Raw genomic sequence first — 144,179 nt, forward strand, 5'->3', positions numbered from 1 at the left:
TCTACGGCGGCTTTTCGTTTTTGAGCTTTTAAGAGCTGGTAATCACATTTCCATGTATTTGACACCTACAACACAACAGAGTAAGACATGGTGAATCTTTTGATACCAAATAACTAATGTGAATTTTATTGCAAGTCAACCTTTAAGGTTTTTGCACCATTCTTAGCTTGACACGTTCTTGTAGGCGTATCATTCGCACACATAATCCATCTACATATCGTGAACTAGCTCTGGGACAAGACTTTTAAAATGGTGACCATAAACTTTGTAGGTCGATAATAATGCTCGCAGTGTGTTTCGAATGCAGCTCTACATGTCAGACTCCAGATGCTTCATGATAACATTAGCAACCTATAGCCATTACGTACTATCAATTAGACGCATGTATCTGTATAAAATTGTATTTCATCACCAAAATATTTGGAACAATAAATCATTATTTAAGTATAATGAATTAATTCTTAATGTAAAACTGTACATAAAATAAATACTCTAATTCTCCTATACATAAGTACATGCTGATTAAGTCATTCGATATGTAATATGTACACAATTACTTACATGAGCGCTCTGATTTGGATTAAATCTAAAACTAAACGCTGCTGTCTAATCCAATACAAATAAGCTTGATGCCGCTATAAAAGATTGAAATAAAATTTTCCACGTATAAATAATGCAAATCGTAAAAAATATTAGGCTATGCATAGCAGCAAAACATTTCAACTATTCAGCTTGTTTTGAAATAGAAAACATACAAACATACACTTTAGTACAAATGTTAATATACCTACAATAATACATATAAAATGATAGATACAATAATAGAAAATGTCTCAAGTAATAAATGTTTTTAAGTATTATTCCATATGATGGACTGTGTAGGCAAAAATCTTGATTGTGATAGAACAGGTTTGCGTAAGAGAATTGTTACTATGTAACATCAAAACAGTTCCCAACATTGAGCAGACAACTTTGAGTAGACTTTTATAAATTTATAATAATTTTGGCAACCATTTTGGCTTAGGTAATCTATAGAAGGGGTCTAAAGCCCCTTGAAGTTACCCCTTGAGTCATGGCGCTTCAAATCCTCATCACTGTCAGCCATTCAGATGAGCTGACTCAGTCACTGTCAGCCAATCAGATGAACTGACTCAGTCAATTTCGCTGTTACTTTCTTCAAGCACGGAATCCTAAAATGAAACGAAAATATGTGACACTGAGCTAAGCTTGCTGACGATGGAGACATTAAAAGCCACGTATCATACAAGCCCAACAGACGGGATAGTTCTAAAGAGTTGGCCTAGCAGACAAACCAGGTCAGTAACCGCTGTATTTTAGAGATATTTTATGAAACTGAAATCTATATTAATGTCACGAAACGTTTCATCGAACCAAACAACAACTATTAGTTATTCTTGCTGTCAGCGAATACTGCACACTGATAACTTAAGTTTTGTTTTTTAAACTGCCAGAGATTGGCCAATACTTTGATAAACATGTGTGTGCACCAGATGAACTTGACAGCACTTGAAAGATCTGAAAATGACCTATAAGAGGTTTACACATAGTCGGAATATTCGGTTAGCTCATCAACTGAATTGTCGACATCTAATTGTCGAAAATAGGTTTGTCAAGAAATGGTGGGTTTGCTTTGTCAAGACACGGTGGGTTTGCTTTGTCGCGATAGTGTCTTGGTAAGCCCTTGACAATCAGAAATGCAAACATGAAGCTCCATGGGCATTTAAAACAATTTATGTCAAAATATTAATCAGTCAGTTGCTCAGAAATAGTTTAAACCCAGAATGTGTCCTTGACACTAAACTTGCTAAGACAACAATCTACAGCTATGCTTTGACTGTGTATCAGATTTGTGTTTGAGCGTAAAATTTCTCCTACCGTGAAAGGAATGTTTTTTCGAAGCACCAGAATCTCCGTTCACCAATTTTTGTATGTTAATGGATAATTTGTAACACACATAAATTTTGTAATTGCTCTGATTATCAAATGTTTTGTCATATCCAAAAAATATTGGTTTGTTACGCTGATAACTAAGTTATGTACAGAAATATATAATAAATACTTTTGTACATGACTGAGTTATCAGCGTAATAAGCGTAAATTTTTCTGATATGACAAAGCATTTGATTATAAGAGCAATTACTAGATTAATGTGTTTTACGAATTATCCATTAACATACAAAAAAGCGATTTTTTAACATCAACAAAAATTTGGAACTCGGACACCTCAAGATAGTTCAACGAAAGTCAGTGAATTGTCTTGATTGCAGATTGACGCGCTCTCTCACTCCTTATTTCCTTCTCTCTCCTTAACATCCGCACTCGACTTTTGTATGCCAACGGTTATATGATGGTTTACCGAATATGAATAACTTTTATTAGGATAAAACACACACTATTTCTACAATTTTCTTTTTACACATGTCTGAGGTGAGGGTACTGGCTGTTACAGATGCGTCAACGTCATTCTGAGCCTCATCTTTTCTGTAACTGGGGTATTTATGATAAATTCAGTGTATTTTAAAACTATCAGTTCTTTTAATACATGATTTATAGTTTAAAATTTATGTAAAGAAACTTGAAGAAGTTGTAATTAGTATTGGAAGAGATTAAAATTGTTTGTGCATTATACAATAGGAAAACTCCTGTGAGAGTTCAAACAATCCGCTTTCTATACATTCCCTAAAACGAATCACGACTGGAAACTGAAGCCGGGCAGCATTTGAACATCCCTCTACTATGCGTTTACAGTATTGATATTCTGGAAGTAGGAGTACCTGAATTTCTCCATCCCCCTAAATGATATGAAATGTTTACTTTGTAGGAATATGACCTAAGAGCTGCGCGGATCAAAACGTACATGATTTGGGTTCTGATGCTTTGAAGAAACAGCTGTCCTTTGACGGTAATGTATACACCTGTGTATACATTACCGTCAAAGGAAAACATATATGTGTATACCCACATATGTGTATAAACATATATATTTATACACGTACACATATATATATAATTAATATTTTTTCAGATTAGAACAGTGTAAAAGCCCCGAGTACCTAGTCAATCTATATATGATGTATTTATACATCTACAGTAAACATGAAGTAAACATTTACAGCAAAATAATAGGAAACAGAACCTAATCGATAAAACACTGAGATACTAAACATAAATATGAATTTAACTAAGGCTGCGAAGTGACTGGAGTGGGAATGCCAACCAAACTTCTACTCAAAAGAAAAGATAAACGTAATTAGCCACATTATCGACTCACAAACCCTCCCTCCCTTTTAGGACATCACAATGAATATTAGTAACACTGACAGACAATCGAGCAGAATCACAATGGTATAGATGCATGCCCTTCAGATCAGCATATAAACGCAATACTCTTCGCTAGAGCAGACAACTCCATATTCAAAGTGGTTTGATAATGAAGTTTTAAGAAAGGCGCTATCACGTATGATAAATGAAGCAATGTTTGCTATGTGATAGCTGTAGTTCTTGGAAATCAATGATATAAAACACGACTGTAGTTATAACTACCGTACTTTTCGGACTATTAGCCGCTACTTTTTTCTGATAATTTGAGCCATGCGGCTTATATAAGGGTGCGGCTATTCTGTGGCTTTTTCTTTTACCGCTAGGGCGCATTAACCAGAATCTACGGTTAGTGCACCTCAAGCGGTGGAAGAAAATACGAAACAATGTCTAACAGTACTGTTCCGTTAGACACTAGGTTAAAAAGCGTCGGTTAATACGAAACAGTGCCATTAGGCACTGTTCCGTTTTAAACAGCAAAGTTGCTGCCGCGTTAAAAAGCACTGTCCTGAGTCCTGCGGCCTATACAAAGGTGCGGCCTATGTATTGTTTCATCATCGTGTTATTATTATTATTATTTATTTTTGGAAAATAAAGCAGATGCGGCTTATATAGGGGTGCGATTTATAGTCCGAAAAGTACGCTACGCTCTAAAGGCACTCAACACCTTTCCTAACACCTCAGGTGACGTTTGTACTGACACCTTAGTACTTGTACTGACACCTTAGTACTTGTACTGACACCTTAGTTAGTATTTGTACTGACACCTTAGTACTTGTACTGACACCTTAGTAATTGTACTGACACCTTAGTATTTGTACTGACACCTTAGTACTTTTACCGACACCTTAGTTAGTATTCGTACTGACACCTTAGTAATTATTACTGACACCTTAGTTACTATTTGCACTGACACTGCAGTCGAAAAGTGTAATTGATTAATGACTTCATAAGCCAGTTTGCAGTTGAACTATAAACATACTTCTGAAACTGACGTGCCCTCTGATAGATCAATATGACCTTGGCCATCCTGACCTCAACTGTTAGATACGATAAGTCAAAATCAATACTTACCCAGCCACCATTTCTCAGTATGTAATTGGCTAAATTGTCTTCAATGTACCTCAGGGCATTCTCTTTCACTTGACTAGCATATTTTGTGGTCTTTCCGACAACTTTAACAACATTCAGTGTGACACTATAAAGAGCGATTAGACAAATTAATACCATAAACAATACGTATACAATTATGAACATATGAAAAAGGCTTTGTGTCAATGTCTGATGTCTATGTCTGATGCATGCCTTAGTCTTTCCATATATATTATTTACAACGAAATAATCTGCATAAAGAATAAACAAGTTGGAAGGGTGGGAGAAGGGTGGGGAAAAGACAAAGGCACTTTTACTCTCTGTATGGAAAGGTAAAAAATTTGAATTTCTACCGTCACCTATATTATATTTGTTACCATGTTCTACCTTTGTGTCAGTCAAGGACCAAGAGTTGATTTGATTGTAAAAAGCCCTTGAAACATCTTCATTTTCTTCCTCCAACTTGAATAAACTAGTTAAAAATGATAATACGTACCCAAAAACTCCAGCGATCTGTCCCCAAAAAGAGGCTTGCTGCTCTCTCATCACACCATCAGCCAGCTCAGCAAACACCTCATAATTGCTCAAGTTCGACTGCAATACATGACCATTAGCTGACATCCAACAAAACTGCTAGAATATCTTGAGGAAAATCATGAAAATCTCACACACCTAACAAAAATATTTCTATAAAACTTATGCAATATGATACACTGCCTGGAATGAGACAGGTGAAAATACGGCTGGATTAATCCCATACATGCTGAGGGGTCTTACAATTTCAGACTAACCAAATACAAATAATATCAATATTCATATCCTTGACTAACCAGGGTAGGGTTGCTTTCATACACGTCATCCCCTTTGTCCCGGAAGTAAGCACCAAGAGCCGCAATGTTTGTTTTTGTATGTGACGTTTCGCTTAACGAAGTATTTGGTGGTAAAGGCTCCGCCCCTTCGGATAATCGATCCATAGCTAAAATAATTATAAAATTTAGCCAGTAAAAACAGTTTGTGATGCATCTATGGAAGAGGCTGCATTTGATACATCTATGGAAGAGACTGCATGTGATACATCTATGAAAACCACCCATAGAGCAAATATAAGCAATGCAATACAGATCTATGGATAAGATATAGATGTAGCTAAAACCTATAATAGAAATGAATATTGAATAGGAACATGGTGCTCTAATATGAATGAGAGGAGCTCTGTATTGATAGAGGTTGGACATTCAGTGAATAACATTACACACTCAGTACAATTATAAGGACAGATATAACAAGCTCTTTTAGCCAAATGAACACTATAAATACATTAACTCATTATGTACCATGAACCATGTAGTGGCAAAGCGTTTGCATATGGCCAAAAACAGTGTGAAGCGACTTTTGCAGGCTTTTAATTAGCCTGTCATGACTGCACTTAAATGAAAGTAAACAATCATCTGTCTGCCTTGAGCCAATGGAAACCATCTTTACAGCCCATCATGAGCCTAGTTTCGCTTTGCAAAAACTTAATTTTTCACCGTGATTTCTCTTTCACGGTGATCAGCCATGTCAGACGAACTACTGCTATCGAGGCATCACAAACTGAAGATCAATGGACTTCTGATGATTATTTATCGAGCAACAGTACTCGTGGCAATGAGTATTTTGTTTTAGCAGTAATAATATTGCCTTGAGCTATAGTAATAGTAGTAACTCTCTGACTCAGATTCATCTCTCCGACTTGCCTGACTCAGAACACACTCAACTTGCTACCCACCCTAGTAGCGATCAGGCCAAAAAAGTGTCCAGGTTCATTCTACAACACATTTGTGGCCTTCGTGTGGCATCGGCTTGTGTGGCAAAATTTTACGCTGATTACCGTAAAGCCTCTAGCTGAACGCCACCTCTATTTAAATGCCACCTCTATTTGACTGCCACTTTGACAATCTTTGATCTTTATGAACCCATAATATCAAGTGATCAGTAGAAATGGGTCCACAAATTGTATTAACAATGAATTGTTTACATTAACGACAATCAATCCTTTTGTTGTACAACTCCAAAGCTTTCCGCTTTTTTGTTGTAAAAACTTTGAAAGCAACACCATAGAAATAATCAATAGCATTCTCAGGCTAATAGCAGTTCCTTGTTTAACACGTTCTTGATACCTCGAAGTATGTGTATATAAAAAACAGTTTAAATTTATGATGTTAGATGAACGACCAGTTTTGGGCCAAAGGTTACGTGTAGCGAGCAAAACTTACGTCTTGCATTTGTACTAAATACAAAGCGTAAAACTTTTGCTCTGCTGAAAAATTGTTTGGACGCTAATACCGACTAGTTCAGCAGTGTAGAAGAAGAGTGGAGGTCAGGAGACATTGTGGAAGGTATTGGACAACTAGAAGATGTTCGTTCCATCGAAAGCAACAACCAGAAAGCAGCTATTCGAGCAAATGATGCAAATATTTTTGTTTTAAAAACATTCATTTTGGTTTCTGCGTGTAATATAAGCATGGTTCGTTTATGTCACTTGTTTATGAATATATATATTTGTAGCATTTGATTAATTATTATTATAACTTGATTTATAGTATACTATTTGATAGCATCATTGCGGTAATCTGATCTTACAATTGATCTATAGTAGCTCCTCTTCTATTGCACATAAAAAGCTAATTTTGGCTGTAAATTGTAGCAAGGAGAACAATGAGCTTTTATGAACGTTGGTAAATATGAATATTAAATAAAAATATGTCTTGAAATTTAGAACGAAATGAAAATTGAAAGTTTTAACAAATTAAAAAGGACACAGGCTATAATATCATCACAGGTTAATTGCACGCAATAGATATCAACAGGTAGAGATATTTCTCGGCCTCCCAAAGCATATTTATTAAGAGATATTTGACAATTTGGGGGTAAGTTAGCAGATTTATTGCATCCAAAAGGGTCAATGTCACTCTACCCATAGCAGAGGGCAAAACGTGAGCGACATTCGCTTCACCTGTAAAAGGGATAAATTTATCTTTCGAAAATTCTGATGAGCCATTTGAAAAATATAGCGCCAGCCTGGAGTTGACCGCCACCTCCAGTTGACCGCCACTATAAAGAAGGGAAGACAAATAGAACACCATGGCGTTCAATTAGAGGTTTTACAGCAATTTGGTATAAAAATGTATTTCATAAACCGTGCGAGTCAAATGCTATGACGACTTATATGCATCAAATATTTCATGTCACCGGATATTTAATTATCTTATTCTTATTATATTATTCTTATTTTATTCAATTCAACTATCCGGCAAAAATTTATTTGGTAGCAAGAGTTGAAAATGAGTGTACATTTTGAAAATTCTGTCAAAGAACAAAATTTCCCACAATCTTAATGACTATAGCGCTTAAAGGCACTCAGGAGGTTAAACAAAACATGAGTGTACATTTTGTAATTATCTACTCGTGTTATATCGATACTCTCTTCTATGCAATCCATTTCTCCCTAGTTCTCTACTAGCTCTCCCAAGTAATAAGACACGAGCAATAATTCGAAGGCTGCAGCATTCTACAACTGAAGGACGTATACTTAAACAGACTTACCAAAGGTGCCTGTGACATGCCCATTCCTGATAGTGTGAAGCTCTAAAGATTGGTGGAAAGTAGGGGACGTCGACTCGGATCTAGCGGTGACAAAAGTAGAACTTTGGTCTGAACTGTCAGCATTGGAGGCAGAAGGAATATCGCCATGGCTCTCCATAGGTGTTTCAGAAGCACTAGCGGGGCCAGTGTCCAGCTCCAAAAGAGGAACCATCATTGAGATCTTCCCTGCAATCTACAAGCGACAACAGGAATATAAGTAAAGACAACACAATATTATACTATAAGTAGACACAACACAATATTATACTATATGTAGACACAACACAATATTATACTATAAGTAGACACAACACAATATTATACTATAAGTAGACACAACACAATATTATACTATAAGTAGACACAACACAATATTATACTATAAGTAGACACAACACAATATTATACTATAAGTAGACACAACACAATATTATACTATAAGTAGACACAACACAATATTATACTATAAGTAGACACAACACAATATTATACTATAAGTAGACACAACACAATATTATACTATAAGTAGACACAACACAATATTATACTATAAGTAGACACAACACAATATTATACTATAAGTAGACACAACACAATATTATACTATAAGTAGACACAACACAATATTATACTATAAGTAGACACAACACAATATTATACTATAAGTAGACACAACACAATATTATACTATAAGTAGACACAACACAATATTATACTATAAGTAGACACAACACAATATTATACTATAAGTAGACACAACACAATATTATACTATATGTAGACACAACACAATATTATACTATAAGTAGACACAACACAATATTATACTATAAGTAGACACAACACAATATTATACTATAAGTAGACACAACACAATATTATACTATAAGTAGACACAACACAATATTATACTATAAGTAGACACAACACAATATTATACTATAAGTAGACACAACACAATATTATACTACAAGTAGACACAACACAATATTATACTATAAGTAGACACAACACAATATTATACTATAAGTAGACACAACACAATATTATACTATAAGTAGACACAACACAATATTATACTATAAGTAGACACAACACAATATTATACTATAAGTAGACACAACACAATATTATACTATATGTAGACACAACACAATATTATACTATAAGTAGACACAACACAATATTATACTATAAGTAGACACAACACAATATTATACTACAAGTAGACACAACACAATATTATACTATAAGTAGACACAACACAATATTATACTATAAGTAGACACAACACAATATTATACTATAAGTAGACACAACACAATATTATACTATAAGTAGACACAACACAATATTATACTATAAGTAGACACAACACAATATTATACTACAAGTAGACACAACACAATATTATACTATAAGTAGACACAACACAATATTATACTATAAGTAGACACAACACAATATTATACTATAAGTAGACACAACACAATATTATACTATAAGTAGACACAACACAATATTATACTATAAGTAGACACAACACAATATTATACTATATGTAGACACAACACAATATTATACTATAAGTAGACACAACACAATATTATACTATAAGTAGACACAACACAATATTATACTATAAGTAGACACAACACAATATTATACTATAAGTAGACACAACACAATATTATACTATAAGTAGACACAACACAATATTATACTATAAGTAGACACAACACAATATTATACTATATGTAGACACAACACAATATTATACTATATGTAGACACAACACAATATTATACTATAAGTAGACACAACACAATATTATACTATAAGTAGACACAACACAATATTATACTATAAGTAGACACAACACAATATTATACTACAAGTAGACACAACACAATATTATACTATATGTAGACACAACACAATATTATACTATAAGTAGACACAACACAATATTATACTATAAGTAGACACAACACAATATTATACTATATGTAGACACAACACAATATTATACTATAAGTAGACACAACACAATATTATACTATAAGTAGACACAACACAATATTATACTATAAGTAGACACAACACAATATTATACTATATGTAGACACAACACAATATTATACTATAAGTAGACACAACACAATATTATACTATAAGTAGACACAACACAATATTATACTATAAGTAGACACAACACAATATTATACTATAAGTAGACACAACACAATATTATACTATATGTAGACACAACACAATATTATACTATAAGTAGACACAACACAATATTATACTATAAGTAGACACAACACAATATTATACTATAAGTAGACACAACACAATATTATACTATATGTAGACACAACACAATATTATACTATAAGTAGACACAACACAATATTATACTACAAGTAGACACAACACAATATTATACTATATGTAGACACAACACAATATTATACTATATGTAGACACAACACAATATTATACTATAAGTAGACACAACACAATATTATACTATAAGTAGACACAACACAATATTATACTATAAGTAGACACAACACAATATTATACTATAAGTAGACACAACACAATATTATACTATAAGTAGACACAACACAATATTATACTATAAGTAGACACAACACAATATTATACTATAAGTAGACACAACACAATATTATACTATAAGTAGACACAACACAATATTATACTATATGTAGACACAACACAATATTATACTATAAGTAGACACAACACAATATTATACTATATGTAGACACAACACAATATTATACTATAAGTAGACACAACACAATATTATACTATAAGTAGACACAACACAATATTATACTATAAGTAGACACAACACAATATTATACTATAAGTAGACACAACACAATATACTATGTTGTTGTTGGCAACTCTTCAAAGAGTGAGTATAATAGAGGTGTATGGGTGAGAGCATTGCATAAACAATGGCTCTGCCCTCATGGGTAGACAGACATAGCTGAGACACCTTGACTATTGTAAACATCTGCAATTGCAGACACCACAGAAAGTTGCATGCACTATTTATTTCCACTAGTGATCTTTTTGGTAATTGAAAGACAATCTGTTGTTTACAGGTCAAGTGCTCTACACTAATGGCCAGCGTAGGGTGAATGTTAGACAGCATAAGGTAAATGTTGGACAGCATGATGTGAATATTAGACAGCATGAGGTGAATATTGGACAGCATAAGGTGAATATTAGACAGCATAATGTGAATATTAGATAGCATAAGGTGAATATTAGACACCATGAGGTGAATATTAGACAGCATAAAGTGAATATTAGACAACATAAAGTGAATATTAGACAGCATAAGGTGAATATTAGACAGCATAAGGTGAATATTAGACAGCATAATGTGAATATTGGACAGCATGAGGTGAATATTGGACACTATGAGGTGAATATTAGACAGCATGAGGTGAATATTGGACAGCATGAGGTGAATATTGGACAGCATAAGGTGAATATTGGACAGCATGAGGTGAATATTGGACAGCATGAGGTGAATATTAGACAGCATAATGTGAATATTGGACAGCATGAGGTGAATATTGGACACTATGAGGTGAATATTAGACAGCATGAGGTGAATATTGGACAGCATGAGGTGAATATGAGACAGCATGAGGTGAATATTAGACAGCATGAGGTGAATATTGGACAGAATGAGGTGAATATTAGACAGCATAAGGTGAATATCGGACAGCATAAGGTGAATATTAGACAGCATAAGGTGAATATTAGACAGAATGATGTGAATATTAGACAGCATAAGGTGAATATGAGACAGTATAAGGTGAATATTAGACAGCATAAGGTGAATATTGGACAGCATAAGGTGAATATTAGACAGCATAAGGTGAATATTAGACAGCATAAGGTCAATCAAGCAAAGAATGCAGACTGCAGAACAGAATAAAACTTACGTGTCTGTAGAGATTGTCCTGCTCTTCTTTTGTTCTCTTTTTAAAAGGAATACGTTGTATCCTTTCTATTTCTGAACAAAACATTGACACATTGTATTCATTTGTTAAACAATTTCGACTTAAGCAAGGGAATGCAATGTCACCAATATCATTTTCAATGGTCAAATCTTCGTACCTGAGTCTGTGTCCACATCTACAGAAGCCTCTTTACGCTTTGATCGACCCAAAGAGACAACCTCTTCTACACTAACAACTGTTTTCAACGTCTTCTTGCCGTCCTTCCTAATGTTTAATGACTGCGTGCGACTAATACTGGCATCAACTTCCATGGGAATTTCTACGCTGTTCGATGGAGCTCCGGAGAGAGACAGCTTGGAGCTTACACCTGTTATCAAAGGAAGAATCATATCAATTAAAAGACACAGCAAAACATTCACAAACAGAACTTAATCGATAAAAACTTGCGATGTCACACATTAATACGAGTTTGACTAACGCTGACAAGTGACAGTAGCATGAATTCAAACCAAGCTTCTTCTCAAAAGAAAAGATAAAAGTACCGTAAAACCTCTATTTGAACGCCATGTTGCTCTATTTTTCAACCCTTCCCTATAGTGGCGTTTAATTAGAAATAGCATTCAAATAAAGGATGGCGCTTTATTTTTTGACTAACTTGTCAGATTTTTGGGAAAATAAATTTAACCTTTATACGGGCAAAGCAATGTTAATGTCACCTATATTTTACACTGTCCTTCGGGCGAAACAATGTTAATGTCACCTATATTTTACACTGTCCTTCGGGCAAATTGACATTAATGAGTGACATTAATGTCGCCGGCCTCAGCATTGTTTTTAAACCGTTTTTCATATACATCAAAGATTCTCACAGTTCTGATCGATCTTCTTAGGTACACAGTAACTAAAACCATGACAACCAGTACAGCAACAACAAAAGACTTAATCCATTGTTTTTTTTGACGTCATCAAGTCGTTTGCGCATGCGTTCGTTCACGAAAAAGCCGCCATTTTTGTAGAAAGCGATCGTTTTTCTTATTTATTAGTACTTTTAAGTGTTGTTTTGATACTATAATAAAAAAATTGCAAACAAAAACATCGTTTTCAAATTATCATTGCAAAAGCTTCGTGTTTTCAACGAAAAAATTGTCTATAAGGATGGCCGACAACGATAAAATGACGTCACGAAAAAACTAAGGATTGTTATTGATGTAACAGAGTCATGATTGACACGATTCTGTGAACACTTTTCTACTGTTCTCTTTCCATTATGGGCTCAAAAAAATCAAAAATGTCAAAGTAGCTTGCAAATAGAGGTGGTGTTCGATTAAAAACAATGCTGTATTTCTCAATCCTTCTTCTAGTGGCGTTCTTTTAGAAATGGTGCTTTATATGAGGTGGCGTTTAAATAAAGGTGGAATTCAAATAGAGGTTTTACGGTAACTAGCCACATTATCGACTCACAGACCCTCCTTCCCTTTAAGAACATCACAATGAATATTAGTAACATTGACAGATCATTTAGTAGAATTGCAATGCTATAGCCGCATACCCTTCAGATCAGGCATATAAACACAATACTCTTCGCTAGAGCAGACAACTCCGCATTCAAGAGTGGTTTGATAATGAAGTTTTAAGAAATGTGCTATCACGCATGATAAATAAAGCAATGTTTGATATGTGATAGATGGAGTTCTTGGAAATCAACGATATAGAACACGACTGTCTATAGCTATAAGACAGTTATATAAGTAACAATGCGTAACAAATAACTTGAGTAACAATTCGACTGAGAGTAAAGGCACTATATCGCCATATGTCGGTGTTAATCACATAATACTTTGGTGATCGGCTGTAATAACAATGTGCACACCATCGCAAATCTATCTGCATTTACATCAGCAAATAGTCCGTAGTATTATATGCCTTCTCATTACACAATGCAGTCATGGAAATGATGACATACTAGTTTAGCGGCAAACGGCATGAAAGAAAATATAGATCAAGCAATCCATGACGACCAATCATTATCGCCGAAGCAATGCACATTGCATAGGCTGCCATCAATACACAGCGAACTATCGGGAAGGTTTGATAGCTGCATACTCTTCCGAAATATCCGCGTTGCCTTGACGATGCCAGGTTACGGTGCACAAATGATATACAGCCCCCCAAGGATAGCCGACGGCTATCATATGGGCGGGGTTTAATGATGGAGCTTTGTTAGGATTGTGCTAGCCTGGGATTCGGAGCAAACACAACTCTCGCGGGGCGGTCGCGTTGCTTTGTTAGGTTTTGGAGAACACGACTCGCTGTTATCGTTTCATCAGCTCATTCAGTCAGTAGGCCCCCGCGGTTCACTATAGCAAACCTTGCATTTATACAATGTAGGGGTGATACCTAACCAAACAAATGAATCCATGCAAAATAAAACATTTCAAATTACCTACTTTTAGTAAATTTTAAAATTGGTCAAGGTCGTAGTATATGCCTAAAGTTGAATATAATTACCCGAACAACGGCATTTTTTTCTAGTTTTTGATTAATATTTTACCACCCCTAATATAAAATGACAAAGTCTTTCGTGGTTATCACATTGTTTTACCTGGCCAATAAGATGGGACAGCAGGCAAAGCTGTGCGGTGTAGTTTTCGTACTAAAAATCTAAATGCAAAACCGAATGTGAGCTATTTTACGATTGTGACTATTAATATCACGAATGCTTGCGAATGGCAACTGACTGATCATAACGGTGACAATATTGGGATACTATATTTATTTGACAACAAAATGAATTCAACAGATAAGTAAAATAACCACTATAGTTCATAACATTTGTAAATTTACAAGGTGCTTTATTCAGCATATTTGTTTGTTCGGGTGCCGTGTTCGGGTTAATCCCAACAGAGCTCCATCATTAAACCCCGCCCATATGAGAGCCGTCGGCTATCCGTGGGGGGCTGTATATCATTGGGTGCACGTGGTCGATGAATAATGGGCGAGAGAACAACACCGACAGATGGCGGATGGTGAACCAACCTTTAGTTATGCCAAGTTGAACGATTAATACAATCAGATTATATAACCAGATTAATATCACCTACTTGAAGCAATGATAGAAATTGGCCACATATTAACCATTTCGCGGGTGAATTTTCAGGACTATATCAGACCCCCTGGGCGAACTAATTTTCTGGAACATCAATTTCTTTTAAAAGTATTATACACTCTTTTGTATGTTATTGTGTGCATATATCCATGTATAAACATGCATATGTATACATGTATATGTCCAGATGTATATATATATATATCTATATATTATAAATGAATAAAAATGCATAACATAAAAATATTTATATATGTAGATATACCAAGATAATTATATATATTGTATATCTTTTTATGATACAAGTGTACACTTTAATAAGCACAATTTCTGTACAATATATCCAGAAGCATTCTCCTTTACAAAGGCCTACATCACAGTCTTTGCACCATGTGCTTATTCTTGTCTTTTTGTACCAATCACACAGCATCTACTGGAGTAAATACTGAACCTGTCACTATTACAAACTGATGAATGGTAGGAGATTTATCTCTTTTCATATTGGTAATATTCTTCCAGGCACTGGCATCACCCAACCCACATCATCATCATTACTGCTACCAGTTTCTTCATCAATATCACTTCCAGATGTAAAATAATTACAATCACAATTTGAACCTGATTCATTGTCATCTCTGGCTACTAAATCTAAAAAGTCAGTCAGCTGTGATTCTCTTAGTAACTCCGGTACTAGTACTTGCTGTATTAGAATAATCACGGAGAGTTTTCTTAGAGGTCGTCATGACGATAAACTAAATTAAAACTATCGAAGCTTTCAGTAAATAACGGCTAAAACAGAGCCAAAAAGAAATAAGAAATAAATAATTAAAAATTATTTAGAGCGATTTTCTAATTTTTTTCGCAATTTTTATTCATTTTTTACTGCTAAAAACGATCGTTTTGTGCAAATAGAAAATTATTTTTAGAGGCTAATCGAAGCCAATATATCGTAGCTCGCTATCGATAAAAAAGTAAACAAAAAACGGCATTTAGCTAACCAAAAGCCGCAATAAAAGAAATATGTTTCTACGGCAACAAAAATGTCGCTCTGCCCATTTGAAGGAGTATCGCAAAGCAGCAAAAACGTCGCTCTGCCCGCGAAAGGGTTAACAAAAATTCTTTACAGCTTCAACAGCATGAAAGAGTAAGTAACTCCAAAAAAACTAAGTTTAACCTATTTCGTTGTGTGATCAAACGGAGACTGACAAATGTCACAGGTATCAACAAAGTGTCAATCAAAAAGGTTATGACACTCAAAACAAGATGAATTACAGAATATACCTTGAAAAGTCTATTCTAATACCTACCTGCAGAGGCAATGGTTGGAAGGTCATCCAAACCCATTTGCGCTGTGTGACGTCGGTGGCGATGTGGGAGGGCTGGAGAAGAAATTTGTTGACTTCTTGGCACATAATGCTAAGCAAAAGAAAAAACATGCAATAAATTACATTGAAAAGTATGCAACTAAAAAACAATACAACCAATAGACAAAATTCATTTACCAAATCACGGTTACCACAGGCTATCTGCATTCATCTATAAATTATTATACGACAATTATATATATCATATACATAATTTACACTAATATAAAATATGTGAACAGCTATAATGAAAACTTTGAATGCAAACAGGATTATATTTCGCAATCATTCGTTAGCGTAAGAGATTATTTTCGCAGAGGAGGAAAACGGTTACATTAGTGATGGCAAAGAAAATTAACTAAATTTATACAATATATATATACTTTTTCATATGCTAATTAGCGCCAAAATAGAATTTGCCTCCTTTGGTCTACCCTTCACACCGGTGTATAATATGCTGTCATCTACACATTTACTGCCGCCGATGCAGTACTTCATATATTTTAGTAGAGCTTGAGATTACAACTATATCATCTACTGCGTGTGTCACGTTAAAATGAAAATTCAACTTGTATTACAGTTTGCTGTTTTTCAAACCAATGCAACAGTGATCCAATGTTAACCACAATAGCAGTCAGAGGTATGTTATAGCTTCAAATCCCTTAGCGATGCGTACTTGGCTCAGATGTTAGGCTCAATAACAACTTGTCAATATCTAAACTGGTAGTACGATTTATTTATGAGACATTATTATTATTATCATGTCAAATATGTTAAAAGGTTGACAGATAAAAACAAAGGGGTAACACTGCATTTGTCCATACCACAGTGTTTAGTTAGCAAAGAAGGTAGCCAGCTACATAATACCAACAACACTTTGCAGTTGTGATTTACCTGCACTAATGTTTGTGCCACAAACTTATACAAAAAATTTCAACTTAATAAAATAGAATTATTTGTTCTATAGCCACTTTGATGAAATGTATGGTCATTGCCATTGTTGCACCTCCATGAAGCCCTTGTTTCTTTACATAGTATGATTATCACTCAGTCTATTTAGATGAGTGTTCCTAGTAATGATACTAGTGATGCTTTCATAAAGACAATAGCCATGAATTGAAAATTTGTATCACTCTGTCTACTTATGCCCAAACACCTGCTATCGCATGTCTAACGGACTTACAACTAGTTTTTGAGAAATGTTGATGAGCTGGTTGGTATCGCAGCCAGTTAGTAGAATTCCTTTGATTACTGATACACAGTTTTTGTATTATTTTCCTTCAGTGCCAATTCATTAAACCGACTTACTGTTTACAAACCGGTTTCTTCTCGCAGTATTATTTATGTTAATACCAGTGATGTGCTGATTAAGAAATATTAGAGTTAATGCGAGCATCAGTGAAACTAGAAGTATACATGCATGTAATGCCTCACAAATACCTCTGTTACATGCACGTAATGCCTCACAAATACCTCTGTTACATGCATGTAATGCCTCACAAATACCTCCGTTACATGCACGTAATGCCTCACAAATACCTCTGTTACATGCACGTAATGCCTCACAAATACCTCTGTTACATGCACGTAATGCCTCACAAATACCTCCGTTACATGCACGTAATGCCTCACAAATACCTCCGTTACATGCACGTAATGCCTCACAAATACCTCCGTTACATGCACGTAATGCCTCACAAATACCTCCGTTACATGCACGTAATGCCTCACAAATACCTCCGTTACATGCACGTAATGCCTCACAAATACCTCCGTTACATGCACGTAATGCCTCACAAATACCTCTGTTACATGCATGTAATGCCTCACAAATACCTCTGTTACATGCACGTAATGCCTCACAAATACCTCTGTTACATGCATGTAATGCCTCACAAATACCTCTGTTACATGCATGTAATGCCTCACAAATACCTCTGTTACATGCACGTAATGCCTCACAAATACCTCTGTTACATGCATGTAATGCCTCACAAATACCTCTGTTACATGCATGTAATGCCTCACAAATACCTCTGTTACATGCATGTAATGCCTCACAAATACCTCTGTTACATGCATGTAATGCCTCACAAATACCTCTGTTACATGCACGTAATGCCTCACAAATACCTCTGTTACATGCATGTAATGCCTCACAAATACCTCTGTTACATGCACGTAATGCCTCACAAATACCTCCGTTACATGCACGTAATGCCTCACAAATACCTCCGTTACATGCACGTAATGCCTCACAAATACCTCTGTTACATGCACGTAATGCCTCACAAATACCTCTGTTACATGCATGTAATGCCTCACAAATACCTCTGTTACATGCACGTAATGCCTCACAAATACCTCCGTTACATGCATGTAATGCCTCACAAATACCTCCGTTACATGCACGTAATGCCTCACAAATACCTCCGTTACATGCACGTAATGCCTCACAAATACCTCTGTTACATGCACGTAATGCCTCACAAATACCTCTGTTACATGCATGTAATGCCTCACAAATACCTCCGTTACATGCACGTAATGCCTCACAAATACCTCTGTTACATGCACGTAATGCCTCACAAATACCTCTGTTACATGCACGTAATGCCTCACAAATACCTCCGTTACATGCACGTAATGCCTCACAAATACCTCTGTTACATGCACGTAATGCCTCACAAATACCTCTGTTACATGCATGTAATGCCTCACAAATACCTCCGTTACATGCACGTAATGCCTCACAAATACCTCTGTTACATGCATGTAATGCCTCACAAATACCTCCGTTACATGCACGTAATGCCTCACAAATACCTCCGTTACATGCACGTAATGCCTCACAAATACCTCTGTTACATGCACGTAATGCCTCACAAATACCTCCGTTACATGCACGTAATGCCTCACAAATACCTCCGTTACATGCACGTAATGCCTCACAAATACCTCTGTTACATGCACGTAATGCCTCACAAATACCTCCGTTACATGCACGTAATGCCTCACAAATACCTCCGTTACATGCACGTAATGCCTCACAAATACCTCCGTTACATGCACGTAATGCCTCACAAATACCTCTGTTACATGCACGTAATGCCTCACAAATACCTCTGTTACATGCACGTAATGCCTCACAAATACCTCTGTTACATGCACGTAATGCCTCACAAATACCTCTGTTACATGCACGTAATGCCTCACAAATACCTCCGTTACATGCACGTAATGCCTCACAAATACCTCCGTTACATGCACGTAATGCCTCACAAATACCTCCGTTACATGCACGTAATGCCTCACAAATACCTCTGTTACATGCATGTAATGCCTCACAAATACCTCTGTTACATGCACGTAATGCCTCACAAATACCTCCGTTACATGCATGTAATGCCTCACAAATACCTCTGTTACATGCATGTAATGCCTCACAAATACCTCTGTTACATGCACGTAATGCCTCACAAATACCTCCGTTACATGCACGTAATGCCTCACAAATACCTCTGTTACATGCACGTAATGCCTCACAAATACCTCTGTTACATGCACGTAATGCCTCACAAATACCTCCGTTACATGCACGTAATGCCTCACAAATACCTCTGTTACATGCACGTAATGCCTCACAAATACCTCTGTTACATGCACGTAATGCCTCACAAATACCTCTGTTACATGCACGTAATGCCTCACAAATACCTCCGTTACATGCACGTAATGCCTCACAAATACCTCCGTTACATGCACGTAATGCCTCACAAATACCTCCGTTACATGCATGTAATGCCTCACAAATACCTCTGTTACATGCATGTAATGCCTCACAAATACCTCTGTTACATGCACGTAATGCCTCACAAATACCTCCGTTACATGCATGTAATGCCTCACAAATACCTCTGTTACATGCATGTAATGCCTCACAAATACCTCTGTTACATGCACGTAATGCCTCACAAATACCTCCGTTACATGCATGTAATGCCTCACAAATACCTCTGTTACATGCACGTAATGCCTCACAAATACCTCTGTTACATGCACGTAATGCCTCACAAATACCTCCGTTACATGCACGTAATGCCTCACAAATACCTCTGTTACATGCACGTAATGCCTCACAAATACCTCCGTTACATGCACGTAATGCCTCACAAATACCTCCGTTACATGCATGTAATGCCTCACAAATACCTCTGTTACATGCATGTAATGCCTCACAAATACCTCTGTTACATGCACGTAATGCCTCACAAATACCTCCGTTACATGCACGTAATGCCTCACAAATACCTCTGTTACATGCATGTAATGCCTCACAAATACCTCTGTTACATGCACGTAATGCCTCACAAATACCTCTGTTACATGCATGTAATGCCTCACAAATACCTCTGTTACATGCACGTAATGCCTCACAAATACCTCCGTTACATGCATGTAATGCCTCACAAATACCTCCGTTACATGCACGTAATGCCTCACAAATACCTCTGTTACATGCACGTAATGCCTCACAAATACCTCCGTTACATGCATGTAATGCCTCACAAATACCTCCTCCGTTACATGCATGTAATGCCTCACAAATACCTCCGTTACATGCACGTAATGCCTCACAAATACCTCTGTTACATGCACGTAATGCCTCACAAATACCTCTGTTACATGCACGTAATGCCTCACAAATACCTCCGTTACATGCACGTAATGCCTCACAAATACCTCTGTTACATGCACGTAATGCCTCACAAATACCTCTGTTACATGCACGTAATGCCTTACAAATACCTCCGTTACATGCACGTAATGCCTCACAAATACCTCCGTTACATGCATGTAATGCCTCACAAACACCTCTGTTACATGCACGTAATGCCTCACAAATACCTCCGTTACATGCACGTAATGCCTCACAAATACCTCCGTTACATGCACGTAATGCCTCACAAATACCTCCGTTACATGCACGTAATGCCTCACAAATACCTCCGTTACATGCACGTAATGCCTCACAAATACCTCCGTTACATGCATGTAATGCCTCACAAATACCTCTGTTACATGCACGTAATGCCTCACAAATACCTCTGTTACATGCACGTAATGCCTCACAAATACCTCCGTTACATGCACGTAATGCCTCACAAATACCTCCGTTACATACACGTAATGCCTCACAAATACCTCTGTTACATGCACGTAATGCCTCACAAATACCTCTGTTACATGCACGTAATGCCTCACAAATACCTCCGTTACATGCACGTAATGCCTCACAAATACCTCCGTTACATGCATGTAATGCCTCACAAATACCTCTGTTACATGCACGTAATGCCTCACAAATACCTCTGTTACATGCACGTAATGCCTCACAAATACATCCGTTACATGCACGTAATGCCTCACAAATACCTCTGTTACATGCACGTAATGCCTCACAAATACCTCTGTTACATGCACGTAATGCCTCACAAATACCTCCGTTACATGCACGTAATGCCTCACAAATACCTCCGTTACATGCACGTAATGCCTCACAAATACCTCTGTTACATGCACGTAATGCCTCACAAATACCTCCGTTACATGCACGTAATGCCTCACAAATACCTACGTTACATGCACGTAATGCCTCACAAATACCTCCGTTACATGCACGTAATGCCTCACAAATACCTCCGTTACATGCACGTAATGCCTCACAAATACCTCCGTTTTGAACTTGCTCAATCCAAAATATTAACTTCTTCGACTATTTATTAACTGCTTATATACGCAGCAAAAACAACATCTTGCTAGATTTGGCTGTGAATGAAGCAAAGGATAAAATTCGGAGAAGTTCCAAACTCACCACAGTTTAGGATAGCTAACCATGTCATAAAATAACAAAATTTTACAATGCAGCAGCTTTAAACCAACCCACCCTCTTGTTCTCCTTGGAAATGGAGCTACTGGAACCAACCAAGTTAGCCTGTTGTCCTGGGGGTTTAGTTGGGGAGGAGGACGGCCGACTAGGCTCCGATGAATCTGTAACAAGTTTAAAACAAAATCAAGTACACTTCTCCAGAAACTACTTAAAACAACGCAACTGCTCACCAAAACAGATATTGACTGACAATATGTGATTGCACATCTTACCTTCTTTAGAAGTAATAAACGAACCAAACTATACAGCAATCTACAGATGAGCAGTTGTTACCCGTTCTCAACAAGAACCTGCACCTGCTGTTTTACGTAAACAACTCGCCTCGATACATTATTACAAATTCGATTGGTATTTAGTATGATGGGAGAAGCCGTGACTACATGAGAAAAAAAAATAGAGGCAATCCGTACATCTTGGGAAGCGATTTTTCAAGCTAGTGAGATCACTTCCTCAATTTCAGTAGCCATATAATAGTAGAGCAACAATCCTTTTAAATCATGCAATGCTAGACTATTGGAAAACTATAAAAACACTGAAAAGAGAAAATATCAGCAAAAAGAAACTGAGAAAAGGAAACTATAGACATGCAGGCATTTGCTAAAAAGCCAAGAGAAGATGAGCCCAAAAATATTAGTTAGAGCATGGAGAAAAGAAAACTACAGAGACATATGTTATGACAGAAAAAGGCAAGTCCAGATCCATTAGCATGGGTACAGAGGCATTAGTAAGAGGAAGTGACTCCCCATTGCTAAGAGGCATTAGTACGAGGAAGTAACTCCCCATTGCTGAAAGAAGCATTAGTAAGAGGAAGTGACTCCCTATTGCTAAAAGAGGCATTAGTAAGAGGAAGTGACTCACCATTGCTAAAAGAGTAAAAGATATCACTAGTGTCTTGAGCAGATCTTGACCTGAGGTGCTGAGGGGTAAGTCGGAGAGATGTGCCTGCTTTGTCATTTTGAGCATCTCTAGAAACAGCGACAGCGATCTCTCCAGCTGAGAGGGATCGTTGTTGAGCCGAGTCTAGCGGGATATGAAGGAGGTTGTCCTTAGAGGCAGGGGGCTGAGTTTCAGGCTTCACAGGCCTGTAGGAACTAATACAAACATAGAGAGTGGTGGATGCTTGCGGGTGAGCTTATATAGCAAACTCTACACTAATTAGCTCAGGCCCATGCAGCATTGATAGGGTACAATTAGCAAACGTCACACACAATCAATGACAACCTTCCTATAGCTTTAGTCTAGCTATATTAATAGAGCCACAAACTAGCTCACTACAGAAAGGGTCAAGCCACATCTGTCATGGAATAAATTCACTGAAATCTTTGGATCGAATGATGAAAAAAGTATGAGCCAAATCATCCAAGAGCTTCATGCATCGGGTAAGCATGTTTGCCGACTTCAATTCAATGATATCTCATCAAGTTGTGCTTCAAATATTCAATAACTACATGTTTTTTACAGATTAAGTGCTTTAGGTTTGACATTATATCCATATAGCAGTCCATAAAACAATTTATTACATAAGTATAATATAGTAAGGAATGTAAGTGGAGTAAAACTAAACAAAAACGGTGGAGTGACTGTAAAATTTGCATAGAGCTGAAGGTTAACATCGTTGGTTCGAGAACACAAAGAAAATAGGTGTTGAGACTAGGAGTAAAAGAAGAGAAGGTGTTGAGACTAGGAGTAAAAGGAGAGAAGGTGTTGAGACTAGGAGTAAAAGGAGAGAAGGTGTTGAGACTAGGAGTAAAAGGAGAGAAGGTATTGAGACTAGGAGTAAAAGGAGAGAAGGTATTGAGAATAGGAGTAAAAGGAGAGAAGGTATTGAGATTAGGAGTAAAAGGAGAGAAGGTATTGAGACTAGGAGTAAAAAGAGAGAAGGTGTTGAGACTAGGAGTAAAAGGAGAGAAGGTGTTGAGACTAGGAGTAAAAGGAGAAAAGGTGTTGAGACTAGGAGTAAAAAGAGAGAAGGTATTGAGACTAGGAGTAAAAAGAGAGAAGGTGTTGAGACTAGGAGTAAAAGAAGAGAAGGTGTTGAGACTAGGAGTAAAAGGAGAGAAGGTGTTGAGACTAGGAGTAAAAGGAGAGAAGGTATTGAGACTAGGAGTAAAAGAGAGAAGGTATTGAGACTAGGAGTAAAAAGAGAGAAGGTGTTGAGACTAGGAGTAAAAGGAGAGAAGGTGTTGAGACTAGAGTAAAAAGAGAGAAGGTATTGAGACTAGAGTAAAAAGAGAGAAGGTATTGAGACTAGGAGTAAAAAGAGAGAAGGTATTGAGACTAGGAGTAAAAAGAGAGAAGGTATTGAGACTAGGAGTAAAAAGAGAGAAGGTATTGAGACTAGGAGTAAAAAGAGAGAAGGTATTGAGACTAGGAGTAAAAGGAGAGAAGGTATTGAGACTAGGAGTAAAAGGAGAGAAGGTATTGAGACTAGGAGTAAAAGGAGAGAAGGTATTGAGACTAGGAGTAAAAGGAGAGAAGGTATTGAGACTAGGAGTAAAAGGAGAGAAGGTATTGAGACTAGGAGTAAAAGGAGAGAAGGTGTTGAGGCTAGGAGTAAAAGGAGAGAAGGTGTTGAGACTAGGAGTAAAAGGAGAGAAGGTATTGAGACTAGGAGTAAAAGGAGAGAAGGTGTTGAGACTAGGAGTAAAAGGAGAGAAGGTGTTGAGACTAGGAGTAAAAGGAGAGAAGGTATTGAGACTAGGAGTAAAAGGAGAGAAGGTATTGAGACTAGGAGTAAAAGGAGAGAAGGTATTGAGACTAGGAGTAAAAAGAGAGAAGGTATTGAGACTAGGAGTAAAAGGAGAGAAGGTGTTGAGACTAGGAGTAAAAGGAGGGAAGGTGTTGAGACTAGGAGTAAAAGAAGAGAAGGTGTTGAGACTAGGAGTAAAAGGAGAGAAGGTGTTGAGACTAGGAGTAAAAGGAGAGAAGGTATTGAGACTAGGAGTAAAAAGAGAAAAGGTGTTGAGACTAGGAGTAAAAGGAGAGAAGGTGTTGAGACTAGGAGTAAAAGGAGAGGAGGTGTTGAGACTAGGAGTAAAAGGAGAAAAGGTGTTGAGACTAGGAGTAAAAGGAGAGAAGGTGTTGAGACTAGGAGTAAAAGGAGAGAAGGTATTGAGACTAGGAGTAAAAAGAGAGAAGGTATTGAGACTAGGAGTAAAAGGAGAAAAGGTGTTGAGACTAGGAGTAAAAGGAGAGAAGGTATTGAGACTAGGAGTAAAAGGAGAGAAGGTATTAAGACTAGGAGTAAAAAGAGAGAAGGTATTGAGACTAGGAGTAAAAAGAGAGGTATTGAGACTAGGAGTAAAAAGAGAGAAGGTATTGAGACTAGGAGTAAAAGGAGAGAAGGTGTTGAGACTAGGAGTAAAAGGAGAGAAGGTGTTGAGACTAGGAGTAAAAGGAGAGAAGGTGTTGAGACTAGGAGTAAAAGGAAAGAAGGTATTGAGACTAGGAGTAAAAGGAGAGAAGGTATTGAGACTAGGAGTAAAAGGAGAGAAGGTGTTGAGACTAGGAGTAAAAGGAGAGAAGGTGTTGAGACTAGGAGTAAAAGGAGAGAAGGTATTGAGACTAGGAGTAAAAGGAGAGAAGGTATTGAGACTAGGAGTAAAAGGAGAGAAGGTATTGAGACTAGGAGTAAAAGGAGAGAAGGTGTTGAGACTAGGAGTAAAAGGAGAGAAGGTATTGAGACTAGGAGTCAAAGGAGAGAAGGTGTTGAGACTAGGAGTAAAAGGAGAGAAGGTGTTGAGACTAGGAGTAAAAGGAGAGAAGGTATTGAGACTAGGAGTCAAAGGAGAGAAGGTGTTGAGACTAGGAGTAAAAAGAGAGAAGGTGTTGAGACTAGGAGTAAAAGGAGAGAAGGTATTGAGACTAGGAGTAAAAGGAGAGAAGGTATTGAGACTAGGAGTAAAAGGAGAGAAGTAGGATGAGGTGAGTGTTGAGGAAGGGTGAGTATGAACAGTAGCGAGTTGAGGCATATACAAATGAGCATTCGGAACAAATGAGATAAAATAACACATGAGTATTCATGGGCACCGTTGCGAAGCAAACACTGAAACAAAAAAGTGAAGCCCTTACATAATCTTGCCTGATGAGACATGAAAGCTCAAACAGCCATTCCCATTTCACGTGAACGCATGAACTGAGACAAACTAACAGCTTGTAACACCGAATCTACCAGATGCAAATATGCCGCCTACTTGTTAGACATACCTGACTACTTCACGGACATCAGGAGGCATCGGAGGCCTGCCCTCGGATTCTCCCTTCTTCTTCCATTTTTTTAAACTAAATGATGACTTTTCCCTATAAAGCAAAAATCAGGAAAAATAAACCACATACTCTCACAGGTACTGCATAAACATAACATAGACATCCTTTAAAAGACCACAGACTATGTTCACAAAGTGAATCAACTCTACAGCCTATAGGAACTTACCCGAGACATATAGCACAAACGTTCAAGGTCATGTAAGACTATGGAACAATACAATGAAAGGCAGTGTTTTTCTCTGCTTGAACAGAGAAATCGGAATGGTACTTGGAAATAACAGCTAATATGGCTGGTTCCTCAGCTTCATCCTATTGTTCAACAATGTTCATCTATATACATGCAGCGCTCGTAATGCCATAACGGCAGACTCAACAACGTCTAAGTATACAGTAATATTTAAAAAGGTTAGAATTGAATATTAAATATTTCAAGGAGCTGAAAGGATGGCATAAGTTTTTTGGATTACAGTTGAATTCGTTCAACAAATAATATGATCACCTCAGCATACGAAATAGTCCAACATCTACTTATGATAACCTCAGCATACGAAATAGTCCAACATCTACTTATGATCACCTCAGCATAGAATATAGTCCAACATCTACTTATGATCACCTCAGCATAGAATATAGTCCAACATCTACTTATGATCACCTCAGCATATGAATATAGTTCAACATCTACTTATGATCACCTCAGCATATGAATATAGTCCAACATCTACTTATGATCACCTCAGCATATGAATATAGTCCAACCTCTACTTATGATCACCTCAGGATACGAATATAGTCCAACATCTACTTATGATCACCTCAGCATACGAATATAGTCTAACCTCTACTTATGATCACCTCAGCATATGAATATAGTCCAACATCTACTTATGATCACCTCAGCATATGAATATAGTCCAACATCTACTAATGATCACCTCAGCATATGAATATAGTCAAACATTTACTTATGATCACCTCAGCATATGAATATAGTCCAACATCTACTTATGATCACCTCAGCATATGAATATAGTCCAACATCTACTTATGATCACCTCAGCATATGAATATAGTCCAACATCTACTAATGATCACCTCAGCATATGAATATAGTCAAACATTTACTTATGATCACCTCAGCATATGAATATAGTCCAACATCTACTTATGATCACCTCAGCATATGAATATAGTCCAACATCTACTTATGATCACCTCAACATATGAATATAGTCCAACCTCTACTTATGATCACCTCAGCATATGAATATAGTCCAACATCTACTTATGATCACCTCAGCATATGAATATAGTCCAACATCTACTTATGATCACCTCAGCATAGAATATAGTCCAACATCTACTTATGATCACCTTAGCATACGAATACAATCAAAGATTTACTTATGATCACCTCAGCATATGAACATAGTCCAACATCTACTAATGATCACCTCAGCATATGAATATAGTCCAACATCGACTTATGATCACCTCAGCATATGAATATAGTCCAACATCTACTTATGATCACCTCAGCATATGAATATAGTCCAACCTCTACTAATGATCACCTCAGCATATGAATATAGTCCAACATCTACTTATGATCACCTCAGTATATGAATATAGTCTAACCTCTACTTATGATCACCTCAGCATATGAATATAGTCCAACATCTACTTATGATCACCTCAGCATATGAATATAGTCCAACATCTACTTATGATCACCTCAGCATATGAATATAGTCCAACCTCTACTTATGATCACCTCAGCATACGAATATAGTCCAAAATTTACTTATGATCACCTCAGCATATGAATATAGTCCAACATTTGAGGTGAAACTTGAGCAAATATTCACAATTATACGGACAAAAATTTGCAACATAATTTAAATTTTTTTCAAACAATTGTGGTTTTGTAACTAGGTGAAAAGCTAGTGAAAAATCAAACGTAGAAAAAATTAAAAACAATGATTTAGGTTAAGGTGATTTAGACTTCATAAGTTGGAGAGTTATGCTGTGTATACCCAGACCTACGCTTGAAATTTTTTTCAGTGAAATAATGATTAAAACTTTCTTCTACTGATCGTTAGTACTGTATTAATTTAGTTTACTACATATAATCTATTCTATAATATATTCTATAATATATTCTATAACTTATTCTATAATCATTTCTATAATATATTCTATAATCTATTCTATAATTTATTCTATTATATATTCTATAATATATTCTATAATCTATTCTATAATATATTCTATAATCTATTCTATAATATATTCTATAATCTATTCTGTAATATATTCTATAATGCATTCTATAATATATTTTATAATCTATTCTATAATCTGTTCTATAATCTACTTTAGAGTCTATTCTATAATCTATTCTATAACATATTCTATAATCTATTCTGTAATATATTCTATAATGCATTCTATAATATATTTTATAATCTATTCTATAATCTGTTCTATAATCTACTCTATAATCTATTCTATGATCTATTCTATAATCTATTCTATAACACATTCTATAATCTATTCTATATAATAATTCTATAATCTATTCTACAATCTGTTCTATAATTTATTATATGATCTATTCTATAATTTATTCTATAATCTATGCTATTCAGTTTTGAAAGTTTCATAATGGATGCTTCTAGCTCTAGACATACTCACCTGAAGCATTTGTAGTTGGTTTCACATGCAGTGGCATGAATATAACAAAATAAAGCAAATTCTTAGAATAATAATATTTGCTCCAACAGATAATAGGTTGACTTACAAACTATTATTACGCATGTATAGGTTTGGCCGTAAATTTGTTTTTTCCACAAAATGTACAGACGTGTGGAGGATATGGCAAACTGGGGTAAGTGGTTACCTTCGGTCAACCTTGGGACTTTCCGACTTATTGCTTTTTCTCACGCTCAGAAATCTCAATATAGAGTCATTGGAACGTGTCGACTCGGATCTGTTCGGCTTTTTCGCACTTTTTGCCTCCTTCATGAGTTCCTATAGAAAACATAGACTATAACTTTGATCAGTATAACTGGCAACATGATGCTCTAGGTCTTGCAATACTTGTAAAGCACTTAGTCTTTCACATTTCTGAAGCACACTGCAACATCAGTTTTTGAACATCTCAGATCTCAAACAAATTAGAGTTTGAATGAAAACTCAAAAGATTTTGTTTCAAATGTAAATTTTGTTACTCAAACAGACCCAAGTTACGGAAACCATGCGACATGACATGGTGACTGAGACTCTCTCATGATAGCTTTGGTATTTCACCATTGTACGGAAATGAGTTGGTTCTAGTTTATTCATAATCTTATTTATTACCCGATATTTCCACCATATTTTTGTTTCACACATAAATCTGAGAAGCTGAGGCTATGCTGCTAGCTGCTTTAAATACGATGATAAATTCTCATGCGTCATTTATGATAAAAATGAGTCATTTCATTGTTTTGAATGAATGAAAATCACATACATCTGTAATGAAAAAAAATTAGAATTTGAATGATTCATTTTTGCAACCAGCCTTGAGGCATGAATTGAGGTCAAAAACTACGGCAGAAATGTATTCAAGGACACCATGAACTATGATGGAGATCTAGGATAAATAGTAAGGAATACGCATACGCTGAACTAATATCTGCTTGACTAATATCTGCAATAAGTTGCTTGACAATATGTAGGACACACCACAGCTAAATTAATGCTATAGACCTGCTGACTTAACTGCAAACACAAAATGCTACGCAATAATTGACAACCAAAAACATTTAATAGAAAAAACACTATGCTTAGTCAACAACAGATTGACTAGCAAGTGATGATGATGATATCTGCTAAAAGAAAATATATCGATAGAGGAGGTTGACACAAGGAAAAGGCAGCAGCGGAGACCGAGTTTTAAATAAGATGCCAATATTGACTAGTGGTAAATCAGCTGCCGTTATGGCAACTGCACAAAGTTCAAATTTTTGCTGCTGCTATAGATATTTCATGGCTTAGATATGGTTGGGCTCCTGTGTGAGTGAATTATGACTGCAGGCACGTGATATAGACAAATTCATATGTATGCAAAATAGATGACATATGAAAGATAGCTCCGCTAAGAAGCGAGTAAATGCTAAGGAAAGTCTTTGACAACCAACTGGTGTAAAAGACAACAGACGAGCTGGTGGTCTTATGACAATGGCAGACAGGTGAAAGACAGACTGAACATTGCATTCTGATCTCCGACAGTTTAAGGTCTACTACCATGGTAATAATAATGGAATACTTTACAAAGCACTGCCTCTAGGCATCTGTCAGAGTATGTCAGAGTATCCTTGGCAATACACTGTCTCTAAGCATCTGTCAGAGTCTGTCAGAGTATCCTTGGCAAAACACTGTCTCTAGGCATCTGTCAGAGTCTGTCAGAGTATCCTTGGCAATACACTGTCTCTAAGCATCTGTCAGAGTCTGTCAGAGTATCCTTGGCAATACACTGTCTCGAAGCATCTGTCAGAGTCTGTCAGAGTATCCTTGGCAATAAACTGTCTCTAGGCACCTGTCAGAGTATCCTTGGCATACCTTCATGCTTTTATCCCATCTCTCCTTCGCTTTCTCTTTATCCTTCTCTGCTTTTTTGGTTGCCTTTGCATTTGCGTCCCAAGATGGTAAAGTCGACGCTTTTCCTTTACCCACAATGCCCTGTGGTGACCCATTATCCCTGTAAACCCAAAAAATCTAGATTATTTATAAAAATAGGTTTTCTCCTTGCGTTCATGCAATCACCTCTTGCCTGCATTGATATATCAAACACTGATGGCTGACAGCGTATCAACAGTTAGCGAGAGTTATTCTCTTGTACTATTACAGAGAAGAGAAAACTCCAACAATAAAACCTTCGCACAATCCATTTATTGCCTGTGCTACGAGGGACTAATAAAATGCCTGTAAGGACTAATTATAGTTTTAGCTTTCTCTCCTCACAAATCCTCTTCACACATCGTGAAGTCATTGAGTTTTTATATAAGAAAACAAATTTTATGAAACTATATTTACATCATTAATGCAACCCAAACCCTGACAACTAAATTTTATGTAAGACTTGATTTGAGTGACTTCATGTGACACCAAGTGGCCCTTTGACCACATGAGTATGCCAAAAACTTCAAGGAAAGCTTTAAATTTGTTTTGACAAATACAGTGCACCCTCGAGATACGATTACCCTGATATACGATTTTTTCACCTTACGAAGTCAAACATTGTGATATTTTCACCTCGCTATACGAATTTTATTTCACCATACGAATTTGAGAAAAGTTTCGCCCGAGCTAAAATTTGGCCGTCGGTGTGCTCATAACACACGTCGAAATAAAAAAGACACTGAAATATAGTTTGCCGAAAACATTCTTAGAACGTTTAGAAGAGACACGATGATCGACTTCTCTCATGTCCGCGTGGAAAATTTGGTGTAAAATACACAGGCGAGAGCAAATATTCATTTGTAGCGTTATTATACCTTTTACTATAAACTTTTAAGTCAGCATACGTATATAACTACAAATATCTAGTGTACATTTAATTCGTTATCTATGGAATCTGAGACCGATACAAACGTTACAAAACGAAGGAAAAATGATTTCTATGTCAACAATGTTGGATGTCGTAAATAAGAAAAAGGGGCCCGTATTATTAACATGGTCAAGGAATATGATTGCAACCAATCAGCATTTGCAATTATTATTAAAACAAGAACTCCATTAAAGCAAGCACAAGAAAGAGCTTCCGACTGAAGATTTGAATGAGCTAGGTCATGCACGCGATCAGCATTCAAAAGGAGCAACCATTTAGTAAAGGCGAGAATGTAGAAGATACAGAAAACCCCACATTCACAGAAATATTTCAAGTGTTTAATTTACTGATGTGGACTGGTACATTAAAACAATGCATGTATAATATATATTATTTATCTCTTGTGTGGCATGTTTTTCATATTTTATTCATTTTATTTGTTTCCTTTTGATTTTATGTTTTATTTTCTTGTTTAACCATGTCTTTGCAGATGGGCTTGTTATCTCCTACGTGAATACAATTCATCGTATGTATGTATGTAACTCATATAACTAGCTACTCAAGATAGTTGACGCATTCACATTACTTTCTGAAACTTGCTAAAGCCCTGTCCCCCCTAGGGTATAAATACGTACAAACTTTGTATGTATGGTTACATTGATTTTTGTGCACATTTCATACAAGACAAACTACTGTACCACATTCTCTGGATCCTTTTACAAGCGCTAGCTAGCAATTTTCTGCATTACACCATCAATTTTTTCTTTTAAACCAGTAGAAAAATTGGGCAGGTATGGACAACTTCTTTTAGCCTGCTAAAAAATTCCAATTCATTACGTTTTAAATTTATTTTCAAGTGTACAACACCATAATTAGCATTGATACGTTTTTGCCTCCTCTCTGCTTTACTCGCTACATGTACCAGCTAAAGCCACGTTACTCCAAAGGTATGTACGTCCTGTATAGAAAATAAAATTTTATTTTTCTTTTCGGTAGCCATTAAATGGTCAAGTGTGCGAGAGGCCGCTTTCTATAACTGCATCGCTCGGCCTTATTGATTTAGGTTGTAAAAGGTTTCAACCAGATAGGCTAAAGTTTATAGTGAAAGTGAAGATAGGAACTGCTGAAGGATAAAATTTCGTGATAAAAAGTTGAAATTCAGTAAAATAGTTCAAAATACATAATAAAACTTACCCTAGTTTTCAGTGTAGGTTTAGCAAGCTAAACTTACTTGAAGTGAATTCAAAGTTTATGTTATGCGTACCTTTTGAAGGCAAGAACTCCTTACCGTACGTACTGCATTTGGTACACACATTATAATTTTGCGTTTTATTGCAGATCATAACCATTAAAATACACTAAATACAATACAGTTACTGTAGGTAACTATACTTACTAAAGTTAACATACTATTTTGTTGCTAATTGTCAATATGTACACATTTTTATAAAAAAAAAATTGACAATTTTTACCAGGGGTGTTTGCATTGTATAATTACAATGGTCTCTATACCCCTACATACGATTTTTTCACCAAACGATGCCAACTCTGGAACGAATTAACATCGTATCTCGAGGGTGCACTGTACTCAAAACGAAAACTTTTTTCTTCTAAATAAATCCCTTATCTTTGCTAATCACAGGAGAGTTTTAATTCAGCCATCATTAGGAAGACTGCAGCCTAATGTTCTAACTAGTGTACACATACATATCTCAATCACTATTAATATTTATACACATCCTGTTTAAGATTTAATGAACAGCGTTCAATCACCAACTAGCATTTTAGCTACTCCAACAAAACCATTTTTATTAGTGATTGGTAATAGATTTCAAGTACTGCATACTTAATAAGAGTTAAAATGAACATGTTTGACATTCATACTCCCAGCCACCACAATAGGCCCTTCGCACGCATATCATAGACCTAAGCAATGACTTTTATATGTTTTTTATATTATTATACGTAGTATTTATATAAATGAAAGAAATCATATATCTACTTCAAACAGGTACAAAATGAAAATATTCATCCAAGTTCACACAGTAAAAATTAGGACAGTGAAAAAGCAAAACTTTACGATTACAATTAAATAACGCTCCAATCTAAGTTTACAATCCTGACAACAATGGGAGCTATGCTCTTGACATTTTTAAGGCAAGGGGCAGACAATCCCATGTTCACTCACAAACTTATGTTGTCTAAAGGCAAGTGTGAAAATTATTGAAAGGTTGAGAAAGGGAGAGAGTAGGTAAGTCTGGTGGTAGACGTCACCATAACAAAACAATTGTGATATTAGCATATATACACATGTACAACTTGAGTGATCAAATATGTTAGCCTACACTTATCTTAAGTTGTTATTATTGTAACTGATGTGACACCAGGAGGGGAAACAACAACTCAAATAAGTAATATCAATGCTGTGTATTTTTTAATGCGTAAAGTGTTCTGTACTGTAGGCCTGACTATTTGTCCATTACATATACACATCTAGACATATAAGACTATATGGATTAGAGGAGGAGAAAGAAATGAGACGGAGCATGCTCTAAAAACAGCAATATTGTTACCTCCCTGATTATTACCTAAAAACTGAGGAGAGCAAAGATGCATAATGGTGTAGAACAGAGCGTGGTAAATAGGTCAACCAGTATATCTACACACTAGTGAGTTTCAACAGCGAATCATGAATAAGTTGCTCAGTAAACATGCATCAATTAACTGAATGAGTTTCAACTGGTACAACTTGCCAACCAGTATGTATATACAGTTTTATTTACCAAGTTTCAACAGCACTCGATAAATAGGTCACACAGTGCTCGCACTCACCGCCAAATTTCTTCATTAAATCCAGTTCCTGAGGGAGTGATGTGAGCGGTAGTTTTCAGCCTGTTAATGATATATTTAACATAAAGGCTATAATATAATTTTAGTAATGGTGAGAGGGTACACGCAATGATTTTCACACCATGGATACATGACAGAAGCTGAAAGTAGGTCAGAGTATGTAAATGTAAAAGAAGCCTCGAGAAAATGATCCTTGCTGGTGAAAGGCTAGAAGAAACCATAGCTACTGAGGCGACATGCTGAGGCACTGGTGTTCAGCTTCACTGTTTATACGGATGATCACAAATGTTGATACATATTCCATAACGTTTATATGTACCCGATATTTTTAAAAACGTCCATATATGCTGCCTATTGTCCAATAAGTTACTCAGATAAACTATTCTACACAACTGTTTTCAATTTTTAGTTATGAACAATTATAATGGTAGACTTATTATTTTGAGTAAATAATTAAAAGAAAGAAATTACCCTCAGTTACAAAATAATTAACCAATCAGATGCCAGCAGTGAAATCTGCTCAAAACACACAGCCAAGCATCAGCTTTAGTGCCAGCGCCATTGGTAGGTTGCACTAAAAGGATTGGTACCCGCACCGTTTCTTAGCCTTAGGATATATATGGATACCAAAGCTTAAACTGAACTACCAATTAAAAATAAATAGTGTGTATAAGGTAAGCCAAATCAGCAGTTTTGCGCAGCACTTTCTTGCCAAATGCTTTTGTCACAAGCAATTATCCACAATACAGTAATACCACCCCATAACAAGAGAGCGGACAACTTCCCATACTTCATACGATGCTGATGAGACTGGAGAAGTTTTGTCTCTACAACTTCTGAGCTGTTCTTCTTTTTACTAAAGTTGAGCTTCCGTTTCTTCTTGCGGTTGGGGGGCTTGACCAAGTGCCTGTCAGCCTCACTCTCACTTCTGCTCTCCGCTCGCTCAACAGACCTAGCAGTTCGGTGGAACATGTGCTGCAGCCGTTCCGACGCCCTCTGTGTCAAACAAAGAAATAAAAATTCTAATGACCTGAAACTAAACTATACATGTATTTATATAAAATAGGAATTTTGTTACAAAAAGACCTGTGAGTAAGATAATGCGTACTGTGAAAAAACTCTTTTTCTTCCTGTTGCGGAGATGAAGGTCAGTCAAGCCTCCATCATCGAGAATGGAGGAGAGAGAAGTGTTAGAGGAAACAACCCGCTCGCGTTCTGAATGCTTGTGAATGAGAAGGCCATCCTCGGTACTCTCTATCGCTGTCTCCACCTGCAGAATCATAAGAGTATTTGCAGCATAGGCTAAAGTGAAAGTCATTTTCTATTGGCTCCCCACTCCAGCGGGGCACCGATAATAACATACTTAGGTTATACAATACTACAGATGAAATCGTTAATGATGGAGTCCCCATGGAATAAATGAAAACGACTTGTGTAGCATTTGTGTCTTATATCTAACTTTGTTCCCCATACCGTAACAAAATTTGCATGCATATGGAAAGGTTTCTCTGAACGCATCAAAACTTGGATAAAAAATAATTTTACTAGGAACAGACACTGAACTATAAATTATTGTTAGGAAGATCTACTAGAAAGATAACTCAATGGCTAATAAATGTAATTAATCAGGTTAAAATCTATGATTAGTCACGTACAGATAAATCACCAGCCCCATTATTCCATGTAAAACCGAACTAAACCAGCAAATGTTAGTCTACATTGATTCAAACAGAAACTACATCTGTGTCAAACAGAAACTACATCTGTGTCAAACAGAAACTACATCTGTATTAAACAGAAACTACATTTACGCAAAAAGTTGATAGTGCACCGAGTCTCTATAGCCAAATATGCTTTTGAATAACCAAGTGTAATAGTAAACATCCTTACCACTGCACCAGATTCTGTAACTTCCATTATGTTCTCTATAGGTATAGGGGGAATGTGAGCAAACCCATCAGATTCTACTGAGGCCAGTCTAACGTGTTGCAAAGCATCCTTCAACTATATTCCAATAAAATAAGAATCAGCGATGAAATATGGATACGAATCAGCTGGCTATATGGAAACCAGTAATACTCTTCATGTGATGAGAAAAGGGGAACTGTCTCACCAGCCGCCACCCTAATTACGATTGAGCTCATGACAGCAATGCAAGTGACTGACCTTGACATATATGATAACTATAGTGCATTTACAGAAGAGTCCCCAGAAGAGTTTGATTGACTATGATTAGGCCACACACATATGTTAATCGACAAGGATTTACCAATAAATATGTTTGGAAAAGACAACCTCAGGGTGTTTCACAGCTCTGCAGATTGTATGTGAACATATTTCATGGCTAGCGGCAGTTCATCCTTGTATAGCATAAACAATTCCTGTCGTACGACAAGAAACCATCTGCCTACCTCACTTATACAATCATTATCCGAGTCATTCACAGCAAAATAGTAACTGTCTCTCTGATGGGACACCGCAGATAGATCACTTCCTCTTTCAGCTGCTGATTCCACCTGATTTATAGTGGAAAGGGGACGGCGCTCAATGACTGGAGAGACCACCCGCAATGTGATAGGAAGAGGGACCGTGGGAGATGACTCCTCAGCAGACGTTACATCACGTTTCGTCGAACTTCTGCCCTCACTTTGAAACTAAATGCATAATAAATAGATTGACGATGATAGAATAGAACTAGGTTGATCTATAACAATAGAGTCTAATAATAACTAGATCTATAACAATAGAGTCTAATAATAACTAGATCTATAACAATAGAGTCTGATAATAACTAGATCTATAATAATAGAGTCTGATAATAACTAGATCTATAACAATAGAGTCTGATAATAACTAGATCTATAACAATAGAGTCTGATAATAACTAGATCTATAACAATAGAGTCTGATAATAACTAGATCTATAACAATAGAGTCTGATAATAACTAGATCTATAATAATAGAGTCTGATAATAACTAGATCTATAACAATAGAGTCTGATAATAACTAGATCTATAACAATAGAGTCTGATAATAACTAGATCTAAAACAATAGAGTCTGATAATAACTAGATCTATAATAATAGTCTGATAATAACTAGATCTATAACAATAGAGTCTAATAATAACTAGATCTATAACAATAGTGTCTGATAATAACTAGATCTATAACAATAGAGTCTGATAATAACTAGATCTATAATAATAGTCTGATAATAACTAGATCTATAACAATAGAGTCTAATAATAAATAGATCTATAATAATAGAGTCTGATAATAACTAGGTCTATAAAAATAGAGTTTGATAATAACTAGATCTATAATAATAGAGTCTGATAATAACTAGATCTATAACAATAGAGTCTGATAATAACTAGATCTATAATAATAGTCTGATAATAACTAGATCTATAACAATAGAGTCTAATAATAAATAGATCTATAATAATAGTCTGATAATAACTAGATCTATAACAATAGAGTCTAATAATAAATAGATCTATAATAATAGTCTGATAATAACTAGATCTATAACAATAGAGTCTAATAATAAATAGATCTATAACAATAGTGTCTGATAATAACTAGATCTATAATAATAGAGTCTGATAATAACTAGATCTATAACAATAGAGTCTGATAATAACTAGATCTATAATAATAGTCTGATAATAACTAGATCTATAACAATAGAGTCTAATAATAAATAGATCTATAATAATAGAGTCTGATAATAACTAGATCTATAATAATAGAGTCTGATAATAACTAGGTCTATAAAAATAGAGTTTGATAATAACTAGATCTATAATAATAGAGTCTGATAATAACTAGATCTATAACAATAGAGTCTGATAATAACTAGATCTATAATAATAGTCTGATAATAACTAGATCTATAACAATAGAGTCTAATAATAAATAGATCTATAATAATAGAGTCTGATAATAACTAGATCTATAATAATAGAGTCTGATAATAACTAGGTCTATAAAAATAGAGTTTGATAATAACTAGATCTATAACAATAGAGTTTGATAATAACTAGATCTATAACAATAGAGTTTGATAATAACTAGATTTATAACAAGATAATACAATAATACATAAAATGCATGCAAGTCCTACCTTTTTAGCAGACTTAATCAATTACAATGGTTTCTTCAAACATTTTATGCAACTTAAAATCACCTTTTTAGATGCTCTCTGAGAACAATAGCGGCCAGATGGTCGGAAGTCTGGGTCACCACTTAAACTCTTTTCTAAAAACATCTCCAGAACCTTCCGTGCATCTTCTCTGGCTTTCTTTTTTCTTGATAGTTGATTGCTAATACCCTCCTCCAACTGTGAATACAAAATGGCTAAACTACAATTTGGTTATTCTTTGCTGCCACATTCACTGTGATGTAGCGGCAGCAATACTGTAGTGCCCCAGATCAGCCCAACTGTAGTAACCCAAAACAGCACTACTGTAGTGCTCCAGAACAGCCCCCTGTAGTGCCCCAGAACAGCACTACTGTAGTACCTCTAAACAGCACTACTGTAGTACCCCAAAACAGCACTACTGCAAATAGTCCAATAAATGAACAGTAGACGCTCCAATAACGTATACCTCCTATAACGTAAATTCCAGATAACGTAAAGAATTCATGTGAAGTTTTTGCTTGCCACTACGTAAAAACAGAGAACACGTAGCTGGGCAGTTGTTCATATATACTTGAAGGCAATCAATGCAGGTGCTACAACATCGGTCCACCAATTTGAGTGTCACAAGTTGGAGTATCGTCGAAAGTTATCTTTTATCCTAACCTTGACCCCTGGGTACAAATAACAACAAACTGGTAGTACCATTTTTATAGTAAAAATATTTTGTTTTGCTTTATTGTAGACATATAAAATATTGGTTATTAGTTTTGCTTTGCAAAATAGACATTGCTGTTTAGAAAAAATGAGCAGATATTTATAAATGAACGCCGAAGATGTGTGCTTTCCATCAATTTATTGTAAAATTACCGCAATCAAGGTCTCTAAAATCAGTAAAATTGATCAACAAAAAAGGAGAAAAGTGTACGATGCAAACTGATGATACTGCAGTTACGGTATAGCTTACAAATTAAAAAATATAAGTCAAGTTTTTCCTTTTTGTATGGTCAAAGAGAAGAGTTTGAAAAGATCTTGGAACGTATTATGACAATTGACATGTATTTTACTGTTCTTACAACATAAAATCCCTATAACGTAAACATTCCTGGAACGGATCATGTACTTTGTAGGAGCGCCGACTGTACAGCTTTAATGTACTATCCCGAGACAGCCCTACTGTAGTACCCATAAAACAGCACTACTGTAAAACCCCAAAACAGCACTACTACCATGTTAAAAAGACAGTTTGACAAGATGCGGTTGGTTAACAAAAATGATACAAGATGGAATTATTAACAATATTTTAAGTTAGACCTATATAATGCTAAGAGCTATAATTGTTATTTACACATGCTTATCCATGATTTATAATCTATGATTTGGAATAAATGGAGCTTTAGATACCCAGCTGCGTTTAATGTTAGGAAAAACTGTAAAAATTTACAGAAATGTAATTAAAAATCACAATTTTCACAACAAAACAGTAATCGACTGTATTACATCAATCAAAACAGTAATAAACTGCATGACATCAATCAAAAATATGGTAGCCAAGAGGCAATTGCAAATCACAAACACTCTGATACACTGTGTAGTTACATCGGAAAGGATAGAGTTGTCAAGTTTCTTGTCCATAACAATACAAAATGAGTGATACTGAGTGATCCACAAAACTGTTTAACATTTTCCATTCTAATTTAAAGACAAGGCATAGTCGAACGATAGTCTAGATAAAAAGTAGAACAATGCTGCTCAAAGTTTTCAACTTCTGTTATTCATTCTAAATGTTAAATTCTGACATAGAACCTTACACTATACATTTCACATAAACAATGCTGCCCCATCCCTTTTTTCACATGCTAGGACAATCTTGACATTTATGTATAAAAGTTCAATAGTTTAACATTGAATCAACATAAGACAGCACGGCAGAACACATCACCACAACCAAATCACAGGGGTCATCTCCTCCTACTTACAAGTACAAACAGAGGAAAGGCTGGAAGAGGTGTTGACAGCAGAGATCTGGCCTTTGACAGAGAACTAATAATAAGCTAAGCATGAACAAGGTCTCTCACCCTTCACCTAGGATGCTGTGCTAGACTACATGCAGGGGAGGGGGCCTAACTTTACTACAACATATGAAGTTGTTTACCTCTGACTAACTACTGAGCAGACAACTTCAAAAAAGAACAATTAATCTATGTATACCCTAACTGCATATACAAAACGATGACACACAGCAATATCAGCAATAAATCTAGTGAAAACTGATCGAACAAAAACTCTACCAAAATTAGATTGTAAAATCTTTTATATAACACACTGTTAGTCACTTATTCTAAAAATCATGCCTGGTAGCATATTTTTGAATAAACTATTAAGTGGAATCTCTCTTATAAAACTGATAGTGACATTGCACTTGTAACAAATTACGTTTTTTTGTTGGTTAGCGAACGTACAGCTCTATTTTTTTTAAATATAACATAAAGCTATTACGCAATTAAGGTTTTCCATAAAAATGCATTATGTTTTTTAATTTTCACAAACTGTGCTGGTTTAATATTTAAAACTTCGCCAAACTACGGCAGATGACAAATAATAATAATAAATAGAAATTCAGCTATGTTTCCACCGCTGTCAGTATGTTTCCACCGCTGTCAGTTATGTTTCCACCGCTGTCAGTACGTTTCCACCGCTGTCAGTATGTTTCCACCGCTGTCAGTATGTTTCCACCGCTGTCAGTATGTTTCCACCGCTGTCAGTATGTTTCCACCGCTGTCAGTTATGTTTCCACCGCTGTCAGCTATGTTTCCACCGCTGTCAGAATGTTTCCACCGCTGTCAGTATGTTTCTACCGCTGTCAGTATGTTTCCACCGCTGTCAGTATGTTTCCACCGCTGTCAGTATGTTTCCACCGCTGTCAGTATGTTTCCACCGCTGTCAGTATGTTTCCATGAATCACATCATGCAGGTTTAGAGCTGTGCGGAAGTTGCATTACCGTGTGAATTAAGTGTATCTATGGACATTCGCATGATGCGAATTGACTCCGGCGCCTTGTTGAAAAAAGGTAAGGAATTGTACGCTATAGGTCAATAAATAACGCCGGAATTAGCAGCGTACATGTTAGCAACGCAAACACATGAAACTCGATTGAGAAAAGATGAACGGAAGTATTGAAATTGCTTAAAATTGAATAGTTGGCGCATTATTTTAATGCGCATCATTCGTGAGTGCTGTTTCCATCGTTTGCAAGCGTGATGAACTCAATAAAGTTTTGCGAATTGTAAAACTCTCTTAGCTTGCGGATTTATGCCGTTTCCATGTTGCGAATAACTAGCGAATTGGCTCAAATCTGCACATCATGCGTGTCATGGAAACACAGTGTATATAACTTTCATAAATTAACTGAACTTAGCTATGACTCCTAAACACATTCTATTCAAATTATCACAATTTATACAAAAATTGAAAACCCATAATGAATAATAAAAAACAAGCCACGCCGTCATTCAATTGGGATCCACTGATATTTGATAAAACTAGCATCTATTCCCATATAGAAACTACATTGTTGTGGGTGTACTAAGCTTTCTGCCTTATAGCATATCACAACAAGGCAGCAGTTATTGTTGATTATTTATCATACTTCATAAGCGCATTAGTGGTTTAAATTTAGCGACCTCCAGATATATTCGTTGCTAGGTTCATGTGCATTTAGTGCAAATGACTGCGAGTTTTTGTCGACTTAATAAAATCCTAAAGAAAACGACTTCATGGTAAGTTTTCTATTCGAGATTAAACTTGTTTGGCAGTCCAGTCTGTTGATGTCGTTGCTGTCCGGTGCTGTTGATGTCGTTGCTAATATTGATAGAACTAAAAATTGGCAGACTATCTATATGATCTCGACTGTTGTTTTAGCTTTTAAGCAAGTTTCAGTATTTGTCCACTATTTGATGAGAATATATCAAAACGGATATTATAAGATTGAGACAGAACGCAGTATTCATCTGAGACACAATCTCTCCATGAATATCCGTGTTAAACAAGCTGCTGTTAAAACAGCGGCTTTCTAACATCATAAAGTAGGGTTTAGTAACTGTAGTTTACGGAACTTAAAAAACTAACTTCTACTTTTAGAAGATACAACAGTGTCTAAAGATGTTACTAACTAAACCTGAATGACTCAAATAGATAGAACTTCATTTAGACTAATCTCCAATAAAAGCTGACATAGTTTAATCAATCAGGATAGAAAGCAGAGATTTTTTACCAATCACAGCGAAGTGAAACTGCAATGGCAGTCAGATGAGCACATTAACACGCCGATTACCTGGTGGAGATTTCTAAAGCCCTGTAAGGAGGAAACAAAGGCTATAGAGTCGAAGAATGACTCAGTGACACGAGAACATGAGTCATACATAGAATATAAAATAATAAAAATCCATAACTAGCGGGTCAATCAGTATACTTACATCAATAATTAATTGTTTGATTGAATAGACTCAATAGATTTAAAAATAGGAAACTCTGCTGAGCAGAGCTTATTATTGCTAAACATTGATTGGGTTGACAAGGAAGTACAAGGACTAGATTATTGAACATTCAACTCCGTAATTAAAGCGAAGAATCAATTTTCCTCACAACTTACACCTTTATCATCATGAATGTAATTTTTAACAATGCTTGTATCGCATGCATATTGTTTGAAAGAGTCCTGCAGCTGTAGTTTAGCAACAGACAGGCGTCCTTATGAAGTCAAATCAGTTTCATATGATCTCTAACACTTGAACGCAATGACAACTCTAAATACTGACAGTGATGTGCCGAGACAATGGAGTCTTTATCAACTACTCGCTATTGACATAGAATGATGACACAACTCCGAGCATTTCCCTGCTATACACAGCTCTTAGGACAAGTACAACATAAAATTATAAAAATATTAATAATATCACTAATATTATGAGCATGCCAACTGAGACTCCAACCAATGAGTGTACCAGAGCAGCCAATCTAGAATATATGTCAATAGATTCACGATGAAAAATCTCTCATGTACAACGCTATTTAAAACCCTTCAGATAAATAATTATTAGTTTTGTTACGAGTGCTATACACGGTGCTTATAACAACAGCCTGTAATACTTTGAGCCAACGACAAAACTTACGCCAAGATTTACAAGCAGTCTATCTGCTCCAACTAGGTTGTCCAAGAATAAGAAGCGATCCATACAGATGCAAATAGAGAGTACTGAGTAAGTGTGTAAGTGTGTAACACATACATGTAATTGAACGAGTGTAAGTAATTAGACCAATTTGGCGGATGAGTGAAATACTGAGCGTGTGATGCTGGTGCAATGCTGAGGCAAGAGTCTAGGTTCATATATACTAAAATTGAAAAACTGCAGTGCTAAAAGGAACAGTTTGCATGTGTTTAATATGAAATTATGAACATTTACATCTGATAAAAAGAAAAACTTTCTATATCCGCTGCATCTCAGTTGTTTTGACAAGAGCCTTAGTAAGAGTTGTTATTCCTTTGAATAGGCAAGTTTCCATAGAGTTTCCATAGAGTAATAGTACACCATAAAAATTTGATTCATTGAATTCTAATTGGTTGTCTGTAAGAACTAGAGAAGGTTCAACTAGGAAACAGCGTACTATATTCTCCGTGGTTGTTTAACTATTACAGTTGTCTGTCTGTCTGTCCTATAGATACAAAAGCTTAATTAATTTTGAGATTTGAATTTAAAATCAATGAAACGATGAATTTTTGGTTTTTAAATTTGTATTAAAACGTTAAAATTACCTTTCAAGTTAATAATCTTATACTAAACTGTTAAGAACTGGATATCGCTTTCAGCAGTAGATATTTTCAAATATTAACATTTCTGTTCATCTCAGGGTTGTTTATAGACCCATTCTTTAGGAAAGCATCCTTCACAGGGTCACTTTTCGACTTACAAATTTTCTACTTTTATCACCAAGATAAAGCTTTGAAAACATTGATAGACATGTCATATATAAGACAGACATGTCATATATAAGACAGACGTGTCATATATAATACAGACATGTCATATATAAGACAGATATATATGAAGCATATATGTCTGTGAGTGAAGCGTATAGTAATAATCCAGCTAATGGAGAACAATAAATGAATGTAAAAAGGTAAAGTTGTTATCGAGTCTGTTTACCAACTATTGCAAGAGAAGATTCATGAAAAATGATACCCAATCTGTCATAAGTGTAAACTTATTCGCCGAGAGGCAGTCTTTAAGGTCTCTTTGTTTGCTTGAAAATTATGACAAAATAAAAAGGTACGTTAAGACGTATTACTCACATTTGCAAGGTTGGCGTGGTACCTTCCAGAAGGTTCCCATTGACGATCCTTCTTCTTGTGTCCTTCGATAAGACCTGCAAGAATGCGGCCTTTCTCAGCTGTACCAGCTGATACATTTGAGTCACTGCGCTCGACATTGGAAACACCAGAGGCTGGTGATAAATCTTCTCTGTGCAGTTCTACAAAGCAATGACTCTCTGAAAAAGTGACAGCAACTCCTATCGCTAAGAAGGACTGGGTGATTCATCTTACGAAAACACTTCATGGGTGAACCGAATCGCAGCCCTTTTCAATTGTGTCCAGATCGTTCCAATCCAACTTTCTAGTTATGAAACATGTCAGTATTATTTCTTAAGCACTTGTAGCCCGAGTTGTAGCCCGAGTTGGAGCCCGAGTTGTAGCCCGATTTGGAGCCTGAGTTGAGCCCGAGTTACAGCCCAAGTTGTAGCCCGAGTTGTAGCCTGAGTTGTAGCCCGAGTTGTAGCCCGAGTTGTAGCCCGAGTTATAGCCCGAGTTATAGATCGAGTTGTAGCCGAGTTGTAGCCCGAGTTGTAGCCCGATTTGGAGCCCGAGTTGGAGCCCGAGTTGTAGCTAATCACTTCAAATATCTGTCATGTATTTGTATCTTTTACTATTTTAAACACTCTGGGTAAAGACTGCTGCTGTGGCTATAAAACACACAGATTGAGACAAGATATAACAGAAAAATGTTAGACTGTGGACCTTTAAATCTTCACACATTCGAGCGTCGATTATCACCAATGTTATTTGGCCAACCCTGCACTATATGAAAATAGATGTGGCGCGTTTATGCTCCAGTAACTGTATATCTCCCTGATATACGATGTATGATTATGCAAGGTAAACGCAAGGGCAGTAACATTACACGGTACAATAAGACACAGGAAGAACTGACAGCGAGCTATTCAACATAATCATAGGTGATGTGAGTCACTCTTAGATTTTAAGAGAGCAAAGTGAATGACATAGATATATTCATACCATTAGTGTTGACAGGGTGAGTTAATATCCCCATTTCAGTAAGCGACTATTCTCTATAAGGCTGAAAAGACAAGCTTTCAATCATGATTGTGCATATAAATTAACATGGAAGCGTCGACAAAATTGCCTTATGACCAGAGGTGCACATAACTTCCGACATAGAGAAAACTAACCACGGTATATCTACTCGGGAACAAACTAGATACTCGGCAAGCATGAAAAGAAAGGTAGAAATGTCTTTTCCCTTATTACCTAATCGCCTTGCCTCTTTTTTAACTATGTTCAAAAAATGTTTCGATTATATGAAGGAGTTTAGGTCCCAAACGAATTATTCCCAGAGTCATCAAAGTGTGACCATAGTGAGCACTTGTGCACGCTCTACACTCAATGGGACAAGCCTTCCTTCGTCAGTCCGATATTACCGACTACTAACCCTGTGAATAACAGGCCTATCTTACCATTAAAGAGCACACCGGTGGCGCTGCTGTTATTTGGAACCAAAAGCAGTGGAGATTCAATGCTGGGCTGAGATATACGTTTCAGAGGTATAGTCGAGGGTCTGACTGCTGTCTTGGCCTCCGCATCCGCCACTTCTTCCTCCTCTGTTCAAGTGAGAGTAAGCATGAAGAGGTCAATTAGTGCTCAAATTAAATGCCTAGCATTAGCATTAGTGATGAAATCGCCGGTGTCAGTATCATGCATGGCAACATGGGGCAAGTGGCTTTTTAGAAACTTGACACCTTCGATGGGAGGCTGAGCATATCAAATGAAAGCGGGACGTTGTAATAGATTTACGCTAATGGTATCTTTCTTACAAATGGGAGCAAAACAGGAGCTGAAATGCTTGAACAAATTACAAAAATGATTGTAATCTTTTATTGCACTAAAACAAATTACTAAACTTGAGTCATAATCTAGTGATACTTGAATCAACAACAAAGCTTGCATGTAATCATCCAATCGAGACTCGAACCGCTGAACAAAAATATTGAACACAGCTTGATGCAAAAATTTTGTATTTTATTGGAGTTTTTCTTTGTACTTTGTCGTGTTAATATTTTGTGTTCTAGAGACTTGAAATATGAAAGAGAAGGCATAAAAGGCATGCTGACCTGAAGAAGGAAACAAACACTATGTGACAATTCCTAAAAGCATTCTTCTAACTCCTAGTTCCTATGCCAGCTTCTAAATCGTCTGCCAAAATTCAGACAGGTTCATCTGTTTTCAGTAATTTATTGTTACAATGCCTCTGTTATTTTTTGTCTAATGAAAAATCTCTCCCAAATGGAAAAAAGAAAATTTGTTACAATACTGCACACAGGCCTATTTTACAGCGTGTTAACAGCGCTGACCCATGAGAAACTAGATTACACACCATGTGATACCTCACCTTTGCTCTGTGAAGTCGGCAGCACCGTGGGTTCAATACTGTGCTCAGATATCAAATCTAATTTTAGAGGCATAGTAGAGGGTCTGACTGCTGGCTCTACCACATTGGTTATATTATCAGCCTCCACATCGTCGACTTCTTCTCCAGCTGCCAATAGAGAGCGCGCTTAGAGAATTCTACTAGTGACAAGATATAAAGACTAGCTAACAGCCCACCGATGATGAATTGGTATAACACTCGGTGATAATCCAGCAGAAGTTCAGGGAGTTAATCTGCTTGACTTTAGTATGTGGATATAGATAAAACTCGTGACTTGGAACCTGGCAAACGCTACTTCTGGCAGTTGGTTAACTATACTTGGGTCACAATGAAAATATATTATTACCGGTTATAACATTGCTTAAAAGAGAATTTTATTAATCGTGTTTCATGGCTTTCTGCTACAATTATGCTAATATCTAAAAGCGTAATCGGTCTGAGTGTGTACCTTCACTGCTCATACTAGGCCACTAGGGGATAACTCCTGCTGCAAGCTATAATTAAACGGTCTTCCAGTGTACTGAAGTATGACTCCATCCAGAACATGGTACCTACAGCTCACCAGTCACTTTCTTGACTAATGTAACATCTCATGGTTACTGCTGGTGATATCTTATATACAGCTGCTACAGACCACATAGAAGGAATGGGCTGTCAGCGCAACCAGCGGATCTCTGAGCGTAACCAGCGGATCTCTAACACGATGAGATTCAATCTCGAATTGTATAGGAACCGCTTGAAAGGCATAGAGCTAGTCTTATCACAAGGTCTAGGTCAACTTGAGGTCAATGAAATCTACTTGCTTTGGTTTCAAATAACCAGCACCATAGTTTTTACTCTTTATTTTAGGAATAAAAAATTAACCTTTAGTCGGATTAAATAGAAAAACTGTCTTAAAATCTAAAGAGCCATGGCAAGTACCACCCTTGTTTCCCTCACGGGATGAGTCATGCGCAGCTCATCCTTGTCGGCGCATCACACAACCGTTCCAGAAAACCTCTCTTCCAACCATACTCAGTCTTCAGGCTAAGCTGACGCTGTCCATACAACAGTGGTAGTAGTTGACCAGATGCAGCCTAGTGCATACCAGGGTCAACTACGAGTGGAATACAGGACAGGAGATTTAAAGCACGAATTAGTTTCAACTCCAACAAAACATGATGACCCGTTATCATGGTAGGCTGAAGTCCTTCGTATACATGTATCACAAGCTAACTCAGAGAATCTGTTACTAGAACAGAAGGCTATAAATAATACTGGCTTGTATAAGGCTATTTATCAGATGGACTTTCGACTGAGCTCTCCCAGGTAAGGCTCACAGCATAGTAGCGCACAACCTTTGTTTTAATTGAGCTTGGCAAAATGCTAGCAGCTTCTCCAAGTTCATAGGTGATACATGTAACCTTAGCCGCTGTATCCTCAACTACTTATGGTCTAAATAAACGGGTATTGAAACATTTCATACCAGTTTCCATAGTCTGTTTACGAATATACCAACACCTGTTTATAGTCGATCATAAGATTGTACGACTAGCCTGAAAATGCAATTAATTCGGTATCAACCTCTGCAATCAAATATCCCTACCAGCTAATAAGCAGCATCGACTACCTGTACATAAACCAACCAATGGCTATACACTAAGAGAGCTCTACCAGGCAGCCAAAGGTCTCACCTATCAGAATCTGAGATGGCGACTGTCTAATAGGGACTTTGGGAAAATCCCAAGCTAACTTTTGCTATTCCAAATTCTGCGATAAGAAAACTGCAATGATTGATTCATTGCTTCCTCAGAAAGAACTTATTGTTATTCATAACGCAAGTTTCAAAGTCATATAAGGGGGGCTAAGGTAGGAAGGGCTAAGGTCGGAAGAGGAAAAGTTGATGACTAGACGCAATAATTTCCCCATCACTTCCAAAGCTCACATCCAATGCGTCATGTAACCCTTAACACGAGAGCATGAGCTGTGATTGATAAGATAACCAGCGCTTATCCATGGGCTGCAAGGTTTCAAGATAACATGAGCAACCAGTGAAAATCTTTTTAAGCCAATAGCAAAAACATTCAACATACATGCATGCTCTTGTAATAATAGCTGTTACTGAAACAGGAAAAGAGAAAAGGGTTTTTATAACTAATATCTTATCATCCTTAGCAGCCAGTGTCTTTCCTAAATGCATTAATTAGCAGATATCTTTCCTACTCTGGGCGCTAAACGCTCTGTGGCCACAACGGAGTCGACTAAATTAGCAAAAACAACTACAGGACCAAAAAACGTTATCTTAGAGTAATTTCCTTGTGGATGAAGTTTTAAATTATCTAATTCTGTAGAGGATAACTAAAATCACAATCAATAAATGAATGTATACAGTTAATTCATCTGTTAAACTCACCTAACTCAGCGCTGATGCCGCTGTCAGACATTATAGAGACTGCGATGGGAGCCTGCAACTTGCTGCTGATCAACGTGGTCCTGTCAGAGCTGACCATCTGCTTCCCTTCTCCTTTTGTACCATTCAGTACCTGGAAGCGGAATGAAAGGTACCTGATAACAATGAATGCCATATAATGATTTCTCTGAAACAGTTTGAATGATTTTGTTGAAACAAAGTTAAAATCAAGCCCGATATTAAATTTAAACAAAAGTCACCCTCGGATCACACATGCCTAAAAGATCATTCGAGTAAATATTTGTTATCGCTGACAGCGGTCATCGAGATGTTATCTAGGTCACATACGTGACCAACAAGAGTATAACATACTAGAGGTTGGGTGAACATACAGCCACAGATTGACATCATACCGGCTAAGGTCAAGGAAACTGGGTCGCTGCAACTGACGCAATGTAGTTTTAAAGATCGGTCCCGTCAACAAAGTATTGTCATGATTAAAGTCAGTGCAGTACCAGACCAAAACATTGCCAAGCGTAACAGCGAACTGATAAAGAGGACTATTAGAAATTTTATACCAGACCCTTTTCGTATCGCAAAACTAAAAAAGGGCAAATAAAAATTTTAATGTTTTAAAATTCCGCAATTCAAGCTCCCGACCTAAGTATGCCAAAGTTAGTACATCAGCCTTTTTCAACACTTAAAATGAAACATCAGGAAGTTGATTGCAAAGCACCATGAATGAGTTAATAATTAACGCAACTTAACAATTTAACATGATCACCTAAAAACCATGAAAGGTCAGCATAGACAGCAGCTAATTCAGAAAGATGTATATTAGATACAGTTGGCATACTCAATAAATAAAGTATATTAGTGGACTCACTCCGGAGATCATAATAGCCTTCTTACTACCAGACTGCGGGCCACTACAGGTACGCTTGGTAGTTACAGTTATATTGTTCCTAGCATATAACTTATAAACAGGAAGGTCTAATCTACCAACTTGAAAGTCAAACGTTACAGCAAAGCAAGATTGAAAAAAAAAACATTATAGGCTACCACTGTTTATCAAAACAATTTTAACGTAAAAATGTTTTTCACTTTTAATAGCCACCCGAAGAGTGCTAAAGATTATTGTTAACATCTGAAAATGGACTAACCACAGCTGCAGTGTTATTATAAATACTACGACAAAGTATGAGGTACAGAAAAACAAGAAATTTCAAATGACTTCAATGTATTCGTGAACAAAGCTGATCCAAGTCAAATTCATAGCAAAAGATGGCAAATCTTTCATGGATCAAATGGTTATCATGAATATGAACCCAAATTAAACTTTCATCCGTGCTTTCTCTCAGCCATTTCTATTTTACAATATAGCCATTGTATACAATACAGCCATTATATACAATACGGCCCCTATATACAACTAGCTTGCACAATTCTTCCCACTGACCCGTTACCCGAGGTCAGCTTATGTCAGACTTAAGTTTACACGCAAGTTCGTATGACATCATCAAGTGTGGTCCTGACAAATTAACTTCACAGCCGTGCACTGATTTACAGCCATTGGTACAGGGCTACTTCAAATCTCATCACTCTATGTATAATAAGTATTGTGATCTTACTCACTGCTAAAAAACTCTGGAAAAAGGGGTTTTATTGAGAAAAGAGAATTCAAATATAGTCTTTAGCCGAACAGGTGGACCCGCAGTGAACTGTGTTACCCTTTTGGGAGTTCATAAGTGAAATATGTGAAAACAATAGAAAGCCAATGAAGTGTATTACCGCTGATAGTACCCTCCCGATAGATGAAGTAAGTACCATATCAGAGCGACAATGGCACAGCTAGCAGGTGACAGGTCAAGTGCAGACATGACTGACATTAAGAATGGCAACTGTGAAGAGGTAGTAGTAGTAAATGACACATAGAACAAGTACCATGAATCAGAGCAAATGACACAAGTAGCAAGTGACACAAGTAGCCAGTGACAATAGGAACAGGTGATATATAAAGAGTATTGGTACAAACAACCATTTGTTTTGCCATACCAAGCGACACGAGTAGCAAGTGACACTTGTCAGGTGGTGGCAGTGACAGGAGTAGAGCAATAAGGGCAGCTACATAAGAACTAGAGAGATGATAGAATACTGTAAATAGCATTGATGAAAGTCAAATCACGTACTAGCAGGTTCTGCTATAGAAATTACTTGCTAGCTCATCAGCATATCTGATGATCAAGTTGTTAGCAGCCACATATCACTGCTATTTGGTATCAGCAATGAAATGTAGGGTAATATCCCATTGGTGGCTGAGAAGATGATTACAAAGTGATGCATAGATAAAAGCGGAAGAAATGTCAATAACTGGTCCATCCGAAAGGCTAAATAAACTCTATGAATAAATCCCACGTTGTCATTGTGTCTGTCTGTTAGTCTGCTTAAACGCTAAGCATTTCCGCATTTTCTGCCCGGTTTAGTGCAAACTTCGAACGCGCTGCTCAAAAGATGTACCAAATACATTCGGTTGAAAACTACATCTCGGTCCTAAGAACCAGCCTCTTAAAAACCATGTGATGAGAAACTAGATGTGAGTTCGCATGCATTCAGCACAACTGCCCTCAAAGAACCAGTTCAGGGATTGTTGTCATAAAAACAGTATAGCAATTTGTACTGACAATTGACAGCTTGAAAATTGAAGAAACCCCTCGCCTTAGCGTAATGCTAGTATTATACCACTTAACTGGCAGAAACTGGGGAGAGCTATTAAGATTTTAGATAATGTACGTGCTACTCATCTTGTATGATGCTCGGCACGTAAAAATCGAACTTCTTAGTTTGCCCTGTGACCTTTGGCCCTTATCAATACGCTACACGCTAGATGTGTGTGCTTGTGTAATACAACAGATGACAGAAAGCTAACTGAACCCCTTTGTTTAGGTGGTTTCTATGAAGGACTAAGCCAACTTTTGTTACTATTCCAAATCAGTACAGGCTTTGTGATAGAAACTTGCAACTGATAAGTAAACATTCCTAACCAGATGTCAGATCCCATTTCTATTCTCAGTCACCAAATTAAAAATATAGACTTGATCGGTTTGATATGTGTGAATATGGATAGCAATAATAACAAAACAGTCACAGCTCGACATACAAGGTTAATGCATTATGGGAATGAGGTCGTATGTCAATTTACTTGCATCTCAAGATAGTTCCTATATAAAATATCTAAGTACATATCAATCCGTTAGCATACTAGGAAAAACCGCCTAAACAGGACATCTGTATTACGGTGGAAAAACGTGTTTTTAATTGTTGTCATTCAATACTGGCACTAAAGAAGTAATTAATATCTATTGGGTTGTTATGATCTGCAATAAAATGCAACATCACTATGTACCCTACTTTATGGAGTTTTTACTTTCGAGTGTTGATAATATCCGTCTGGAAGAGACTTGAGAGCAACGTATTCGGTACGCTAAAATTTTGTGACTCTGCGTAATAGAAACTTTGAATTTAAGTTGAATGAATTTAACCTACTAAACAGACGCTTGAAGCTAAGTTTTAATCTTTCACTAAACTTACTTTAATTTTGTCGTCTTATTTGTTAGTATCTGTTTCTGGTTAGCCACTTTTTGTCTCGCGCTCACTATAACTTTTAGCCAACCTCTTTTCAAACTGATTCGAGAAGAATGACCGAGCGATGCTGTTCTCAAAAACCATCGGCCATAACGGCCGTCGACAGCCAACTCGTATCCCAAGAAAGAAACTTACTCACAAGACAGCTGTCATCTCGAGTGTCTCACGTGTTGGGCACTTGTAAGTAGAGGTATGACTGTACCAAAAATACCAACAATGATGATACACAGAGTTACGCGCCACTATATCAAACACGTTTGTTAAACATGTCTTTTACCAAAAATATGCTTACGTTTTGAAAAAGGCTATATCAACAACTAAATATTATTTCAGTTAAAACAGAGCATAGCATCGAATAGAAAGCTTACCATTGCTTGCTAAGTATATCAAAAGTCGAGCTCAAATAATGATTGGTATGCGAATTCACTGTTAGTTACAATTCAAATGAACGTCTGTCTCGTACAATAATTACTTTCCAACTAACTGTTATTCAGCTCACGGCTGCTTTAGTAACGCCAACTACACGACTATGAGATGACGCAACACGCAAGCCTATCTGTACAATTACGTATCAGGTTTTCCGTGCGTGCGTGTCACACCTAAGCCATAGAAAGCCATCCACACGTACTGTTGCGGCAAATCAATTTGTTAAACCCCTTACATATCTTTATAGCAAGAGTTTCACTCCTTGTATCAATAAGGTCTAGGCATTGGTTGCATGAGGCGAATTGGTAAGGACATCATGGAGGCTAGCAAGGGATTAACTAGGTTTTACTGATTTTGCCAACTTATAACTTGAGGGATGAAGTCTAGCAACCAACAGAGAGATTGACTGACTACTTGATAATTGTTAGTAGAGGTGAATTAAAAGCGAATATAGGCCTAGAGAATTTTCTACCACAGTGCATCCTTAATATATTTTTATCGCTATAATCGCATTAGTTTCGTGTTTATTCTAGTAGTTTTAATATCTATAAATAGTATCCCATCACTAAAATATTGTCGAATATTCGTTTAATAAAATAAAATCGTGTTGCATTTGCTGAGCGACATCGAACCCTCTTGCTGCCAGAAACCACATTGACTTTCTAACTCATAATGTTGTTCATGCACATTCTGCGCACATTCAGTACAAACCTGTTATAAATGTGCATAATTGTGTATAAATTGTGCATAATATGTTGTTGAAAGAATTTTTTTACAAAAGCCTAAGGCAATTTTTCATAAAAACTTTATTTTATGAAGTTGCCATTGAATTTATAAACCTGGAGCTTCTGAAAACCTGATTGCATAACAGAGCAAGTTTCGTACAGTAGGAGACAAGTTTCATACAGTAGGAGATGTATGTTTCATACAGTAGGAGATGTATGTTTCATACAGTAGGAGACGTATGTTTTCATTCGCTGAAAATTCTCCAAATCAGAAAATCTTGTTTCATTCCGAAAGCTGATAATTCAGTTTTGGCTAAAGCGTATTTCAGATGCAAAATACAGTTGTACAAATGTTGTATTTTTGTAGAGATTAAATGTCTTGAACTTTCATCAAATCAACTTTTAAAATTTTTATAACCAAATATTATTATTATTATTATTATTGTGACAGGAGAAAATTGTCTTTTATAAAAACCTATTTTAATATTCTTGTAATGTTTTTCATGTTTGACTATTTTCCAAATGAGTTACAAGGAATTTTAACCACAATCTGGAATTGTTATTAAAAGTACGAAACACTTTCAAGTCAAAACTGACCTTAAAATTCACTTGCGATATTAAAATGAGTTTAACCCCCCCAGGAATTAGTTCAAAGCCTTATTTACCACCTGACTTGGCAAATCGAATAGCGTATGACTAAAGCTGTCTATATTTGAACATAAACAATTGTCGAAAATAAATCTATGGACATACAATCAGTAGAGAAGTTTGGTTGACTACGTCTGTACTGACCTACAAGTTGCTAAGGGTGAGTAAATGGTACCTTGCCAATGACCTCATCAGTCATGTTTGTATTTCGAAAGGAACTCATTTATATTTCCTCGTGACATCAGACCTAGAACGGACTTGGGCTTTCGCATCTGAAATAGTCAACACCATACTTTACACATGCAAAATTAATTCACATTTCCAGACAAAATGATAAAAATGTACCGAGACAAGCTTGCATTAGACAATGCTATGTTGATGGTACAGCTATGTAATGATGTATCAACTGATACAACGATTGTTGATCAGAATATGACCGAAATACCAACAACTGAGAATGTCATAATAGTTTGTATGTCACTAAGTCATGTTAATCCCTTGGATTGATGAGAGTTTGTCCAGGATCTGAACTGATGTGATTCTGTACAAATGTTGACATTCCTTGACATCCACGCTAAGAGAAATGACATATTGGCCCACGCACTCATTTCTGTATACCAGCTAGTTTCTATAGGCCATCTATAATCAATGTGCTATGACCCCTTGGAACTACAGGCTATGTTATCTGCTATGCCAAAACAGGAATGCTGATAATTGTTAGAGAACTGTAACGGATACTACACAACTAGTTCAAAGAGGCTACCTTTGGAATAACAGCAATTGTAGGCGCTGGCTTGACTAGTTTGGCATGAAATCTTTAGTGTATGGCTAATGGAGGTGCAATTAATTTCTATAGTTAACCTAAAGCCAATGTGTCAATAAACACTGACATATATGACAGCATCTATTGACTCATACTAGCATTGAGAATAAATGTTGCTTGCCAACTAACACTCAGTGTGTTCCATAAACAGTAATTACATCACATAATTCAGTTTTTTTACATTTTTTATATATAATGCAGTTTTTTAAATTTTTCATATATGCAAGATAAATAGGTAAATTTTATATTAACTTTATTATGACAGGTCAATGTCTTGAAGTGACTTGAGATTCTTTTTAAACAGTAAAGAAATTTTGCATTAACAATTTTCTTTTCTAAGATCTTACCAAGCACATATTCTTATTATCCCTGAACGAATGGACAAACATGGTTAAAATGAAATGCAAGTTCGGTTGAACCCACTTGAGTTATCATGTTTGCCACACTAATAGCATATTTAGTGAAAGCGAACTTTTCAGTGATGAAAGACAGGGATAGAACGGTAGATACCCCGGCAGTTGGCCTAACTAGAAGATCAATACAGAAGCGTGGCTAGAATGTGTTCGGCCCATAGACTTTTGATAGCATTGCTACTAGGTCAAGGATGGTGTCTGTTTGGACCAACACTTTTACCGTCATTTGCGTGTTATTGGCTAATTATGGTAGCGCTGAGCACACTTTTCCTTTTTGCAGAAATTATTGAACCAGGGCAGCAAAAGGGATTTTTTCTATTATTAAAAATAAAAAACTATTTTTAATAATAAAATATCAATATAGCATAGTAATAATTGAAATGTGATATTTATAAATAGCATCGAAAGCATACCTTCCTAGTTTACTATAAAACTATCGCCGGTATGATTAAACGAACTTGAGTAGGGCCTAGGCACAGAAAACTTTGAAGGAAAAATTGGCCAGCAATATCAACTGGTGTAGCCATGAAAGCCTTGGCATAGTGGCTCTTGCCAAATATCAGCAGCCTCCACCTCTACAGTCAGACAGTTGTGAAAACAAAAAATTGCCCCAATCTTTTGTAACATGATAGCTAAGGAGCTGCTGGAATTTAGATGCAACATCACAAAATGACATTTCCTGATAAGAGCCACAGAATCAATTGAGTCATATCCAAGATACTTGTAATCTATGTTTAGCTTAACGTCTGCAATAACCTTACACATCTAGTGTAATCTAATTTGAAACCACCTTTGAACAGAATGTAATCTAGCCTTCAATGTATCAGGTAGAGATAAACTACTTGGCGTTTACTGTTTACTGGCCGGAGAGACCATAGAGATATGTGGTCAACAGTGCGTGCATATCTTATTCCTACGGCACTCAAGAGTACGCGCAACTGAAAACACTCTGGTATTTTGACACATCGAGTTCATCTTAGCTCAGGTCAGCGCATAAGGCACGAGTAGTGAGTCAGAGAAACTGAAGGCAAAAGCACTTGCTTATTGTTCTCAATAACAGCTTTTAAGTAAGAGGCTTATTTGTACAGTTATTGATTAGTATTGTGTTTTCCTTGTATATTGCCGCTTAGTCAGCAACTGCGTGTTGACTTGTGCAGCGCAGCATCCCTTTATGATCAGGTCATGGCGGGTCATCTATATTCGCAGCCAGCAAGTGTGCTAAGCATTTGCATGAGATTTGTTCTGAATAAACATATTTTATACTAAGTCAACGGACTTATTGATTTGTTGTTGCAACAATCTTACACGACTTGTCCAAAGATCTACGCTACAGCTCAGCTGGTTAAGAAATACGTATGTGTTACGATAGAGATGAGAAATGAGTTTCAGTTGATGTCATCAGCTTTGTTGGTTGAAGAACTTGTTCAACAGTAAAATATGAGCAAAATGATGAATAAACACTTCTTGAATTATTCAGTGTGACTCTTAATGAGAGAACAACTTCCTATGGTCAATTTAATACAGGTACACCTTCAAACAACTACCATACATAGATGCACGAGGTGGTTCATAGACCAGCAAACACATCTTGAGATTATCTGGCCACAACAGATAGCAACTGATAGCTAAGAACAGAACTAGATTATCTTGCAACAGTGATCACCTTTTCTAAGCTCTTTAAAAGATATTTTCACTAGAGTTGCTATCCCTCTGAGGTAATTAAAGGCCTAAATCTCTCTCTAGTCAGCGAGGAGTATGTATAGCCAATGTACCGCTATTCTATATTCTCGCCATGCAAACATCAAAACCTACTTACAAACTAACAAACTGCTGAGTACATTGTTCAAAATTGTTAAACTATTACAGTCATACTTCAACTTACGAGCTTAATGCGTTCCGAGACTGAGCTCGGATGTCAATTTACTCGCATGTTGGTGCAATTTATTTATATATAGAGCAATTAAATATATATTTATTGGTTTCCATACTCTGAAAATTGCAAATAAAACACTCAAAACAAGATATTGTAACAGAAAGAACATGTTGGTTATTGTCCTAACTTACCACTTACTTTCAAAAAGCGACAAATAAAAGATAATGCAAGGAAATGTATTAAATTAAAATGTAAAATTAAATACATACAATAGCAGCTAACGCTAGCATTTGCCAGAGAGAGATATGTAAGTTATCCTTCATTACAACAGTTCACTTTGATAAATTTGGATTTTATCAAAGTCTTAAAAGATAAACTTAGAAGCAAAGCTAAAAGCGAACTTTCATTTTTAACTTAACGTAATTAAAATTTCTTCGGCGTTCATAGTTTGAAGTTTCTCGCTAGTTAGCTAATTTTTCCTTTGTTTCGCTTTCACGACTAGCCGGCCGTTTTAAGATGAACCTATCTAAAGACGTTTGCCTTTGTCGCCCTTTCAATATGTTGCGATTAGGACGAACACAGGGGTCGTCACAAAGTTTTAATGCACGACCACTAGCCAACTTGTCCGAATGTCTATTTTTATAGTTTTGATAAATAGCACCGGCCTTTTCAAATAGCGTCTTTTCAGTTACGCTGTCACCGGCCAATCGTTTATCTTTTATCCAATGCCTGAGCGGTCTCTCCATCAGCGGTGGTGAAGATCGCTGCGCCATTTAGAAACTACGGTTAGTCCTTTTGCGAGCTAAATGCCCTGAATATAATCCTTCTGTTTGATAATTGTGGATGTATTTCTGTCATATTGCTGAGCTAGCTCAATCATGCATACACATTTCGCATATTTTTCAATAATTTTCCGTTTAATATCAATTGTTATCATTTGCTTTTTCTTTGCATTATTTTTCATTTTACTGGCAAACTTTCGGTCTACGCACAGTACTTTTAATTCACATAATTCTGCACTCAAAAGCGCGCACAAAAATACGGTACAAAAGTATAACCTGTGCAGTTGAAAAATACAGATTGATGCTGTTGTCATAGAACACTTCCGGCATACTTGGCAACTGACTCACGTGGTTGTATCTCAAACATGGCTCGTATGTTAGTGCTAAAACTTGCTTAAAAGCTGGCTCGTATCTCAAGTTTCTCATACGTTGGAGCACACGTAAGTTGAAGTATTACTGTACTAATGTTGTTCTCATCAATTGGCAATGCCAGCGACTTTTGTTTTATTTTAATCTGAGTTTAACATTTGGTAGTACAGATAGTCTTCACATAACGACGGGTTCGCTTAATGATGACTCGCAGTTACGAAGGTATGTTAAAAATCGAGAAAATTGTCAAAAATATGCTTAAAGAAGGTAAATGAGATTAAAATGAAAATATTTTTAAAACCATTAAAGTAATCATGAATGTATAGATATTGCTCATCTCCGCTAGCCATGACATTGTTTTTATAGGCCTACATGTAGCTTATGACGTACGGTATTGGGTGTTAAGTTAACATCTGCCATTTAGGCACATTTGGAGCTGGCTATTATGCTAATATCTGTCATAGTTGAATCATAAAAAACTGGTACATACAAGTGACCAATGAAAAGAGAAATGTCAACAAAGTAAACATACAGAATAAATAAAAATATGTAACATCTACTGCCATGTACTCTACTGTAGCTTACTATAAGTTTACATGCTCATCTATATACAAAACTTAAATGAAAAAGAAAAAGCTAAAATATATGCTTTTGTTAAAAGTTAATACTTATTATCAAAAAGCCAGTAAAAGGTGATGAAAGAGAAAAAGTGAGGAAGTTTGGTGTAAATAGCCTCTATATATGCAAGAACAAGAGGGTGATTTAGTAGTGTGACAACTAAATCAGTTAAAGAAGGGGTCTTCAGAGAGCACCCCCTCCCCATAACGTTAAGGGATGACTATCTGTAGTGAATTTTAAATTTATTAGTTTTATATTAAAGTGGTGTTAAGTTACGTGTACTTATGTAGTTAAGTGTACTACTTGTAAACTTACATGAATGTCTACTTAAATAAAAACTAGATATAACTTTCAACAGATAAAATCTTTGAAGATAGTGGCTCCATTTGATAAGTGACCAATCACAGACCCCTATTTTGCTATGAATAAATGCCAGACAAGAAACTGTCTTATAAGACACAAAACTCCAGTTCTGCGACCTACCAAAGGTCAAATCGTATAAGTCTAAAAATACAGGTCATATTACCATATACTTACACCGCAGTAGCTTTTTAAATGTCTATGGTATGGCAAAAGTTTGAATAAAGTGAAGATCTCCTAGTCAAACCATTTAATAGCATGAGCTCTATTGTAAGTCTAAGTTTACCTAGCCTGTCTTGACAAGCTGTTGTTATTGCGTAGTTGTCCCCCGTCGAGCGGCGAGCAACAACAGCTTGTCACAAGACGTACTGCACCTGATGCATCAGCTGCACTTATAAGGAGTTGTTCTCTTCCGTCTACGCGGCTGGGCCGCGATGTTATGTCGGTCGCTCCATTGGTAATCATAACGGATTTCACGCAAAAATTTCTGTAGAAAAAAACAAGATTACAACGTTTAACCAAAGACCAGTTTCTGCGATAAACTTTAGTAGAACTTAAGAATAAAATAAACTCAAAATAAAATCCATAAGAACAAATAAAACTGACTGATACAAAAATAGAAATAAAACTGACTGAGCGCACAAATAACGACATGTTTAGTCGCTGTTGTTGCCTAAGTTCTCAAATTCTAATAAAGTTTACTGGAGAGAGGGGTCGCCAGTTAAACGTTCTTATTTTAATTTTTCTACATAAATTTTTGCGTGAAATCCGTTATGATTACCTGAATGGAGCGACCTGAATAACATCGCAGCCAAGCCGCGTAGACGGAAGAGAACAACTCCCTATAAGTGCAACTGATGCATCAGGTGCAGTACGTCTTGTGACAAGCTGTTGTTGCTCGCCGCTCGACGGGGGGACAACTACGCAATAACAACAGCTTGTCAAGACAGGCTAAAGTTTACTTAGACTACTAAATGATAAAAAAATATTTTTCAATGCATCACGCTTGACATATTTCTTTTATCTAAGCAATTAGCCTATTCTACCCTAAACACTCTTTCATACACGTCTTCTGCAATTATTGGTTTATAGCTTTCATGGGAAGAAGCAAAAGTTGTCTTCTCTTATTCATATACTCTCACTATTTATGAGCAAACTATTATAACCTATAAAAGAAACTGACAACAATGTGCAAACAATTCTAAATATGTAAGACAGCTTGCAATTTCAAAAATAAAAGCTGATATGAAAAGTATGCTCCGTGACCAGATTTTAACAGTTAAAGGTTGACTTGCAACAAAATTTACATTACAGTTATTTGGTATTAAAAGATTCACCATGTCTTACTCTGCTGTGTTGTAGGTGCAAAATATGTGAAAATGTGATTACAAGGTCTTAAAAGCTCAAAAACGAACAGTTAATCGCAGCCATCACGAAACCGCCATGAATCGGAATCAGTTTATTTCTCTGACGTAGTCATTACATTTGGTTATTGTTTTGTCATGTGAAGTTCTCACGTAAATTGAAAGGCCAATAAAAGGCTCAATATAAAACTTCTCGTAGCACTAGTTTACGACAAACACTTCGGGTTTTACCGAAGAGCCCGTATCAAATATAGATGCTCACTACTTTACAGTTTTGTTTCAGCTTGGTCTAATCGTCGGCGCGAATAATTTCTGCAGCATTTTTCGACTATCACGGGTGACCAACAGGCTCCTCATGTTTCTCAAAGGATGATATGCACTCCTTCGAGCTAAGGTTAAAAAATTAAACAAATTTTTACAGTGGGTTTTGAGATATCAGTGCTCAAAATGACAGCATTACAATAATGATGAAATAGACGCGTAAGAACGATAGACATGGTTTTATTGAATGCGTGAAGTATATTTGCGAAAATATTTTGACGAATGAGGTTGCATGAAAGTGTAAACAGAAGCCATCTTGTACAACTACGTCCAATTTGAGCGGTTTTGAAAAGAGATTCTAATCTACGGCAGTCTCGTGATGGCTATGATTAACTGTTCACTTTTGAGTTTTTAAGAGCTTGTAATCACATTTCCACATATTTTGCACTTACAACACAGCAGAGTAAGACATAGTGAATCTTTTGATACCAAATAACTGTAATGTGAACTTTGTTGCAAGTCAACCTTTAAGGTAACAATTAAGGGCCAACTGTACTGACTACTACAAAGTTAAGTAAAACCAGGTTCAATTAGAACATTACTGCTAGAGACATTTGGAAAATCACTTCTATTGTTATCAATAATAACTAGAGCGCAGATGATACAGTAATGTTGGCTAATATGATAAATAGCATCACTTCCTTCACACTTTGTCTATAAATACTTTGTGTAGTATAGAGAAATAACTCTGATGCCTATTGCCAATAATGAAGAATATTACATTGTACATTGCTATAGCACAGCACTGATGTTTGCATATGCAATTATATTTCAACTAAGCTAGCTATAACTGCACATGCAGAGTCAGTCAGCTCTCATTGAGGTAGGTTATGGAGCTATTGGGCCAGAAGCAGAAGTGTTTGGAAGCAAGCGTTTAGGCTGAATGTTTTTGTAACATCCCCTTGGATAGGCATTGATTATTAGGTCATCGGCATAAAGCCTTAGCCATGATATCTACACTAATAAACAATCAAAGCAAATTGTTTACAGTTGCAGAGCTCGATTTATTAGCAATCTGAATGTTACCTGTAGAATTGTCTTCCCTTAAAGGTTGACTTGCAACAAAATTCACATTACCGTTATTTGATATGAAAAGATTCACCATGTCTTACTCTGTTGAAGATGCAAAATATGCGGAAAGGCGATTACAAGCTCTTAAAAGCTCAAAAACGAACAGGAAATCGCAGCCACACGAGACCGCCGTAGTTTGGATTCTCTTTCCAAAACGGCTCAAATGTGATGTAGTTGTGAGAGATGGTTTCTGTTTACATTTTCTTGCAACCTTATTCGTCGAAATATTTTCACAAATATACTTCACCCATTCAATAAAACTATGTCTATTGTTCTTACGCGTCTGTTTTATCATCATCGTAATGCTGTCACTTTTAGCACTGATATCTTATAACTTACCGTAAAAAATCGTTAAACTTTTTAACCTTAGCTCGAAGGAGTACATATAATTTTCTGATAATCATGACGAGCCTGTTGGTCACCTGTGATAATCGAAACGTGCTGCAAAAATTATTTGCGAAGTATTGGGTCACATGATCAGAGAACGACTTGACAATTGAATAATGCCGAAACAAAACTGTAAAGTAGCGAGCATCTATATTTGATACGGGGTCTTCGGTAAAACCCGAAGTGTTTGTCATAAACTAGTACTACGATAAGTTTTATATTGAGCTTTGTATTGGCCTTTCAATTCACGTGAGAACATATGTGACAAAACGATAACCAAATTTCGTGGTTACGTCATCGAAATAAAGAGATTCCAATCTACGGCCGCTTTTCGTTTTTGAGCTTTTAAGAGCTTGTGATCACATTTCCACACATTTGCCACTTACAACACAACAGAGTAAGTCATGGTGAATCTTTTGATACCAAATAACTGTAATGTGAATTTTGTTGCAAGTCAACCTTTAACAAAGGACCTAAATTTGCAAGTGTACTTCAGCTCGACAAAATAGCATGGTTATTAGAACTTTTCCCACAAAAGATTCAAGGCACCCATCTCGGCGCCTAATACTACTGGTTACAACTTTAAAGGTTATGAAAACCAATATCTGCAAACTCACATTGTTGCTCAAATATTTTAGTGTTGGACGCATAATCTATAAGAAAAACTCTAATATTTAAAAAAAGCTGTGCTTATTTATTTAATCAATGTATTCTCTAAAAATTGCACAAGCGTAATGCCTATGAAGGCTGTTCATATAATTATATATCATATAATATATATTAATATAATACAACATAAATTTGTAAGTCTGTAATTAGGTGTTTTCTATATTGGATCTTTGATGAATGCATAAGATATTCTGTGTTATCTGCAACATTGATAAAGGGTTATGAAGTTTAGGCTAGAACTAAGCTGTTGGAATAGCAAGTTTTTGTTTATAGATTCGTATAAAGTAGGCTCATCAACAACAATGGTCTAAGCAGCCAATCAACAGTTGAGAAGCTCCTAACGTTAAGTTAGGCTGCAAGGCGCGTTTTATTACTGTACAAAACGAAGATTAAATTTTGCTGAAACGGCAATTCATAGCGCGTATTATTAAATAGACGTGTAACTGTGTAGCAAACACTTTACTACAACCCGTGACAAGTAAGTCAACTGGTAACAAACTCTGCATATATAAAATCTGTATTGTTAGCAACAGTTTTATATCGAAAAATGTTTTGTTCATAATAAATTAATGGCTCAGGATGAAACCAAAAACGTAACATTTCATGAAAAAATAATATATATATTCCGTGAGTTTTGCAAATCCGTTAAGATTTTGCGCAGAGAGTAGCCATTAAAAAGTTATATAGAAAACACAAAACGAATGCTTATAACGAATCTACAAATAATACTGCACTGTATCCAGTTTCCGAAGTTTATACTACATATAGACTGAGACTGAACGTGGCACGAGACTGAACGTGTCGATAGTCTGGTTTTGCAAGATCCAAAATCAAACGTTGGAAGCTTTGGATTAAGATCTCATAAACCTTGTGAATATTACCAAATTAGAAAATAAATTTGTTCAACATAGCACCAGCGCAATCACGTTAAACAAGCAATATGCATAAGACTTACCACAAATTGTAAATTAAGTCTTTCACTTTCACCGTCATTGCAGCGATGGCTAAGGAAACAATGGTGTCAAAAACGGATTCGCTAGAGCTGTCGTCAAGTGCGAATAAAAGTGGTTGGACAGGGGTTGTCTTCTTTTAAAAGATCGCGCAGCTTATACAGTATGTACTGCGAAACGTTTGAAAACTTTTACCCCTGTATTTAATTAATTTTGCCATTTCTATTTTATTACATACAAATTAGCAATTTACCATTATTTATTTTATGCAGGTCATGAATATGCATTAAAATAAACAAATAGAATGGCATATTTTATAGACATATCTGGCCCATATCTATAACTTCAAATTGCAGCTGGTGAGTAGGCCAATTGTTTCAACGACTTTGGAGCTGCTTATATTTTAATACTCTAACCACTTACTTTGGTATTTGGGCTTGCAGCAATATTAGTAAAAACTTTAAAGTAAAGCTAGTGTCATATCAATGCTTGCAATAAAACATGCGTTATCATATTATTGGACAAACAGCTAGTCAAAGACCTAAAGGCAAACTACAAAAATATAAAATCAACAAATTAGTCGTTTCAAATATTCCCCTTCTTGCAATTAGCATTTGAACCTGTAATAAAATTATCTTTTGTTTATTCGAGCTGCTTTTAAGCCGTTATATATTGCAGTTGATAATCACACTTTCAGTGTCAAACAAACTGTAACAAAATAGGATTTAGTGCTTTTAATAGACTAAGTGCCAGCCGATCATTATACCTTGTTGCATATAATTAAAATTTTGCAGTTGCAGGCTCTATTTTGAGCTCAAACATTCTTGCTTAACTGCATTAAACTGAGTTCAAGATACTTGAATACTTTTTATTTAATATGCATATATAATATTAAATCATATCACAATACATATAGCATATTATATTATGCAATACTAGTTGAATGCCCAGAAAAATTAGTTTTATTTAACATATAACAACAGTTACCATTCTAACTTTTCAACTTCATGTCATGAGAACAGTGTTTTGTGCAGTTTAAATAAATTAAGAGAAAAAAACAGACAACTGTAAAGGTTTTCAAACTTTGTCAAAAAACTGTAACTTTCAAACTTCATATCATGAGGTAAATGTTTTGTGCAGGTCAAATAAATTAAGAAACAAAATAAAATAACTATAAAAGTGTTTAAATGTAAGTGTGAAATAAATAGCAAGTAATAACTAAATTAGGTACCGGTAAGTCTGTTTTGCTACGCTTACAATAAATGAGGATTCGGCAATGATACAATTAATATGAACTGAGAAAACAATAAAAATCCTGAATATGTTGAATTAATAATAACAATTTGTACATAGAAGTGTGTGTGTGTGCGTGCGTGTGTGCGGGTGAATAAAAAAGGTTACTGTTACAGCTGAAGATATTCATCAAAACTTTGAGTACTGGTACCTCCCGATACTGGTACATACAAATGTAAAAATTAGATATCGGACTGTCTTTGTCTGGTATGTTGTTTGATCGAGCGGAGAGAGAATGTAGAAGCTATTCCTAGTCAAGATAATACAATTGTCTGCGTGAAAAGTATCAGCCTTGACCGATTTAGCAATCGTAACACACGAAAAGCCAAAAATAGAAATGTAGCAGCACATTTGAAATTCAACTGGCACATTTAAAAATTAAAAATTAAAAAATAGGTAATGGTAGCAAAAAATTAGTTTTTAAACATATTCAAAAAATAACAAATGCATAAGGTAAGATTAGTTAATAATCAACAACGCACATTTAGCGTGTGCATACGGTATATGATAAGTGCGATAGACTGTATATCTCTCTGGTTGAATGAGTGGTTTGAAACTTGTGGTTGTAATCTCTGTGAGTTCAAATCCAGCACGCAGCAAGCTTTTCATTCCAAGATTTTAATAGCTATAAATGGACAGGCAGACATCTGAACCTTTGAGATTTGTATATATAGATTAAATAATACATTAAATAATTATCAAACATGTTCGATGGTACTTATGTAATAGCTATAATTGCTGTTATGTAATAGCTATAATTGCATGCAGTCTGAGGTCTATAGACAAACATAAAATAGTGATTTCATTTAATGTTTGTTCTAGCTAGACTAGTGCAGCTGCAAGGAGCTGAGTTGAAGAGGTTTTGATGCAAGGACCAATCTATCTGCATGACCCTACAAATTGTATGCAAGCAGAAGGTTGTGCTCAGCCAGACTGCATGTTGGCTTTAATGTATTTCAGGACAACTCGGAAAATGGTATGATACCTGTGAGTATATATGGTATGATATCTGTGAGTATATATGGTATGATATCTGTGAGTATATATGGTATGATATCTGTGAGTATATATGGTATGATATCTGTGAGTATATATGGTATGATATCTGTGAGTATATATGATATGATATCTGTGAGTATATATGGTATGATATCTGTGAGTATATATGGTATGATATCTGTGAGTATATATGGTATGATATCTGTGAGTATATATGGTATGATATCTGTGAGTATATATGGTATGATATCTGTGAGTATATATGGTATGATATGTGTGAGTATATATGGTGTGATATCTGTGAGTATATATGGTATTATATCTGTGAGTATATATATAATGTGACTAATATTGAGCCTCTAAAGAGCAAGCTTCAACTGTTGTTTGTAGTTTTAGCTTCAAGTCAATATGGCCTCTACAAACATTTTTAGTAATTTTTTTTGTTTATTCTGGTGTAATAATGTTATAATACAAAATAGTATAATAAATACCATAAAAGGTATGGTTTCTGGCCAAAAGTTGACATGGGTGAATACATAGGGCATACACTACTGTGTTGAAAGGGGGTGTCTGACACTGTGTTACCAGAGTTACACATTAGCTGTCATTATCTCACAATGTTGTGCTGCCAGAAAAAAAATGAATTCTGAAATGTTCTATAGCTAGAGCTCCATAGTATTATGGTGTAATTAAAAAGTATGTAGTATTTTCAGAGAATTTAACATTTTCATGTCCATCTTGCAGTCTCTGACTCTACTTGTTAATTGCAGAATCATAGCAAATTATTCTATAGTCTATACCCAATTATTAGTGATGAATATTAATTGTAAATTTATTTCACCTATTGAAGATTTATGTTCTGCAGCCTTAGTTCTTCATTTTATATTGATCTTAAAAATATGACCTTAAAATTTATTTGGTGTATTCCTAAGAGAGATTCTTTCAAGTGTTACATGTAGACACATGTTATTTGTTCTGCTGGATAATACTTGACACATGTCCATTATGAAAAAACAATTCTACCTAATAAAAATGATAGAATATATTTGATTCTGCATTGCAATCTCCTCTCAACTGATGTTCATAAATGAAAAAATGAAATTAAGAAGAACAACCAATACATGATGTTAGAGTTTGTTTCATTTTATGTTTTTTATGAATGTTTACCGGACCTTTTATTGGGACAGGCAGAAGGTCATTGATGATAGTCAACTCACTATTCAAATTAATTTCGGTTTCATTGTCAGTTGCACTTGCATGACCTCTTGACTCTATTTCAGAGTCACTTGCAACATTTTGAATATCTTTATCATTATTTCCCTCCACAACTACATTCATGACTCTCTCAGAACTTCCTGTTTCATCTCCTTTGTCAGCCTTCATATCACTGGAGTAAGCGGCAGATAGCTCTGCACCATGATTATACATTTCTAAGACTGTCATTTCCATGATTGAGTTTGTCTTAGTAGCTCTCCCTACAAACAATATTCCAACGAATTTGTGAATCTTGACCTGCTGGATATAATGTCACAATTTAGTTGCCGACCAACCGCATGGCAGCAGCACTGCCTGCCTATAGACATTCATAGCTTGAAATGTTTGTCATGCTTTAGTCATAATTTCTCAATGATCTCTATAATAAATAATAACAGTAACAGTATAATAAATAAATATGACATACTTGAAGCTCTTTCTTTTCTTAATTTAGAACTGTTTACCTGCAGCTCACTCCACCCTGGACTATAACCTAAAATGATTAGAAAATACATGGATTTAGCTATCAAATCTGCATAGAGAAAACAGTGTTTATCTCGCTAACTTACGGCTAATTTACAGAATTACAGAGTATGTTAATATGCAAAACGAAAACAGCAAGCCAGCTAGGACCCTGCTGTTTAAGAAGAAAGTTTACCTCATAGTATTTTATTATTGAATACAAACTCAGTTAATTAACCCTTAAAAGCAGTTGCAGAGCTGAAGAAGAGAGTCTGGAAAATATTGTTTATGAAGGCCGGGAATCTTTTTGAGCAGTCTAAAGAATCGTGAACATTTGTTCAACTTTCAGCTGCATCTTCTTTGGTGATAACACCATTTGGATTATCAGAGATGTGGGTAACACAGATGTGGGCTTCAGAGGTGTGGGTCTCAGAGATGTGGGTATCAGAAATGTAGGTATTAAAATGTGAATATCAGTCATGTGGGTATCAGGGATGTGTGGATTAGAGAAGTTAGAAACAGAGATGTGGGTATCTTAATAACTTTTAAACTATTATCAGTGATAAACATTAAATTTGCTCTGCTAGTCTGACTACACATGCACAGATATGAAATTTTAAACTCACTTGCAGTTTCCTGTGTCTGAGATTCCTCTGCAATAACTAGTAATTCTGAATTAGGAATTACCAACTGGAGGGGCTTTTGAAAATGAGCTTTTTCCCTTTTCTTTTTCTCATTCTCTGAGAAATGCGCGACACCTCCAAACATTTGTTTGTAACATACCAACACAAATATTGTTGCTTACCAGTGAAGTATTGATGTTGTCTGCCCATGTCTTTGATAAACCTTCCGGCACTATTGGTGTCTCAAAGAATAAAACAATTTTGGGCATATTCTCATCACTCTATTTTGTAACCTAGTCAGCCAAAACACACTGCATTTTCTTGATCAGAGCTCGTCTAACATAATACAACTAATATACAGTATATTCATGTTAGATTCATGTAATGTTAGCTAGTAATATCTACAAACTAGTTTGTGAGATTTTAACGAGGTTAATTAACAACTAGAAATATTTACTATAATAAGAGTCATGTCCGTTTGTTCATCCGCCTGTCCAAAGCCACAGTTACAGCTCGGAAAATAATTACATAATGCGAGATTCGAACCAGTAACCATTGGTGTAGCAGCCTGGCATGCTACTACCCGCACCAAGTTTATAGTCTAGTCACTTTTCATAGTGCAGGATTTTACAATATTTGTGCACATAATTATTTTCTGCACTTTGTCAGCACATTTATTCATCTCTCACGGCAGACTAGACCGCAACAGTACTAACTAGTGAGAAATAATCATTACATTACACAATGCAAAATCAATGTTAGGAGCCTTTACTGAAGAGTGATAGAGAGGAGGTTCAATGAAAGGAAATTACACATGAGTAATTCTAGCATCAAACTCAGAACTGTCGTTATAGGACTCATAACATGTTCAAATCAAGCATCAACAGATTTTGCTAGCTGAGACTGCCCTGAGATGCGTATCATTAGTTACAGCGCAGCTATTAGTGTAGTAGTTATCACTTTGGGGTAGCAAGAGTCAAATGAGTGGTTGAAGGATTTCCAAGAGATCTTATGAAGAGCATCAAAAATTCAGATGTTCTTCATAATGAGGAGAATTAGGACTGCTAAGCCCTGACTAAACTTCATAGTTCAAAGAAAGGATGTCTAATGGTCCGAAGCAGTGTTGATAACAACAGGCACAATTATTTATTTTTTAATTTAAAATTACTGGCAGAGCATATTCCTTATGATAAGCCTACACTAGGAGCTACCAAACTTATCACAGGCACATTTTAGATATAATATACACTGGTCATTTGATAAGTTGTCGGTCTCCATCAAATATATTTTAATTCTATCAAATGTTGTCTAAAATGATTTACAAAGTTTATAAATATATTTATTATTTTAAAATGAAAAGTAATCAAAACTAACAAGGATTCATGGTCACAGGTATTAGTTTTTATAGGCTGTAACAAAAGTGTTATCACGAAACTATAGTTATCTTGCTGGCACAAATAGTGTTTCTATTGATACTGCTATAGAGTAAAAAGAAGACAATTGCTAATATGATTGATACATGTACATTTTGGGTCAACTAGTTGTTTCTGCATTTGTTTCTTCCTTTTTATTTGCTAAAAGCTCATATAGGCTATAGATGCTTGTTCACTATGTTGGATGGTTTAGAGAACTTTGTTCCTCCTTGTTAACTATGCATATGAAAAATAAGTAGCAGGGAGCTCTCTTTAGATTATATCAACACTTCAAGAAGACTAGGTTTCCAACTTTTTAAAATATAGCAGGCATTATGAGTGGTAGGTAGAACTACATATCTGTGGCTCACAGGCAATACCATTAGACAGGAAGTTGTTGAAGTGGTGCTCATATTGGTTGTTAGTTTGTGCAAGAAAGCAGCTTAGTGAAAGAGAAAGAATGAAGGTTCTTTCTACTTGATAAAAAGTAAAAGTAAACCCAATGACACTTCAGGTATTGAGAGGCAATGAACTCTCTCCATCTACCTGTAGTTAGCAAAAGTTACACTTTTCTACATGTTCTGTGGGTCACATTTATGACCTTCCATACATAACTGGCTTAGACTTAGACATAAGATGTACAACTCTGAGCAAAAATAAATATCTAATCTCAAATCTATTGTAAGTAGAAATTAACGGCTGATTAAAGCAATCTTGCATATCATGCATACAGTTCTAAACACTTTGTACTCTGTAGACCGAACTATTCGACTATTGATTACCACAACAAAGATTGCTCATAAATATATATTCCTAAAATACTACATCTGTAAGTACTTGGAATAACTAACTGAATGAGAGAAGCGTATTGACACTTTTGAGGTTTTATACATACCTATTCCATGGTAACTTGTTACAAGACAATAGATTTATAAACACTTCAAGGCTGAATATTTTCAGTGATAAAGGTGATAGTGCTTTACTTTCTAATCAGATGTAAAACAGATCTAGTGCAATGTCAGCGAGTCTTTGCTGTCTACTTACAACAGAAAGTTGAGTGGTAGTTGAGTTTATATTGTTTTAACTGAATCAGAATCATTAAAAACTGAATGTCTTTTAAAAATCAATACTTCATGTATAAAATAGGTTTGTTTAGTTTTTTAATATTCTATTTAGAGGTAGTGTTAGCGTAGTATGTCTCACAATGTTATATAGGAATATTTGTTTAAACCTGAAATCAAACTCGTCTCATTCAGTTTAATTCTGATTTATTCATTGTTTTAGTGAAGTGATACAGCAACAACACTCCTAAGTGTTAGTGAGGAAAAAGGAAGGGGACACAGGAAGTTTCTAACTTATTCCAGAACATTACATCATCCACTCACAGACTGATGTCCTCAGCTAATTAACTTTCCAAATGATAGACAATTTGAGAGGATATGACAGCCCACCAATCATTCCCAAGGAAATGATAGAAATACACCAGTAAGTAAATTTATCTGGAGTCCTTCTGTCTACCATGGTTTAACTGAGGGAATAGCGAGACTTGTTCATTGTGAGTGCTCAGGCTCTACCTCTTAAGATATCACTTTATTACTGAGTCAATTCTCTTTTGTACAGAACTAATAAATCCTGTGACAGTTCATAGTTTATCTGTATCATGGCATCAACACATCAGCCTTCGGCAGCAAACTTTAAAACGTTTTACCTTTGGTTCATACACATTGCCTGGCAGCATTATTCAAGCATAAATATAGCTAGCATTAAGCAGAATTCAGAGCAGCCAAACATTGTTTCAGCTGAGTATAGTGAGAATCTTGTCTATAGAATAGAGGAGTGTTCATCTGCTATTAATAAACATGTTTCACAGTTAATAAAGGTCACATAACTTAAAGATAATGAATTAGTACTCCCAGCACATGTATATCTGGCCTTTTAAACTAGAAGTCACTGAGTATACTTTCCACCCAACATAAAATGAACAATCAAGGGTTTATGCTTATAAGAAAATTCATAACCAAAAGATTGTAATGACATCATGCTTGCTATGGCCTTGACCTTTTGCATAAGCATATTTATTCTAGCAAATTTAGGTTTTAATTATCTATAGAATTAAAAGTACCAAATAGTAAATCAAATACAGTGTAGTAGAAACTTGTTACTTTATATTTTTGCTGTGATCAGTCAAGTAGATTTCTTCTATAAAGTGAGTCTAAGTAAGAAGAAGGTAAGTGTAATATTAACTTACGAGTTATCTTTATCACTAAACAAATTAATAAGTTTATCTTTCAAGTCTGTGTTTTAGAAGAAAACAATAAAAATAATCATAAATTGTTATAGAAAGAAACTAAGTTGTTATTTAGTGTTGATTAGCACCATTTATATCTGATAATTTTGTTAACAAAAGACGTAAATCTGCCGTACTATGTGTTTGTTAAAAAGAGCGTTCATTGTAAAGAGTTTGTTGATGTTTTGTTTTGAGTGTTACATAGAGAATAGACAAGATGATGAGCCCAGTTGAGAGGTAAGATAATTCAAAGGAAAACTACATCACATTTAAAATGATAGCTATTTGGGTGAGTCTTGCTGTAAGTAGAGTTTGTAACCTACCGATAAAGTAGACTAATTTTAGCCTTTGTCTAAAATTCTCAGGATAATCCTCTCTGTGACTTTCTGTGTCAGTTGCATAATCTGAGTGACAGAAGTTCTAATTGATTACATTCTTGGAGTAATCCTCTCAATCAACCTTTTGTTAGCCATTATAATCTCTTAATTAGAGTAACTCTGGCACCAGCACAATCTTTAGACAAACTTCCAGTATTCCAAGTTGTATTCAGTAATCTCTTTGCTATATTTCTGTAAACAATAGCTGGTGAGAAACGTGTCTCTTCTGAAATACTATATAAGGGAAGCCATTCAACCAGGTTAGTATTATCTCTGGCATCATGGCTTCAGTACCGAGGCGTCACGACCCTATCTCAAAACTCTTACGAGAATATTCACGATGCTGGAAACAGCATCAGTGGATCTTGAGTAGGCTGAGAGATGGGGATGAAGGAAATGCGTTCTTCGGACTGACTGCCGAGGAAATCCGTGGAACAAATTTTAAGACAAATCGGGAATATGAGCAGATGTTCAGAGCTGAACTGACTGATATGGATGCCCATATTCGTCAGTTAATGTTGGAACAGCATGCTCGGAGAGATCCATGAGCAGTTCTGCTTCTAAACGGCCCTTTTTAGGGCCACCAACCATATAAGAGTCTGTTCTATTATACAGCAGCATGCTGTCTACACATGGTGCTGTTGATGAAATATCACAGTTTTATGTGACGCTGTCATATCTTTAAATGTCATCCTGTCTTTATATACACTACATATTATACCCTGGACTTTCTTCTACAATCTTCTGTGGATCTGTCAAGTTTTCTTACTTCCTGTAACAACAAAAGCCACAATATTTACACAGCTAAATACCCCAAATATTGAGTGTCTGTTGTTGAGTATAGAATGACTGTTTTCCACAAGGTCTATTAAAAAATTACATTTTCCATTACTGGTAAATTATCTAAAACAAAAAGAAACAAGCACATAGCAAGAAAAACACATCATGGAAAACTCTCTTTAAGATTCTATCTAACAAACTAGAAAAGTGCCTTGCTGAACAAATAAAATAAACAAAGTTTATACAATTAAAAACTGGAGGTGTAATATTAAGCACTTGGCTGGTAAACTCTACCATACTCACACAGCTTATTTTGCAATGGATGGTGTTTGTTTGAACTGAACACAGTTTGTAGATAAGCTGACCTCCTATCAAGCTGGTCTCAATGATTATAAACTCAGCTACATAGTGATGTCATGCAAGTTTGTAAACTGCTAAAATAGTTTCTTCTAAAACAGCAAATAAAGAGGATTATTCAAGTTGAGTTAGTAAAACAATATTAACATACTCGCTGAATAGTAGCTAAACCAATGACACATATTGCCAACACCACTCCTGTGATAGCTGATTCCCTTCTTTGTGTGACAAATCCGAAGTCCCCAAAGTGAAATCACCCAGCAGTTTCAAGCAATTGTGACCCATTTTACTGCTCTTCCATTTAGGTAAAGTTGCTGAAATTGTATTTCAAAGTCTTGTTATCCAAGATCTGCCAATACTACAAAAAAATCAGTCTTCACACTAAAAATCTTAATACAACAGATGTGCTGGTCAAGTTTACCACAGACATATTACGTAGCCTTGATCAAATTGATACATTGGCAATGCAAGCTTTGCTGTTGGACATCGGTAAAGCTTTTCATAGGATGTTGCCACAAATGGCCATTGAATAATTACTGTAACTCAGTACTAAACTATCACTAGTAAAAGTCAGTCATAGTTTCTTCACTGATTGTACACAGAAAAAGAAGCACTGGGCTAAGTAGTCATTATATCAAAGCTGCATGATTGGTGTTACTCAAGGTACCATAATAAGACACCCGCTATGGGATATATTTTTTCCGTGACATAAAACCAATGACCAAATACATCAATTATACTGATAACACTACGCTATACAAAGCTGTGATGTCAGCACAACTGAATCCACCAAAACAACGGCATCAAACGACAGCATCCAAATTATTCTTAAATGACAGCAATCCCCTTCAGTTAGCAGCCACTCATGCAGCCCGATGATGTGATGTTAACTGAGAGACTCGTAACACTGGAAAGTCCCTAACTATTACTTTTACTTTCTGAAAATCCATAAATCATGAACAGATCATGATAACAAATGCAAGTATGAAAGAAATTCTTTCAAAAAACTACTTGATGTTCAATTACATAAAGATTTACACTTTTTTGATCATGCTGACTGTATAATATCCAAGGCTAGACTTGCTACTCACACCTAAAATATTTTCTAGAAAGTTGGGATGAAACCAAAAAGCCTGTAACTAATAAGAACCAAGCCATGTCACCAATAAGTATGTAAGAAAGGTAAAACTACTACCAAGACTTTGTGTTAGAGGGGTGAATCCTCATAAAGAGAATTATGACCAATCGTTAGCTGTCCTTGACCTCGATGCTCTGTCGGCATCTCTTAATCTCCATTGTCTAAAGTACTCTAACAGACTATCATATATAACTAACCACCCCTTCATAGCTCAACCCACAAAGAAAATCCACTGAGCGCATCAGACATGAACAACATGCTCGTTCTATATCGGAAACGTCTTTATATCATAAAAACTTGTTTTTCAAATATCATTGAATTCCAATAATACCATGTTGTTTCCTTTATTTATTTTATTCTATTTTTACATGGCCTGATTTGCTATTGTTGGCATTGACAGGAAAAATAAATTTAAGATCAAATACTACTACGAGTTGCAAAGATTTATCATTATAATCACCATTTGTAACCTATTTCTTACCATCTATAAACTACTATATTATAGCTAAATACAACTTGAAAGTGTATTTAAGTAGCTAAAATATGTACTGATTGAAATAGTGCTTTCAAGTTTCAGCACTTAAACATACTGTACTTACTCTTTTTATAAGTCACTCATTTACTACAGTTAAATTTTATCTTCAAGTTTTGGTATATTCTACTGAAGCTCAATGCTCTGCATGATGGAGTAACTGCTCAGTTCTCTTAGTCAAGTAGAATAAGAGCCTGTTCTTACAACTTCTAAGTATTTTTAAGTAACTAACATAAGGTATAATCAAACTAATGCTTGTAAATTCTAGCATTTTAAACATACTGTACCTACACTTAGTGTACGTGACACATTAACTCCAATTAAATGCATCAACACATTATTGGTATATTATACTGAAACACAATGCTCTGCATGATAGAGTAACTGTTCAGTTCTCATGGTCAAGTAGAATAGAAGGCTGCTGTATGTATGATCATGGAGAGTGTATAAATCAATAACCAATCATCATGTGAATCTAACACCCTATAAACCAAAAAAGCAGTGAACATGTTTAACCTGAAACAATCAAACAAGATGTGTAATGTTTAGTATTGAATCTCTGGTATGTTATAGTTCCCATGTTTGATATTATTATAAAGAGTGTATCGATGCAATCTCAATACTAAAACAAACTTTAACCTTTTTCCATAAATAAAGTACATGCTATATAGTATAAAATAAAGTATAGCATCAAATGCTGGTAAAATTATATTAAATGTTCAGGAAATGAGAGAACATTCATATACATTCATAATTCTGAACAACAAAAAATCATAGGTTTTATAACTTGAACTGATTTTTTATAAAAACAGCCCCAAACATGGTCATGTTTCTACCCAGTAATACAACCTGACACATCAATTCGCTGGAGAACAGTTTATCCAGTCATTAGACTTGTACAGTTGGTCAACATTTAATAATAAGAGTAAAAGTGACACCAATTATAGTATTAGATATAATAATTACTTATAAGAGAGTCTGAGTAGATAATTACTAGGGGGATATTGTAAGGATATTGGCACCAACTACAACTGGCAAGTTTACAAAACTAAAAATTGTTGTGGATCTCAATTCAGCTGTGAGTAAAACCTTGTGGTAATAGCTCAGTTTTGGTAGTCACTATATACAGAATAATGACCTACATAAACATTATTTAAGGTTCTGTTGAACCAGCTTTTTATGCATTTAAAATAAGCTTTTGTCTGATTCTGCTCAGAACTTCATGTATTCAATAACCTTTTGCAAGTTCATGTTCTCTGCTTAAAAAAATATAAGCGGTCATTTACCTTCATAACCTTTCTTCTCGTTGCTGCCTGATCATCTGTCAGCCTTATTCATAATGTAAAGTGTTACTCTGTATATTAACTTAACATATTGTTCTGATAGATAATCTATTTGTAAATCAAATCAAAGCTTACAGTTTATAAAATTTGGAGTATGGGGGATGTGGGGTTGTAGTTATGAATATTGCAAAGAAAGGAGGAAAAGATTTTAATCTCTGTTAAATTATTAATTTAAGTTTTATTTATTAAGGTAAAATAATGAAACATAATTTATTTTGTAGAACATATGCTCCTCGAGTCTTAACATTTGCAACTTGGAATACAATAGAGTATGTGATAAAATGCTGTTAATGTATGTGTGTATGCCTGCGTGTAGGTGTGCGTGTGTGCGTGAGTGCGTGTGTATGCCTGCGTGTATGTGCGCGTGTGTGTGTATGGGTACGTATATGCCTCTCCGAATGCTCGTATGCAACGCGTATGCGTGTGCGTATGTATATGCACATGGTTTGAAGTTTACATTGATACTGCTTTCATAAAAATAATTCTCTTTGAAATTTCAGTAGACCTCAATAAAATGTTAAAAATGTTTTACTAAAGGAAGACATTGTCTCCACATATATTCAAATTGCAAATGAATATAGTGGCTGGGTTTATGCTGTGTTGCTATAGGTTATTTTTTAAACTTTCTAATAACTTATATTTCTGAGTCACAAATTTTGAGCCCTCCGAGGTTTTCAATTTGAACTTTTGGCTACTATTAATACTTAACTTTTCAAGCATAAAGTTAGCACTGAGAAACATCTTAAAATTTTGGAGGTGTTACTCAGTTGTTCAGAGCTTGTTGAGCTCAGATATTCCACATCTGAGCACCTGAGTTTAACTCTCCTCATTACAGACACTCATTTAATTTTGTTAAGATTTTCTCCATGGTTTAACCAAACAAACTCTAAATATTTACTTTGTTGCATACCAACAATAATGGTTTTCATGTACCTAGAATATAGATGTTATCTACCTATGTAAATGTTTTAATTGTGTTAGTAAAGATAAGACAACTACACAACAATGATTCATGCTTCCTTTGACATCACATTGTAGTACCCTAAGAAATATCATCACACACTGTTTATTATCGTAACTAATTAGGTATTTATAAAACTAACAGATTCATCTAATACCAGAGAATTTTCTACAGTTTGTGAATTTTATTTTATGATTAGAAGTTAGTATAAGAATATATCCCAGATAGCCTTAGAATTTTCTGTGTGAAAAAAGTTACTCCATGTCTCCTCTCCCAATAATTTTACATGTGTGTGCTTTAAACATAAAAGTCCCTAATAGTAACTGCAGAAGTGTTTTAAATTTTCATCTTGTGATTCCAACAGTTCGCTTTCTGAGTCTGTACCTACCATTGTATCTCTTTATAATATTTACACCAAAGTCAACTAGTTGTGAAGATAATATACTTACAATTCTATTTTAATTATTATAGTTCAGTTTAGATCTCAGCAATTCTTTAATCTCTAACATGCAAATGGTAATGCTCCAAATCCTAGGATATCACTCTATTGCCGAGCTATAGTTCTCCTGAGACAGTTTATAGCTTATTTGTATCGCGTTATCAACACAAAAGTCGTTAGTTGCAAAACTTTTTATCCTCTAAGCATAAACACAATTCACTATATTATGAACAGAAACAACTCAGTGTGGCAACAATAATATAATATAATTGACCGTGCAATGCAGTCCCAATTAACTAAAGTTCATAAATGAATAGATGAAATTAAGAAGAACAACCAAAACATGACAATAGAGTTAGTCTCGTGTTGTGTTTTTTAGGAATACTGACAGCGTCATCTGACGATAAAGGCAGCACACCCTCAATAATTGTGGACTCACTGTCCACGTTTGTTTTGGTTTCATCATCACATACACTTGCACAGACTCTCAGTTCCATTTTAGCATCACTTACAACATTTTGAATATCTTTTTCATTATTTCCCTCCACAACTACATTCATGATGTTCATGGGATTTCTTCTGCCTCACTTTCATAGTCAGTTTTCATATCACCAGAATAATTGCTAGCTGCATGTGGTTGTGCACGGTGGTTATACACTTCTAATGCTGTCATACCCATGATTGGCGTCATCATAGCTCTTCCTGCAAACAATAATATTACTAAAATTTTCCCTGTCATACAGCCACGACCAAAGTGATAATGGAAAAAAGAAAGGGTACTGCTGGTCGTAGAAAAAGTAGTGACAAAAGGTCACAATTCTACAAAAGTAGAATCCGTTAGTTAGATGTTGCAGGCTTCTCCTACAACATCTACTAAAGAATTATCTTAATCAGATGAGTTGTTGTTGTTATTACTTTGAGTAGCGTGTTGCTGAACATTAGCATTTGATGTTGATGGTTGCTGTGAGGACCTTCTATTTCTCCTCCTCCGTAATAATTGGGAGACATGTGGACGGCCAATGCGATGACGTAGTGTTCTGGGAGGTTGTATGTCCATGGTAGTTGTCAAGTTGTTTTGAAATTAAATTCAAAAGGTCAATTATGCAAAACAAAAGGTTGTATAAAAGTCAGACCTAATCTACTACTATCTCAAACCTATGTTTTACAACAATAAAATAAATATTAATTCAAGCTGTAGGCCTAACCTACAGTACGTAATTTAACTAACAACAGCAAAAATGAAATATGTTTATTATATCTCTGAAATGCAATATTAAAAGTAAAATGGCAAGCTGCCGTGTAATACGCGTCTATTTTATCGTCATTGTAATGCTGTCATTTTCAGCACTGATGTCCTATATAACCTACCGTAAAAATTTGTTTAATTTTTTAACCTTAACTCGAAGGAGTACATATCATTGTCTGATAAACATGACAAGCCTGTTGGTCACCTGAGATAATCGAAAATTGCTGCAGGAATTAATCACGAAGTATGGGTCACATGATCAGATTACGACTAGACGATTAGAGTAAACCGAAACAAAACTGTAAAGTAGCGAGTATCTATATTTGATACGGGGTCTTTGGTAAAACCTGAAGTGTTTGTCGTAAACTAGTGCTACGATATGTTTTATATTGAGCCTTTTATTGGCCTTTCAATTCACGTGAGAACATCGCGTAACAAAACAATAACCAAACTGTAATGAGTACGTCAGAAAAATAAACTGATTCCAATCTACAGCGGCTTTTTGTTTTTGAGCTTTTAAGAGCTTGTAATCACATTTCCACATACTCTGCATCTACAACACAACAGAGTAAAACATGGTGAATCTTTTGATACCAAATAACTGTAATGTGAATTTTGTTGCAAGTCAACCTTTAAGCATCAGTTATGTGGGCATCATAGATGCGCGCTAACAGATGTTGGTATCAAATATATGGATATCAGAGATGTTGGTATCAGAGATGGTGGATCAGATATGCGGGTATTTTACTAACTTTTAAACTATTGTCAGTGATAAACATTAAACTTGCTGTGCTAAAACTACTACACATGCATAGATAAGAGTTTTTAAACTAACATGAATATTTCTGTGTCATGGAGTCCTTCTCTGCAATAACTAGTATTGTGATTAAGGATTATTTACTGGAGTGATTTTCATAGATGAGCTTTTTCTGTTTTCTGTTTTTCATGCTCTGAAAATGTGCAAAACCTCCAAACATCTGTTTTGTGTATGAGCTTTGGGTATGAGATTTGGGCAGACAACACCAACACTGAACTATTGGTGTCGTCTGCCCATGTCTTTGAAAAAATTTCTGGCACAATCTTTGTCTTGAAGGATACGACGACTAAACAGTGTTTGTGCAGGTTCTCATGGCTCTATCATGTATAACTCATAGCATGTTCACATCAAGCATCAACAGCTTTTGCTAGCAGGGAATGCACCAAGATCAAAAATGCATCATGTGGGATTTGAACCGGTAACCATATGCTTGGCAGCCTTGCATGCCGCTACCTGCACAAAGATATGAACCATTAGTTACAGAGCAGCTGTAGTGTAGTGGTTATCATTTTGGGCAAACACGAGTCATGGTCACAACAGTGTTGGCAAAATAGGTACCATTATTTATTTTTTAATTTGAACCTACTGACAGGACATATTCCTTATGATAAACCTACACTAGAAGCTACCAAACTCTTCACAGGTACATCTTAGATATAATATACACTGGTCATTTGATAAGTTGATAGTCTCTATCAAATATATTGTAATTCTGTCAGCTGCTGTCTAAAATGATGTACAAAAGTTATAAAATATATTAATTATTTTAAAATAAAAAGTGAAAAAGGCTAACAAGGATTCATAGCCTCAGGCTTTAGTTTTTACCGGCTGTAACAAAAGCGTTATCACTAAACTATAGTTATCTTGCTTGTACCAATGATGTGTCTATTGATGCCGCTAGTGGGAGAAAAAAAATACAAGTACTGATATGATTGACACATGAATATTTTGGTTCAACTGGTTGTTCCTGCATATGTATCTTTCTTCTTATTTGCTAAAAGCACACATAGGCTATAGATGTTTGTGCACTATGTTGGATGGTTTAAAAAACTTCGTTTCTTCTTGTTAATTATGCATAAAAGAACAAGTAGCAGTGAGCTCTCTTTAGATTATATCAACACTTCAAGAAGACTAGGTTTCTAGCTTTCTAAAATATAGCCGGCATTACGAGTGGTAGGTAGTACTATATCTGTAGCTCACAGGCAGCACCATTAGACAGAAAGTTGTAATAGTTGTGCCCCTATTAGTTATTAGTTTGTGCAAGAAATCAGCTCTGTGAGAGAAAAAGAGTGGAGGTTCTTTCTACTTGATAAAAAGTAAAAGTAAACCCAATGACTCTTCAGGTATTGAGAGGAAATGAACTCTCTCCATCTACCTGTAGTTAGCAAAAGTTACACTTTTCTACATGTTCTGTGGGTCACATTTATGACCTTCCATACATAACTGGCTTAGACTTAAACTTAAAATGTGAAACTCTGAGCAAAAGCAAATATCTTGTTTAAAATCTATGGTAAGTAGACATCAATGGCTGCTTAAGGCAATCTTGCATATCATACTTACCTTTCTAAACACTTTGTACTCTGTAGACTGAACTATTTGACTATTGATAACCACAACAAAGGTTGCTCATAAATATATATTCCTAAATTACTACATCTGTAAGTACATGGAATAACTAACTGAATGAGAGAAGTTTATTGACACTTTTGAGGTTTTATACATACCTACTCCATGCTGACTTGATACGAGACAAGAGATTTATAAACACTTTAAAGCTGAATATTTTCAGTGATAAAGGTGATAGTGCTTTACTTTCTAATCAGCTGTACAACAGACCTAGTACAATGTCAGTGAGTCTTTGCTGTCTACTTACCACAGAAAGTTGAATGGTAGTTGAGTTTATACTGTTTTAACTGAATCAGAATCATAGAGAACTTAATGTCTTTTAAAAATCAATACTTCATGTATAAAATAGGTTTGTTTAGTTTTCTAATATTCTATTTAGAGGTAGTGTTAGCGTAGTATGTCTCACAATGTTATATAGGAATATTTGTTTAAACCTGAAATCAAACTCGTCTCATTCAGTTTAATTCTGATTTATTCATTGTTTTAGTGAAGTGATACAGCACCAACACTCCTAAGTGTTAGTGAGGAAAAAGGAAGGGGACACAGGAAGTTTCTAACTTATTCCAGAACATTACATCATCCACTCACAGGCTGATGTCCTCAGCTAATTAACTTTCCAAATGATAGACACTTTGAGAGGATATGACAGCTTACCAATCATTCACAAGTAAACGATAGAAATACACCAGTAAGTAAATTTATCTGGAGTCCTTCTGTCTACCATGGTTGTAAACTACAGCCATATTTCATAATTGAGCTAATAATAGCGAGACTTGTTCATTGTGAGTGCTCATGCTCTACCTCTTAAGATATCACTTTATTACTGATTCAATTCTCTTTTGTACAGAACTGATATATCCTGTGACAGTTCATAGTTTATCTGTATCATGGCATCAACACATCATCCTTCGGCAGCAAACTTTAAAACGTTTTACCTTTGGTTCATACACATTGCCTGGCAGCATTATTCAAACATAAATATAGCTAGCATTAAGCAGAATTCACAGCAGCCAAACATTGTTACAGCTGAGTATAGTGAGAATCTTGTCTATAGAATAGAGGAGTGTTCATCTGCTATTAATAAACATGTTTCAGAGTTAATAAAGGTCACATAACTTAAAGATAATGAATTAGTACTCCCAGCACAAGTATATCTGGCCTTTTAAACTAGAAGTCACTGAGTATACTTTCCACCCAACATAAAATGAACAATCAAGGGTTTATGCTTATAAGAAAATTCATAACCAAAAGATTGTAATGACATCATGCTTGCTATGGCCTTGACCTTTTGCATAAGCATATTTATTCTAGCAAATTTAGGTTTTAATTATCTATAGAATAAAAAGTACCAAATCGTAAATCAAATACAGTGTAGTAGAAACTTGTTACTTTATATTTTTGCTGTGATCAGTCAAGTAGATTTCTTCTATAAAGTGAGTCTAAGTAAGAAGAAGGTAAGTGTAATATTAACTTACGAGTTATCTTTATCACTAAACAAATTAATAAGTTTATCTTTCAAGTCTGTGTTTTAGAAGAAAACAATAAAAATAATCATAAATTGTTATAGAAAGAAACTAAGTTGTTATTTAGTGTTGATTAGCACCATTTATATCTGATAATTTTGTTAACAAAAGACGTAAATCTGCAGTACAATGTGTTTGTTAAAAAGAGCGTTCATTGTAAAGAGTTTGTTGATGTTTTGTTTTGAGTGTTACATAGAGAATAGACAAGATGATGAGCCCAGTTGAGGTAAGATAATTCAAAGGAAAACTACATCACATTTAAAATGATAGCTATTTGGGTGAGTCTTGCTGTAAGTAGAGTTTGTAACCTACCGATAAAGTAGACTAATTTTAGCCTTTGTCTAAAATTCTCAGGATAATCCTCTCTGTGACTCTCTGTGTCAGTTGTATAATCTGAGTGACAGAAGTTCTAATTGATTACATTCTTGGAGTAATCCTCTCAATCAACCTTTTGTTAGCCATTATAATCTCTTAATTAGAGTAACTCTGGCACCAGCACAATCTTTAGACAAACTTCCAGTATTCCAAGTTGTATTCAGTAATCTCTTTGCTATATTTCTGTAAACAATAGCTGGTGAGAAACGTGTCTCTTCTGAAATACTATATAAGGGAAGCCATTCAACCAGGTTAGTATTATCTCTGGCATCATGGCTTCAGTACCGAGGCGTCACGACCCTATCTCAAAACTCTTACGAGAATATTCACGATGCTGGAAACAGCATCAGTGGATCTTGAGTAGGCTGAGAGATGGGGACGAAGGAAATGCGTTCTTCGGACTTACTGCCGAGGAAATCCGTGGAACAAATTTCAAGACAAATCGGGAATATGAGCAGATGTTCAGAGCTGAACTGACTGATATGGATGCCCATATTCGTCAGTTAATGTTGGAACAGCATGCTCGGAGAGATCCATGAGCAGTTCTGCTTCTAAACGGCCCTTTTTAGGGCCACCAACCATATAAGAGTCTGTTCTATTATACAGCAGCATGCTGTCTACACATGGTGCTGTTGATGAAATATCACAGTTTTATGTGACGCTGTCATATCTTTAAATGTCATCCTGTCTTTATATACACTACATATTATACCCTGGACTTTCTTCTACAATCTTCTGTGGATCTGTCAAGTTTTCTTACTTCCTGTAACAACAAAAGCCACAATATTTACACAGCTAAATACCACAAATATTGAGTGTCTGTTGTTGAGTATAGAATGACTGTTTTCCACAAGGTCTATTAAAAAATTACATTTTCCATTACTGGTAAATTATCCAAAACAAAAAGAAACAAGCACATAGCAAGAAAAACACATCATGGAAAACTCTTTTTAAGATTCTATCTAACAAACTAGAAAAGTGCCTTGCTGAACAAATAAAATAAACAAAGTTTATACAATTAAAAACTGGAGGTGTAATATTAAGCACTTGGCTGGTAAACTCTACCATACTCACACAGCTTATTTTGCAATGGATGGTGTTTGTTTGAACTGAACACAGTTTGTAGACAAGCTGACCTCCTATCAAGCTGGTCTCAATGATTATAAACTCAGCTACATAGTGATGTCATGCAAGTTTGTAAACTGCTAAAATAGTTTCTTCTAAAACAGCAAATAAAGAGGATTATTCAAGTTGAGTTAGTAAAACAATATTAACATACTCGCTGAATAGTAGCTAAACCAATGACACATATTGCCAACACCACTCCTGTGATAGCTGATTCCCTTCTTTGTGTGACAAATCCGAAGTCCCCAAAGTGAAATCACCCAGCAGTTTCAAGCAATTGTGACCCATTTTACTGCTCTTCCATTTAGGTAAAGTTGCTGAAATTGTATTTCAAAGTCTTGTTATCCAAGATCTGCCAATACTACAAAAAATCAGTCTTCACACTAAAAATCTTAATACAACAGATGTGCTGGTCAAGTTTACCACAGACATATTATGTAGCCTTGATCAAGTTGATACATTGGCAATGCAAGCTTTGCTGTTGGACATCGGTAAAGCTTTTCATAGATGTTGCCACAAGTGGCCATTGAATATTTACTGTAACTCAGTACTAAACTATCACTAGTAAAAGTCAGTCATAGTTTCTTCACTGATTGTGCACAGAAAAAGAAGCACTGGGCTAAGTAGTCATTATATCAAAGCTGCATGATTGGTGTTACTCAAGGTACCATAATAAGACACCCGCTGTGGGATATATTTTTTCCGTGACATAAAACCAATGATCAAATACATCAATTATACTGATAACACTACGGTATACAAAGCTGTGATGTCAGCACAACTGAATCCACAAAAACAACGGCATCAAACGACAGCATCCAAATTATTCTTAAATGACAGCAATCCCCTTCAGTTAGCAGCCACTCATGCAGCCCGATGATGTGATGTTAACTGAGAGACTCGTAACACTGGAAAGTCCCTAACTATTACTTTTACTTTCTGAAAATCCATAAATCATGAACAGATCATGATAACAAATGCAAGTATGAAAGAAATTCTTTCAAAAAACTACTTGATGTTCAATTACATAAAGATTTACACTTTTTTGATCATGCTGACTGTATAATATCCAAGGCTAGACTTGCTACTCACACCTAAAATATTTTCTAGAAAGTTGGGATGAAACCAAAAAGCCTGTAACTAATAAGAACCAAGCCATGTCACCAATAAGTATGTAAGAAAGGTAAAACTACTACCAAGACTTTGTGTTAGAGGGGTGAATCCTCATAAAGAGAATTATGACCAATCGTTAGCTGTCCTTGACCTCGATGCTCTGTCGGCATCTCTTAATCTCCATTGTCTAAAGTACTCTAACAGACTATCGTATATAACTAACCACCCCTTCATAGCTCAACCCACAAAGAAAATCCACTGAGCGCATCAGACATGAACAACATGCTCGTTCTATATCAGAAACGTCTTTATATCATAAAAACTTGTTTTTCAAATATCATTGAATTCCAATAATACCATGTTGTTTCCTTTATTTATTTTATTCTATTTTTACATGGCCTGATTTGCTATTGTTGGCATTGACAGGAAAAATAAATTTAAGATCAAATACTACTACGAGTTGTAAAGATTTATCATTATAATCACCATTTGTAACCTATTTCTTACCATCTATAAACTACTATATTATAGCTAAATACAACTTGAAAGTGTATTTAAGTAGCTAAAATATGTACTGATTGAAATAGTGCTTTCAAGTTTCAGCACTTAAACATACTGTACTTATTCTTTTTATAAGTCACTCATTTACTACAGTTAAATTTTATCTTCAAGTTTTGGTATATTCTACTGAAGCTCAACCCTCTGCATGATAAAGTAACTGCTCAGTTCTCTTAGTCAAGTAGAATAAGAGCCTGTTCTTACAACTTCTAAGTATTTTTAAGTAACTAACATAAGGTATGATCAAACTAATGCTTGTAAATTCTAGCATTTTAAACATACTGTACATACACTTAGTGTACGTTACACATTAACTCGAGTTAAATGCATCAACACATTATTGGTATATTATACTGAAACACAATGCTCTGCATGACAGAGTAACTGTTTAGTTCTCTTGGTCAAGTAGAATAGGAGGCTGTTGTATGTATGATCATGGAGAGTGTATAAATCAATAACCAAGCATCATGTGAATCTAACACTCTATAAACCAAAAAAGCAGTGGTATGTTTGACCTGAAACAATCAAACAAGATGTGAAATGTTTGGTATTGGATCTCTGGTATGTTATAGTTCCCATGTTTGATATTATTATAAAGAGTGTATCGATGCAATCTCAATACTAAAACAAACTTTAACCTTTTTCCATAAATAAAGTACATGCTATATAGTATAAAATAAAGTATAGCATCAAATGCTGGTAAAATTATATTAAATGTTCAGGAAATGAGAGAACATTCATATACATTCATAATTCTGAACAACAAAAAATCATAGGTTTTATAACTTGAACTGATTTTTTATAGAATCAGCCCCAAACATGGTCATGTTTCTACCCAGTAATACAAACTGACACATCAATTTGCTAAAGAACAGTTTATCCAGTCATTAGACTTGTACAGTTAGTCAACATTTAATAATAAGAGTAGAAGTGACACCAATTATAGTATTAGAAATAATAATTACCTATAAGAGAGTCTGAGTAGTTAATTACTAGGAGGATATTCTAAGGATATTGGCACCAATCACAACTGGCAAGTTTACAACACTGAAAATTGTTGTGGATCTTAATTCAGCTGTGAGGAAAACCTTGTGGTAATAGCTCAGTTTTGGTAGCCACTATAAACAGAATAATGACCTACATAAACATTATTCACGGTTCTGTTGAACCAGCTTTTTATGCATTTAAAATAAACTTTTGTCTAATTCTGTTCAGAACTTCATGTATTCAATAACCTTTTGCAAGTTCATGTTCTCTGCTTGAGAAAATATAAGCGGTCATTTACCTTCATAACCTTTCTTCTCGTTGCTGCCTGATAATCTGTCAGCCTTATTCATAATGTGAGGTGTCACTCTGTATATTAACTCAACTTATTGTCCTGATAGATAATCTATTTGTAAATCAAATTAAAGCTTAGAGTTTATAAAATTTGGAGTATAAGGGATGTGGGGTTGTAGTTATGAATATTGCAAAGAAAGGAGGAAAAGATTTTAATCTCTGTTAAATTATTAATTCAAGTTTTATTTATTAAGGTAAAATAATGAAACATAATTTATTTTGTAGAACATATGCTCCTCGAGTCTTAGCATTTGTAACTTGGAATACAATGGAGTCTGTGATAAAATGCTGTTAATGTATGTGTGTATGCCTGCGTGTAGGTGTGTGTGTGCGTGAGTGCGTGTGTGTATGCCTGCGTGTATGTGCGCGTGTATGTGTATGGGTACGTTTATGCCTCTCCGAATGCTCGTATGCAACGCGTATGCGTGTGCGTATGTATATGCACATGGTTTGAAGTTTACATTGATACTGCTTTCATAAAAATAATTCTCTTTGAAATTTCAGTAGACCTCAATAAAATGTTAAGAATGTTTTACTAAAGGAAGACATTGTCTCCACATATATTCAAATTGCAAATGAATATAGTGGCTGGGTTTATGCTGTGTTGCTATAGGTTATTTTTTAAACTTTCTAATAACTTATATTTCTGAGTCACAAATTTTGAGCCCTCCGAGGTTTTCAATTTGAACTTTTGGCTACTATTAATACTTAACTTTTCAAGCATAAAGTTAGCACTGAGAAACATCTTAAAATTTTGGAGGTGTTACTCAGTTGTTCAGAGCTTGTTGAGCTCAGATATTCCACATCTGAGCACCTGAGTTTAACTCTCCTCATTACAGACACTCATTTAATTTTGTTAAGATTTTCTCCATGGTTTAACCAAACAAACTCTAAGTATCTACTTTGTTGCATACCAACAATAATGGTTTTCATGTACCTAGAATATAGATGTTATCTACCTATGTAAATGTTTTAATTGTGTTAGTAAAGATAAGACAACTACACAACAATGATTCATGCTTCCTTTGACATCACATTGTAGTACCCTAAGAAATATCATCACACACTGTTTATTATCGTAACTAATTGGGTATTTATAAAACTAACAGATTCATCTAATACCAGAGAATTTTCTACAGTTTGTGAATTTTATTTTATGATTAGAAGTCAGTATAAGAATATATCCCAGATAGCCTTAGAATTTTCTGTGTGAAAAAAGTTACTCCATGTCTCCTCTCCCAATAATTTTACATGTGTGTGCTTTAAACATAAAAGTCCCTAATAGTAACTGCAGAAGTGTTTTAAATTTTCATCTTGTGATTCCAACAGTTCGCTTTCTGAGTCTGTACCTACCATTGTATCTCTTTATAATATTTACACCAAAGTCAACTAGTTGTGAAGATAATATACTTACAATTCTATTTTAATTATTATAGTTCAGTTTAGATCTCAGCAATTCTTTAATCTCTAACATGCAAATGGTAATGCTCCAAATCCTAGGATATCACTCTATTGCCGAGCTATAGTTCTCCTGAGACAGTTTATAGCTTATTTGTATCGCGTTATCAACACAAAAGTCGTTAGTTGCAAAACTTTTTATCCTCTAAGCATAAACACAATTCACTATATTATGAACAGAAACAACTCAGTGTGGCAACAATAATATAATATAATTGACCCTGCAATGCAGTCCCAATTAACTAAAGTTCATAAATGAATAGATGAAATTAAGAAGAACAACCAAAACATGACAATAGAGTTAGTCTCGTGTTGTGTTTTTTAGGAATACTGACAGCGTCATCTGACGATAAAGGCAGCACACCCTCAATAATTGTGGACTCACTGTCCACGTTTGTTTTGGTTTCATCATCACATACACTTGCACAGACTCTCAGTTCCATTTTAGCATCACTTACAAAATTTTGAATATCTTTTTCATTATTTCCCTCCACAACTACATTCATGATGTTCATGGGATTTCTTCTGCCTCACTTTCATAGTCAGTTTTCATATCACCAGAATAATTGCTAGCTGCATGTGGTTGTGCATGGTGGTTATACACTTCTAATGCTGTTATACCCATGATTGGCGTCATCATAGCTCTTCCTGCAAACAATAATATTACTAAAATTTTCCCTGTCATACAGCCCACGACCAAAGTGATAATGGAAAAAAGAAAGGGTACTGCTGGTCGTAGAAAAAGTAGTGACAAAAGGTCACAATTCTACAAAAGTAGAATCCGTTAGTTAGATGTTGCAGGCTTCTCCTACAACATCTACTAAAGAATTATCTTAATCAGATGAGTTGTTGTTGTTATTATTTTGAGTAGCGTGTTGCTGAACATTAGCATTTGATGTTGATGGTTGCTGTGAGGACCTTCTATTTCTCCTCCGCCGTAATAATTGGGAGACATGTGGACGGCCAATGCGATGACGTGGTGTTCTGGGAGGTTGTATGTCCATGGTAGTTGTCAAGTTGTTTTGAAATTAAATTCAAAAGGTCAATTATGCAAAACAAAAGGTTGTATAAAAGTCAGACCTAATCTACTACTATCTCAAACCTATGTTTTACAACAATAAAATAAATATTAATTCAAGCTGTAGGCCTAACCTACAGTACGTAATTTAACTAACAACAGCAAAAATGAAATATGTTTATTATATCTCTGAAGTGCAATATTAAAAGTAAAATGGCAAGCTGCCGTGTAATATACACAGTTTGAAAGTTGCGTTGGAAAGTTAAAAGTTGGTTGTGTTGAATGTCGAATGGTTTCGACAGCGATATGTAACAGAAAGCAAGCATTAGTATTAACGTGTCTGGAAGTTTTCTGCAAACTGGAGTAAAATAAAGAAATATTCTTGTCCAAAAGGGCATTGTAGTTTGGCCCTAGCTTGTAGATAAGATGTAAAGAAATCTGGCTAATGTTTTAGATGATTTAATGAAACCTTCGGTAATGAGACAAAAAACATAGGCTGATAAACTGTGTACCACATTTTCGTACCTGTAAATCGGTCTACACCTCAAACGGTCTACGTTAATTAAAGAAACCTTCAGCAATTAGACAATGCAATCATTATATACTTCGCTGTTGTAAATTCTAATGACTATTCTTATAATTAAATATTATAATAATTTTTTTAAAAGATCAAATAATTAATTCAAATAATAAAATCGGCAAAAAAGAAACAATCACTTTTCAGTACTTCTAAGTTAATTACAGAAACCTTTGGCAATTGAACAATTCCATAGACTGGTGAAATGTGCACATTTTTCTCGTGAAATTTGGACGACTTAATAGTTATACTATCTGTCGCATGGCCTTATTGGTGTTTTGTTGGCCGGTCTTAATTTTGATTGAAAAAGGTTTCTCAAGTTTCTATTTCGATTTTAGGCCGAATTAATCTGTCTATTTATGTATCATCCAATCAGATGGGTTAGTTTTAAAATTTTGCGGTAACCTTTCAAAGACTTGGAAACATATTTAAATAGGTTTATATGTGTTTTGTATTATTATTACACTTGAACGACTCTACACAAAACGGTTAAATTTGTTGAAGAGTTTTCAGTACAAGGGTTTGGTAACGCCGTTAATGGATAATTTTTCGGGAGTTGTGTGCACATATGCATTTATTATAAATCTCATGCTATTAATAATTGGCATGATATTTCTCGTTAGAAACAATAGCTCTAGTTTTTGGGTGCTGCCGTGATCTGTTTACGCGGTATAGCTTTTAACTGAATAATAAAAATATTTGAAGACTTCATAGGTTAACTGACAGCATTTTAAAATTACATTATTTACAACAATAGTATGACATTTCATTTTTCTTTTATGTTTTTTTAAGCTAGTAAAACCAAAAAACAGTTTTAAAGATGGAATCCTTTAGCAGGCGAGCTCTTGGCTGTTATGTAAGCAGGCTATTTTTTCAGCAAAACATCGACATGTGAATCACTGATATCAATGTTGGAGATTAGCCAATTTGTGACTTCTGGACACATTAGCTTATCTCAACCATTGCGTGTACTACACCATAGCAGGTATTTAATAAGCTTATAAATAGAAAAAATGATGCCAATTCACTATTCTTGAAAAACCATATCCTTGGTAATAGTTGCATAGCGCTGTTGTGAGCTATCAGTTTATAGTTAATGATTTGGTGGTTAGTTTACATCTCACAACATAAATCTTCTGCGCAAGCTGGGCAGGGTCGGAGCAGATGTCATAAGCACTAGAAAAGGCTGATATTGTATTTATACGTCCAGCGTTAGTTTCGGAGTGGTAGTTATAGAATTACACCAATCGGCTTGCGCGTCTCATCTTGCAGAGCGTGCTATCACAAAATTCCTCTTTTACACAGAATGAAAATTTAAAACATTGTTCGTAATAATTAGTTGTTCTTGAAAGTCACTTTTTAAAAGCCTATCAGCTCAGGCTCTGCTCTCATGAATAAATATTTTCAATGGTCAATTCACAGAATCCAGTTTAAAAACTGAATTATTTTAGTATATTTATATATACTAAAATATATCCCAAATCTTAATTTTCGCTGTTGTTGATCAAACAGTATTTTACGTAATTAAACCAAAATATTATGAAAACCTAATTTGTAATGTTATGCGCTAGTGGTAATGCATTAATTCTGTGAGCCAGCAGTTAACTCTTAAGTAAGTGTAGACATCCCCTGAAGGCTTCCTGTTGATTTGTCTGAAGGTTTTCTATTTTAAAAGTGATATCATTGCTATAGAATTTTATCTTTCATCATGAGATCATACACATTCCAGGCCAGATGATTGAACATGGTGCATTCATCTCCAGAAATCCAATCATACTTAAATTATGTTGATTCCTGAATCTTGCATGATCCCACCTCTATCTATACATGGAGTATGGGTTATTTTGAATGTTATATTTAAAGGTTGACTTGCAACAAAATTCCCATTACAGTTATTCGGTATCAAAAAATTCACCATGATCTTACTCTGCTGTGTTGTAGGTGCAAAATATGTAGAAATGTGATTACAAGCTCTTAAAAGCTAAAAATCGAACAGTTAATCGTAGCCACACGAGACCGCCGTAGTTTGAATTCTCTTTCCAAAACGGTTCAAATGTGACGTAGTTGTAGGAGATGGCTTCTGTTTACACTTTCAAGCAACCTCATTCGTCGATTTATTTTCACAAATATACTTCACGCATTCAATAAAACCATGTCTATTGTTCTTACGCGTCTATTTTATCGTCATTGTAATGCTGTCACTATCAGCACTGATGTCCTATAACCTACCGTAAAAATTTGTTTAATTTTTTAACCTTAACTCGAAGGAGTTCATATATCATTGTCTGATAATCATGACGAGCCTGTTGGTCACCTGAGATAATCGAAAATTGCTGCAGGAATTAATCATGAAGTATGGGTCACATGATCAGATTACGACTAAACAATTAGAGTAGACCGAAACAAAACTGTAAAGAGCGAGCATCTATATTTGATACGGGGTCTTTGGTAAAACCTGAAGTGTTTGTCATAAACTAGTGCTACGAGAAGTTTTATATTGAGCCTTTTATTGGCCTTTCAATTCACGTGAGAACATCACGTGACAAAACAATAACCAAATGTAATGAATACGTCAGAGAAATAAACTGATTCCAATCTACAGCGGCTTTTTGTTTTTGAGCTTTTAAGAGCTTGTAATCACATTTCCACATATTCTGCACCTACAACACAACAGAGTAAAACATGGTGAATCTTTTGATACCAAATAACTGTAATGTGAATTTTGTTGCAAGTCAACCTTTAAGCATCAGTTATGTGAGCATCATAGATGCACTCTAACAGATGTTGGTATCAAATATATGGGTATCAGAGATGTTGGTATCAGAGATGGTGGATCAGATATGCGGGTATTTTACTAACTTTTAAACTATTGTCAGTGATAAACATTAAACTTGCTGTGCTAAAACCACTACACATGCATAGATAAGGGTTTTTAAACTAACATGAATATTTCTGTGTCAGGGAGTCCTTCTCCGCAATAACTAGTATTGTGAATAAGGATTATTTACTGGAGTGATTTTCATAGATGAGCTTTTTCTGTTTTCTGCTTTTCATGCTCTGAAAATGTGCAAGACCTCCAAACATCTGTTTTGTGTATGAACTTTGGGTATGAGATTTGGGCAGACAACACCAACACTGAACTATTGGTGTCGTCTGCCCATGTCTTTGATAAAATTTCTGGCATAATATTTGTCTTGAAGGATACGACGACTAAACAGTGTTTGTGCAGGTTTCTCATTGCTCTATCATGTATAACTCATAGCATGTTCACATCAAGCATCAACAGCTTTTGCTAGCGGGGAATGCACCAAGATAAAAATATGCATCATGTGGGATTTGAACCGGTAACCATATGCTTGGCAGCCTGGCAATGCTCGGCAGCCTGGCATACTACCTGCACAATGATATGTATCATTAGTTACAGAGCAGCTGTAGTGTAGTGGTTATTACTTTGGGTTACCAAGAGTCATGGTCACAACACTGTTGGCAAAAATAGGTACCATTATTTATTTTTTAATTTAAAACCACTGACAGGACATATTCCTTTTGATAAACCTACACTAGAAGCTACCAAACTCTTCACAGGTACATCTTAGATATAATACACACTGGTCATTTGATAAGTTGATAGTCTCCATCAAATATATTGTAATTCTGTCAGCTGCTGTTTAAAATGATGTACAAAAGTTATAAAATATATTAATTATTTTAAAATAAAAAATGAAAAAGGCTAACAAGGATTCATAGCCTCAGGCTTTAGTTTTTACAGGCTGTAACAAAAGCGTTATCACTAAACAATAGATATCTTGCTTGTACCAATGATGTGTCTATTGATGTCGCTAGTGGGAGAAAAAAATACAATTACTGATATGATTGACACATGAATATTTTGGTTCAACTGGTTGTTCCTGCATATGGTTCTTCCTTCTTATTTGCTAAAAGCACACATAGGCTATAGATGTTTGTGCACTATGTTGGATGGCTTAGAGAACTTTGTTCCTTTTTGTTAATTATGCATAAGAGAATAAGTAGCAGGGAGCTTTCTTTAGATTATATCAACACTTCAAGAAGACTAGGTTTCTAACTTTCTAAAATATAGCAGGCCTTATCAGTGGTAGGTAGTACTATATCTGTAGCCCACAGGCAGTACCATCAGACAGGCAGTTGTAGTAGTTGTGCCCCTATTGATTGTTAGTTTTTGCCAAAAATCAGCTTAGTGAGAGAAAAAGAGGTAGAGTGGAGGTTTCTACTTGATAAAAATTAAAACCAAACTCAATGACAGTTTAGGTATTGAAAGGCAATGAACACTGTCCATCTACCTGTAGTTAGCAAAGGTTACACTTTTCTACATGTACTGCGGGTTCAGTGATGACCTTCCATACACAGCTAGCTTAGACTCAAAATGTTGAACTCTAAGAAAAAAATAAATATCTAATCTAAAATCTATTTTAAGTAGACATCAATGGTTGATTGAGGCAATACTGCATATCATACATACCTTTTTAAACACTTCGTAATCCGCAGATTGAACCATTTCTAAATTACTACATCTGTAAGTATATGGAATAACTAACTGAATGAGAGAAGTGTATTGACACTTTTGAGGTTTTATACATACCTATTCCTTGGTGACTTGATACAAGACAAGAGATTTATAAACACTTCAAAGCTGAATATTTTCAGTGATAAAGGTGATAGTGCTTTACTTTCTAATCAGATGTAAAACAGATCTAGTGCAATGTCAGCGAGTCTTTGCTGTCTACTTACAACAGAAAGTTGAGTGGTAGTTGAGTTTATACTGTTTTAACTGAATCAGAGTCATAGAGAACTGAATGTCTTTTAAAAATCAATACTTCATGTATAAAATAGGTTTGTTTAGTTTTCTAATATTCTATTTAGAGGTAGTATTAGCGTAGTATGTCTCACAATGTTATATAGGAATATTTGTTTAAACCTGAAGTCAAACTCGTCTCATTCAGTTTAATTCTGATTTATTCATTGTTTTAGTGAAGTGATACAGCACCAACACTCCTAAGTGTTAGTGAGGAAAAAGGCAGGAGACACAGGAAGTTTCTAACTTATTCCAGAACATTACATCATTCACTCACAGGCTGATGTCTTCAACTAACTAACTAACTGTATCTGGAGTCCTTCTGTCTACCATGGATGTAAACTACAGCCATATTTCATAGTTGAGCTAAGAATAGCGAGACTTGTTCATTGTGAGTGCTCAGGCTCTACCTCTTAAGATATCATGCTACCATAATAAGACACCTGCTATGGATATATTCCTTTCGTGACTAAAACCAATGACCAAATACACCAATTATGCTGATAACACCATGATATACAATGCTGTGAAACACTGTGATGTCAGCACAACTGAATCCACTAAAGCGACAGCATATACATCAAATTATTGATGTATATGTATATGCATATTCATATACATATGTATATGTATATGAATATGCATATGCATATGTATATGTATATACATATGCATATGTGTATACATATATACTAATGTATACGTATTTGCATATACATATGTATATGTATATACATATGCATATGTATATACATATGCATATGTATATACATATGCATATACATATGAATACGTATATTCATATGCAGGAGTGTACATATCTGTGTGCGCATTTGCGTGCGCATTTGCGCGCGAATCTGCATGCACATTTGCATGCATGTATGCTTGACTGCCTGCATGATTTTAAGTTTAAATTGACATCACTTTCAAGGAAATAATTCTCATTGAAAATTCAGTAGACCTCATTAAAATATTAAGAATGTTTTATGGAAGGTAAGACTTTGTCTCTACAAATATTAAAATAGTTAATGATTGTAGCGGTTGTGTTTATGTTGTGTCACTATAGGCTATACTTTTTAAACTCTCTAACAATTTCTATTTCTGATTTGATAATTTTGAGCCCCAGAAGCCTTCTAACTACAGTTTCTGGTAACTTTTAAAATTGGACTTTTTAAACATCAAATTTAACTGAGCAACACCTAGAAATGTTTGGAGATGTTGTTCAGTTAAATGTAGCTCAAATGTTCCGCAACTGAGTTGAACTCTCTCATTCTCATTGCAGACACTTAATTAATTTTGTTAAGACTTTTTCCATGGCTTAACCAAACAAACTCTCTGTTGCATACCAACAATAACAGCATTTTTTGTATATGAAATATAGGTGTTATAAACCCATGTGACTTTTTGAACTGTGTTAGTAAAGATAAGACAACTACACAGAAATGCTTCATGCCTCCCTGGCATCACATTGTAGTGCACTAAACAATAACACCACACACTGCTTATTGTCGTAACTATTTGAACTCTCCGTAACTTTCCATGTCAGTTGTATAATCTGAGTGACAGAAGTTCTAATTGATTAAATTCTTGGAGTAATCCTCTCAATCAACCTTTTGTTAGCTATCATAATCTCTTAATTAGAGTAACTCTGGCACCAGCACAATCTTTAGACAAACTCCCAGTATTCCAAGTTGTATTCAGTAATCTCTTTGCTATATTTCTACAAACAATAGCTGGTGAGACTCGTGTCTCCTCTGAAGTACTATATAAGGGAGGCCATACTACCAGAGTAGCATTATCTCTGACATCATGGCTTCATTACCGAGGCGTCACGACCCTATCTCAAAACTCTTACGAGAGTATTCACAATGTTGGAAACAGCATCAGTGGATCTTGAGTAGGCTGAGAGATGGGGACAAAGGAAATGCGTTCTTTGGACTTTCTGTGGAGGAAATCCATGGAACAAATTTCAAGACAAATCGAGAGTATGAACAGATGTACAGATCCGAACTGACTGATATGGAAGCCCATATTCGTCAGCTAATGCTGGAAGAACATGCTCGGAGAAATCCATGAGCGGTTCTGTTTCTAAATGGCCCTTTTTAGGGCCACCAACCATACAAGAGTCTGTTCTGTTATACAGTAGCATGCTGTCTACACATGCTGCTGTTGAAGAAACATGAGTTTTATGTCACGCTGTCATATCTATAAATGTCATCCTGTCTTTATATATATATATTGTACCCTGGAATTTTACAACTTTCTGTATTTCTCACCTTCTGTAACAACAAGAGCCACAAAACATGTATTTGCACAGCCAAATACCCCAAATCTTGAGTGTCTGTTGTCAAGATTAGAATGCCTGTGTTCCACAGGGCCGTTAGAAAAATTACATAACCCATTATTTGTGAATTATCCAAAACAAAGAAACGAGCGCACAGCAAGAAAAGCGCATCCTGGAAAACTCTAAGATTTTATCTGACAAACTAGGAGAGAAAATAGTTGAACAAACAATAGAAATAAACACCATTCGTAGTAGTAAAAACTGGAGGCGTAATATTGTGCACTGGACTGGTAACCTCTACCATACTCAAAAAGCTCAATATCTTGCAATGCATGGTGTTTGATACATGTGAAACTAAACAATGTTTGTAGACCTTTTACTATCAAACTGGTCTCAATGATTATAAACCTAATGTCATAGTGATGTCATGCAAGTTTGTAAACTGCTAAGATAGTTTATTAAAAGGCAGCAAATAGAGAGGATTTCCCAAGTTGGGTCAGTATAACAATATTCACATACTCGCTGAATAGTAGCTAAACCAATGACAAATATTGCCAACACCACCCCTGTGATAGCTGATTCCCATCTTTGTGGAACGATTCCAAAGTTACCAAAGTGAATTAACCCAACAGTTTCAAGCAATTGTGACCCATTTTACTGCTCTTCCATTTAGGTAAAGCTGCTGAAACTGTAGTATAAAGTATTGTTATCCAAGATTTGCCAATACTAAAAAACAATTCGTTCTCACAGTAAAAATCTTAATACAACATATACGCTGGTCAATTTTACCACAGACATATTATATAGCTTTGATCAAGTTGATACATTGGCAATGCAAACATTGCTGTTGGACATTAGTGAAGCTTTTGATAAGAAGTTGCCACAAATGGCCATTGATTATTTACTGTAACTTGGTACTAAAGCATCACTAGTAAAAATCAGTCATAGGTTCTTCACTGATTGTGCACAGAAAAAGAAGTACTGGGCTAAATAGTCATTATATCAAAGCTGCAGGATTAGTGTTACTCAAGGTACCTTAATAAGACACTTGCTATGAGATTTTTTTTGTGTGACATCAAACCAATGACCAAATACATCAATTATGCTGATAACACTACGCTATGCAATGCAGTGAAACACTGTGATGGCAGCACAACTGAATCCACTAAAACAACAGCATCCAATTTGCTTAAATGACAGCAATCCCCTTCAGTTAGCAGCCAATCATGAAGCCCGATGATGTGATGTAAACTGAGAGACCCTTAACACTGGAAAGTCACTCACTATCACTTTCACTCTCTGAAAATCCAAAAACCATGAACTGATCATGATAACAAATGCAAATATAGAAGAAAGTCTTTTACCAAAACAACTTGATGTTCAATTAGATAAACATTTACACCTTACTGATCCTGTTGACTGTATAATATCGAAAACTAGACTTGCTACTCCCGCCTTAATCAATCTCTAGAAAGTTGGTATGAAACCGAAAAGCCTGCCATTGTTTTACCTAAGCGTAGTATTATCCATGTTGTCATATGACTTCCATTACATATTTGTCAAATAAGTATAGAAAAAACTAGAAATGTAACCAAGACTTCGTGTTAGAGTGATGATGCCTCATAAGGAAAATTATGGCCAATCATTGGATGCCTTTGACCTCGATGGACTGCCGGAATTTTTTAATATTTGTTGTCTAAAGTGCTCTAACAGACTATCATATATACCTAACCACTCCTTCATAGCTCAACCCACAAAGAGAAACCAATAAGTACACCAGACATAAACAACTATGTAGCTTGTTCTATATCGGAAACATCTTCATATCATAAGAGCTTATTTTTCAAAGATAATTGAATTCTAATATTACTATGTTATTCCCTTTATTTATTTTATTCTATTTTTACATGGCCTAGTTTGCGATTGTTGGCATTGGCCAGTAGCATAAATTTAAGATCAAATAAAATATAACCACAAGTTGTAAAGAGTAGTCTTCTCAATCACTATTTCTTACCAGCTTTCTTCAGAGTGTATTTAAGTAACTAAAATATGGACTGATTGAAGTAGCGCTTTCAAGTTTTAGCACTTAAACATACTGTACTTATTCTTTTTATAAGTCACTCATTTACTAAAGTTAAATTTTATCTTCAAATCTTAGTATATTCTACTGAAATTCAATGCTCTGCATGATAGAGTAACTGTTTCGTTTTTTTGGTCAAGTAGAATAGAAGGCTGCTGTATGTATAATCATGAAGAGTGTATAAATCAATAACCAATCCTCATGTAAATCTAACACTCTATAAACAACAAAAGCAGTAAACATGTTTGACCTGAAACAATCAAACAAGATGTGTAATGTTTAGTATTGAATCTCTGCTATGTTATAGTTCTCATGTTTGATATTATTATAAAGAGTGTATTGGTGCAAACCTAATACTAAAACATATTTCAACTGAGAGCCTTTTCCATAAATAAACTACATGCTATAGTTTTAAATAAAGTATAGTATCAGATGCTGGTAAAATTTTATCAAATGGTTAGAAAGTGAGTGACCATTCATATACATTCATAACTCTGAAAATCATAGGTTTTATAACTTGAATTGATTTTTTATAGAATCAGCCCTAAACATGGTCATGTTTCTACCCAGTAGTACAAACTGACACTTATCAACTTGCTAGAGTCAACATTTAATAATAAGCGTAGAAGTGACACCAATTATAGTATTAGATATAATAATTACCTATAAGAAAGTCTGATCAGTTAATTACTAGGATGTTGTAAGTGTAGTCTTAGTAAAGGGAGATCTGAGAGTAGCATCAGGGTACAGAGAGTAACAGATTTGAGTTAATATATATGAGAGTCATTGTTGATGAGTAACAAAAACAGGATTTGATAGACCTCTTCGCTGAAGGTCTGTCAGATAAGTTACTGCTGCCAAATGCTGCCGGAGGTGTAATATTAAGCACTTGGCTGGTAAACTCCACCATACTCACACAGCTTATCTTGCAATAAATGGTGTTTGGTTGAACTGAACACAGTGTGTAGATAAACTGACCTCCTATCAAGCTGGTCTCAATGATTATAAACTCAGCTACATAGTGATGTCATGCAAGTTTGTAAACTTCTAAAATAGTTTCTTCTAAAGCAGCAAATAAAGAGGATTATTCAAGTTGAGTTAGTAAAACAATATTAACATACTCGCTGAATAGTAGCTAAACCAATGACACATATTGCCAACACCACTCCTGTGATAGCTGATTCCCTTCTTTGTGTGACAAATCCGAAGTCCCCAAAGTGAAATCACCAAGCAGTTTCAAGCAATTGCGACCCATTTTACTGCTCTTCCATTTAGGTAAAGTTGCTGAAATTGTATTTCAAAGTCTTGTTATCCAAGATCTGCCAATACTACAAAAACAATCAGTCTTCACACTAAAAATCTTAACACAACAGATGTGATGGTCAAGTTTACCACAAACATATTATGTAGCCTTGATCAAGTTGATACATTGGCAATACACGCTTTGCTGTTGGACATCGGTAAAGCTTTTCATAGGATGTTGCCACAAGTGGCCATTGAATATTTACTGTAACTCAGTACTAAACTATCACTAGTAAAAATCAGTCATAGTTTCTTCACTGATTGTGCACAGAAAAAGAAGCACTGGGCTAAGTAGTCATTATATCAAAGCTGCATGATTGGTGTGACTCAAGGTACCATAATAAGACACCCGCTATGGGATATATTTTTTCCGTGACATAAAACCAATGACCAAATACATCAATTATACTGATAACACTATGCTATACAAAGCTGTGATGTCAGCACAACTGAATCCACCAAAACAACGGCATCAAACGACAGCATCCAAATTATTCTTAAATGACAGCAATCCCCTTCAGTTAGCAGCCACTCGTGCAGCCCGATGATATGATGTTAACTGAAAGACTCGTAACACTGGAAAGTCCCTAACTATCACTTTTTTTTCTGAATATTCATAAATCATGAACAGATCATGATAACAAATGCAAGTATGAAAGAAAATCTTTCAAAAAACTACTTGATGTTCAATTACATAAAGATTTACACTTTTTTGATCATGTTGAATGTATAATATCCAAGGCTAGACTTGCTACTCACACCTCAAGTAATCTCTAGAAAGTTGGGATGAAACCAAAAAGCCTGTAACCAATAAGAACCAAGCCATGTCACCAATAAGTATGTAAGAAAGGTAAAACTACTACCAAGACTTTGTGTTAAAAGGGCGATTCCTCATAAGAAGAGTTATGACCAATCGTTAGCTGTCCTTGACCTCGATGCTCTGTCGGCATCTGTTAATCTCCATTGTCTAAAGTACTCTAACAGACTATCATATATAACTAACCACCCCTTCATAGCTCGACCCACAAAGAAAATCCACTGAGCGCATCAGACATGAACAGCATGCTCGTTCTATATCGGAAATGTCTTTATATCATAAAAACTTGTTTTTCAAATATCATTGAATTCCAATAATACCATGTTGTTTCCTTTATTTATTTTATTCTATTTTTACATGGCTTGATTTGCTATTGTTGGCATTGACAGAAAAAATAAATTTAAGATCAAATACTACTACGAGTTGTAAAGATTTATCATTATAATCACCATTTGTAACCTATTTCTTACCATCTACAAACTACCATATTATAGCTAAATACAACTTGAAAGTGTATTTAAGTAGCTAAAATATGTACTGATTGAAATAGTGCTTTCAAGTTTCAGCACTTAAACATACTGTACTTACTCTTTTTATAAGTCACTCATCTACTACAGTTAAATTTTATCTTCAAGTTTTGGTATATTCTACTGAAGCTCAATGCTCTGCATGATGGAGTAACTGCTCAGTTCTCTTGGTCAAGTAGAATAAGAGCCTGTTCTTACAACTTCTAAGTATTTTTAATTAACTAATATAAGGTATAATCAAACTAATGCTTACAAACACTAGCATTTTAAACATACTGTACTTACACTTAGTGTACGTGACACATTAACTCCAGTTAAATGCATAAACACATTATTGGTATCTTATACTGAAACTCAATGCTCTGCTTGATGGAGTAACTGTTTAGTTCTCTGGGTCAAGTAGAATAAGAGGCTGTTGTATTGATGATCATGGAGAGTGTATCAATCAATAACCAATCATCATGTGAATCTAACACACTATAAACCAAAAAAGCAGTGAACATGTTTAACCTGAAACAATCAAACAAGATGTGTAATGTTTAGTATTGAATCTCTGGTATGTTATAGTTCCCATGTTTGATATTATTATAAAGAGTGTATCGATGCAATCTCAATACTAAAACAAACTTTAACCTTTTTCCATAAATAAAGTACATGCTATATAGTATAAAATAAAGTATAGCATCAAATGCTGGTAAAATTATATTAAATGTTCAGGAAATGAGAGAACATTCATATACATTCATAATTCTGAACAACAAAAAATCATAGGTTTTATAACTTGAACTGATTTTTTATAAAAACAGCCCCAAACATGGTCATGTTTCTACCCAGTAATACAACCTGACACATCAATTCGCTGGAGAACAGTTTATCCAGTCATTAGACTTGTACAGTTGGTCAACATTTAATAATAAGAGTAGAAGTGACACCAATTATAGTATTAGATATAATAATTACTTATAAGAGAGTCTGAGTAGATAATTACTAGGAGGATATTGTAAGGATATTGGCACCAACTACAACTGGCAAGTTTACAAAACTAAAAATTGTTGTGGATCTCAATTCAGCTGTGAGTAAAACCTTGTGGTAATAGCTCAGTTTTGGTAGTCACTATATACAGAATAATGACCTACATAAACATTATTTAAGGTTCTGTTGAACCAGCTTTTTATGCATTTAAAATAAGCTTTTGTCTGATTCTGCTCAGAACTTCATGTATTCAATAACCTTTTGCAAGTTCATGTTCTCTGCTTAAAAAAATATAAGCGGTCATTTACCTTCATAACCTTTCTTCTCATTGCTGCCTGATCATCTGTCAGCCTTATTCATAATGTAAAGTGTTACTCTGTATATTAACTTAACATATTGTTCTGATAGATAATCTATTTGTAAATCAAATCAAAGCTTACAGTTTATAAAATTTGGAGTATAGGGGATGTGGGGTTGTAGTTATGAATATTGCAAAGAAAGGAGGAAAAGATTTTAATCTCTGTTAAATTATTAATTTAAGTTTTATTTATTAAGGTAAAATAATGAAACATAATTTATTTTGTAGAACATATGCTCCTCGAGTCTTAGCATTTGTAACTTGGAATACAATGGAGTCTGTGATAAAATGCTGTTAATGTATGTGTGTATGCCTGCGTGTAGGTGTGTGTGTGCGTGAGTGCGTGTGTGTATGCCTGCGTGTATGTGCGCGTGTATGTGTATGGGTACGTTTATGCCTCTCCGAATGCTCGTATGCAACGCGTATGCGTGTGCGTATGTATATGCACATGGTTTGAAGTTTACATTGATACTGCTTTCATAAAAATAATTCTCTTTGAAATTTCAGTAGACCTCAATAAAATGTTAAGAATGTTTTACTAAAGGAAGACATTGTCTCCACATATATTCAAATTGCAAATGAATATAGTGGCTGGGTTTATGCTGTGTTGCTATAGGTTATTTTTTAAACTTTCTAATAACTTATATTTCTGAGTCACAAATTTTGAGCCCTCCGAGGTTTTCAATTTGAACTTTTGGCTACTATTAATACTTAACTTTTCAAGCATAAAGTTAGCACTGAGAAACATCTTAAAATTTTGGAGGTGTTACTCAGTTGTTCAGAGCTTGTTGAGCTCAGATATTCCACATCTGACCACCTGAGTTTAACTCTCCTCATTACAGACACTCATTTAATTTTGTTAAGATTTTCTCCATGGTTTAACCAAACAAACTCTAAATATCTATTTTGTTGCATACCAACAATAATGGTTTTCATGTACCTAGAATATAGATGCTATCTACCTATGTAAATGTTTTAATTGTGTTAGTAAAGATAAGACAACTACAAAGCAATGCTTCACGCTTCCTCTGACATCACATTGTAGTACCCTAAGAAATATTATCACACACTGTTTATTATTATAAGTAGTTGGGTATTTATAAAACTAACAGATTCATCTAATACCAGAGAATTTTCTACAGTTTGTGAATTTTATTTTATGATTAGAAGTTAGTATAAGAATATATCCCAGAATAGCCTTAGAATTTTCGGTGTGAAAAAAGTTGCTCCATGTCTCCTCTCCCAATAATTTTACATGTGTGTGCTTTAAACATAAAAGTCCCTAATAGTAACTGCAGAAGTGTTTTAAATTTTCATCTTGTGATTCCAACAGTTCGCTTTCTTAGTCTGTACCTACCATTGTGTCTCTTTATAATATTTACACCAAAGTCAACTAGTTGTGAAGATAATATATACCTACTTACAATTCTATTTTAATTATTATAGTTCAGTTTAGATCTCAGCAATTCTTTAATCTCTAACATGCAAATGGTAATGCTCCAAATCCTAGGATATCACTCTATTGCCGAGCTATAGTTCTCCTGAGACAGTTTATAGCTTATTTGTATCGCTTTATCAACACAAAAGTCGTTAGTTGCAAAACTTTTTATCCTCTAAGCATAAGCACAATTCACTATATTATGAACAGAAACAACTCAGTGTGGCAACAATAATATAATATAATTGACCCTGCAATGCAGTCCCAATTAACTAAAGTTCATAAATGAATAGATGAAATTAAGAAGAACAACCAAAACATGACAATAGAGTTAGTCTCGTGTTGTGTTTTTTAGGAATACTGACAGCGTCATCTGACGATAAAGGCAGCACATCATTAATGATTGTCGACTCACTGTCTACATTTGTTTTGGTTTCATCATCACGTACACTTGCACAGACTCTCAGTTCCATTTTAGCATCACTTGCAATACTCTGAATATTTTCATCATTATTTTCCTCCACAACTACATTCATGATTTTCACAGGACTTCCTGTTTTGCTTTCATGGTCAGATTTCATATCGCCTATAATCGCTAAGCTAAATAATAGCTAGCTGCATGTGGTTGTGCACGGTGGTTATACGCTTATAATGTTGTCATACCCATGACTGGCTTCATCATAGCTCTTCCTGCAAACAATAATATTACAATGATTTAGTGACCTTTGACCTATGACAAATGATGTCACAACATAGTTTCATAACTACAATATAGCAGTAATTACCTATCCTTTACTTTTCCATGTATTTAATTATCTATAGAATAAAAAGTACCAAATAATAAATCAAATACTATGTAGTAAAAACTGGTTACTAATATATTTCTGCTGTGATCAGTCAAGAAGATTTCTTTTATAAAGTGAGTCTGAGAAAAGAGAAGGTAAGTGTAATACTAACTTACGAGTTATCTTTATCTCTGAACAAGTTAATAAGTTTATTTTTTAACAGTCGGTGTTTTAGAAGAAAACAATAAAACAATCATAAGTTGTTATAGAAAGAAACTAAGTTGTTATATTAGTAATAATTTGCACCATTTATATCTGACGATGTTGTTAACCAAAGATGTAAATTTACACTACTATGTGTCTGTTAAAAAGGGTGTTCATTGTAAAGAGCTTGTTAATGTTTTGTTTTGAGTGTCACATAGAGAATAGACAAGATGATGAGCCTAGTTGGGAGGTAAGATAATTCAAAGGAAAACTACATCTCTTTTATAATGATAGTTATTTGGGTAAGTCTCACTGTAAGTAGAGTTTGTAACCTACCAATAAAGTAGACTAATTTTAGTCTTTGTCTAAAATTTTCAGGATAATCCTCTCTGTGACTCTCCATGTCAGTTGTATAATCTGAGTGGCAGAAGTTCTAATTGATTAAATTCTTGGAGTAATCCTCTCAATCAACCTTTTGTTAGCCATTATAATCTCTTAATTAGAACAACTCTGGCACTGGCACCATCTTTAGACAGACTCCCAATATTTCTAAACTGTATTCAGTAATCTCTTTGCTATACTTCTATAAACAATAGCTGCTGAGACTCGTGTCTCCTCTGAAATACTATATAAGGGAGGCTATAAAACTAGAGTAGCACTATCTCTGGCATCATGGCTTCAGTACCGAGGCGTCACGACCCTATCTCTAAACTCTTACGAGAGTATTTACGATGTTGGAAACAGCAACAGTGGATCTTGAGTAGGCTGAGAGATGGGGACGAAGGAAATGCGTTCTTCGGACTTACTGCCGAGGAAATCCATGGAACAAATTTCAAGACAAATCGGGAATATGAGCAGATGTTCAGAGCTGAACTGACTGATATGGAAGCCCATATTCATCAGTTAATGTTGGAAGAACATGCTCGGAGAGATCCATGAGCAGTTCTGCTTCTAAACGGCCCTTTTGAGGGCCACCAACCATATAAGAGTCTGTTCTGTTGTACAGCAGCATGCTGTCTACACATGGTGCTGTTGATGAAATATCACAGTTTTATGTGACACTGTCATATCTTTAAATGTCATCCTGTCTTTATATACATATTATACCCTGGACTTCTACAACCTTCTGTGTGTCAACTGTCAAGTTTACCACAGAGATAATTATTATATAGCCTTGATCAAGTTGATATGCTGACAATGCAAGCTTTGCTGTTGGACATTAGTGAAGTTTTTGATAGGATGTTGCTACAAGTGGCCATTGATAGTTTACTGTAACTCGGTACTAAACTACCAATAGTCAAAGTCAGTCACAGTTTCTTTACTGATTGTGTGCAATAAGAACCAAGCCATGTCATCAATAAGTATGTAAGAAAGGTAAAACTACTACCAAGACTTCGTGTTAAAGGGGTGATTCCTCATAAAAAGAATTATGATCAATCATTGGATGCCCTTGACCTCGATGCTCTGTCGGCATTTTTTAATCTTTGCTATTTAAAGTACTCTAACAGACTATCATATATAACTAACCACCCCTTCATAGCTCAACCCACAAAGAGAATCCACTGAGCACACCAGACATAAACAACTTGCTTGTTCTATATCGGAAACATCTTTATATTATAAACACTTTTTTTGAATATCATTGAATTCCAATATTACCATGTTGTTTCCTTTATTTGTTTAATTCTATTTTTACATGGCCTGATTTGCTATTGTCAGCATTGACCGGTAAAATAAATTTAAGATCAAATTAAATACTGCAACGAGTTGTAAAGATTTATCATTATAACCACCATTTGTAAACTGTTTCTTACCAGCTACAAACTACCAAACTACCATATTATAGCTAGATACAAATTCAGAGTGTATTTAAGTTACTAAAATATGGACTGATTAACTTAGTATTCTAATGTTTCAACACTTAAATTAAAGTACTTAAATTAATTAAAGTACACTTAAATTTGGAGTATGGGAGATGTGGGGTTGTAGTTATGAATATTGCAAAGAAAGGAGGAAAAGATTTTAATCTCTGTTAAATTATTAATTTAAGTTTTATTTATTAAGGTAAAATAATGAAACATAATTTATTTTGTAGAACATATGCTCCTCGAGTCTTAACATTTGCAACTTGGAATACAAGGGAGTCTGTGATAAAATGCTGTTAATGTATGTGTGTATGCCTGCGTGTATGTGTGTGTGTGTGCGTGAGTGCGTGTGTATGCCTGCGTGTATGTGCGCGTGTGTGTGTATGGGTACGTATATGCCTCTCCGAATGCTCGTATGCAACGCGTATGCGTGTGCGTATGTATATGCACATGGTTTGAAGTTTACATTGATACTGCTTTCATAAAAATAATTCTCTTTGAAATTTCAGTAGACCTCAATAAAATGTTAAGAATGTTTTACTAAAGGAAGACATTGTCTCCACATATATTCAAATTGCAAATGAATATAGTGGCTGGGTTTATGCTGTGTTGCTATAGGTTATTTTTTAAACTTTCTAATAACTTATATTTCTGAGTCACAAATTTTGAGGCCTCCGAGGTTTTCAATTTGAACTTTTAGTTACTTCTAATATTTAATTTTTTAAGCGCCGAATTTAACTGGGAAACATCTTAAAATATATAGAAATGTTGCCCAATTAAATGTACATGTAGCACAGATGCTCCACACCAAAGTTAAACTATCTCCTTCTCATCACAGACACTCATTTAATTTTGTTAAGATTTTCTCCATGGTTTACCCATTGTGTAACCACACAAACTTTAAATATTTCCTCTGTTGCATACCAACAATAGTGGCTTTTATGTTCATAAAATATAGATGTTATCTACCCATGTGAATATTCCAATTGTGTGTTAGTAAAGATAAGACAACTACACAGCAATGCTTTATGCTTCCTCTGGCATCACATTGTAGTACTCTAAGCCATATTATCACACACTGTTTATTATCATAACTATTTGTATATTAAATAAAACAAACATACATTCATCTAGTAACAGAGATGACATTAAAATTTGTTAATTTTGTTCATTTTTTGATTAGAAAGTACTGTAAGAATATATCCCAAAATAATATCATAATTTTCAATGAGTGATGAAGTTAAACTATGCAGAGTTTTACTCAATAATTTTACATGATTGTACTCTAAACGTATAAGTTCTTAATGGTAACAGCTGAAGTATTTTAAACTTTCATCTTGCAATTTAAAAAGTCTGCTTTCTGTTGAATCTGTACTTAGCATTGTGTCTCCTTATAATATTTACATCAAATTAAACTACTTAACAAGATATTATAGTTCTTGTCATTAACATGGAAGCCTTTGACAGCCTAATTTAAAACATGTTCATCAGGTATACATGCAACAATCGCCTGACAGCATTATTTAAGAAAGCAGAAAGCATTACGCAGCTTGACATCACATATTGAAAACTCGAAGAGAATAAAAAACTTGTATTTTTAAGAGAATAAAGATAATTCGAGAGAACTTAGTTTGACAAATATGGCTATGAAGGCGGTGCCTTTTCAGTTTTAAACATTCATGAACAAATGAAGAGCCCAGTGCTAAAAGTACTTGAGTCACATGTTCATTGATTTTGAGCTATCATAGTTACATATGTTATTTCATGGTTGGCTTCACTTCTGTGCATAAGTTTTTCATGCTAAAAGTATTTAAGTGCCTATTTGCTCGAGTGATTTTTGGAGTTATGCATTCTCTGCTGTGTTAGAAATACCTAAGTCCACTGGCTTTGAGTAACAAATCCCTAAGTCCGACGGTGAGCCAATCAGAATCACTTCACGCATCACGTAACCACTGAAGGTCAATGATAAATCATCGTGGCTGAAATGGAGCAAGCTGCTGATAGAGTGGATGATGAAAATGGGCCTCCCTCAGCTAAGAAGAAGAGAGTAAAAGTATCAGAGTAGAATAGAAATGTCATAAAATCACAAAAGACAAAAAGTAGCTATAACACCAAGATCAAGATGCCTTCTTGGCCCTGGAAACAGTCTTGATTCACAGAACTGTCATGTTGTTGTTTTACTTTTATTATTGAGTCAAGTTGTCAGCTGAAACAGACCACTCACATCAGATTAGTGTATTTTTTGGTTATTCTGAGACAGAGTGACTACCTACAAATAATGTATTGCTCCACAAAACTTTTCCTCTGCTTGCTTTGACTTTGATGCGCTTTATCCTCAATAATAATCACCTTAATCTACCTGTTTGTTCAATCATGAATCAAGTTTGTTTTTTTGAAGCAAACAAACATCCGCGGTCTATCATCGATACCAGCTGCAGTATGCCATATCTTTTTCATAATTTAGTGTTGGGATGGCTATAAAAGGCCAAGAATGTGATGGAACAGCAATCAATGCGCGTACCTTTTATAAAGTATGTACATGTTTCCTTCAATTCAACCGCAAACCAACCATCCAGCTTGGTTTTTCAGGCGCTGCACATACAACATACAGCGGGAAAGAAGTACCAGCAAGAAAACAGGAAATTCTATTCAACTGCAAATGCAACTGTAGCACAAAGTTCTGTCAACCTGATAAGGAAGAGGTATTCAGGAGATTCAACAACCTCCCTGATCACATAGCACAGAACTTGTACCTGCGAGGCTGCATCACACCGATTCCGACAGAGAAGATCAGACGTAGGCCAAGAAAGGAAGATGCTGTTGAGAGATCGAGCTACAGGTGCACCATCGCGGTTGACACACATGCCGAGTCTGTATGCAAGAATGCATTCCTTAAACTGCACGAGATTGGGGAGTCTAGGCTGAAGAAAAAAGTTCTGAAACTGGAGACAGATATAACAGATGGCAGAGGGAAGCACGACAGCCACCCCAAAGTCTCAGATGTAGAGCGAGAGAATGTACGCTCTCACATCAGACAGTATCCTGCGAGAGAGAGCCACTATAGTTTGACACAGAGCAAGAATAAATTTTATCTAGATGCAGAGCTGTCAGTCGCAGCACTCTACCGACAGTTCAAACAGGAAAACCCGGAAACAAAAGTCAAGTATTGGTTGTAAAACGACATCTTTAACCATGACTTTAACATTTCTTTTGGTTTTCTTAGAAGCGACCTTTGCGATACATGTGAGCGAATGACTGCCGGAGTGAAAGCAGCAGAGGCAACACTTGATCTTACCAAAGCTGCCCAGCTTAAGGCTGAGCATGAGCAGCATGTACGAAAAGCCCAAGTGTTCAGCACTCAGCTAAGTGAATCAACGGCAGCCGCCAGAGACGATGAGAAGACAGCCGTCATAGCAATGGACTATGAGAAGAACCTCCCTCTACCGTTAACAGGTGTTGGTCAAGAGTATTATAAACGCCAACTTTGGCTCCATAATCTTTGTATCCATGACTGCGTCAATGAAGAAGCCACCATGTTTGTTTACTCTGAGCACTACGCAGGCAAGGGTCCGAATGACGTTATCTCATGCCTGAACTACTATCTCACCCAACTTCCACCCAGCATCACAGATGTGATCCTGTTCACTGATAACTGCTTCTCGCAGAATAAGAACAGGTAGGTTTGTCGATATTCGTATCGCATTACTCTTCTTCAGAAATGGCAGTGTTTTTCTGTTGTTGTAAGTTTCATATACAAGTACATGTATACAACCCTACTCTATTTCCAACAGGTATCTTTACGCTTATCTGCACAGACTGGTGATTGATTCGACGATTCACATCAAGAGAGTTGAGATAAAGTGCCCGCTTCCTGGCCATAGCTGGATGCCCTGCGACCGTGACTTTGGCCGTATAGAGAAAAAGAGGAGGAAGAAGGACAGGGTTATTACGCCATCACAGTGAGTTAACCTCATCCGCACCACTGACCGGACTAAGCCATTTAAGGTGAGCAGATGTGGATTAGGGTATCAGATTGATTTCTAGCAATGACAGGAAGTGATATCATCTGATCTTCCTAGGATTGGTTTAATGATCAATCATGAAGGCAACCGTACTGCTACACGCTGCTCCGACCTCCATTTCTGTTGAATGTGTCTATCGTCATCACATGTACAATGTATGTACAAGAACAGCGAACACCATAATAGATTGGTGAGTTGTATGCTACCATTGTTTTTTACTACCAGGTTGTTTATGTTGAACATCCGCTCACTGACAACATGGAGATGGATGGCACACCAATAGTACATGTAGTGGATTACAAGAAGGCGTATGATGAGCAAATCAAGGGAGTCATTGGCATCAAAGAGTTCAGGGGTGTGGTTTTTGAGACAGGAAAGGGAATCAATAGTCGCACAGCGATGACCGCTGCCTGTAGTGATGCTGTGAGTCTCTTGAATAGAGGAAAGAGGATAACTTCTCTGCCAGCGACACCAAGACGAGCTTATGCGAACTTTTTACCTATCAAAAGTAAAAAGTATGATGATGTGGTTGCGCTCCTAAGGCATGTGCACGTTCCTCCTCATGTCTCATTCTATGATAATCTTAGACCTGGTGGAGGCGATGAGGACGAGGTGGAGTGACTATTGGGGCCTGAGGCAGTATTTGGTGTACCATGTCTTATTTTCATCCAAACTTGATATTACTCATTGCAATCTGATATTATTACATCTCAATCATCATTTTCTGTTAATTTCATGCAATAAGTACCTAAGTCGTCTTGTTGAAATTTCTGATAAAAGTACCTAAGTCCATGCTTTTTGTGAAAAGTACCCAAGTCCAAATAAAGATATCGTTTTTTATCCAAAATACTGAATAATACACGATCATGCCTTCTACCTCTTGTACCTAGACTAGTTAGGAGTTCATGTACAGAAATTTGAGCATTCATGATGAATATTTTGATTTTAATCATAATTTGAAAATCTGAATGTGATTATCTCAGAATCTATTTAATGTGACTTAAGGACTTTTAGCACTGTGGTCTTCAAATGCTTAATTCTGACAACATTTTATGCTAAGTAACCTCATTTGAAAAGGCCGAGAAAGGTTGATTACACCTCATCATGTCTTGTCAATGTGTGTAGACATTAGTTATATGTTATATTTAATTATCCATTTAATATGGCACCTCCAAAGTCAGCATTGATCAGCATTGTGTCATGTATAATCTAGGTTACTAGAGATCACCTGACAGCGTTCTCATTATGTACCTGTATATGAGAATATTTAACACCTGTGTATTATACATATATGTGTATGTGGCAGCAATTCACTATACTATGAACAGTAACAACTCCGTGTAGCAACAATAATATAATATATTTGGCTCTGCATTGCAGTCCCATTACAATAACATTCATAAATGACTAGATGGAATTAAGAAAAAGAGCCAAAGCATGACCATAGTGCTGGTTTCGTTGTGCGTTTCTCAGGCATACTGACAGCAACATTTGATGATAAAGGCAGCACATCCTTAACGATTGTTGACTCACTGTCCACGTTTGTTTTGGTTTCATCATCAGATACCATTGCACAACCTCTCAATTCCATATTAGCATCACTTACAACATTTTGAATATTTTTTTCATTATTTCCCTCCACAACTACATTCATGATGTTCACGGGACTTCCTGTCTCACTTTCATTGTCAGTTTTCATATCACGTGAATAATTGCTAGCTGCATGTGGTTGTGCACGGTGGTTATCCACTTCTAATGCTGTCATACCCATGATTGGCTTCATCATAGCTCTTCCTGCAAACAATAATATTACAATGATTTAGTTACCGTTGACCTATGAGAAATGATGTCACAACATAGTTTCAAAACTACAGTATAGCATGTAGCCACCCGTCACAGCTATTTATCTGTTGAATTGCCATACTATGTTATGCTATACTATACTATTACGTTGGCAAACACGTGCGCTGTGAGAGATCATCATGCATAATAAATGTGTAGTTAATTATTCTCAAGATTGGTCAGGTGATAGAATGGCCTGTTACAGTAGCCTGTGTACCTTAAAAGCTTATTATCCCGCTGTGGTTCCAGGTTTAATTTATACCCTGTGCAATTTCTTGTCATAACGTTTTTCACTGGGTCTTTAGACACTCGAACGAACAGACAGACATGGCTCTTCTTATAGTAAATATCCTAGTATACTATTACGCTATATCCATTTTACTAAACTATCGCACTAAATATATACAGTGCCGTCAGAAATTATGAGACCACCTCACATTTTAAGAGACAAGGTGGTAGCAATGATTTACTGATTTAGTTTTACAAAAAAACTATCATAAACCATATACCATTAGATGCGGAATTTTCTACTGATTAATATGAAGCAAATTTCCATCACATAACAATCCATACTTATTTTTTATCTCAATCGAAAGGCATATGCAACTGATATGAATAAAAAAACGAAAAAATATTTTCGTTTTTTTATTCATTTTATTATTTAATTCATTTTTTATTTTTTTATGCCAAACTATTTGACTTTGTGAGATTACAGAATGCACAACACATAGTGATGACATCACGTTTTACCACTAACAAGCTATGTGGTCGGACACTGAAGAGATAACTTGATGACACTAATTCTATCACCAATGCTGTAAAAGAACAATGAAAGACTCCTGATTTATTTTACTAGAACAAGGAGAAATTTCTGCATCTAATGATGTACAATATGTGGCAAATGAATGAATTAATATGGTGCCAGCAGAGGCGCAAAGTTGAACAAAGGCGAGAATTATTGGGTGGTCTCATAATTTCTGACAGCACTGTATATATATATATATTATATTATGAATTATGTACATTTTTTTAATAAATGCATACATTAAGCTTTCTAATTTAATATTGGAGTAGGTTATGTGAGATCATATAGCAGTTATTAACTGTTCCTTTATTATTGGTAAATAAACTATTTTTAAAATAATACATTCTTCATAAAAAGCAAGTGTTAAGCAAATGTTCATTATTAATGCTGCAAGAATTAATTATTAACAGAACCTCGGATTCCTACTAAAACTTAACCTTGACACATTTTACATAATTCTTTGATAATATGTTATTGCTATTTTTTGTTTACAATTTAAGGTTTTATTAAAAAATTAAAATCTAAATTGAATGAACTTTTTAAAATTAATGTCAAACATACAAACCTTTTTTCTTTTTTATTCCTCGGCCATATTTAATTCAGTAGTATTCTTTAGGACAATTTTTACTTTATAAAATTATAAATACTCTGTAAGACTTCTACTCACCGGATACATCCTCTTCTTGAACCTTTTCCTCTCTAGTAACTTCCTGTTCTGAATTGGGAATTTTAAGTCTCAGAGACTTTCTTAACTGAACTTTTCTTGAGTTTTTCTGTACAATTGTTTATAGTTGACCAACAGCTCTATATATCTTATCTGCTGCATACCTGCAAAAATAAAATTTTATATGTATGTTTTATGGGTGTTGTCTGCCCATGTAAAATATATACTCACCACTGACACAATTGACTTATAGGGAGGATACTAATAGAACAGCTACAGAGCAATGATAAGACAACTACTGTTATTCTTCATATTTCCATTACATAATCCAGTTATACTCTGTGTCATGACATCACGCAGTGTATAGCATCAAATCCAGTTAGATATTTAATAAAACTAACATGGCTCCATCTAAGATCAATCAGCTAAGTTAGTTTTGGTTATTAAGGTTTTACAAAAATTATTTAGAAATCAGTACCAGAATTAGCATCTGTCATAGAGTTAAGTGTCTATGTTATGAGTACTCACCAGAGTGTGATATAGAGAAGAGTGTATGGAAGGATGACACACATCAGCAAGTCTAGCACTAGACTCAACACTGTTGTTATCACTACTTGTAGCATTTTCAGAGCAAACATGAGCAGCAAAGGAGAGACAGCGAAGACAGCGACATTGAAACTCATCTTGCTCATTTGAAATCCACTTAACTATTGGAACTGATTATTAGAGTGACGTCATGACATCATAGCCTATTGCTAGACAAGCTTTTGCTAGCTGTGACTGCCATAGAATTGTACTTGTACTAGTAGATATGTTGAACATTCTGCTTAGACTTATGGCATGTAATAGCTAGTGAATACTAGCTTTAATTGTAGGCTAGGTAGGTTAGTGGGATAAGATAGGCTTTTGATTGTGTTAATTTATAAATTTGAATTTTTATGATAGCTTGAGAACTCAGAATACAAAGATTAATAGAGTTGAGTTAATATAGAAGAAAGCCATTGTCAATGATTTACGTGTACATGGTTTGTATATACTCTGTTATCGCATAGTACATATATAGTATATACAATAATATAGCATATATTATCATATATGCTATATTATTGTATATATTATCATATATGCTAATATATTATCATATATAGCATAGCATATATGATAATATATTAGCATATATTATCATATATGCTATTATCTATCAGCAAAGTGTTAATTTATGGCAAATGACAGGATGGTTAGATTATGTCTCATACTTTAATGATGATGTTATAAGCAGCTGTAATTGTGATACAAAGTAGTTATTTTATGTCAGCTTATTTTGTATTATAATGGTACATGGGCAGTAGAAAATCAGACTCAAGCTGCTCTGATAAATACTAGCTATGAAAACTCAAATTGTATTTTTTTATAACCAAAAATCCTTTTGCCATCGGCACAGATGTATTTTGACAACTTGAGTTGTCAAGGGTTGTAACAGGAGTTGTCAAGGGTTGTAACTGGAGTTGTCAAGGGTTGTAACTGGAGTTGTCAAGGGTTGTAACTGGAGTTGTCTAGGGTTGTAACTGGAGTTGTCTGGAGCTGTCTCTGTGAGCAATGCTTTTAGTTTTGTGCTTCTTTCAGTCTTTATAACCTTGGTACTAAATGATCACAATGGGTACTTTAGTGTAAGCCAACATAATATGCCCTCAAATTGGCTTAAAGTCATGAAACAAGGCTAATCTAACAGTATGTAATTTTATATTGGAGCACCCGTTGTGTCATGATGAGTAACTTACTGAGAGCAGCATTAAATTATTATTCAAATTTTAAATTCCATTTTGCTTCGGTTTTGGTATGCTGTTCCATTTCCATGTTTGTAACTTTAGAATTGTCCCAGTTTTGTAGCAAGGGTTAAGATTTCAGTTAACTGGTTATAGAAACATCCATGCATTTCATCTGTTCTGCACAATGTCAATCTTCAGTTTAAGAATTGTTGACAGATTCACTGTAGTTGTATTCATTTGCTCCCCACAGTTGACAGCTGATAGTCAATTGAATTCTGAGTCTTGCCAGATTTACTTTAAAATAGCCTACTTTTGAACAAATAATGACAAGCGCTCACTATGTACAAGTGCAGATAAACTCCAAAGAAGTCAGTCGCTGGAATATTACAACCAAGAAAATGACACCCATAACCACACCCTGAACTCTTTAAGGATGGTACTTGAGCCTCATGTCTAACAGTGCATAAATTTGCGCCATGCTACACATATTGATGTGTGGCTACACATATTGATGTGTAACGAGTCAGGTGTCAGTATGACTCGCTATGAGAGGTTATACAAAAACAAAATCATATAATTAGCCTGTCTTCTACGTTAATATTTAACTGCGCGATAAGGACAGAACGAAGGTGTTGCTTTGGTAAATGCTTGAAAATTTTCTTATGAAAAAATTTTATCAAAATAAGAGTGATGAGAAATCAGTTTTGTTGCACTGCATTTGGGATGACCGTAGCGCTAGCAACATTTGTCACATGGAAACACATATTCACAAGGTGGGTGTTATGCAGAAGGTTAACAATAAATATGGTACTGTAAAGTATAAAAGTACTTATATTACTTGGTTACAAGTAATATTGTATTTTTTATATTAACATTTAGTTGTGTATTTCAAGCTATTGTACTCCACGTAGTGAGTTAAAATTTTAGTACAGTGTTCAGGAACAATGTATTGCATAGTGCCAGTTAATGATGTATTGCGTAATGTCAGTTAACTATATATCACATAATGCCAGTTAAAAAAGTATTGCATAGTGTCAGTTAACAATGTATTGTGTAGGGTTAGTTAACAATGTATTGTGTAGAGCTAGTTAACAATGTATCATGTAGTGTTAGTTAACGATGTATTGTGTAGGGCTAGTTAACAATGTATTGTGTCGGGCTAGTTAACAATGTATCGTGTAGTGTTAGTTAACAATGTATTGTGTAGGGCTAGTTAACAATGTATCGTGTAGTGTTAGTTAACAATGTATTGTGTAGGGCTAGTTAACAATGTATCGTGTAGTGTCAGTTAACAATGTATTGTGTAGGGTTAGTTAACAATGTATTGTGTAGGGCTAGTTAACAATGTATTGTGTAGGGCTAGTTAACAATGTATCGTGTAGTGTTAGTTAACAATGCATTGTGTAGGGCTAGTTAACAATGTATCGTGTAGTGTTAGTTAACAATGTATTGTGTAGGGTTAATTAACAATGTATCGTGTAGGGCTAGTTAACGATGTATTGTGTAGTGTTAGTTAACAATGTATTGCATAAAGTTATTATTTAAGCTATATTAAGCTATATTAAGCTATATTAAGCTATATTAAGCTATATTAAGCTATATTAAGCTATATTAAGCTATATTAAGCTATATTAAGCTATATTAAGTGTTGCTAGTAAATAACAGATTCAATGCATAAAGCATAACTTTAAATGCCATTTTTTACAATATTCTAATCTTACTGCAATGTAACATTTTCTATGTTATAAAATAGCCTTTCACTGCATATTCAATATTATATAAAATATTTTAGTTTAAACATTTTATAATACTATTTATATAACAGGTGTTTATACCACACATAAATTTGTTAGCAGCTAGCAGTTGAATAACTACAAAGGACTACATTTTGTCAGAATAAACCAGATTATTCTTACATATTTTACTGGAAGCCTTAAAAAATGATATAAAGTATAATTTACATTTCTTTGTTTGCTTCTCTGTTTTTGAAATTAAGTGTGTCTATATTTATTAAACTTTCCAGTTTACTTCTCGCCTAAATGATTGTCTGGTTTTGGTGCGACAAGTTTCAGTATATGCAGAATAAACTGGATTGTTAACATTTTAATTAAGGAATGAAAACAGGGTTGCTGAAACATTTGTTTTTATGATGCAGCAAAAGGGAATTCTCTGTGGCATCAAGTAAGGTCTTCAAACATATAAAGGTAAATAAAAGCTATATTTAGTAAGATTTTGTAACAAATATTTTATTATCCTGTAGGTCTTTGACATACTAGAAGTCTATGGGTTAATATTTACATATTTTTCAAACAGCTAGCGGAAAAGTAAAGTGTATCACCAATAATCACCATAGACATTTAGGGTCTGAGGTTGCTGTTGGTGATTTAAGGTATAGATGTCTAACATAAAACTATTCAATAACTTCCTTCATCTTGTTGATTAAGGTGATTTAAGGTATAGATGTCTAACATAAAGCTATTCAATAACTTCCTTCATCTTGGTGATTAAGGTGATTTAAGGTATAGATGTCTAACATAAAGCTATTCAATAACTTCCTTCATCTTGGTGATTAAGGTGATTTAAGGTATAGATGTCTAACATAAAGCTATTCAATAGCATCCTTCATCTTGGTGATTAAGGTGATTTAAGGTATAGATGTCTAGCATAAAGCTATTCAATAACTTCCTTCATCTTGAGACTGCTAAGAAATTGGTGATAACAATCCTGCCAACATCGTAGGGAAGAGAAAGAGTAAACAGAAGTAAAGTGATTCCAGCCATTTCTCAGGCTGGCAGCATCCACACACACGAGTTATTTGACTGCAGGGATTATGCTGGAGCCAACAAAATTTCTGCTTCCTTAAGATGTGATGGAATCAATGACTGTGGAGATTGGTCAGATGAAATGGGCTGCAGTTGTGATGGTGAAGCCTTATACAAGTGTACAGGTAGGCCAAGTAGGTAGACTAAAAACTTATACCTGATTTAAAACCAATAAACTGCTAAGGCTACACACCGGAACATAGAATAAACTGCTAAGGCTACACACCGGAACATAGAATAAAGAACAGCATATTACAGTTCAACACTTTACTTTATACACATCAATAGAGGGTTCTGCAGTTTTGTTTTATTGCAATAGATTATTTGTCCCGACTGAGAGTGGTTTCCACCATCCCTGCTCCAAATTACATGTTGCCTGCTTATTGAATTGGTTTACAAAAATCCACAGGCTTCTCTGACCCTGTGGCTGTCAGTTGTTATAAGTAATGTGCAGGTTTAATCCTGGTTCTTATTGATCCACTGTCTATGACACAAATTGGATCACTAAAGTCTGGTTTCTACAATCGGCTGCGAGACCCCGGCGGTACTTTTGCGTAGAATAACACATGCAACGCTAGGCTCGTCGGCTTCTGTTCGCATAAAGATGCATCGCTAACAATCGCATAAAAAATGTTCGCTCGCCATCCTGTTTCGAAAATGCTGACCTTCACCAGTACAGTGCATTTCGGGAAGGTTTTGTCTGTGGCTCTTCGTAAAAGTTGAACAGCGCTGAACTCTTGTATTGGCTACCAGCGACACTCGGCAATACTTGGCGGTACTCAGCGCGTAGGTTCACATTTCACTGCTGCTAACCCTGCGGCGCTGTCACCGGTGCTTATGGCATATATGAGAACCAGGCTTTAGAGTATAGCGCAGACTGACTTTGTGTCAGCGAAGATCAATACAAACTGTTTTGATAAAACCGTTATGATAGAATTTTATGAAATGATCTTGCTCAAAAATATTGCTCATAGACAAACTTTTGCCCAGAAATACGTATTTGTGGCTCCTAGAATAACTGTATATTTAAAGAACAATAGCTACATGTATGGCTGTGAGGAACTTCAGATAACAAATTGCATCTCTTGACAATTATTAAGCAAATAAAGAAACATAACTTTGATGCTCTAAGATCTACTTTAGCGACATTGACATATCTCTGACAGTGACAATAATAACTTGAGGTCAGGGGTCATGGGGAAATAACTCCATTGATCTGGGTTTATTAGTCAGGGACACATAATTGTCAAAGTATCATTAAAAACTGAAGTTTAAAATCTAGAAATAGTTCCATACTTATCGTCTAGAATAACTGAGTGCTTTATAACAAACACATTAACTACTGAGACCTATTTTATTGACCTTGACATATTTCTGGCAGTGACACATATAACTAGAGGTCAGGAGACTGATAAAAACTCAATCTTATGCTCAACTTAAGCCCAGCCAAATAATTTTGAAATTTTTTGTTGAAAGTGTCTGGATAAGTCACCGGCACTTGATACAAATTAATTGACTCACAACAAGTAGTCTATCACAACATCACCTATAATTTTGTAATTGAAAATAAAATTAGAAAACGCATTGGTATCATACACAAATTATGGCTCATTGCTTATAGGTATGTTGTTCAATTTTTACATTAAATCTGTTACAAATAAAAAGAACAATTAAAATAAAGAGTTACTGTTATCATTCATAACATGTCAGGTAGTCTGATACTAATGTGAGTCAGGCCCCGGCCTGAGATTAAGAATTGAACTATTTTCATCTTTCAGTTATTGCGTACATAAGAGCAATTGTACTGTTTGATAACACACTGAACAAGTTTAAAAAATTACTTGATATCATCCAGAATAATTAAAATTTATGATAAAAACAGTTTAGAATTTTGTCCATGGCTGACATGAGTTATATATTTTAGTTACCGTTCAAGGACTAGTGTTTGGCATTTAAGTTGCTTTAAAAAATACTATCAGAATTGTAGGCTATCTCATTGCCACAGGTTCAGAGAAATGTATTCTTAAAGATATGCTATGTGACGGCTGGAATCAGTGTGGAGACTGGGAGGATGAAATCTGCTCATGTACACCTGAACAGTTTCTCTGTTTCCAAAAGTGTATAGCTAGCACTGAACTGTGTGCGGGGCAACTACTTTGCGGTACAGGTATTTGGAGTTGGTCAGATGACCTTGAAGAGTGTGACTGTAAAACATGCTGAGCAGATGTTTCGTATGTTTTTTTTTATAGTGTTTTACTGATTATTGAACTACATTATATATTACCATAATATTTTACTTTGTATGACAAATAATAATAAGTTTAGAATTATAATAAAACATTATAAAACAACAGATTAGATTAAAAAAATCTTCTCTTCTAGCTGGCTAACAGCAAGCATTTAAATTGTCTTCTATAACATTGTTTCTCACCATAGTCATAAACAAGTGATAGTGAAGGGTTGTCAATAAAAAACTAGCTATAGACTATTGTTAAAAAACCGTGACCAAAAACATCCATTACTATAGATGCATGCATACAAGATGATTCATGTGTCCGCCCAAGCTCATTTTCTTGAAGCACATGACACCCTAGTATTGGAAGGCGGTAGACAAGGAAACAATCATTTCCACTCACTTCATCTGAATAGATATGCTAACTTCAAGCATTTCATACAGATATTTACAATAAGTTTATTTTACAGTTCTAGCGAATTCTTGATGGGATTCGTATATAATTATTAACCAGCAGTGCCATACCGCTGTGTGCTGCCTTACTGATATGTTCCATTTAGTTCCTAATTAAAATTATATTAGTTTAAACTTTAGTATGCTGAACTGACACAACGGATTTCAAACTAGGTATTATTAGGCTATATGGTTGTACATGCTATATTGTTGTATATGCTATATTATTGCATATGCTATACTATCGTATATGCTATATTATTGCACATATTATATTATTATATGTACTATATTATTGTACATGCTATATTGTTGTACATGCTATATTGTTGTACATGCTATATTGTGTTACATGCTATATTATTGTACATGCTATATTGTTGTGCATACTATATTATTGTACATACTATATTGTTGTACATGCTATATTGTGGTGTATGCTATATTATTGCATATGCTATACTATCGTATATGCTATATTATTGCACATAATATATTATTATATGGACTATATTGTTGTGCATGCTATATTGTTGTACATGCTATATTGTTGTACATGCTATATTGTGGTATATGCTATATTATTGTACATGCTATATTGTTGTGCATACTATATTATTGTACATGCTATATTGTTGTGCATACTATATTATTGTACATGCTATATTGTTGTATATGCTATATTGTGTTACATGCTATATTATTGTACATGCTATATTGTGGTATATGCTATATTATTGTACATGCTATATTGTTGTACATGCTATATTGTTGTACATGCTATATTGTGGTATATGCTATATTATTGTACATGCTATATTGTTGTTCATACTATATTATTGTACATGCTATATTGTTGTACATGTTATATTGTTGTACATGCTATATTGTTGTACATGCTATATTGTGGTATATGCTATATTATTGTACATGCTATATTGTTGTGCATACTATATTATTGTACATGCTATATTGTTGTACATGCTATATTGTGGTATATGCTATATTATTGTACATGCTATATTGTTGTGCATACTATATTATTGTACATGCTATATTATTGTACATGCTATATTGTTGTACATGCTTCAATTTAGACAGTAGCAGTAGGCTATTGTTGAAAAACAGGTGACAAAACAAGTGAAACGGGATGAGTTGCGAGCAGGTCAAATGAACATTATTCAACAGAGGCTGTTGAATAATGTTCATACAATGGCTCTTATTTTATTGCAATGAGATGAAACTAGTTGAGTGCTGCCATATCTTTAGTATATGCTATATCTATATATATAAAATGAAGAGTTTGTATTTTTGTTGTATGATGTTCAGTGAATAGCGATTTGTTACGATATGTTAACTGCCCATAAGCTTATTGGTTATTAAAAGCTTAGTTCGGCATTGCTTTTCGCATTCGGTAAAAATGATTCCCTCTGTGAAAATTTATTCTATCCGCGATGGCAGGCAACAAGTTTAGTATGTACTTTTTATTATTAATTAATATTGTCTTTTGGTTTTGTTTTTTATTACTTTTTTTTTTCAAAAGCCATTCATTACTTATTTTCTAAATTTTTAATCTTCAAATGTAACGTTTCAAATTGAATGGCTTTAATTTCCTGTTCAACTTTCATGTGCATTGACTATCAAAAAATCATAAAACCAATCACTGTCGGCATTCACCTCCTTATATAAGGGTGAGAAATTTTTTTTGACAAAGAATCCGCGTTTACATTTGAACTCTGAGAAATATAAGCTGAGTCAGACCATCATGATGATTAGTAGTACAATTTTGTTGCATGAAGGCTGGTGTAATTCGCCTCAAAGTTGTTGTGGAACATTAAAACAAATATGCATTAAAAAGCAGAGAAAATCCTCTACAAGCTGATATATTTTGTTTGCAGTTAACGCACAAATATTTTACAATGAAAGATGATATTTTATGGAAATATTAATTTTTTCAAATTTTGTTCGGCATTCAGATGCATTTTTGAGTTTAATAAATATATTCAACAATGTCGCATAAAAAATCATTGTACATATTTATGTTTCTTACAGTTTGCAGCAAAATCTGGCTGTTTAGGTGCAATATAAAAAGAATTATGAGCCTCGATCAATCATGAGCCTAGTTAAGATAGTTTGCCCCCCTCTCTCCTTTCTCCCTTCTCTCTTTTCCCCTTTTCACTTCTTCTTTGGAGAAGGGGAAAAGAGAGAATGGGAATAGGAGAGGGTGGCAAATAAAGCCCTGATGGCTCATGACTTGTTCGCAACAATTCATAGCTTTTATAGTTTTAATCTAAGGTGGTTATCAGATATTATCACAGAACTGCTTTAGTTTACTAGATTATGTATCCAAGAAGGTTTTTATGTAAAAATAAATGTGATTCTGTCAAATTCTCCTAATAAGCTTCATTGTTACCAGCAGTGCAGTCAAGCGTGAGGTACAATACAAAGACGTTACATCATGCTATTTAAAGGTAGGGCCACACGAAACAAAATTCTCACGAAATCGGCGAAATTTGGACGAAACGATTCGTACGAATTGACATTTGGATGAATTCGTCCATCGTTGGTTGTGCACGATGAACGAATCCTGAATTGGACGAAACGTCAGAAATTCCTACGAATCGTTGTTTGATTGATCGGTTGAAAAGGTTAGTTGAATGTTGAAGGTCATTTTCTTTGGCGCATATCCAGAAAGATTGAAACGGAATTGGCTTCAATTTATCACCGCGTTCTGATTGGCTTGTTGAAAGTTAGTTTCGTACGAATCCGTGGTGGGGAAACTCCGTGTGGCAGGTCAGAAATTTCGTACAAATGGAATTTCCCAGATTAGTTGAAATTACACGATACGTGTGGCCCTACCTTAAGTCTGACAGGCTTTTTCCCTATTGGCCAATCTAGGTTTATATATCTATGATTGTATCATTACCAAATCATCTTGTATTGTAATTGTAGAAAAACAGACTTAATTTAGCTATTACTTGCTAATTATTTTACATCTACATTTAAACCCTTTTATAACTGTTTTATTTTTTCAAATTTATTTGATTTGCACAAAAAATTTTCCTCATGATACGAAGTTTGAAAGTTACAGTTGTTTGAAACCTTAACAGCTATTTTTATTTTCTATCTTAATTTGTTTCAACTACACAAAACACTTTTCTCATGATATGTAGTTTGAAAATTAGAGTGACGAATGTTGTTATATGTTAAATACAAATATATATATATATATATATGTGTGTATATATTTGTATATATATGTATATCTATATGCATATATGTATATGCATATATGTATATACATGTATATATATATATTTAGACTAGCTTAAGTTGCTAAAATTCATCAGGTTCAAGAAACTTAGACAATACAAACTACATTATCTGCCACTATTTATAAGCCAATTTAAATCTTGAGCAAATTTGTAGCATTAGAAGTAAAAAATATTTTGCCACAATCTGTTTTAGTTAAGCCTCAAGCTTTCAAATATTTGAATTATGCGTTGGCTGAACACACACACAGAAATAAACAAACACCTTTATTTAGAAGTTATAATGGTAAATGTTGTATATGTTGAATATAAATCAATTTTCTGTGCGAAAACTTTTCTATTACCTGTGCAACGCCGAACATTCATCTAGTTCTTGTATATCTTATATTACTGTATATGCTATATTATTGTATTGTTGTATATGCTATATTATTGTATTGTTGTATATGCTATATTATTGTAGACATTATATTATTTTATATGGTACAATCTAGACAGTAAAAGCGCTGTAGAAAAAGAAGTGACACGAATGTGATAAGTTGCAAGCAGGACAGATGAGCGTTAATCAACAGATGTTTATATTCTATTGCATTGCGATGAGACTAGTAGGGTGCAGCATCGAGATAACTAGTCGGTAGAGCAAAGTGTTAATCTATGTCAAATGACAGGATGGTTAAATTATGTTTCATACTTTAATGTTGCAGACTCAAGCTGCTCTGATAAATACTTGTTAGGAAAACTCAATTTGTGTTTTTGTATAACCAAAAAAGTCTTTTGTCAGAGTTCAAAGCTATCTTTAGTTAACTGTTGACAGGTTAATTGTAGTCATATTCATTTCTTTTGCACAGATAAGAGATATAGTCTCATTGGGTTCTGAGTTCCTCCTAGCATTTAGCAACCTTGAATAGCTCTCAATATATGACACATTATACCGTTCACAAGGCATGACGATCACTCACTCCTAGATATATGCAGCTTTACGACGCTCTAGAAAATACAAAAAACAAGGTTTCGTGTATCATTTCAGGCTCATCGCCTTTAAATACAAGCACCAATGATGGAAGGCAGTAAATAAGGAAACCATTATTCCGCTCACTCCATCGGAATGAATATTCTACCCACAAGCATTTCCAACAGATATTTGCAATCGGTTTATTTTAAAGTTCTAGCCAATTCTTGATGGGATTTGTATATAATTATTAACCAGCAGTGCCATACACTTAATTCGTATTTCAGTCACAGTGTGCAGTGCTAATCTAAAACTAATGTACACACAAAATCCATCAAACTTGTGAAAAACTGCTTAGCTAATGGCCGTCCTTTGAGAAAAAAATCTCCCATTATATAGTAATAAGAATAATCTATTTATGAATAGCTAATTTTTAAACTACTATGGAGACTCCAACTGGCATAGAAATAAATAGCAAACCTATCATGCCAATCGAAAAATCTTGGAGCTTTAGAAAATGAATGACCATCTAGCAACAGTGTTTAAAAAGGTATCATACCCGAGGTAAAAACTTTACAAGGTTGAACTAAGTTCAAAAAATGCGGAGTCACAAATACTCACTCAGCATAACCAGCAAAAATAATTTAAGAATTAAATATCGGTTGTTCAGCAACGGCCCAAAGATCAAAATTTTGCAAAGAGCTGGAACATTCCAGAGGAAATATGAGCTTTTCCTTGAAGCAACTTGGAAGGCTGAGTAAAATAATAACGGCATGCTTCTGTCATGTAGTGATAATGCTTGGTAGTGTTCTCTAGTAGAGAAACACACCACCATGACTAGGTTTTTTATAAGCTACCTTGGGTGGTCCTAACACTTATCAAGGGCTTCTTCTGGAACTGTCAGATTAACCTGAAGGGATACATTTTTGCAACACGTCCAGTCTGACGGAGCCAAGTAGTCATTTCACTTGCCCAATGTGCGAAGGACAGAGGTGGATCTTTAACGCACCAACATTGTTAATGTGGTACACGGGGCCTACAAGCTAAGGTCTAGATCCAAAAAACCCAGCAATTTAGGGTTGAAAGCTTGCTGAGAGCTTTTTGTAAGACTGTCATTAAGTAGGACTCGAACCACCAACCCCATGGTTGATAGTCATAGGCGCTACCACTAGGCCAACCTGACACCCCGAAGGCTGAGTAAGGCAGGTAGAACAGCTGTACTGCTGAGAATTCTATTTATGAGACGTTTTTTGTTGGGAAGGAGACAGGAAATATAACGATGTTTTTCAGAAATTCAAAGAATGTTACAGGTGACAGGAAATAAAATTTATCGAAAAGCACAGCTTGTTACACAAAAGATAGAAGGGTTCATCGGTTGAGGAGTTGATTAAAATAAAGAGCACAGGCTTTGTAAACTAGTAAAGTTTAACAGTGATCTCATATCTGAAGTGCTGGTGGAATATGTACATGTAGTTGGTGTGAGATTACCAACAATTTGCTAATAAATGTATGTGATCAGAGACAGGAACACAAAATATCCTGGAAGAGAACTGTTACATGCATTTGAGAAAGTAGTGTGTCACCAAGTAGCGAGTTCTGTAGAAATATAGAGCTAATTATCTGGTGAATCCGTAGAAGCTAAGGTTGATTGAGAGCTATTGATATTTTCTCCCACAGCTGCTTAAACTTGATTGGTTAGCTGATTGTATGGTATTGCAGCGGGTATATTTAAAAATCAAATAAGAGTAATGATAGGAAATACTTTGGTTTATACTAAAAATCTAGCAGCCCTAAAATAATATAACACAGCGTAAAATAAAGCCGGTATTAAAATGAAACTATCCATGTTTCTGCAGCAAAATATACAATAATTATACTTATGTTACAAACATCATAATCAAAACTTTTATACATAAACTATTATGGAGAGAAAGTGCTCAATTTCTGTGCGAACTGCATTATGTTCAGTAGAGCTAACATCTTACAAATCCACTTACATCTTTTTTAGCGCTTCAGCTTATAGTCTGTAGCAGCCAAGTCTTCAGATTTAATTTAACTCAGGAGTTGTCTCCTTGTGGAGCTAATAATGTAGGACCTGCTTCTGAAGTGAACGAGAAGCTCAGACTATTGCCTCTATAACTCTCTAGCTGGCTATTTACTAGACTACAAGAACTTGATGTAATGAGCAGTGCATTATTACTGAATCTCTTTCCCTTTCATGAGAATTTCATACTTGTACATATTTTATAGATGCTCAGTTTTTGCTAACAATATTTAGATAGCTGGCAAGACAACTATTCTGTGGCTCACATTTTCAGATCTGATTGTTTGTAACGGCGGAAACTGTAAAGCAACTTTTGTGTTTGTCTCAGCTTGTCTGAGGGTCTACCACTGATTGCTTACAAGGGGTCGTTTTTTATCCGTCCCCAAAATTACTTCGTAGTAGTAAAAAAGATAGAGGTAAGTGAAGATTGGATAATTTATGTTAATTAGTTTGACTGATATATCTCCATTTACTCTGATATAAAAAGTGTTTGATCACAGGCCTTGAACACATACATAGCACTACTAAATCAACTTCTTTGCTATAGTGTGAGAATGTGAAAATATTACTTAGACTAGAAACAAGTTTATTTCATCTAATTTTCATACTATCGTTTAGCTAAGTAACACAATATAAATATTGGAGATAAAACTTATTCTTTGGCAAACTTTTGAACATAATAAAGAGCAAGAATCAGAAGCAAGTTATGGTAATTGAATAATTGCATGCACTTTAGTTACCATTTAGCAAATATTAAACATTCCGATAGCAGTAATTGATGACATCAGTGTTTAGTGAGAGGTGCAACAAGACAGTATATTTCCTATTCAAGCTAATAAGATGGGCGATATGCACCCAGCTTTCAGCATCAAATATCTTAGCTTTGAGGAACTAGTGAGTAAAATACTTTATGACTCTTGTATCTAGATTTCCAAAGTTCAATTAAATGCATAAGAATTTTTAAAATCCTAATTGAAACAGTTTTACAGAAACTTAGAAATACTTAGTAAACCTTATGTCGAACTTGATTGCAGCCATTTTCAAGTTATCGTTCTCATTCACAACAGCTTTTGACGAGACATGAAAAGTGTACTTGCTCCTGTTGGTGAGTATTTAGTTATATATTGCAGTAGAAACCATGAGGTTTATAAGAATCTGAAGCAAATTAAGGTAATTGAATAATCGCATGCAGTATCTTTAGTTACCAATAAAAAAGATGGCCCATTCTGATAGCAGTAATTGATGACATCACTGTTTAGTGAGAGGTGCAACAAGACAGTATGTCTCATTCAAGTTGAAATGATGAGCAATATACAGCCAGTCTTTACCATCAAAGATCTTAGCACTGAGGAACTAGTAAGTCAAATATTTTATATTCCTCGTATCTAGCTCTTCCATTTCTCCTCCTGTTCCTTATACACTAAGCTGGAAAAAGTCTGAACTATGCTACAAATATGGTCATCATCATCCTACAACAATAAGACACAGTTTTATATCACTTTATTATAGTTCTATTAAAGAAATAAATTAAGCTGCCGTAGTAGCCAGAGTCACTTAAAACCATGTTGAGTCATGCAATGACACAAAACAAAATAAATTGACTCTTCAAAAATATGAAATCAGTGTCTAAACCTGTCCGCAATAAAGTGAGAACCTGAGCTAATCAGTCTGTCAACTAAATGCTGCAAGAGTTTTCCAAACACTATTTTATTATTTCTCAAATGTTGTGATTGGGCATGATTGCCATAGTGAGTATCTTAACAATTTCATGTGAATCGGGTTTGTGGGCCTAATGCTACTTTTTGAAATTTTAGTAAAACCACATAGCATTCACACTTCTCATGAAAAAATTATTCTTTCTATACATCTTCATGACAACGGATATTCACTTGTTTTTATATAAATAATGAGTACCGGTAGGTGTGATTTGCTAGTGTTTGATATCAGCTAATAAACTTATGTCTGTGATAATCATTGATAATAATGAATTGATATTGAACATACCAGGGCACCTACAATTACTCTGTTCTATTCAGTTGTCTCTTGGTGACTACATGGTGCTGACTTATCTGATGACTGTTAAAAAATAAACTGTAACCTGATAATGTTTACTCTCTGCATCTATTAAAATAAGAGTTGATCAACCTCTAGTCAATCTGATCAGCAGTCCTAATAAAGTCATATGATTGCTTTACTTTTTCCATACAGTGGAGAGCATTTTCTGCAGCATAGTTGATAGCTTGAGAGTATAAAAGTTAATATGGTGATGACCTCATAGCTAATCATTGTACTACTGATCACATATTCCAGTTCCCCACACTTCTACCTACCACATCACAGAATCTTGAAACATTTTGCCTTATCCCAAACTTGTTCATGTCAGCATTTGTATTACAGGTTTTAAAATCACGCACAAATTATGCCCAGAATATTTGTATTTATCCTTTCACACATGAAAAACATCACTTTCTATTTGGTGACCCCAACATATTACATCCAGGTCACGAAAGGCATTAATCATTAGGTCATGTAATACATACAGTTCTCTCCATCTTAGTTCAGTGTTAATCTTAAAAAGTTATAGTGAAAACAAAACCGAAAACAGATATGGAATAAAATTTTAGCAGATGACAATGTTGAAGTTTTATTTAGTAAAATACGTACAAAGATTTAGCTTGAAGAAGTACGTGTTTAGTAAGATAAACTCATTTAAGTTAACTTCAGCAATTATGTTATACGTCTGTCTCGAAGGTAAGAACTCCCTAAGGTACATACAATACATTGTAATGTTCCATTTTATTGCAGATCATAACTACTAACTACTTTAGTAGTTAGTAGTTATGATCTGTAACCTTAGTAATGATGGTTACCTAAACTTACTGTAGGTAACCATCATTACTACGGTTAACATATTAGTTTTTTACTATTTTTTAATATGTACAACACATATATAAAATTTTGATGATTTTTGTTAGGGGATGTTTGCATTAGATAATTACTATGAGTTTCTATACCATTCTCGATGACATTTTAAATTAAATTAATAATAGTAATTAAAGTAATAAACTAAACTTATCTGCTAACTTGCATACTGAAGCATTTTTTATTGTGGTCATAACAAAACAGACATTATTTAGCCATTAGTTGCTATGTGTTTCACATTTACATTTGAAAACTTACAGTCATTTTATTTTTTACCTTATTCTAACAAAACACTGTTTTCATGATATGAAATTTAAAAGATAGAATGGTAAATGTTATATGTTACATAAAAATCACTTTTCTGCGCAAAGATTTTCTTATTACCCGAGCAACAGCGAGCATTCAGTAGTTAATATATAATATATACCATTCATGCTAAAGCTGGAGAAATTAGCTGCCTACATACCAGTAGCCAGTGCATGTTGACCTTTTCTGTGGCATCAACTCCATGGCATCATACCAATATTAATATCTGCTATATGGTAGCAAGACTTATTTTTTGTGCTAAACTATTAATAGCATATTGGTTAAGTAACAATAAATTGATAGTTTTTAAATAACTTACCAAATCAGAGAGAGGACAACTCTTTTTCTTTTCTCAAAGTAACTGTTCTAGCTTGTATAGTTGTGATAATGACTAGACTGGTTATATTATAATGTGATTCAGATACAGCTGTGACCCGGAAAAAGAGATCTAATTTTTCTAAAGACAACTCAGTTTGCTTCAAGTAGAGTTTTCGTCGCCTCCACTAACTAAAAGGTTTATTCTTGTTTCCTCTCCGGTTAGAAAGGTCGAAGAGGTTGAGTTCAAAGAAACTGAGCAGGTTGAAGGAATTTACAAGTTTAAGCATAAAAGTAAGAACTATCAACAACAAACATATACAAAAATTGAAACAAATTTGAGGCCAAGTTTCACAGAAGATTCAAATCAAAGATTATAAACTATACTAGATTATACTAGTGCATTTTTAAATCATCAACAATATAAAAATAATAACTTGATCAAAAAACTAGTTTAAATGGGAGCAGAATACTTGAAAGAAAAAACTAGTAACTTATATAATAAGTAAGACGGAGTGATTATTGGCAGGTCTGAACATATTATTGGCAGGTCTCACATAACTGTTCTAGATTGTATAGTTGTAAAATGTTCATTTTAACCAATTTGCTGATTCACTTTTGAGCAGCTTCCTTGACCTTTCTCTAAGTGAGTGCTGGCATATGTGACTGGCTTTAGAGAAGTTACCTGACTGAATAAAACATAATTGATGTTGTAGGAAACGAGTGCTAAAATAATTTAGGATACAAATAATCAACAACTTCTTTGTTTGCACCTCGAAAAACAGCCTTATTCTCTCTCTTAGGGAGCCTTTAGGAGCTGATCACTCTGAGTGAAAACAAGTGGTTGTAATCATTTGCTTAGTATCTTCTTCTTCTTTCAGAAGCTACTTAGTTTGGAAAAATGTATCATATTATGATGAAATACAATCTTTACCTGGATTTCACTATTCTAAAAAATTAAAAGTACTTCATAACCATTAAAAACTTGGGCAGCACCTTGATTTAGAGGCTGGTACAACCGTGGCAGATTCTGTATAATAATTTCATAATTTGTGAGCAAATTCTGTAATGGTCATGCAAAAATGCAAATTGAATGTTGATGTTATGCAATAGTCAATAACAATTGTCAATAACAATAATTGTTTGACAGTGATTGGTTGACATCATACGGTTGACAGCATATGGTTGACAGCATATGGTTGACAGCATATGGTTGACAGCATATGATTGACAGCGATCAGGTGATGGCGATTGATTCATATTGTGTAAAACCCAAAACTAGGTATATCAGAGGCTGCTTTGAACATGTGCTGATCTTTTAACATTTATTAGAATTTTTAGCTTGACTGGAGTCTTAAAGTTTGGATTTTAGCTTTAAAAGACACATGAAAAATTTGAGCACTAGACGGCGTTAGCCAGTCTAGAGTTATGTTAATGTTTGTAAAGTTAACAGTTATTTATTTGTATTTGTAGAGTAGATACCTGCTACCAAAAGGTCGAGAAGTCCTTAAAGATGTGACTGCTACAAAGTTAAAAAAGAAAGAACCTAACAAATAGAACAGTCTCGTCTTTGAGTAAAACCTTGTGAACAGAGATTGCTGAGTTGATGACAGAAATTGTATACCAAACAGTGGTGAACAATCCAACTAATTCTTTTGCTAGAGGTCAAACTCTGATTAGACAGTCTTATAGCTGCTAAAGTTGTTCAGTCATAAAGTACAATAATTCAGCTATTATAATAATAAAACTTCTTTTTTTGAAATATTGAGTGTTCATTTATGCACAACTTTTTTGTTTTTATTTTTGCTATAACCTTTTTACAGACATTGGAAACATATAAAATATTATACCTCAAGTCATATTGTTACCTTCTATAACAACAGCTGGTGCTTTTAGTAACAAATCATAAATATAAAAAAATGAAAAATGCTATAAATTATTTTGCATTTTTTTAGATTCTTAATTTAGTCCCAATTGCCTAAATTGATTTAAGAATTTTTCAACAGTAACTTGACTGCATATTAACCAAGGTTGTTATCGAATGTTCTTTTGGTCCATTCAAATATTCGTTTGAATGGAAGACAAGAACATGTCAGTAAATGCAGTTGACATGCAGTGACAAGTTGATATTGAACTGTTTCAACGTTACTATTTATATTCATGTATATACTATAACTTTAAAACACGATGAACAAGTGTAGCAGCAGTACTCTGTTTATTTCTCACATAATCACATAATGAAACCTATGATTACCCTTAACCATCTTTAATATTTTTTGTAAGTAAAACTATGTTTACAGATCTCACTTGTTATTGAAGTGAAAGTATTAAAATCCTTTTTTCTGCAATGTTTTAGGATAATCACCTTTTTACATGTATTTCTATTAGTACCCAGGCAGTCCTATGAGAGATCATTATATGTAATAACTATGTGCATAGTTATTACATAATGCAGCAAGTTGATTGAGTGGCCCAGTCGGGCGCGGGTTGCCTGGGAATCAAAATATCTGAGATTGATTACTCTGTGTGCGCCGTGTGCGTGCTCTTGTTTAATTATGTTTAGGCAAAATATTCCTCAGTACAACTCTGTTTTTTTTGTCATGTTTAATAACAATATGCATAAGTATTCCATAATGCAGCAAGTTAATTGAGTTGCGCAGTTGGTAACTAACTGCCACGGAGGTATTGAATATTTGGGTTTTATTCCTGAGTGTGGCAATATGTTTTAACGTTTTTAGTGTTTAACGGACAGGCGGATAAATAGACACCGCTCTTATTATAGTAAAAACTAGTTGATCAGTAAACCTAGCAAATGTTCCTATAGATGGTCAAGCGTCAGCAAACCCTGGTTTCTGTACTTATAGTGGGATTACCAGAGTTAATCAATGTTATAGAGATACATGTGGTAGAGTGGAGACTAACTGATATATATTATCTTGATCAGTGAAGCTCAAGCTATAGTACCCTTAGCTAAATGTTATCAAGAGATATTCAACTCTCCTGCAACTCTATAAATAAAAACCTAAAACTTCAATGAACAGGTAATGTTCTAACAGGGATGCGATTCCCTACATTTAATAATGTGCAAGGTTCATTTTCAGCATAATATAAGCAAAATGAACTTGGTTTTTTGCACATTTTTAAACAAGGTCGCTTGTATGGGTTTGAAAAAAATCTTCCCAGAAGTTTTATCTTTTAGGTTGAAAGAAACAACAAACCACGTGCACAGGGTATGCAACCTACATGCGGATGAGAACTGACAGTAGAGTAAAAACTTATGACTGCCTCAACATTTCAGTTTGGATCCGGTGCCTTTAGGCTGAGTTCCATGAGCAAAGTGATAGTTTAGCTTATGACTGAGACACATTGTAGCAGGCCGGCTTAGCACTGACTTGAGACTACATTGTATGGCTAGAAGACATTTCTTCATTATAGCTTAATAGTTGTTAGAACATACTAAAGCAGCCATTCTTATGTTTGCCAATAAGCCATCTGGAATCCCCAATACTTTGCTCAAGAGATGACAATTCACTATAGACAAGCAAAAGTAAAAGAAAATTATTGCAAATAAAAAACAGAATAACTCCGTTAGTTTGACAGATTATTCTGATTTGTGAAACAAGAATCACTAAGTACCAACTGCTATACAGCTTTGTGGTTTATGACAACTCTTATATAAAAGAAAAATTATATAAAAATTATATAAATTATGACAACTCTTATATAAAGAAAAATTAAAAAGAAGAGAATTTCTTACACTGTCAAAGGCAGCTGCCATTTCCTGTTGAGGGGTAATAAATTTCTATTTATATTGATAAATTGTATCAATCTTACCATAAAAGAGCATTTATAATACTCATTTTTTACAGAATCAAATGTACTTAACCAGACTCGAGGTCTTAAATTCCAAACTCCTTTGTCTAATAGAATGTATCTCTAAAGTTTTAGCTGTTACAAGAATCATTTGTACAGATATTTATTCTATTTTTTTTTAAATCGGGTAAGTTTGCGACCAGTTTTAAAATGTTGATGAATCACATTATTGTATGTGATAATATGTGAGCACTATTCAATTAACTTTGATGTTGCAATACTTGGATACATAATTAGACTAAGGTATGTAGGATGTTCCTTATAACTCTGCCTTTGTGACTCGGTGTTTATTCACAGATATAAACAATTAAAAGACCTTATTTATACATTTTCTGGTAGCAAACAGTCTCAGCTGTTATTTTAACTTCTCCACAAGGTTGTTAGTTCACTAAAACCATAAGTAGCGTATCAAATTTAAACATTTGTAACCAGAGAGACCAGATCTTTTTCTATAATTAGCGAAGCTCAAACAGGAAGTCAATTCTCAACAGAAGAGTTTATAGTTTTAACTAGTCGTCAGCTAATTTATATACTCATGATTATATGTGAAAGTTGCCTTCTCTCTAATTCTTATGTTAGCGTGATAGTAAGAATTACTAGCTTTTTATACAAGATATATAGTTATTAAAGCTCTCTCTTCCTAATAGTGTCTGTAACCATGGGTAATATTGACTGTCTTACTTACATGTATATTCAGTATGTACTCATTGTACCTTTATAGCATCACAATAACCAGTTATTTAAGGAATTCTTATTTACACTCAACCTAAATATATAATAAAAACATTTAATCAATATTGTTAATAAATTCAAATTCATATAAAACAATAAATTGAATCTGTTACAGAATATTAATTACAGTTGTAAGCAGGTTTAATAATCAAAATATTTTGTTTTCATTTGACATAGTAATTGCATATGGAAATAATTTGAAACTAGTAAATTTTTTGTATGGAGTTCTGGTTTATTGATTGTACATGAAAGCTATGTTTTATCTGATTTGCTCAGGTTCTTGTAAGGTTAGAGGCATGCTAGTTACATAATTTCCAGTCACCAAGAATGTGTGGCATACTCAAGGTTAAAAGAAGCTTGAACACTGCTATAATCAGATTAGTTTTAATAAAATAGGTCACATGATATTAACTTGGTCGAAAGCCATTTACTCTTCTGGGCAGCCTGTTAGCTTTAAAGATTAGAGGAGCTTAAAATTATAAATAGCTGTAATTTGAAGGAGGGATAAACTTACTAAAGGAGAGAGTTTGATAGGCTCAAAGAGTTGGCTGTTAGTTTCGGTTGAGGTAAGGAGGTATTTATTGCCAAAGTGTATTTATTTTATATCTGGAGAACTTTAACATAGTTTGACGTTGAATTCGTCTTGTAGATATATTTTACAACGGTCAGCTCATACTTTATGGTTAACTATTCCTTGAGTAGAATCTATAAAGCCATATCATGTGCTGAGTTGAAAAGCTTGCAACTGCAGCGTTGATGTTGCTATTTATATTCTGGTTCATTATTTACTTTTTTTCGTAATTACCATATACGTCTACTTTGGTAATCTTAATGTTGGAATTTTTTTCAACTATCAAGTTTACTGTGCTTTGTTTTTATAACAAGAGGCTTACTCTCATTTAAAATGTTGCACTTACTAATATTTGTTTTTTGTAACTTTTAAAATATTAAATTTTTAACTATTTAACTGTTTAACTATTATAACTATTTAGCTATGAAACATAGAGTGGTGTGAAAAATAAACAGACCGCCCTAGAATTTTGAGCGCTTTCAAAAATATGTTGTAGTAGCTGCCAGCCAATGTGTTCAAATTTAACTTTTTATATATCAAAATGAAGCTAAGAGTCTCCTCTATGTAGATATGCTATAAAAAACTTATTTGAGATAGTTTAACACTTAAAATTCAGTCTTGGGCAGCTTAGTAGCACAAATACTGAAAATCAAAATAGTTTTGTCAACTAGCGTACTACCATTGCTACAGTTTTAACTTATTCATTTTGATATAAATTGCTGTGAACAAACTCTGCATAAGTTGGGGGCCCTGAAAAGGGCTGTTGGGGTTGGTTTGGGATGCTGTTAGTACTTGGTACGCATGCCTTTAGCTTTGATAACTTCCTTATACCTATTCGGCATGCTCTCCACCAATCGCGCCAAGCGGTCGTGAGTGATTACTCGATGCCAAGCGTTGATTACCTCTTCAACCAGTTTTACTTTAGTGGTTGGCTTGTTCCTTGCTATAATGATGACAATTTAATGCCAAAGGTTTTCAATGGGGTTTATGTCTGGTGAATGGGCTGGCCAGGGAAGCAATCGAACATTCTTAGTTTGGCACCAATCCTTAACTTTTTTCGCTGTGTGACAAGGCGCGTTGTCATGCTGGAAAATGTTTTCACACCACTGTATTTAAATATTCAAGATATGATTATGTATACAGTTTAATAGTAGCTGAACTTGTCAAAGACTGTCAGCGCTAGTGTCAGTGCTAGTGTCAGCGGTAGTATTATTGTTTGAGTAGAGTTCTTTATATTCTCATTGGTTAATTTTCATCTCCTTACCAAAAGGACAGCAAATTGCTTTGATTTTTCAAATGGCTTGAATCTCTTGAATTTCTACCTATGAAAGTTGAAATAACAAAAGTGTGATGTAGTCACCTCATACATTCTTATCTTTCTCCATTCTTGTTGGTATTCCTATTAGCGATTAGTGTTACTCTTTTGTCATGAATTTTGTGCCAAATCATTTATGATAAAAACAAGCTAGTTTGCTAATAATTAGCAAACTACTGCTTGCATTGTGTTTATGAGTTTTGCTTATACACCATAAAATAGTGAATAACACGAGCTGTTTTAGCACAAAACTGCTACAAAGTCTGCTTTGACTAGCCACTCACAGATCGGTTCACGACGACGGACTAGAATAAATGCTTTCATTCACGGATGTAGTCGCTACAAATAGATTAGTCTGTTGATTATTTTTGTTGTTTATTAAGCCAGCTTTACACTTTAGTAAAATTTTTCTATAATAGTAGAAATATTTTCGGTGTAGCACGTCGTGGATTGCAACTATTCTGTTTTACACCAACACTGTTCACTCAAACAATTGGCTTTTTTCACTTTTGCTCGGGTCTGTACCATCAGGTTGAGTGGTTTGGTTTTGCTTTCTGCTAATGAAGTGGAATGTATAGAGCTATCAGCCATAGAGCTATCAGCCATAGAGCTATCAGCCATAGAGCTATCAGCCATAGAGCTATCAGCCATAGAGCTATCAGCCATAGAGCTATCAGCCATAGAGCTATCAGCCATAGAGCTATCAGCCATAGAGCTATCAGCCATAGAGCTATCAGTGTCTCTAATGCTGTTTGACAAGTTTAAGTTGTATGAAAATTCCATAAAGTTGTTTCCTAGAGTGCTGAGAGTGTGCTATTGGCTTGCATACTCTGATGCAATCGGAGTTATGTAATCCATTTATAAATAGCAGATGGAATATGTTCTTAAGAACTCTTGCCATACACTGCCCCTTGCAATAATTTTAAATTGTTTGCAAAATCTACAAAGTTCACATTGCCTAAAATAGAACATGGCATCATTGAAACATAATTGGATCATGATTTAATCCATTAACTAGCTTGTTGGAAAGCTGCTGTGTGTAAAACAGGTCATTAAGATTTTTAAAAAGTTCTATTCGTGTTAGTTCAGCTTTAATGGTAAATAACACTGTAATATTTTTTGTTACTGTAGTGATATCTTTTTGTGTTCAATGCTTTGCAGTAAATTGTGTTTTAGTTTATATTTTCATTTGAGCACTTATTTTTCTATGTGTACCACAGCCTGCTCTCAGATATGTTATTGTTGTCAAATAAAGTGGTAAGTTACTCAAAAATATTGCCTAAAGGCTTGCGCAGTCAGCTAAAAGAATTAAAAAGCTTTTGAGTTCAGTGGGTCCTTTACATACCATGACTATTAGGAGACAAAATATATACGTCTGTACTCACCGAGCTACAAGCTGTAAAAGAGAATTGAAGATCTCGCTTTTCGGTCTCATGTTTTCTGTCCTCTTCCAATTAAGGCCGGAGGGTCAGCGAGTTAATAATATTACAAATATTGACTTTAGACTTTTTGTGACAGCTAAAAATAGTAGCTAGATTATTGTCAATCTACACAAGATACACTGGTAAGATGTTCAATGCCATTAAAACTTTTTTGCAAGTTATGTTTTGCTTATGATTAGTGATGATATTTATTGGATTAGTTCAGTAACTTTTTAGCCCATCTTTTTTAAACATCAGCAAATGGATATAAACATACCTATTAGTTCCATTCCTTACATCTAATAATTTTGGTCTTTTTTCATTTTCCTGGCTGTTCTTTGCAACAAACCTAAACACATTTCATCAATTTCAACTTGCAACCTGAAGTGATACTAATCAACCTCTTTAACATGGTGAACACTTCTGTATAAGCTTCACATTTTGCTGGCAATTGAAGCATCATTTTTTTTTTGATGTAATACTTGAAGCTGTTTTTGTCATTACCAACTGACAGATATAAATTTCTCATTCAGTTTCAGTTTTTGATCTGTACATAAGCACAGCTCATTTTGATTCAAAAAATTTGTTGAAGCTATGCTTTTCAGAAACTACAAATGAAGTATTTCTTCATTTTCTAATCTACCCACGACCACCGAATGAATTTAATATGAAAAGTGTTTGGAAATTTTTGTGGTTGTCTTAGACCCTAATGTCATGTTTGAATAAAACAGCTAGAAAAATTTCTATTTCGCAATCTATTTTGCAATTCAAGTTTGCAAGTGGTACTCTGCAGAACATTCAAAGCACAAACGTTTTTAATTTCTGTCTAAATTTTCGTAATTTAATGATTCCTGTTTTGATGGAACCGCTTAGGAAGTTTTGGAGATATTTTCAACATTCACTGACAGGTGGTCTTTTAAAGGTACATTCATCAGTTTTATTTCGTAATTTAGGCAAGCCTTAAATCGTTTTGCGATTCTTCTCTGCAGAAAGTTTAAAGAACTCATTTTGCTTTTGAATTTTATTTCATTCAAAATCTGATTGAATTTGCAGCAGTGAATGCTTTTGCACACTTCTAGGCTACTATTACAATTTGTTGTCATTTTGTTTGAATTGAACAATTAGAAGATTTTTTGAGCATATTCCTCCTGAACATTTCTTGTTAAGTAGGAAGTTTCATATCCAAGTTTTGCTTGCTACATCTGTTACTTTGTACTCATCAGATTATAATTTGTACCATCAGATAGTTTTCTAACTTTATTAGTTCATGTATCTATCTACAGTTTTAGATAGTGGTTGGTTTGTTTTTGGAAGAGGTTGGTGCTATATTTATTGCATGCTAGCTAGCATGCAGTGAATGCATGCTATCTAGCCACTTAAAAATGGATTCAGAATAC

The 144,179-nt window shown here is 34.9% G+C and overlaps 1 protein-coding gene across 3 annotated transcripts; it reads right to left on the bottom strand.

Annotated features, from left to right (window-relative positions):
* Positions 1 to 385: 385 nt before the first annotated feature.
* LOC137404020 (uncharacterized) lies at positions 386 to 50,592 on the bottom strand. 3 transcript variants are annotated; one of them, XM_068090175.1, is made up of 24 exons: positions 50,524 to 50,592; positions 48,093 to 48,239; positions 47,161 to 47,304; positions 45,701 to 45,879; positions 43,685 to 43,705; positions 39,399 to 39,551; positions 37,615 to 37,857; positions 37,094 to 37,207; positions 36,312 to 36,473; positions 35,994 to 36,199; positions 35,186 to 35,245; positions 31,366 to 31,504; positions 29,663 to 29,793; positions 26,701 to 26,793; positions 23,353 to 23,576; positions 22,492 to 22,595; positions 16,488 to 16,596; positions 12,232 to 12,441; positions 12,057 to 12,127; positions 8,017 to 8,248; positions 5,262 to 5,407; positions 4,928 to 5,025; positions 4,414 to 4,537; positions 386 to 1,190 (listed from the first exon to the last, which is right to left on the bottom strand). In XM_068090175.1, exons 1-24 carry the CDS (start codon positions 50,552 to 50,554, stop codon positions 1,152 to 1,154), a joined length of 3,180 nt encoding a protein of 1,059 aa, XP_067946276.1. In that variant the 5' UTR covers positions 50,555 to 50,592; the 3' UTR covers positions 386 to 1,151. The 3 variants fall into 3 exon arrangements, with proteins under 3 accessions (XP_067946276.1, XP_067946275.1, XP_067946277.1); XM_068090174.1 differs by having other exon boundaries at positions 23,353 to 23,585; XM_068090176.1 differs by lacking the exon at positions 43,685 to 43,705 and having other exon boundaries at positions 23,353 to 23,585.
* Between the last annotated feature and the right edge of the window lie 93,587 nt (positions 50,593 to 144,179).

This window comes from Watersipora subatra, chromosome 9, assembly GCF_963576615.1.
Source record: "Watersipora subatra chromosome 9, tzWatSuba1.1, whole genome shotgun sequence".
NCBI lineage: Eukaryota > Metazoa > Bryozoa > Gymnolaemata > Cheilostomatida > Watersiporidae > Watersipora > Watersipora subatra.

Coding starts and splice junctions, on each gene's coding strand:
- LOC137404020 (XM_068090174.1), bottom strand. CDS start 50,554: ATGTCTGACAGCGGCATCAGCGCTGAGTTAG. Junction 39,552..43,684: donor GCTTTAGAAATCTCCACCAG/GTAATCGGCGTG, acceptor TTGTATTCACAG/TTGGAGGAGGGTATTAGCAA. Junction 26,794..29,662: donor AGTCCCAAGGTTGACCGAAG/GTAACCACTTAC, acceptor TTTGCTTTATAG/GGAAAAGTCATCATTTAGTT.